Genomic DNA, 134497 nt, shown 5'->3' with positions numbered 1-134497 from the left:
TCTCCTCCCTTGGGGGCCCACTTTGTTGCCTGCACAAGCATCTGAGCTGGCTTAGAAGGTGTCAGCATCTGGCTTTTAGCAGGACAAAGAAATAATGATCCTCAGAGGACCTGATGCTTATCTTGTGGTTTCCTTGGAAACCAAGTCTCCCACTCATCTTCCCCAGGCTTCTTCTTCCCTTTCTACTGCCTTGATCTGGGCCGCAAATCCAAGAAGGGCTAGGTCACTGCTGTAAAAGGGTGACCTCCCACTAATGAAGAGGAAAGGACCCCACAATTTCCCTGTCTTTCATGCAGGATCCATACTTCAGGATCACCAAGGAACCTAGATGCTTAAGAAAAGAATTCCTGCAAATAAATGTGGGAGAAATGGTAGAATTAGAAAACACCATTTTGTAGCTTCTAATAAAATAATGAATTCAGGCAATAATCACCAATAGTTGAAACACTTAGAGGATAAGTCAGTGGGTGTTCCGGTCAATAACAAGACATCCAAAACACTGCGACTGACAACAACTGTCCCATAGGCTGCCTCACGGTCAGCGTGGACCCGGCTCAGCTGCGCGTGTCTCACTCGGGGTCTCTCAGACTACTGGGGTCAGATGGAGGCTGGGACTGGAGTCATCAGTCATCCTCTCCATCCATTATTCTCACGTCTAATGCCTTGGCTGAGACGACAAGAACAGTGGGGACTGGTGGGGCATCCCTCTCGTCATGTGACCTCTCCACGTGGCTAGCTTAGGCTTCCTTGCAGCATGGCAGACTCAGGACAGCCAGGCTTCTTGCATGGCAGCCAGCTTTCCCCAGAGTGAGGTTCTGAAAGACTAAGGGGGAAGCTACAAGACTTCCTCGGAACTCACAGTGTCCCTCTCACCACATGCTATGGTCGAAGGCAAGGCTTGGAGCCAGCCAGATTCGAGGGCCGGACTACAAAAGGGTATGAACGCTGGGAGACATGGCTGCTTGGGGGAACATGGGTGGGAACCAGCTGACAAATGAGGAGCCCTTACCTGGAGGTGGCAGACTGTCACCATCAGAACTCACAGATCGTTTTTAGTATCACCAACAGAGGCACAAGCTGATGCATGTGCCTCTGATATGGTGCAGTGGGAAACCCCATCATGGAGTATCGATTGAGGCTAATTCTAATTGAGACGTCATTTCCGGGAAGTACATGGGGAAAGAGGTAGCAATACTGAGGGAGTCCAGAACGTGGAAAAATCCTCAGGGGCTTCTACAATAAGTCAAAAGCATTAAATTTATTTTTTTTAAATTTTAAATTATGTATTTATTTTGGCTGCATCAGGTCTTAGTTGCGGCATGCGGGATCTTCTGGTTGCGGCATGCAGACTTCTTAGTTGCGGCATGCATGCGGGCTCTAGTTCTCCGATCAGGGATTGAACCTGGGGCCCCTGCATTGGGAGTGCGGAGTCCTACCCACTGGACCATGAGGGAAGTCACATTAGCATTCAATTTAAAAAGAGAAGGGAGGGGACCCACCCTAGATTGGAAAGACCTTAAGAGTCTTAAAGGCAAAAGCCACACACAGGTCTTTTCTGGATCCAGAGTCCAACAGACCAACCATAATATAAAAAGACACTTTTGAGGCAAACAGGAAAATTTGATTATAGACTGGGTATTGGATGAGCCCAAGGGGTTATTATTTATTTTGTTAGGTATGATCATGACTTTGTGGTTATGTAAGAATGTGTGTGTGTGTGTGTGTGTGTGTGTGCAGAGAAATATATAGACGTGAAATCACATTATGATTAAGATTTTATTTTATGTACTTCAACAGAAAGAAAGAAAGAAAAAGAGAGAGGATTAAGTCGATGAAGCATATGTGGCCAAGTCTTGCTAATGATCCACTCTAGCTGGGCGATGGGCATACAGGGCTTTATTGTACTATTCTTTCCACTTGTGTGTACATTGGAAATAGTTCATAATAAAAAGAAAGTTTAAAGGGTAGCCATTGAGAGGGAGCCTTTTATCCCTGCTGCTCCCGACAGCGCGGCCTCACACTGGAATCATTTGTCACAGTAAAGCTCAGCTGCCCAGACCTCGTCAGGAACGCATGCAGCCTTTCAAAGTCACCTTTCGCAGAGCCAGAGGCCGAGATTCCAAACCGTCACCTTCCGCCCTTCCTGTTGTTCAGCGGAGGCTCTGCTCAGCAAGACTGCAGGTTTCAGCTCCTAAAGAACAGCGGGGTCCCCCCCACCACCATGGCTCATCCCCAGCGTTCTGTCCCCATTGTGGGGGAGTGACATTGGCATCACATGGATCCTTCAAGGCACACGCAGCATCAGGGAAGATCAAATACTTGGCACGTACAAGCCCACTTGTGCACGTCCTTCCCAACACGCACGATGGAGGGTGGGGGGCGGCCGGGGGGTACACTCAGTGGAAACTCATTGGCCGTGGCCAGTCCTCCTTCAGGCTAGATGATCCTTCTTCCTCTGTAAAAAGATGGGCTAGGGCTTCCCTGGTGGCGCAGTGGTTGAGGGTCCACCTGCCGATGCAGGGGACACGGGTTCGTGCCCTGGTCGGGGAAGATCCCACATGCCGCGGAGCGGCTGGGCCCGTGAGCCATGGCCGCTGAGCCTGCGCGTCCAGAGCCTGTGCTCCGCAACGGGAGAGGCCACAACAGTGAGAGGCTCGTGTACCGCAAAAAAAAAAAAAAAAAAAAAAAAGTCTGGAAGTTTCTCAAAATGTTAAACATAGAGTTACCATATAATCCAGCAATTATTCTCTTAGGTATACCCAAGAGAAATGAATATATCCACACTAATTAGCTTCCATTCAGAGGGAAACACCATCCGACCTGGTACCCAGATTCTAAGCTACAGCCTTACCCCACCGCAAACCCCTCAAAGGACAGAGATCTAGCAGGACCAGGAGCTGCAACGGGGAAGAGACTGGCAATCCCAAGAACACACCAGGTCTTTTCTCTTTGGCTTCCAGAGGAGAGCATCCATCCATTGAGAGATAACTCCTTGCTTCTGGATCCATTAACCTCACAGCCTCTTCCAGAGACGGATCTCATTTTTCCCTCTGTCACCACTAAGTCTGGCCATCTCCCTTACAGTCTTTCCCTGTGCCTGTACTTGGCATATGGTGTCTATTTTCTCAGGTACTACTACAGTAACCCTGGAGGTTAGTGTTTTTATAGATCCACAGACCTTTCTCCAACACCCTGAGGCCAGAGGTATTGCAGAAATCAGATTTCTTCAAATTTTAGAAAGGTAATGTGATGCATACACTGTGTATCATGAAACACCCCCAGGGGAGTGCCCTGTAATCAGACGTATTAATATTTCCACAGCAAGATGTATGAATATTCACAATTATGTATGAATAAATAAAAACTATAAATAGTCTTTCATCAGCTTGGATCACATTTTGCAGAGTTGAATCTCTAACCAGTTCTGTCTGCTTTGAAGCCTCTGCCCTCACCCCCTCCAGTAACTGTCCCCCCAACACGTGCTCTTAAAACTTCAGCCGCATCCGTTTTCCTTTTCCATCTTTCCATACAAAAGCCTGCCTTTGCCATATTCTGGGACCCTAACCTATGTGCCCAGCCCTAGGGTGACTGAAGAAATTTGATGCTTAGAGTCCATTCCTAACCTCCTGACCAACCCCTGCCTCAGAAAGCTATTTGTGTATATAGACCCTGTTTAGGCTGAGCCATGGACCAAATGCCCACCAGTGTGATCTTTTTGAAAAAAAAACCCTTGCCCTGCACCTCCGGCAAAAGGCTCAAAACCCCTGACCCACTCAAGGTTTCACCTCTTCTGGGAAAACAGAAGGCCAGATTTGGCAGAGCAGAGCCTGTTTTGAGTCTGAGACCTGCCATCATGTCCCTGCTCCAGAACTTGCTGTGGCTCACTGTTGCCTGTTATTTCCAATGACCCTCTTTCTCAGACTGGCCTTAGGAGAATTGGCTTATGAATCCCAGTATAAGACTCGTCTACTTATATACTAGGTGCCTCTGCAGAGGCCACTTAATTTATTCATTCAACAAGTATTTATTGGATACCTACTAACATGCCAGCCACTATTACAGGCACTAGGGTTTTAACAGTGAATAAAACAGACTAAGTTTCCTTTCCACTTGAGCTTGCACTGTAATGGGGGTGACAGATAATAAATAAATGTATAATGTAATGTCAGATGGTCAAAAGTGCCATGAAGAAAAATAAAACAAGAGAGCAAGCCAAGAGGATATCTGGAGGAAGAGCAGTATAGATGGAGAGAAAAGCAAATTCAAATGCCCTGAGTAGGAAATGGATTTGCATATTCAAGGAAGCCAGGGAAAATGGGACACAAAGGAATTATGTACTGTCAGAAAGCTTAGCAGCACTGCCTCCTTTGGTAATGTGAAAAGTAGAAAATGTACTTAATGAGATAGGTGATCTAGATTTCCAAGCAGAGTGTTGAATGTTCCACCTCATTTCTTCTTGCCTGTGTTAGTAAAATGAGATAGGAGAGAAATAAGCTAAAAGAAGTGTTGCTGAGCATAAAAGAACAAGGACTTTCGGGCTTCCCTGGTGGCACAGTGGTTGAGAGTCCATCTGCCGATGCAGGGGACACGGGTTCGTGCCCTGGTCTGGGAGGATCCCATATGCCGTGGAGCAGCTAGGCCCGTGAGCCATGGCCACTGGGCCTGTGCATCCGGAGCCTGTGCTCCGCAATGGGAGGGGCCACAACAGTGAGAGGCCTGCGTACCGCAAAAAAAAAAAAAAAAAGAACAAGGACTTTCTGGTTTTGAAAATCCCTAGCTTCTCTAGAAGGCAGATGACCTTAAAATTTAAAAATAGTTTCTGTGAAAAAAACCAAATCCAGGGAAATATCAGGAAAATATGATCTAAAGATGAAGCTGAGGTTGTGGCTATAAAATCTGTCATTAAGTTCTGGAGAATGTAAGGGGGTGCTTCGAAGAACCATTTGCTTAATAAGGCTTCTAAAAAAATGTAAAGGCTTTATGCCTCAGCAGTCTCAGCAGAATCTCAAAGTAGAGAAGGATTTACCTCGAAAAGGTTTGTCTAATGGCAAACCCCAATAAGATTTATAGGAGATCCAAAAAAGTTTTAGGAGAATTGTATTGGCAGAAATATTACAAGCTTGAACTGAGAGAGACAGAGACAGTACAAAATGAAAAGAAATCTTCGACTCGTAAACTTCTACAGGCAGAAAGAAGGCTGAGAAACTCAATCAACTGCTAACATAAGCCACCCTTCATGGAAAAAGAAAGATGACTCAGAAGGTGAAACCAAGTTTGCATAGAGCCAAGAGCCATGGGGAATTATTTCCAGCCCTTAAGTCCAAGTGAAGGAACTCCCAACATTGGAAGTTCTGATATATTTCAGGATTGCTATTGACCAGTGACTCCTGAATGCCTCCTTTTTTGAATTGGGAATGTCTTTAATAGTTATCTTATGCTTCTCACACCATTGTATGCTTCATTCATGGAAGGGTGGGGAGCCATATAACTGTCTCTTTAGTCCACACATCTTCAGATCAAGAGGAACTGTCCTCTTGAGGAAACTTACCCAAGAAGCCTCATCTGTACCTGACTTAGATGATGAGATTCTGAACTTTAGGAACCTTGAGAGGAAGTCAGAGAATTCACATGTGGGAGGCACATGACTTATTGGGGACCAGAAGGCAAACTATGGTAGATGGCTTCAAGTGATCTCCTCTCCTGGTGTTCATATGGTGACTTTCTCCCACATTGAATAGGAAGACCTGTGTAACCAAGAGGATATTGTAGAAATGATGGTGCATGACTTTTGACTCTAGGTATAAGACTTCTTCTTGCTCTTTGGCTTCTTCTTGCTCTCTCTTTGATCACTCATTCTGAAGGAATCCAGCCACCATGTTGTAAGCACCCTCAAGCAGCCCTATGAATAAGTTCACATGATGAGGAACTGAGACCTTCAACCAACAGCCAGCTCCAATTCATCATCTATGTTGGTGACCCGTCTTGGAAACAGAGCCTTCAGCTCAGTCAAGCCTAAAGGTGGCTGCAGCCCTCACCAATATCTGGGCTACACATGTAATGAGAAACCTCACACCTAAACTATTCCACTAAGCCACTCCCAAATACCTGACCCACAGAAGCTATCTGAGATGATAAATGTTTATTGTTGTGTTAAGCCACTAGTTTTGTGAGTAATTAGTGATGCAGTAACAGATAACTAACACAAATGGGCGTTTATCTTTTGCTTAAGTCCTTCCAGGATCAGAGGATTCATTTATTCATTCATTAAACAAATAGTTATTGAGCATCTACTCTGTGCCAGACAAATAGTCAACCACCCCTCCATGTGGGAGTTTTTATCTCCCCACCCCCACTGATAACAGACTTGATCATTTGATTTGCTTTGACCAATAAAATGTGAACTGGACTGATATATGTTACTCTGAGCAGAGGCTTTAGAGCCATTTCACGGTTCAACCATCACTCTTTTCCCTCTGCCTCAAAAACAGTACTTTCCTAGCTGATCCTTCAGCCTGACTCCTGGAATGAAGAGGACATGGAGCAGGGCTGCAGCCACCACAGGTAACATGTACTATTAGCAAGAACAAACCTTTGCTGTTATAACTGAAACTGAGCAGGACCCTGTGGGGCCCCACGGAAAGTCTTCTGTGCCCCTCAGTTCTTGTTTGTAGGGAACAGACTCCAGCCTCCATGACTTTCCCTGAGTTCAAAGGGCAGGTTCAAACAGTTGTTAATCAGGGAAGGGAGGGGATGCAGAGACAAGGGAGGAGCAGTCAAGAAACAATAGTGCGGCCTTGGGGCAGGGTCCTGGTTCCACCTCATGGGATGCACATAACAATATCTTTGAGCTCTTCTCCAGAACTAAAACCCCCAATAAATGGATGTTAACTACTTAATTAAGCATTCTTCATTCCGGAGAGAAGGTCACAGTTTGATAACCTTGACAACCACAGAAGCTCATCAGGAGAATACCTGAGGCCAGATTAAAGGAATGCAGGCCCTGCACACACCATGATCCTTATCAGCAACCCGCCCCCTTGAACCATTGCTATAAAATTCCTCATCAAATCCCCCTGGGGGGGGACACACAGTTTTTGAGGGCATGAGCCCACTGTGTCCCCCTTTGCCTGGCAAAGCAATAAAGCTGTACTTCACCCAAAACTCCGTCTCTGAGATTCAATTCAGCACCAGTGCACAGAGGCTGAGTTTTTGGCATTATAACCACTGTGTTTTGGTGACTGTTTATCACTCAACATAACCCAGCAAGAGCTGATGGGTGATACAGTTACACTGCATCCGCCTGTGGGACGTTGTTTTCTGAGCCTCCTCTCCTGGCTTTCCTCCCCAAAATGCTGTCTGGCTCATCACTCTTCTTCAAAATGTGGCTCCCGAGGCTCAATGTGACTCCCAGGGCTCACCACAACAGAGTCTGAGCAGCCAAGAGCAGTGGCCTCATCCCTCTCAGATCTGGATGTCACACAATCACTCCACAGCTTCCTGAAACCTGGGGAACTTTGCTCTCTGGCAACTGCACAGTCTCCCACATAGCTAGGGAAGAATGTCTCTGGGGACCAAAAAGACATCATGAGTCCACCTTCTGAGGCTTGGGAACTTGACCCTTAGGACAGGCAGCCTTCTAACCTCCTCAGAGCCTAATTAAACACCTTAACCTACAACCTAATGAGCTTGATGATATGGTTGCCAAGTCCACAGCAGATTTAAAGGTGCAAATTTGAGCTAAATGGACACGCTAGGAAATGAAGCCAAATCAAGGAAAGAAACGATGGATTCTGAAGGCCAAACAGTGCCAAGGATGACGCAACTCACAGCCGCTCCACAGGATCAGTATTTATGTGCCCATTTTATAGGAGAGGGAACTGAGGCCCATATAGGTTAGTAATTTGCTAAAGTCACCAGCTTGTCAGTAAGGATCCAAATTGACATGTAGTACATACACTGTGAACAGTAGCTCCTGGTGCTGATTTTGAACTTGGTGTTGTTTGTGGGTAAAGCAGAAAGAACCAGGGAGAGATAAAAGGGTGACAAGAGATTTTCATGGGACCATATCCCAGGTGGAAGGGGGATGGATCATCTGAAGAGTAGGGCATTGGGAAGAGGGGACATCTGAGAGTCCAGGGAACCCAGGAAAACCATCCCCACCTCAGCGAGGTCCTGCCTTGAACAGGCTGTCCCCCTGCTCTTCTCCTCCAGAGACTGGAATTCCTGGATCATATAGTAATTCTATGCTGAATTTTTTGAGGAACCCCTAAACCATTTTCCACAGTGGCTGCATCATTTTACATTCACATCAGCAGTGCAAAAGATTTCAATTTCTCCAAATCCTTGCCAACGGATGTTACTCTCTTTTGCTTTTGCTTTCTTTCTTTTTAAAAAAAAAAATGTTTTAGTAATAGCCATCCTGATGCGTGTGAAGTGATATCTCATAGTGATTTTGATTCACACTTTCCTAGTGATTAGTGATATTGAGCATCTTATCACGTGTTTATTAGCCATTTGTATATTGTCTTTGGAGAAATGTCTTTTCAAGTCCTTTGTCCATTTTTTAATTGGCTTTTTTCTTTGTTGTTCAGTTGTAGGAATTCTTTATATATACTGGATATTAACCCCTTATCAGATATATGTCTTGCAAATATTTTCTCCCATCTGATGAGTTGCCTTTTCACTCTGTTGATAGTGTCCTTTGATGCACAAAAGCTTTTAACTTTGATGTAGTTCATTTTATCTAGTTTTCTTTTGTTGCCTGTGCTTTTGGTGTCATATCCATTTATCATTGCCAAATCCAGTGCCCTGAAGCTTTTCCCTTATGCTTCCTTCTAAGAGTTTTAGCTGTTAAGTTTAGGTCTTTGATCCATTTTGAGTTAATTTTTGTATATGGTATAAAGTAAAGGTCCAACTTCATTCTTTTTCATGTGGCTATCCAGTTTTCCCAGTGCCATTTGTTGAATAAATTATTTTTATACAAACACAAAAGCTATGTCTATAGTTCTTACAGAACTATAAGCCACACTGAATATACAAATTAAACACAAACCAAGCAAACAACCAGTAAAATTCAAATAGCACTAAATTAACATAAAGGATGAAGTTATTTTGCTGAAAGAAAACCCCCATAGCTCAGCAACAGCACAGCAGGTTCGACTGATCATCTCACCACAGTTCTCCACTAGAACCGCTGCCTAAATACATCTGTCCCACATTAGTCTGACTCTTTTCTGTTCCCATTAGCTGTGACATTTAATACTCCAATGTGGTCATAAATACACACGGTGATCATGAAACCACATGGCAATGTGCATTCACGTGTGGTCATGCAGGTAGGCCAGAATCAGGTGTCTAAGTTATTATTGACATGAAACCCTAAATTAAGAATCCTTGTAAAAAAAAAACTCATGGGGCCTCCCTGGTGGCGCAGTGGTTGAGAGTCCGCCTGCCGATGCAGGGGATACGGGTTCGTGCCCCGGTCTGGGAGGATCCCATATGCTGCGGAGCGGCTGGGCCCGTGAGCCATGGCCGCTGGGCCTGCGCATCCGGAGCCTGTGCTCCGCAACGGGAGAGGCCACAAGAGTGAGAGGCCCGCATACCGCAAAAAGAAAAAAAAAAAAAAAAAAAACCTCATGAATCTCAAACATAGAGAACAGACTGGTGGTTACCAAGAGGGGAGGTTGAGGGAGGCATGGAGCGGGAAGTTGGGGTTAACAGATGTAAGCTTTTATATATGGAATGGAAAAACAACAAAGTCCTACTGTATAGCACAGAGAACTATATTCAAAATCCTATGACAGGGACTTCCCTGGTGGCGCAGTGGTTGAGAATCTGCTTGCCAATGCAGGGGACACAATTTCGAGCCCTGGTCCGGGAAGATCCCACATGCTACGGAACAAATAAGCCCGTGTGCCACAACTATTGAGCCTGTGCTCTAGAGCCCGCAAGCCACAGCTACTGAGCCTGTGTGCCACAACAACTGAAGCTCGCACGCCTAGAGCCCGTGCTCCACAAGTAAGAGAAGCCACCACAATGAGAAGCCCATGCACTGCAACAAAGAGTAGCCCCCGCTCGCCACAACTAGAGAAAGCCCACGCGCAGCAATGAAGACCCAACGCAGCCAAAAATAAATAAATAAATAAATAATTTTTTAAAAAAAATCTTATGATAAATCATAATGGAAAAGAATATTAAAAAAGAATGTATACATATGTATAACTGAATCACTTTGCTGTATAGCAGAAATTAACACAATGTTGTAAATCAACTACACTTCAATAAATAAACAAACAAATAAATAAATAAGAACTTGTGAATCTTGAAAATATCTCTAGAACCTCAGGGAGCCCATGGGCCCCAGGTGAGAAACCTTGAGTTAGGTAGATGTAGTCCAAAAGCCTTTTAGAATAGAGAGGTGTGCAGTGGCTTTTCTATGGCATTTACAGGGTTCCATTTACAAATGTAAACAATTAACTTTACAGTGGGCAGAGCTGCATCTCTGCAGATTATGCTTGCTTAAGACAAATGTGTCTTTTCTAAATCTGGATTCCTGGGCTGACCTCAAGTGGGCATTGGTGCTGCCTGGCCTCACTCCCCCGGCGGGGGCAACCCCTACTCCCCAGTCACTACTTCATCCTTCTCTGCTTTCCTCCTCCACCTGCCTCTCAGCCTGCATCCTTGCTTCGTTTTTCACAGATAACTTCCTCAGCCCCCCACCAGCACATCTGCTTAGCCTTCTCTCCTGATCCTCGGAGGATCTGTCCAGGCTGCTACCTAAGCTGCCCCTCCAGTGCACGGCACAGCCTGTCCCCTCTCTCAGACTCAAAGACATCCTTCTGGTAAGTCTCGCCCCTCCTTCTACATCATAATGTTTTTCCTCTCTGTTCAAGCATTCCCATCAGCAACTCATTCTCTTGACTTCTATTTTAAAAACTCCTCTTAATCTCTCTCCCTCTTTAAATGCAATCTTATTTCTCTCCTCCCTTCCCTCAAAGCCCCTCTGAAGTGTGGTCTCTGCCGTCTTCCCAATTTGGCTCCCACCCTCTCCTAAACCCACTCCAGGTAGGTTCACAGGCCAAGCTGCTGTTGTCAAGGTCACCTGATCCCACATTAGCAAGTCGATTGTCAGTCCTGTCATACTTCACCTTCAGTAGCATCCAACCAGACCCTCACTATCCCTTCTTGAAACACCCCCTCCACTGGGCTTCCAGGTCACCACTCACCTGGTTTTTCTCTTTCCTCATGGCCCAGCCTCTGTTGTGGCTGTCCCCAGTCCACCTTGTGGTTTAAATGCTACCTTATCCTGATCACATTCAAGTTTACACCTCAGCCCAGGCCTTCCCCTGCACCCCCAGCTCACAGCAGCTGCCAGTTCCACATCTCCACTGGGGGTCAAACAGGTACATAAAACTCAACCTGTCAAACTGAGCTTCCCTGCACCCCCAGCTCACAGCAGCTGCCAGTTCCACATCTCCACTGGGGGTCAAACAGGTACATAAAACTCAACCTGTCAAACTGAGCTTCCCTGCACCCCCAGCTCACAGCAGCTGCCAGTTCCACATCTCCACTGGGGGTCAAACAGGTACATAAAACTTAACCTGTCAAACTGAGCTTCCCTCCCACTGCCTTTTCTGTTTCACTTATTGACAGCTCCATCCTCTGGCTGCTCAGGCCATCACCTTAGCTCCACTCATGACCAACAAGCACATGAAAAGATGCTCAAACGGGATTTCGCTGGTGGTCCAGTGGTTAAGACTCCATGCTTCTAATGCCAGGGGCGTGGTTTCGATCCCTGGTCAGGGAACTAAGATCTCACATTCCTTGCAGTCAAAAAAAAAAAAAAAAAAAAAGACCAAAAAAAAAAATGCTTAAACAAAAAACAGACAATAACAAGCGTTGGCAGGGATGTGGAGAAAGTGAAACCCTCATACATTGCTGGTAGGAATGCAAAATGGTGCAGCCAACTGTGGAAAACAGTGTGGCGGTTCCTCAAAAAGTTAAGCATAGGGCCTCCCTGGTGGCGCAGTGGTTGAGAGTCCGCCTGCCGATGCAGGGGATACGGGTTCGTGCCCCGGTCTGGGAGGATCCCATATGCCGCGGAGCGGCTGGGCCCGTGAGCCATGGCCGCTGGGCCTGCGCATCCGGAGCCTGTGCTCCGCAACGGGAGAGGCCACAACAGTGAGAGGCCCGCATACCACAAAAAAAAAAAAAAAAAAAAAAAAAAAAAAAAAAAAAAAAGTTAAGCATAGAGTTACCATACAACCCAGCAATTCCACACCTAGAAATATACCCCAAAGAATTGAAAACAGGTGTTCTAACAAACTTGTACGTAAGTGTTCGTAGCAGCACTGTTCACAGTAGCCAAAATGTGGAAGCAACTAAAACGTCCATCAACAGATGAACGGATAAACAAAATGCGGTATAATCATATGATGGTGTACTAGTCAGCTTTAAAAAGGAAAGAAATTGTGACATAGGCTACAACACAGGTGAACCTTGAAGACATTATGCTGAGTGACATAAGCCAGACATAAAAGCCAACATGTTGATTCCACTTATAAGAAATACCCAGAATAGGTAAATCCACAGAGACAGAAAGCAGATTAGTGGTTGTCAGGGGCTGAGGGGAGGAGGATGGGGGAGTGATTGCTTAATGCTTACAGGGTTTTCCTTTTGGAGTGATGAAGATGATTTGGAACCAGATAGATCTGGGCGATGGTTGTGCAACATTGCAAAGGTACTAAATGCCACTGAATCGTACGTTGGAAAATGGTTAATTTTATAGTAGGTGAATTTTGCCACAATACACAAACAAACCTCATTCCTCCCCTCCTCCTGCACCTCACATCCAACTGCCATCAAAATCTGTCCCCTCCCTAGCCACTGTCACCTCTCACCAGAGGACTGCTGGACCCTCCTAACGGGTCTCTGGGATCCCAACCATTTTTTTAAAATTAATTTTTATTGGAGTATAGTTGATGTAAAATGTTGTGTTAGTTTCAGGTGTACAGCAAAGTAAATCAGTTATCCATGTACATATACCCACTCTTGTTTTAGACTTTTTTCCATATAGGTCATTACAGTATATTGAGTATATTCCTTGTCCTATACAGTAGGTCCTCGTTAGTTATCTATTTTATATATAGTAGTGTGTATACGTCAATCCCAATATCCCCATTTATCCCTCCCCCCTTCCCCCTTTGGGAACCATAAGTTTGTTTTCTACATCTGTGACTCTATTTCTGTTTTGTAAATAGGTTCATTTGTACCATTTTTTTTTAGATTCCACATATAAGCGATATCATATGACATTTGTCTTTCTGCGTCTGACTTACTTCACTCGGTATGACAACCTCTAGGTCCATCCATGTCACTGCAAATGGCATTATTTCCTTCTTTTCATGGCTGAGTAATATTCCGTTGTGTATATGTACCACATCTCCTTTATCCATTCCTCCGTCGATGGACATTTAGGTTGTTTCCACATCCTGGCTGTTGTAAATAGTGCTGCAGTGAACATGCGGGTGCATGTATCTTTTTGAATGATGGTTTTCTCTGGATATATGCCTAGGAATGGGATTGCTGGATCATATGACAGTTCTATTTTTAGTTTTTTAAGGAACCTCCATACTATTCCCCATAGTGGCTGTACCAATTTACATTCCCACCAACGGAGTGGGAGGTTTCCCTTTTCTCCACACCCTCTTCATCATTTATTGTTTGTAGATCTTTTGATGATCGGGCTTCCATCCTTGCCCAGCTTTGGCCTGTGCTTTTCACAGGATCCTATTAAAATGCAAGTCAGGGGGCTTCCCTGGTGGCTCAGTGCTTGACAGTCCGCCTGCCGATGCAGGGGACACGGGTTCGTGCCCCGGTCCGGGAAGATCCCACATGCCGCGGAGCGGCTGGGCCAGTGGGCCGTGGCCGCTGGGCCTGTGCGTCCGGAGCCTGTGCTCCACAACGGGAGAGACCACAACAGTGAGAGGCCCGCGTACCGCAAAAAAAAAAAATGCAAGTCAGATCACGTCCTGCCTCTACTCTAAGCCCTCCCAGGGCCAGCATCACACCCCGAGTCAAAGCCAAAGTATTCACCGGGACCCAAGGCCCACGTAGCTTCCCGTCCCCGCCCCCCCTCATCTCCGATATCCCAGCCATGCCAGCCTCCTGCTGCCCCTGCCACGTGCCAGCCTCCTCCCTCGTCAGCTCCGCAGCCACTCTGCTCTCTCCCTGCAATGTGTCTCCTGCTATCTGCATGGCTCACCACCACTTCCCTCCTCGGCCGTCCCTTCCCTACGTTTCAGCCCCACACCGAGCATCTCCACCGCCTTCCCTGATGGAGCTTTATCTCTATCACTTATTATTGTCTCACCTACTGCAGTGTACAGTTTACCTCTTAACTTTATATGCAGTCTGTCTCCTCCACTAAAAGACAAGCCCAATGGGGTCAGGGTTTTTCCCTTTTTCATTCACTGCTGTATCCTCAACACGTGGGACAGTGCCCCGCAGGGAGAACACACCCAATAGATATTTGTCAAATGAATGAAGGGACTCAGGTTCATCTGAGCCCATCTATTTTATTTGTTTTGCAGAGGTGTGTGTGTGTGTGAAACATTTCCCCCTAGAAACATGGTAGGAAACCAAGAAAGCAAAGCTGGGAAGATTTGCCACCAAGGAGGGGAGGCTGTAAAAGGAACTGGATTGGCTTAGAGTGTCCCATACGGGATGTTACTCAAAAGCAAATAACTCAGACTCGGGGAATAGTCCGTGCCAGTGACATTTGCTGACAGCAGCTGCCTTGAAGGGAGTAGATATTCTCACCATCATCCTGAGACAGGCAGAGCCTGGGCAAAGAGGTGAAGGCCTTTGTCTGGGTGAGGCCACACGGAGGGGAGGGGGCCTCTGGTGGGGCAGGCTGAGCGCCTCCTTCAGTTCCCCGTCCTCTGTCCCTCACTTGCCTCACCCTAGCCCCGGGGGTACCCCTGAGGCCAGAGTTGCCTTTTGGCCAGTTCCCAGGTGAGCTATACCTGTGAGCCAAGCTAGGGTGTCAGTTTCATTTCAGAACCACAGCACGACTTCCCATAAAAGATGTCTTCATGGACAGATGTTCCATGGCGGCAGCTTGAGAAGGCTTACGTTTCTTGGGCAGCTGGTCCTCCTCTCCCCGCAAGCCCACAGAGGTCGGGGGATGTGTGGGGCCTGGATTAGCTAATCATGAGATCTGCGGGTCAGAGGACATGGGCTACAGGTGTCCTACCTCAAACTCAGTGGTCAGAGAGCAGCCGCATCTGGCCCCATCCCGCCTCGTTCCAGATGGGATTCGAGGTGGCTGAATGAGGATATATAAACTACAGCAAGAGAACATAAATTGGAAAAGGTTGTGAAAGAAAATAAAATAAATGGGAACTACATGGAATGAGCCAGGGAAAGGGGGGGGGGAGTATAAGAACAGAGAGGGGGACACCTAACCGTCCAGGAAGGACACCTAACCATCTGGGAAGGCTTCCTGGAGGAGGCAGTATCCCAGCAGACTCTTGAAGGGTCAACAGGAGTTTACTAGGTCAAGAACTGGAGGAGGAGCCCTCTAGGCTGAAGGACTAGGGTGTGCAAAGGAACAGGGTGAGAGAGGGAGAGCCCGGCAGGTAGTGGGACCACCCCCACAGGTGAGACTCCCTGCCCCCCTCACAAAGTCTTAGAGAGACCCCTTTGGCCTGGCTCCCCAGGGAGTCTGGTTGCACAGCTGGTTTCCCAGGGCCAGCACGGGGACACTAAAAGGGGGGGCCTGCTCCCACCCTTCCTTGGACCTGCCTGAGCTTCAGGAGATCAGTGTACACCACCTGCCTATGAACAGGAACACTCAACTCAGAGGGGCTGGCAGAAACCCTTGACTCCACAGTTCAGAAGCTACCAAGCTTCCACTAAAAAACCGTGACCCACACTTCGGTCCCTGGGTCTGTTCTTAGGGAGAAAGGGACACTGAGTGATCATTGCAATGTCTCCCTCTCTGCACGATGATCCACAAGGACTGGCATTCTGGGGCTCTGGTACCACGTGGAAGGAACAATGTTCTGGTCATCCACAGGCCTTGAGTCTGCACAGGATGTGGCTGGCATTTTTTTTTAACATCTTTATTGGAGTATAATTGCTTTACAATGGTGTGTTAGTTTCTGCTTTACAACAAAGTGAATCAGCTATACATACACACATATCCCCATATCTCCTCCCACTTGCGTCTCCCTCCCACCCTCCCTATCCCACCCCTCTAGGTGGTCACAAAGCACCCAGCTGATCTCCCTGTGCTATGCGGCTGCTTCCCACTAGCTATCTGTTTTACATTTGGTAGTGTATATAAGTCCATGCCCCTCTCTCACTTCGTCCCAGCTTACCCTTCCCCCTCCCCGTGTCCTCAAGTCCATTCTCTACATCTGTGTCTTTATTCCTGTCCTGCCCCTAGGTTCTTCATAACCATTTTTTTTTCTTAGATTCCATATATATGTGTTAGCATACGGTATTTGTTTTTCTCTTTCTGACTTACTTCACTCTGTATGACAGACTCTAGGTCCATCCACCTCACTACAAATATCTCAATTTCGTTTCTTTTTATGGCTGAGTAATATTCCATTGTATATATGTGCCACATCTTCTTTATCCATTCATCGGATGATGGACACTTAGGTTGCTTCCATGTCCTGGTTATTGTAAATAGAGCTGCAATGAACATTGTGGTACATGACTCTTTTTGAATTATGGTTTTCTCAGGGTATATGTCCAGTAGTGGGATTGCTGGGCCGTATGGTAGTTCTATTGTGATTGGCATTTATTATAGTCATTGCTGATATGGAAGGGTGTGCCAGAGCAGATAAAGTCAGGTCAGACAAGGAAGGATTTAGAAGGAAATAAAACACATGTGGGGGATGGGTTTCATCTTTGGATATGTCAAGGCTTGTCCAGCACAGGGAGAGGGAAGGGTAAGCTGGGACAAACGTAAAATAGATAGCTAGTGAGAAGCATCTGCGTAGCACAGGGAGGTCAGCTGGGTGCTTTGTGACCACCTAGAGGGGTGAGATAGGGAGGGTGGGAGGGAGACGCAAGAGGGAGGAGATATGGAGATATATGTATATGTATAGCTGATTCACTTTCTTATAAAGCAGAAACTAACACACCATTGTAAAGCAATGATACTCTAATAAAGATGTTAGAAAAAAGAAAGCAAAACGAAAATAAAATTTAATTAAAAAGAAATAAAATAAAATCATATGTCAGGAAATAAAGTGTAAAGAAAATGAAAAAAAAAAAAAAAAAAAAGACTGTCTAGGAACTCCACAAGACCCAGAGCTAAGATGGAGCTCTGGCTTGGATAAGAGGCAGCTGACCTCTTGGGACAAAGTTTTATGGAGAGCTAGGGCCCAGGAGACCAATGGAATAAAATGAATTTTCACTTGCATGTTTGTCTGTTTTCCCTTTTTACTCAATTTCTAAGCCAGCTCAGCAAACCTGGAATTTAAATTGTGTGAGCTCCAGGGGTATGACTTTAGCCATTGGCAGGGGCAGGATTTACCCTGAAGCCAATGATCCCCTCCCTTGAGCAGCCCCTTCCAAAGGCCAGGGAGGGACCCAGGTAGAGCTAGAGTTTGTGGTACCCGAAACTCATTCAATATGGAGCTGGGGGCATTCTTTAGAAAAAGAATGTAGAAGTGTGAATACAGATTGCTAAGGTTTGGAGAAAAAAAAAAAAAGATTAAAATCAGCAAAGGAAAAATGTACCCACGGCAAGGTCAAGGAGAGACCAGGTGCGAGCTTCCAGCTGCTCCTCTCCCAGTGGAGAGTTTAATGGGCCAAGAACTAGAGAAGGGTCAGCGTTGAATTCTCCCAGTAACAACGTGGGGCAACATCCGAAGTATTGCCAAGCAGGGAGATCACTGAGCCTTGGTGTCCAGAGTTGTACTGCAGGTCAGTCTTGTAGGCATGCGTGTGGCACCCACATGGCTGATCTTAGTTACTCATCCACAGCCTCCCTAGAGGCCAGACTGATATTGTACGGCCAGGGCCCCTGGTTAACAAAAGCAGGTGGTCACCAAAATCATATTGCTGGCAGAAACTCGCTGGTGAGATCAAGGCCCCAGGGGAACAAAGACACTCCATCAAGAAGGATGTTCCGAAGGCCCAGGCATTAGCTCCCTGGAGCTGGTTAAAGCCAGTTCTCTCTTCGGCTTGTGCAGGCTTGGAGCAGCCTGCTGCCCGCTTTTCTGCTGAGTTAAGCCTTTACTGCACAGGACCCCTACTGCATAGGTGGAGGTAACATGGAACAAGTTTTGCCTGCTGGAAAAACTGCAACTGGGTCCAGCACGACGGCAGGAAGGGATTGCTGCTGCCGGAGTGAAGGGGTTCTGTGGGGGTGACACTCACAGGGAAGGAGGGAGCAAGGCCCTTCCTCCTCCAGCCTCGTAGTCACTCCCTCTAACATCCTCTGTTGTCAGGGTCCAGCAGGACCAGAGTCTCAGCGAGCGTCACACCATAGAAGAGGACAGAAGGGTGGATTTGAAGCTGAAAGACGCCAACTTGATGACGGGCAAAGCGCACCCTTTGCCTACTCGGCATCCATATACACCCTCTGTTCACGCTTGTACTTCCGTACAACAACAAAAATTACTCTGTGGTAACATAACAAGATGAAATGATCCTTCACACAAAGACCATCCCACCCTCTCCCCCAAATGGGAAGATGAAAGTCCCAACAGTCCGTGCGTTCATCCCAGGAGGCTGTAATAAGGAAGAACCTTTTGTATTCTATTACAAGTTCATCACTGAAGGGACGTTGCCCATGAATGACTGCAGGGAGGAAGGAATGAACACATCCCGTCTGTCCAGAGGCTGATGGGAACCCGGAAGTGTTTGACTTTACTCCCTTCCCCTTTTAGTATAAACAGAGCCTGAATTCTAACTCAGGCAAGACGGTTCTTTGGGGCACGAGCCCCGCATCATCTCAGTTCGCTGGCTTTCTGAATAAAGTCTCTAGTCCTTGCCCCAGCAACTCTCTCCAATTATTGGCCCATCTGCGGTGAGCAGTACGAGCTTAGACTCGGTAATGAGGCAAGCACACCCTCCATCTCCAGGACACGCTAATTTCTCCTCCAGTTCAGTCACCACCCCATCTGAAAATTCTGCTACCTAAATTGTAAATTTGACCTCCAGGGCTTCCCTGGTGGCGCAGTGGTTGAGAGTCCACCTGCCAATGCAGGGGACACGGGTTCATGCCCCGGTCCAGGAGGATCTCACATGCCACGGAGCGGCTGGGCCCGTGAGCCATGGCCGCTGAACCTGCGTGTCCAGAGCCTGTGCTCCACAATGGGAGAGGCCACAACAGTGGGAGGCCCACGTACCGCAAAAAAAAAAAAATGCTCAAAGGCTCTGAATTGACATTTCTCCAAAGAAGATATACAAATGACCAATAAGTACATGAAAAGATGCTCAACATCATTAGTCATTAGGGAAATGCAAAACAAAACCACAATGAGATACCACTGCACACCCACTAAGGTGGCTTTAATCAAAAAGAGAGACTGGGAATTCCCTGGTGGTCCAGTGGTTAGGACTCAGCGCTTTCACTGCCATGGCCCAGGTTCAATCTCTGGTCGGGGAACTAAGATCCCATAAGCTTCGCAGCGGCGGGTGGGGAAGAGTGTGGGACAGTGGAGAGCCAGTTCTGACCACAGTGTCCAACTTCAGGGACAGTAGGGGCTGCAGGGTCAGGGTGGCACCTTGGGCACAGAGCCAGAGGCTATAGCAGGGCCAGACGTGGTGCCCGGTGTTCAGCGGTGGCCTCAGCAGGCAGGTCCTGTGTGTGATTTTGCCCTGGGTCCTGGAGCCCCCATTTCTTCTGCCTGGGCCTCTAGCCTCCCAGGTACTTACACCCAGAAGAATCCCTTCCAGCCCGTGGGTGAGGTCAGGTGCCTCCCTCTTAGTTCTCCCTGGTACCACTTCCCTGCTGCCCTCTCAGCTGCTGTCTTTGTCTCCCCACCAGACTAGCAACCCCTGAGTCAAGGATCACGTCCATCTTGTTCGCTTCTCTATCCCAGCCCCCAGCCTCCAGCCTCCAGCCCAAGAAAGGCTTCTATTGTTGAATGAGTGTCTGATTTTTTGGAAACAGAAACAACCTGGGAGGGTGTTGACCCAAAGGTCCCATCCTGCAGGGAGACTCAAGGGATGAAGTGTGCAGGTTTTGAGAATCCCCCAGACCCAGCAGTGCCCAGCACTACAGAGGTAAGGCTCTGAAAACGGCCCCGGAAAGGAAATCAGGAACCCGATAGGGATGAACTTTCTGAGACCTGCCTGAGATTTGGGACCCTCTGTCCCCCCCATCACCCAGTGACCTGCAAGAACCACACAGCAGCAAGAGTTCTGGGATAACAGTTTCTCTCCCAAAAAGAAATCCTAAGAAGCAGAGTGGTGGCTACTGCTTTAAAAGGAAGGGCTGGGGGACTTCCCTGGTGGAGCAGTGGTTAAGAATCTGCCTGCCAGTGCAGGGGACTGGGGTTCTAGCCCTGGGCCGGGAAGATCCCATATCCAGAGAACAACTAAGCCCGTGCGCCACGACTACTGAGCCTGCGCTCTAGAGTCTGCAAACCACAACTATTGAGCCCACGTGCTGCAACTACTGAAGCCCATGTGCCTAGAGCCGTGCTCCACAACAAGAGAAGCCACCGCAATGAGAAGCCCGCGCACCGCAACGAAGAGTAGCCCCCGCTCACCGCAACTAGAGAAAACCCGTGCACAGCAACGAAGACCCAATGCAGCCAAAAATAAATAAATAAATAGATTAAATTTTTAAATAAATAAATAAAAGGAAAGGCTGGTCTCCCAGGCTTGTAGGGGGAGGGGGAGGGCTGGCCAGGGCCTGAGCAGCACAGGATGGTGGTGCACACAATGGTGCACACAAGGCCTGAGGTACAACAGGCCTGGCTTGAGCCTCAGTCCTGACCCATGCTGCAAAAGATGAAACCTCCCTGTCCTCAGTTTTCCCACCTGTAAATGGGGCTCCGTGAGACCAACTACAGGCTGAAAGCAGATGACATCTGTAAGGTGCATGACATACAGCAGGTGCTCTTACTGCTATTTGCCTTCAGGTCACCATGAGGTTCCCAGATGGTGCCACCTGAGGAAAGAGATGTAGGAAAACCCTACCACGAAGGGTCTGTTTAGCCACTGCCTGCCTGGAGAGAAACAGACTTTGCCAAGAATGCGGACCCCCTTTCTCCTCCTCAAGTTCCCCCAGGCAACTTCCAAGCCATTGCTGGCCTCTGCATTCAATTCCCCAGCCAAGAGGGACCGCCTTGGGCAAATTGCTGCCATCGACTGATTAGGTGGACAGAGAGAGCTGCCCTGCAGATTAATGAATTGGCTCTCCAGCCCATGAATCACCTCCCGTGACAAGCCTGGTCTGTTCCCAAAAGAATGTCCAGCCTCAGAGTGAGCCACATCCACTACAGTTTCCCAGACCACATTCCAGGGAACCCTGGTACTCCACAGGTATTCCTGGGAGTCGGGGGTGGGGTGGGGGGTGGGGGAATCCTTGAGTCAAACAGGCTTTGGGATGCAGGTCTTCTCAGAGCTTTGAATATACTAATGAACTTCATGACTTTCCAAGAAGGGGCAAAGTAGACAGGGGATGACAAAAGCTTTTTACAGAACATCTATTATTTCTTACAAATACCTTGAACTTTAAGGAACACAATTTGCAAAGAGCTCATTTAAGGCAGTTTGCCACTACTTTCCAGCTGAGGACACTCCACCTCCTGCTGGGAGCAGTGGAGAGTCAGCCTGATGTCTCCAAGCTGAGGCTCTACCCATGACATGAATTTTCGGAGCCCGCTGAACCAAAACGCAGGCCTGGTGTGTGAATTGGCCTCTGCCTTCTCCTCTGGGCCCTCCCTTGCGTCCCCTTAGCTCCAGCCAGGACACCGAGGCACAAAGCCTGCCAGGCTCCATGGCCACCCACCGACATTCCCCTTCCTCCCAGCCAAGTCCTCTCTCCCATCCTTGCCCTGCCCCCTGCAGGCCACAGGAAGGTCCCTCAGCAGCATCCACTGAAGGCTGCTAAATGAAGAACCCCACCCCCTCGGAAATCCCAACACCATCCAGGGACCTGCCCATCACACCTGAGGATGGGCCGCCCGCAGTGGAAGGAACCCAGCCCCACTCCTGCCTGTCAGCTACCTGCTGGAGCTCCAGGCTTCTGTGCTGGCCAGTGCCCACGTCCCATCCCACAGCTGGGCCAGGCTTCCTTGGAACCTCTGCCATCGCTGAGCCCACTCCCTCTGCCAGCTACACACACCTGCCTGCATGGGACTTTTTGTTAATGGACATAACGTCGTCTATGGGCTCTAGACAGCGCTGGGGCTCTGTGCTTCCTTGGCCATGGCTGGTGGAAACACGGGAGTGGGTATTACATGCACTGTGACTTTGGTCAAGGTGTGACCTAGAATGGGCTTGGGCTGTGGAGGGACAGAATGGACGCCTACAAGAAAGTCGGGCTTTTTTAAGATGGTGTAGTGGGAGGCAAGGACGCTGAGTAAGCTGTACGTGTTAAATGAAATCACATATCCAAGGCACTTGGTGCTGGGCCAGGTTCAGAGTGGCTGCTCATAGATCAGTAGCACTTTTATTGTATTTAAACAAATATTTTGGCTAATAGTGAGCCCATTTTCCTTTGATGCTAATAGTTTGGAGGGTGGTGGAACATGATAAAAACTAAAAGCTCTAATTTATTTTTTTCTAATTGGTAGAGACCAGTCACCGCCCACAGCATCATAAGCAAGACCCCACCTTAGATTCTCCGTCTATAAAATGAGCATTAAAATAACTCAGAGGAGAGACCAGGCTTTATGAACTGCAGAGAGGTTGGCTGTTATACTTCTGACCCTCGCTGCGTGTTTCAGACCCTTATTATGAGCATCAATTGGCAAACGGATGTTTCTGAGGATGGAGTCCTTTGGCTAACGGTAAGCCAGACAGGGCTGCTTGGACTGAGGTAGAAGTTTTTGCTTTAAAAATGAAAGTTGGGGCTTCCCTGGTGGCGCAGTTGTTGAGAGTCCACCTGCCGATGCAGGGGACACGGGTTCGTGCCCCGGTCCAGGAAGATCCCACATGCCGCGGAGTGGCTGGGCCGGTGAGTCATGGCCGCTGAGCCTGCGCGTCCAGAGCCTGTGCTCCGCAGCGGGAGAGGCCACAACAGTGAGAGGCCCACTTACTGCAGAAAAAAAAAAAAAGAAAGAAAGAAAGTTGTTTTATACCTTTAAATACATTCGGTTGAATTGCTGATTGAATAAGCAAATACAGGACAGACTAAGAAAATTTGGTGTGGGCTCCAAGACAGCAAAGAGGGCTGTGAACTTCAAGGATCTTTATGGAACAGTTGCTGAAACCAGCTTTGCAAAGGGGTAAGTCTCCACCAGGTAAAAAGGAGGCTACCACGTTGGGAGCCTGGCAGGATTTATGATGTTAATTAAGCTCATCAGATTCCAGCTCCGTGTAGAACCCACTCAGCTGTCTGAGGCTATAAATGAAGTCTCTTCCATACCCACGTCTAAATTGCCAAGCATCTTAGCGCCCAGCTGCACACTTGCAGGACCACGGCCCACCTCAGAGCCTTCTCGGGTGTTTCCTGTGTGCTCGGGTACAAGCCCAAACTTGTCTTCCTCCCTGGCCTCATCCAATCTGCGTCCCCTGCTCTGCTGACCCGCCCTCCAGGAAAGCATCCACCCACTGCCAGCCATCAGGGCTGCCCTCCACCATTTCCGTGATGCAGGGCTGCTCAGAGCCAGGTCAGGCTGGAGCTGGGGGCAGAAGTGCAAGGCTTTGTACCCTCCCCAGAGCTGTCCTGTTCCTTGTCACCCAGGCCTGGAGGGGACAGTGCCTGGGCCCAGAGGCTCGCCACCTCTCACAGAAGCAGCTCCACAGGTCTCTAGCCCTAAGCCCTCCCCGCCTTACTTCTCACGTTCCACTCTTCTTGCCTTCCCCTCCTCTCGCTGGGCACTTCTGCACCAAACGCTTTCATTCTCCCCTTCCAATCCTGAGAGAGGAAACCACATGTGTGTCCATTCCTACAAAGAGGACCAGGGCAACACAAGCCCCCAGGCCTGCAAAGTGTAGGCTGTGCCTCCCGGTATACACACCCCAGGGACACCCTGCTACATCCACATCAGACTCCTCTTTATTCATGAATAGAGGTAGGAAATTGGTATCAGAATTGCACCTGGCTGTAAGTAAAGAACCAAAATAACAGCAGCTAGAATAAGATAGAGGTTAAATTTTTCTCTCAGGTAAAAAGAAGTCTAGAGGCAGCCAGTCCGGGGTTAATACAACAGCTCCATAGCCATCCATGACCCAGGCTCTCCTATCCTGCTCTCAGCCATCATTAACATGAGGCTCCCATCCCTGAGGTCACCTCATGATCCCAAGATAGTCACTGCAGCTCCAGATATCACATCCACATTCCAGGCCGCAGGGAGTGGAAAGGGGTAAGGGCAAAAGGGCAGGCCTCCCAGCTAAGTGATCCTGCTTTAAAGAGCATTCCCAGAAACCTCACCCAATAACTTTTGCTTACATCTTATTGGCCTCCTTCTGAGAGGCAAGGAAATGTGGCATTATAAAAATCCCATTGACACACCCAACACTATAAGCTTTCTGTTGCTAAGGAAGACAGGGGTGTGGATTTTGGATAAACAAATATCAGCCCTGGACATACTTTTTTGAGAGTTAAATGGAAGTAAGGGAATAGAGCCTCAAACTAATTTCTCACCTGGTTTCTTGCGGAGGGCCACAGTTGAGAATAATACAAGTCCATAAACAGTGATTATGGCATCAAAAAAGAGGCCGTGGGCTTCCCTGGTGGCGCAGTGGTTGAGAGTCTGCCTGCCGATGCAGGGGACACGGGTTCGTGCCCCGGTCCGGGAAGATCCCACATGCCGCGGAGTGGCTGGGCCTGTGAGCCATGGCCGCTGAGCCTGAGCATCCGGAGCCTGTGCTCCGCAACAGGAGAGGCCACGGCAGTGAGAGGCCCACGTACCGAAAAAAAAAAAAAAAAGAGGCCATGTTGGGTATTCTCAGTCCATTCTACACCTGAGATGGGACACTGTTTTGTGGTGCTCACCTTAACAATTCTACTACCATATTCCACTGCTAGGTAAGCATTTAAAACAGCAGCTAACCTACTAACGCTCAGCTAGTGGTCTACTAGGACCTCAGGGTCTTTGTTTCCTATACTTTTTCAGAACTTGTTCCTCCTCATCCACCTTTTGTTCGTGTTGTTTGCTCTTCTCCTTGAAACGACCTACTCAAGGACCCTGTTTCTAGTCTTTCCAGACCACAGTCTTCACATTGTGGTACAAAGTTGTTGATCAGAATGGAAAACTGAGCTATGATGAGGGACACCGCAGTGTCACATGGTGACTGGCGTGATTTGTTGCTGAAAGGGCCGCTGACATGTCTGCCTTTTTGAGCTGGCGCGTCTGCCTCCAACAAAGAAAGTCCAGAGCTGGCATTCATGGCGCTTCAGGCTCTACAAGTTGAGGCAAGAACCAGACCTTAGGTGCAAAGAAAAGCTAAAACTTTTAGCAGAGGGAAGCAGATAAACACACATCTGTTAGGGGGAACCGTCTTAAAGGTAGGAGATAACTTTGGGAGACAGTTTAACATTATGATTAAGAGCTTAGTGGAGAGACCTGGGTTCTGGGCCCGCACCCCTGGTTGTGGTTGTGTGACTGGACTATTTATTTCTCTGAGCCTCACTTTCCTCATCCATAAAAAGGGAACAGTAACAGATAATAATAATGTAAGACCTATTCATGAAATGAACTCATCCATGCACAGTACTTGGCCCAGTGCCTGGCTCCTAGTACAGGGCAAGTGCCCAAAACATCAGTAATTACTATTATTTGTCTAACAACAATAGTGATAACAAGAGTATTGACTTGTTCTGTATGGCACAGAAGGTTTTAACACAGGGCTTGGCACATAAGTCTCAATAAATTGGTTCAACATCACTATTATCCTTGTCGGTGATAGAGGACGTATCCAGAAAGTGTCTCCTCTTTCCACAGGCAACAAAAGACACCGCCACCTGGACTTCCCTGGCGGTCTAGTGGTTAGGACTCCACCCTTCCACTGCAGGGGGCATGGGTTCGATCCCTGGTTGGGGAACTAAGATCCCGCGTGCTACGTGCACGGCCCAAAAAAACCCAGAAAACAAAAGACACCACGTCTGGATCTGGTTCCCTCCAAGAAGAAGAACCTTCTGGTGTGAACCTTCAAGCCTCAGGCGGGGGAGAAGCAGGACATGGCGGCCCCTGTGGGTAAGCTTAAGGGGCACCAAGCTGCGGAGTCTGCTTGTTGTCTGTGACTCCCCACTGCTGACCCAGCAGTGCCCATCTGGACTCATAGGCTCAAGGGCAGCTTCTCCCGATTCTCTTCTGTGTCCAGCATCCTCCCAGAAGCCTGCCTTGTGACAGGTTTTCTGGAACATCTGTCAGTGAGTAGGGCCTGTTGGTCCCCAACGGGCAGGAAAACAACACACAGAGGATGGGGGCAGGGGGCATGGCAGACGCCCCTACCCCACAGACTACCCTCCTTCCAGTAGAGTGGTGATGGCCTGAATTTCTGGCAGAGAATACTGGTTTCTGAGAGCTCCTGCCATAAAATTGGATCTGTGTCCCTACAGAAAATTCCACGTTACAGAAAGCAGGCCCAATGAGGCGGAAAACTCCAGCTGGGAGCATCAGGAGACCCGGCTTTGCCCTTCTGCAGCCCTGTGACTGTGGCTGAGTTCCTTCCCCTCCATGTGCCTTGGTCTTTCCATCAGGAAAGTTTAGGGGTTTGGTGAGATCCGTGGCTCTAAACACTGAACGTGCATCAGGGAAGCTTGTTACAAAGGCAGATTCCAAGACCCAACCCCAGAAATTCAGATTCAGCTGAACACAGAGGGCCCAGGAACCCACCCCAGCCTCCTCCCAGGGGACGGGGCATCTCAGGCTGCCACTCAGCAGGCAGTTTCCGGCATCCCAGAGTCTCTCTCTGCACATGACTGTCTCCTGAGCCCCAGGGAGAGTCAGAGGGTGTGGAGGGTCCAAGAGGGGAGCAGACGGGAGGCAGAAGGGTCCCAGAGGCCCTGGCCTGGTGACTGCTGTCTGCATACCACCCCCAGCAAAGCCCGGCCAGGTACCGCCCACCCACCTGCCCCGGCACCAGCAGGGCAGCTGCCAAATGCAGGCACTGCTGGGAGATGCACCTTACTGAAGTCAGTCTCCTTGCCTTTCCTGCTGAAAAGTCCTTACCTTTGAGGTTTTCAGAAATCTGAAAAGAACAGCTGTCTGGACTCCATGTGCCCTTTAAGCAAGGAAGCAAGGATTTTCTTTCAAGAAAGATGTGGTGCAAGACCACACTCACAGGCAGGTACGCCCTGTCCTGTGGGAGCCAGCCTGGGTCTCTGGCTTGGATGGCAGCGACCTCCCTGCCTCGCCCCCAGAGACGCCTCTGCCCTCTGCTGACTCCCCAGCCCCCACTCTGCTCCATCATTAGCATTTAGTGACACCTGGGAGGTGCTCCATGGGCTTTGTGTGTTTCACCCCATCTAATCCCCACCACGAGCCCATGAGGTAGCCAGTATCGTTGTCCCCATTTCACGGATAAGGCTACTGAGGCGTAGAGAGGTTCAGTAATTTGCCCAAGGTGACCCACCTAAGAATTGGTGGAGCTGGGCTTTGGAGTCAGGCAGTGAGGCTCCCAGAAGCTCTGAGACCCGTGTGTGCTCAAGAGCTCACCTCTGCAGCCCCAACCAGGACCATGAGACCATCCATCCCGCTCGCTCGGGGTCAGGGTGGGGAGGGGTGGGGGGTGGGTGATAAATAGGAAGAATAAGGTAGTTGCTGCAAAGCTTCTACCCTGAGGCTATGTGCCTCCCTCCGAAAGCCCGGTGAGAGCACACTCACACTCGCACACACACACACTCATATGTTCATGCTCACTCACATATACTCAAACTCACACAACACACATTTTGCTCACAAGCATACACATTCACGCTCACACAAGCTCACTCACACTCAAACACACTCACAACACATTCGTGGTGCACAACACACACACAGCCACACACCTGTGCAGACACACTTGCACATGTTCACACACTCTCAGTGCACACACATCCTCATGCTCACACACGTATGTCCTCACATGCACACACATTCGTGTAGTCACACGCACGTGGGTGTGTTCCAAACCCCCACCCACGCCCAGCTGGTTGGTTTGTTCTCAAGCTGCTGACAGCACGGCAGTCGGGAAAGCTGAGAGCCAGACTCTGCAGGGGAGGGGCCCCCATCTGGTCCCCACACCAGGGGGAGGCAGGGACACCATCAGCCCTGGTGGAAGCTGTAAGGAGGGCCCTGGGGGCTGTTGGGCAGGGGCTAGGGAGACTGGAGGGTGGGGAGAGCATCCCCACTGTCCTGCCGGGACATGGGTCCCTGTCGTGGGCGTGCCTGAGCAGATCCTCATTTTCCCTGGGTTCTCTTAATTGCTTTTCAGTTAAGCTGCTGTTTGTGGAGGGCTCACAGTGTGCCCGGTGTCTTGCCAGGGGCCCTGCCGGACACCCCACAGCTCTCCGTGGTGGGTGCTGTTCTAGCCCCGCTTCACTCAAGCGGCAGTGGAGTCCCGGCCCGGGTGAATGACTTGACAATCGCATGGCTCGGCTCCCAGGTGTCCCAGCCACACCCCGCCTGCCCTCACTGCACGCCGACTCCCTGGGACTCCGTGGGGTTCACTGCCACCTTCTCCACACAGATGTCCCCGCCCATCCCTGCATGGAGAGGAGAGAGGGAGGAGCTCCCCACCATCCCGCTCTGGGGCCTCATGTCCCCCCACCATCACAGCCCAGCCAGACTCCAGGCAGAGGAGAGAAGGGCCCCCCTGGTGACCTCCAGGAACTCTGCCGAGAAAAACTCTGGCAGGCTGGCAGGCAGGCAAGGACTCACTCGGCTGGTGAGACGCGTCCTTTCATTTTCAAGGAGGCAGCGCGGCTTGGATCTTGCCCGTGCTGCTGAAAGTCACGTAAAATAGTAGGATCTTTCTGAAGGGCACTTTGATCATATATATGGAAAGCCTTTAAAATGTGCACACATGGGCACATCCTTTAGCCCATTAATTCCCCTTCTAGGAAATGTATCCTAAGGAAATATTTGGACAGGTGAGCAAATATTTGACAGGTACAAGGATGTTCATTGCATCACTGTTTAAAATAGCAAGGAATTGGGACTCCCATAGTGGTCCAGTGGCTAAGACTCCACGCTCCCAATGCAGGGGACCCGGGTTCGACCCCTGGTCAGAGAACTAGATCCCGCATGCATGCCGCAACTAAAAAAAGATCCCACATGCCACAACAAAGATCCCACATGCCTCAACTAAGACCCGGCACAGCCAAATAAATAAATAAATATTTTTTTAAAAAAAACAACGGCAAGGAATTGAAAACAGCCCAAGTAGCCAAAAATAGAGAAGGGTCTAAATAAATCAAAATATACTCACGCAATAGAATATTATGTGACTACAAAAAAAAGATTCATGTAATTATTGACATACAATCTATTTCTGAGTTTACGACAGGCTATAACAACTTATTTATATTTGATACCATTTCTATTAAAAATCTCTATCAGTAAAAATCAGAAAGTGAATACATCAAAATGTTAACTAACACAGATTATCTATGGAGAGTTATGCCACTGATTCGTTTTCATTTTTTCCTTTTTGCATTTTCTGATTTTTTTCTAAAATTGACATTCAGTGAAGGTGAATTTTTTCAATCATATGTACATCTTATTATATTGGTTTGACTATACATGAAGTATTCCTGAAAGACTACATAAGAACTGGTAACATTAATGCCTCTGTTAACAAAAGTCGGTGGCTAAGGGTCAGGACATATGGAAGAAAATTTTTTTCACTATGTACCTTTGTAGACTTTTTTTTTTTAATACTTTTTCACACACTTCCTTTTTTTAAATAAATTTATTATATCATTTATTTTTGGCTGCGTTGGGTCTTTGTTGCTGTGCGCAGGCTTTCTCTAGTTGCGGCGAGCAGGGGCTACTCTTCGTTGTGGTGCAGGGGCTTCTCGTGGCAGTGGTTTCACTTGTTGCAGAGCACAGGCTCTAGGCACACAGGCTTCAGTAGTTGTGGCACGTGGGCTCATTAGTTGTGGCTCGCGGGCTCTAGAGCACAGGCTCAGCAGTTGTGGCGCACGGGATTAGTTGCTCAGCCGCATGTGGGATCTTCCCGGACCAAGGCTCGAACCCGTGTCCCCTGCATTGGCAGGCGGATTCTTAACCACCGCGCCACCAGGGAAGTCCCCTTTGTAGCCTTTGAATTTTGAACCATATGAGTTTATTTATGGAAAAACCCAAACAAACTTTTTGGCCAACCCAACCAATACAAATACAAACTAAATTTAAATTTTGAAACAAACAAAAGATTGATGGGACACCTTCGACATTTCACAAACCACATTTTTGTGTAGCAGTGAATGTGGAAGGAGACTATTTATATGAGAGTTGCAAACTCAGATACCTAGAGGTTTCAGGAAGATAAATGAGGGACTGAGCTGGTATGGGCAATAGACAGTGGTGGGGACTGGGGCCAACCAGAAAGCAGGGGCCCTCTCTATGTGACAACACGATTCTGCTTTGGTTGATCAGGCCATCAACAAAAGTCAAACATCCAGGCTTTCATATGCAATTTCTCATTTTGAAACATGTGCTGGGTCTTCCCCAGTGGTCCAGTGGTTGATGCAGGGGGCCTGGGTTTGATCCACACTCCCAGTGCAGGGGGCCCAGGTTTGATCCCTGGTCAGGGAACTAGATCCTGCATGCTGCAACTAAGATCCCGCATGCCACAACTAAAGATCCCACACGTGGCAACGAATATCCAGCATGCCACAACTAAGACCCAGTGCAGGCAAATAATAAATAAATAAACAAACAAACAAACGTGCTATCTCCCCCGCCCCCCAAAATAACAAGTCTCTATAGGCCAGGCACTGGCACCAGTTTGCAATCCCTACTACATTACTGTGGAATATTCTTGTTGAGAGATGCAGGGGATGTTAAGGAGGGGTCCAATGGTGGTTGCAAGGCACAGACTAAAAGCAAGCACCTCGACTTCAGTTCTAACAGCAGCTGGTTAACAGTGACTTGGAGGGAAGTGAATGTTTACGGGCTGCCAGGCCTTCTCAAGGGCATCAGCATTTTAACAGAGCTGGGAGCCCAAGCCTACACTCTGAGGCCATTTAAGAGTGGAATTAGAGGCTCAATGCAGAAAGGTGAGCCCTTCCAGCTCTCCCAGAAGAGACAGCCTCCACGTAAGGCTGGGCTGGTCAGAGATCAAAGTCAAGGTGTAGAAGCAGGCTGCCAGACCGCAGCCCTGATCACTTGCCTCTGGGCTCCCCACCTCCCTGCCTGTGGCCACCCTCTCCCCGCCCACTCTGCTTGGTCACACCCTGTCCAGCTTACAGCCCAAGTCTCATCTGTCTCCCCTGCAGGTTCCCTGACCACTCGGGGTAGAGGCAGGACTCAGATCAAGGCTGCTTATTCCGCTGAGCCCCAGTCCCTTCCATCCAACAGGCTCCCTCCTTGGGGTTACACCCATCCTCTGAATCTCATGAAATGAGGCTAAGAAGACCTCTTTCTTAGGGTGGCTGTGAATTATGTGGGATGAAGGGTGAGGAAATTGCAGATAAGAGACCACTTTTTATCCATCAGAGTAGCAAAGGTTTTATCACTGAGGGATAACACTCAGTGCTTGTGAGCATAAAATGAAATGCGACATTTTCATACCCTGCTTCTGAGACTGTATGCCAGTATATTTGTGAATGGCTGTTTGAAAGTATATTTCAAAGTATATAGGTAAATCTACAAAACAGGATTTATATGATGGTTGTCTAGGGCTGGAAGGTCCAGGGGAAAGGCAGAGTGACTGCCAGTGGGCACAGAGTTTCTTTTGGAGGTGAAAAAAGTGTTCTAAAACTGGACTGATGGCTCTACAATGATGCAATGATGGTTGTACAACTCCGAATATTCTAAAACTCACTGGGGAATTCCCTGGCAGTCCAGTGGTTAGGACTTGGCGCTTTCACTGCCCAGGCCCGAGTTCAATCCCTGGTCAGGGAATTAAGATCCAAAAAAAAAAAAAAAAAAAAGGCGGCCAAAAAAAAAAAAGCTTTACTGAGATATTTTTAATTGAGGTATAATTTATATACCACATTATTCACCCTTTTGAGAGGACAATTCAGTGATTTTTTTTTTTTTTTTTTTTGCCCTTCTGCTCAGCGTGGCTTGCAGGATTTTAGTTTCCGGACCAGGGATTGAACCCAGGCCCTAGCAGTAAAAGTGCCAAGTCCTAGCCACTGGACCGCCAGGGAATTCCCTCAATAAAGCTATTTTAAAATTTTTATTTACTTATTTATTTATTTTGGCTGTGTTGGGTCTTCGTTGCTGCACGCGGGCTTTCTCTAGCTGCCACTAGCTGGGGTTACTCTTCATTGTGGTGCACAGGCTTCTCATTGCGGTGGCTTGTCTTGTTGCGGAGCATGGGCTCTAGAGCGCAGGCTCAGTAGTTGTGGTGCAGCGGCTTAGTTGCTCCGCGACATGTGGGGTCTTCCTGCACCAGGGATCGAACTTGTGTCCCCTGCATTGGCAGGCAGATCCTTAACCACTGTGCCACCAGGGAAGTCCAAGCTATTTTTTAAATGTACAGATTTATGTACAAACTTGTCTCCGCATCATTTATGATAGAAACAAAGTTTTAAACAATCCAAACATCCAGCCTTGGGGTAAAATTAAAGCCCATCCTCACTACAGAACTCCTATGGTTGAGGGAAGTCTGGAATCCGACCACCGGGATGGAAGGCACTTCTAGCCGAGTGACCTTGAGCAAGGTGCTGACCTTCACTGAGACTCACTTTTCCCCTCTATTAAATGGAAATGGTGTTTTCTTCATCATCTAGTCGTGGGGAGTCAATGAGATAAGCCATGTAGTGTTCAGGGCAGTCCCTGCACACTGGAAGACCTCAGTAAACCCCAGTAAATACTTGATCGTTAAATGACCCCACTCTCACATGTGTTCATTCTCTAGTTCATCCTGACAGCCATATGACTCCCTCTTGACAAATGGGGAAGCCTGGGACTGTTAGGTGACTTACTCAAGTCACACGGTCAGTAAAACAAGAGTCAGAATTAGCGATGCTTTCCCCTCCGCTCCCTCCGACCTTCTCCTGGGCGCCCCCTCCTCCCTCAGACCCATAGGATGGGATACAGTTGGGTGTTTCCCCATCCCCCCAACTGCCCTTGATCCACACCCATGGGGTCCCACCTGCCCACCAGGCCCACCTGGCTTTGCCCTGACTTCAGCATCTGTGGGGCCCCAGCTCCTGTCCCCAGGCCTCCAGTTACCTCCTCCTCTAAGAGGCAAACGTCAGAACAGGAGGGGAAGGTCCACGCTGAGATGACCCCACAGGGCGCCTATGGGGAGAGAAGGCCTGGAGCAGCCCAGAGTAGTATCCAGGCAGGGGGTTGGGGCTCTCAGGACATCTGCACTATACGGACAAATAGCCCTGACCTGGGGGGGGGCACAGAGGTGCTCACGCCAAACTGCCCTATGGCCACAACCACCCAGTAGGGATCACACAAGGGCAGTCTCACTCCCCCTGAGAGGAGCACACTCTGATCACTGCCACAGCCATGGGTATGAGCTGCTCCCCTCTTGCTCTCCCTCCCTGACAGGGACCAAGCCCTGTCCAGCTGACCCCTCTCTAGGGGTCTCCTGCTCTCCACCCAATGAGGTTGCAGAGGGGAGTCTAAGATCCAGATCCAAGCCAATCAGCACACTGCATCCCTGGCCACAGTGATTGATTCAGGGTAGGCACTTGACCTAAATGGATCCAATTAGAGTACATCTCAGGATTCCTGCCAGGAATGCTAAAACAAAGACTCTCTTTATCACCAGATTTCAATCTGTAGTCCCCTGGAGCACCTGCCACCCATCTTGGGGCCAAAAGGAGAGTCCTCCAAGTCTGCAACACCACCAGAAAAACCCAAAACAGAATAAAAAGCTGAGACTGGAGAGCTGAGTCCTGATCATATGTTTGCATCCTGATCAGGTCTTGCCTGAAGCTACCCCTGGATTGTGTAGTTCAAAAAGCCTAAAAATCCTGTTCTGCTGAAGCAAGTTTAGGTTGGGTTTTCTACTACTTACAACCAGGAGAATCCTAAATGATACATGGCAGAGGTGTCAGATACACACACCCAAGATAACTATTTGACCCTCATGTCAAAAGCCAAGGACAAAGGGTACCATCTTACCCAGAAGGGTCTGCGCTGTCCCTCCTCTTTGAGGTCTCAGGCCCCGTTGGCTGGAAGGTAGCCCCAGGAGCTCTGCCCATACACACCCCCAACACATACACACACACATGCCACACATAGCACTGGGTAGACTTTTATTTTAAAGTCAAAGGCACAGCCTGGATGGGCTGAGGCAGTGACTGTGGATGCCCACCCCAGACCCCCAAGGTGCCACCCCCAGCTAGGGGCAGCTGTGCCAAAGGGGAGGGGATGGGTGAGAAGGGGGCCTCCCCTTTTAGGGGGTCGCCTACCTCCTTCCTTAGCCTCAATAAGGGGAAGCAGGTGACATGAAGTGAGGCAGAAATGCTTCAGGGGGTCCCCCAGGGCCTCTCACTGAGCACCCCCGACACAGGTCTTTGGTGGACGTAATTGCACAAACAGTCCATAAAGTGACAGCTTGAGGGGTGCCCCCTCCCAAGAGCAGGACCTCAGGGGAGGGCAGGGGAGAGGTCCCAGTTTCTCCCTGTGGCAACTCAGTGCTTAGAAATGGAGGAGGAGCCCTTCCCTGCCGGGACAGCCCCCTGGGGGAGAAGTGCCTTCCACCAGACGAGGCAGCATCTAGGCAGAGGGCCCCCCACTCCACTCCCCAGCAGGCCCCCTCCCTCCCTGCATCACTAACTCTATCTGGTAAGACATTAAAAAAATTCTCTGCTTATAAAAATACTTCTGCTCTGTCTGGGGGTTGGGGGGGGACGGGAGAGAAGGGTAACAATCCCTGGGGATGGGGCGGAGCGATGCAGGAGGCCTGCGGGCAGTGAGCAGGCCTCCTAGAACACAGCCCCGACCGGGGAGGGGGTCACAGTGACGGGGGCTAGGAGGGGGGCAGGGGGCCGTTGGCTCGTCGAGGGGCTCCCTTGGCGGCGGGTGCCCGGCCCGGGACGGCGGGCACGGGGGAGACGCGGCGGGATGTGGCGGCGCTCCGCAGCTTCTGTTTCCGCCGCTTGGCCAGCGGCGCGTTTTCCACGCTCTTCAAGAAGAAACCCTCGCGTTTGCCCCGATTGAACGCCTGGCGGAAAGGAGGCGGTAAGTCCCACCGGGCCGGCCTCGACTTCCAAATCCTAGCTTTGGCCCCCATCCCAGGCCTTCCTTCCCATACCACTAGGTCAGGGCCCACAGGTCTTTGGCCTCCAGCCTCTCAAACGGTCAGGGTCCCGACAGGTCAGAGGCCTGGACTCGGCCGAACTCAACCTTTCAGGACTCTGCGGAGTCGCCTCCCGCAGGCTCCGCCTCTCCAGCCTCTGTCCCCCACCCCCCGCAGGCCCCGCCCCTCACCAGAAAGGTGGCGTTGAGCCCGGAGCGCACAGCTGGCCCCGAGGACTCCAGCACGTCCGGCGTCCGTAGCGGAGGCGAGGAGCGCGCGCTGCCGTCCTGCAGCCACGAGCTGCCCCGCAGTCCCTCGAGCTTCAGCCGCTTGGTGGGGTCCACAGTCAGGAGCCCTGGAGGCAGGACGGGGGAAGTGTTGGGGGGCTGTGTGTAGAGGCTACGCCCCAGAGACATCCTAGCAGCCCCACTCTCCTCCCCACAAGTCCCCCACCAAGACACCTGACCCAGTAGCAACCCCTGTCCCATGACCCCATGGCCTCCCCTCCCCCACCATGATCCGTGACCTCCGGCTTCGCACCTCGGACCAGCTCCTTGGCTTCCTCAGACACGCCTTGCCAGGCCTCCCCGTCAAGGGAGAAGCGCCCCTCGCGGATCTTGCACATTATCTCCGCCGCCTGGCTCTGCCCGCCCTGGCCTGAGGCCCCCTGGAAGGGGACCTGGCCTGACAGCATCATGTACTGGGGGGTGAAAAGTGAGACCAGTCCGGACTAGGGGGCCGGTGGAGGCCAGGAGACTGAAGTCCCTGACTTAAGCCACTGCAGGACCATTCACCCTCTCCAAGAGGCTAACTCCTGAGGCCCATGGGCTATGAACTCTGACTTCCAACTCCTAAAACTAGGATGCCCGGACCCCAGCACCAGAGAGACCTCGCCTCTGTATTAGGACGACTTCTGACCCCAGCCTCAAACCAAACCCTGCCACCCCAACAAGAGAACTCCTGTCCCCAGGCTCGGAGGGCCCGGACATCTCCTCGGAGACCCGGTCCCATACCAGAATGACGCCGAGGCTCCAGAGGTCGCAGGACTCGTCGTAGCCCTGCTGCGCCAGCAGCTCGGGGGCCGCGTACTGCAGCGTAAAGCAGGGTGTCTGCATGGGCCCCGCTGGGCTCTGCGGGCGCAGACGCGCGAACCCGAAGTCGATGATCTTCACCGGGGCTCCGGGCGTATCATCGGCGTACAGGATGTTCTATGAGGGCGGCGAGGCGGCCGTCAGAGACTGGCCCTCCGCGCCGAGGCCCTCCCAGTCCGCTGAGGCCCCGGGCCCACCTCGGGCTTGAGGTCGCGGTGCACCACCCCCGCCTCCTCGTGCATGAAGCTCACGGCCGACACGAGGCTGCGCAGGATCTGGCTCGCCTCGGACTCGCTGAAGTGCCGCTTCTTGCGGATGTGCTCTAGCAGCTCCCCACCCTGCAGTAGCTCCAGGACCAGGTACGTGTGCAGCTGCGGGCGGCACGATGGGCCACGGTCACCACCTGGGTTGCTGTCATCACCTACGCAACCGGGCCGGGCCCCACCCGCCAGCCAAATCCTGCCCCGCGGTCAACATCAAGCTCCGCCCCCGGCTTCAGGCCCCCGTCCGTGCTCGAACCCTGACCTCAAGACCACCCCAAGAACCACCTTAGGACTCGCTTCAGTTTCTACCCCCTACTTTTTTCCAAGCCCCCGTCCCTTTGGCCACCTTAAAACCCGCAGCCCGAAATCCTCCCCCTGCCCCGTTCCCTTGGCCAGCCTCAGCTCCGCCTTCCGGTCCTCATACCCTACTCCCCTGAAATCCCACTTCCCTGACCTCCGGGTCCTCAGGCCCCGCCCATGGCACTCTCAGGCCCCGCCTCCTGTCCCCCGCCCCGCCCCGCACGGGCAGGCTCTAGCGTCCCAGCGCTCCGCCCTAGCCCAGGAAGGCGTCACCTGGTCCTGATGTACTTCGTGCAGCTTCACCACGTTGGGGTGCGACTGGCACAGCCGCAGGGCGGCCACTTCGCGCTGCGTGTTCGCCTCTAGCCTGGGGTCAGGGCAGGCGGGGTCAGGACAGCTGACCTCCGGCCCCGCCCTCCCCGAATCCGCTCAGCAGAACCCCGCCCACCCCGGGCCCGCCCACCTGCGGCTGAGGATTTTGACCGCGAATTCTTGGCCGTTCTGTAGCTGGCGGCAGCGGCGACACACGGAGAAGCTACCCTGGCCCAACGCGGGTTCCCGCAGGTCCAGTTCGTACTGCTGGAAGAAGGGTGAGTCCTGGGGGCGAAGGGGACGCGTCAGAGGTCCTACCGGGAGCCTTGCGGCCATGCCACGCCCCAGTTCAGAGAGGCTACGGACCTCACCGAAGCCACAGCGTGCGCCTGCTGAAGCCAGATCTGGAGTCCCCAAGCCCAGATGCCCCCAAGCCCACTTCTCCCCACCCTGGCCCAACCCACCTGCATCATGGCGCTCCTGGCCAACGCTGCCCGGCCAGGCCGGTCTCCAGCAATAGATGCTTCCAGCACATCGGTCATCACCGCGTTGTTGTGGTCAAACAGGATGGACGGTGCCACGAAGGAGTATCCCTGGCGGAGGAGGGGTGTTGTCAGGGGTGGATGGAGGTGCAGATGGAGTCCCCGAAGGCCCAGACCCAGCGGGAAGGAGGGTGGGGGCAGAGGAAAGACCCTGGAGTAGGGGATGTTGCTTTTGCATCCTGGTGCACACAGGATGTGTGGACATTTTATTCCACCTTGTTCTATGATCTCTTGGGACCATGTCTGTTCCCCCACCAGTCTGTGACTCTACCTTTCTCATCACAGTGATCCCCCCAAGTGCCAAGGGCATCATCTGGCACAGTGTAGTGGCCCAGAATATGATAGGCTGAATACATGAAAGAACTGTGGCCTGGCATCACACATACTTAACTTAGGAGAATTCAACTCTACCCACTCGGGACAAAAAGTCTTTATTCCTTCCTTTCAAATCAAACTTTGGCCTCCTCTGCAAGGGGGGCTACTGAGGAAATGTAAAGAGAAACCAAAGTTAATTCTTTGCCTTTCCTAACAATCCACATCCTGGCAATTCAAGGGACTCTCAAGGGTAATTTTAACAATGTGTTGTTTTCTCCTAAAAATGCAGCGCCACAGTGCGCTGGAATGCAAGCTCCACATGGTTGGGATTATCGTCTGTCAAGTTTATTGTTACATCTCCAGTGCCCAGGTCAGTGCCTGGCACATTGAAGGCACTTAATACATATTTTTGAATCATTAAATGAATGAATGAAAGTAACCACTGATTCACAAGAAAACTTGCTCATTAGGACTGTGAGATCGAGGATGGATTGCAGTAGATCGAGGGATATTCAAGCACAGAGCTGTCCCTTGTGAGAGCTTCAGAGAGGGGAACTGAACCATCCATACCTGATATTGGCCTATTCTTATTTAATAGTTATGGACCATGTCCTACAGGCCAGGCCCCCAAGCTGGACTCAGGGACACAGAAATTACAAGCTGGACTCAGGGACACAGAAATTAAACACATAGTCCCTGCCCTCTGGGAGCTTCAGACCAGGTGAGGCTGTCTCAGTCAGCGTCAGGATAAAACCTGACAAACTGTTTAGAAGGAGGTTTTGTCTGTAGCAGGCTGGTGCACAAGGAAAGGGTGACCCAGGGCCAGAGGAGCAGGGAAGACTTCACATGCGTACTGCACTGGACAACAAGGCTTGAATTTTGCCAGGTGAGCAACTATTCCCTCCAGATTGAGGGAACCACATATGCAAAGGTACAGAGGTGTGTTCTGGAACCTCTGAGCAGTTCAGAGGTGCTAGAGCACTGAGTGGAATAACAGAGTGCTGAGGCTAGGGCTCTGAGCAGAGACCACATCATGCAAGGCCTTGTATGCCGAGCAAAGGAGATGGGACTTGTCCAACAGGCCTAAGCTTCTAAAACTGGGTGGAGGGGGCCTATGCCCCCAGGAATGTGATATGGTATGCCAAAGGGACATGCAAAGCCACAGTATAAACAAGGCATCTCTTCCTAAGTGTCCCCTTAAGCAAGTGAATAATTTAAAACAGTATTTTTACATAACAATAAAGAGATATGATGGAGAAGAAGGGAAATTAACATGAAATTTCAAGATAAACCAGGAAATTCAAAGGCATGTCCTGCCAAGGTGGTCTCTATGACTGACAATTGTAGGTTCCGCACGAGTGGAGAGATCTAGAGGAGATGCTGACTCCTGATCAGGACACAGGGCCTATGCAGTGCCCACAGGTCAGCCAGGGCTGAGGCTGGCAGCAGCATCCTGCCTCCCCCGCATCTGTGGTTCTATGAACGCTCACTCACCTGGAAGATGCGAGGATCCCCAGGTGGGGGGCTTCCAGGGGGTGAGTAGACAGGCTCCAGCCGGGTAAATTCCTCTGCAAAGTTGCCCACATCCAGCTCTGAGCGGATCTGGGGTCGGAATGGGGCTGGAATCTTCCTGGCAGCCAGAGCAGCCCAATCCAGACCCTGGAGAAAAGGAATGAGAGATAGGGGGTCAAAGGGCAGGAAGTGGAAACCCCTGTCCACTCAGGCCACCCTCACCAGGCAGCTCCTCAGTGAGGCAAAGGTCTCACTGGCATTTGTGTGGGAAGCTGTTCTTCCTGCCTCCCCAGCTTCTGTTTCCCTTCCTCTGATAACAGAATCCCTATTTCTCTTGGAGAACCACCCCTCCACCACACTCAGCCAACTCTGGGGCTTTTAATAGAATTGATGTGCAAAAAAAACCGAATCTCTTTATCCTACTGGACTTAAATCTGGGAGGATATGGGCCTAGAACTGCTGGGGACCCCCTCAATGTCTAATGATATGGGCCTAGAACTGCTGGGGACCCCCTCAATGTCTAATGATGAAGTACCTGTGCAGAAAAGCAGAACCAAGAGACAAAGAAAGAAATTCCTAATAACATAGATTCAGCACCTGGATGCAGCCTTGCCTGAAGTCAGACCACTTTTCCTTGGACTTTTCATTTATGGGAGCTAAAACATTCCTTTTATGTTTAAACTAGTATGGCGGAGCCTGTTCGTTGCCTGCCCAACATCCATTCTCCTGGTCTTCCTTAGTACTATAGCCCCAATTTTATTTCAGGAACCAATGTACACAACTAAAAAATAATATTTTATAAACTTCCTTGCAGCTAGCAGTGACCAGTTACTTGTAAGCAAAAATTACGAGGTAGGAATCCAGGGAAAGAGCCTGAAGAGGAGGGTGAACAGTTGGTAAGGTGCCATTTTTGCCCTTCCACTCCTTCTTCTTCGTGCTTCCCACCTGGAGAGCAACCTAGATAGCAAGAGCTCCAGCAGTCATCTTGTACCACGAGGCAACCTTGGGGACAGAGGCTATGTGCTAAGAATAGAGGAGCGTTTAAAAAGAAAAAAAAAAAAGGGCTTCCCTGGTGGCGCAGTGGTTGAGAGTCCGCCTGCCGATGCAGGGGACAATGGGTTCGTGCCCCGGTCTGGGAGGATGCCACATGCCGCGGAGCGGCTGGGCCCGTGAGCCATGGCCGCCGAGCCTGCGCGTCCGGAGCCTGTACTCCGCAGCGGGAGAGGCCACAACAGTGAGAGGCCCGCATACCGCAAAAAAAAAAAAAAAAAAAAAAAAAAAAATTGAACTTGGCTTCATGAAGACACCACAGCAGCCCCAGCCTGCCAACTTCTGGATTTCTTTTATGTGAGAAAATAAATAAATAAATAGATGTCTATCTTGTTTAGACCACTATTCATTTCTATCTCTGTTCTTAGCAGCCAGACTCTATTCCACAGATATCACCATCTTGAGTTGGACTTTTTGTCACTTGCAGCCTACAGGCCTGGCCTGGGCTTGAAGGCCCCAGTTCTGGCACCAGGGACCTGAGCACTGCTATCACCAAAGAGGCTATCTCAAGAGAAGGGGGGAGGGGCGGCTTCCCTGGTGGCGCAGTGGTTGAGAGTCCGCCTGCCGATGCAGGGGATACGGGTTCGTGCCCCGGTCCGGGAAGATCCCACATGCCACGGAGCGGCTGGGCCCGTGAGCCATGGCCGCTGAGCCTGCGCGTCCGGAGCCTGTGCTCCGCAACGGGAGAGGCCACAACAGTGAGAGGCCCGCGTACCGCAAAAAAAAAAAAAAAAAGAGAAGGGGGAATAAGGGCACCATCAGGCCTCGAAAACCTTGGGGTGCCTCTCCAGTGTGACTACTGGTCCACCTACTCCCAGCACCTAGGGCCTGGCATGTGCTCAGTGTGGGTTGAGGAATTCACTTAAGGAAACTGACCCTGTTCAGTCACTTCGCCCACAAAGGGACATCTTCACCGCAGAGACTTAGACTCCTGTCTGAGAAAGCCTCTCTGAGGGCCCTTCCAAGCAGTACTTGCTGGGAAGATTCAAGGAGATGGCACTCATAGCAAGGGTAACTGGGTGCCTGGCCCACTATAAGTGCCCGTAAGTGGATGCTTTTGTTTCTACGTCAGACAAGGCAAGTTTAAAAACCACATGTAAACAGAACATAACGGTTAAGAGGATGGGCCTTCAAGCCACCCAGATGCAGGTTTAAATCTGAGCTCCATCACTTAGCTCAGTGATCTTGGGCAAATTACTTAACCTCTCTGAACCTCAGTTTCCTCATCTGTAAAGATGAAGATAATCAGGAAGGTTCTGAGGTTTACATGAAATAATGCAAGCAAGGGGCCAAGACACAGGTGTTCACTGTTACAGGGCCCTGCTAGGCAATGATGCTGGCCAGGCATAGTGCCCGAGCCAGTGAGGTCTCACAAGGACAGAACTGACTCTGCACTGCACCTTAAACTGTGTGTGCTTTTAACAAGTGAACAAAACCCCCGTGGTTGATTCAGACATGTCCATCTGAAGAACAGGCACACAGCCTGTACAGGTACAAAGACCAAACCCCTGAGTGGATGCACGAGTCATAAGATTTAGGCTGACAGACCTGGGGTCTGTTCCCAGCTCTACACTTTTACTGTGTGATCTGGGGCAAGTCACCTTGCTCCTCTGAACCTGTCCAAGGAAAGGACTGATGAATTCATTCTCAAGTCCCTGCCAGCCCTACCAGGCAATGAACCTAGAATGCTTTCCCGCAAGACATCTTCCAAGTTTCAATAGAGACGGCTGAGAAGACAAGCCTGCTTTCTTTAACTGAGAGGTTTTCCAAATCAAGTGAAACTGGCCAGCCTCAGACCATCCCTCCAGTGTCCCCCAACCCAGAGCAGTAGCCTGGCCCCGGTGTGTGCCGACAGGTATGGGGGCGAGCCAGGAGCCTCACCTGGAAGAAGGGGTGGCTCTTAACTTCCTGTGCCCCCTGGTGTCCTGCACCCAGCCGCTTCTTGGGGTCCTTGCAAAGTAGCCGCTGCAGTAGATCCTGTGCCACTGGCCCAATCCGGGGGGGGAAGGGAGGGGAGCACTTCAGGATCCGTCTGGGAGGATTGGTGGGGGGGCGTCAGGGGCAGCAAGCCCCCCCTCCAGCCCTGCCCAGGCCCCTCAGCCGCCCTCTGCTTCCAACCCTGCTCACCGAGACACCTCTGCCTGTGTGTTCCTCTCGCCCTCCAGGGTGAAGGGCGAAGCCCCTGTCAGCAGCTCGAAGAGCAGGATGCCTAGGCTCCACCAGTCCACAGCCTGCGGGGCAGAGCCAGGGTGAGGGCCTGCGGCCACCCCCACCTCACCACACCCACCCCTCTGCTCCCCTGCCAACCCACCTTGCCGTGGCCCGACTTGCTGCGGATAATCTCAGGGGCCATGTACTCGATGGTGCCACAGAAGGAGAAGGTCCGCTCTTTCTGGGAGGGCAAGAGGACCCGCCCAAGGCTCAGAGTAAGACTCGTGGACTTGTGAGGGTCAGAGCAGTGGGAACTCCCCGAAGGCAGGGCCTGTATCTACTCACCTCTGCACCCCCAAGAAACGCAGAGCCAGGCATGAAGCAGGAGCCGGGAAGGGAAGGCCTGCACGGGGGTGCAGGAGGCCGAGACTGCGCTTCACTCACCTCCTCTGTCAGGAACTCCTTGCTAAGCCCGAAGTCCGTGAGGACGACATGACCCTCGGAGTCCAGGAGCACGTTCTCCAGCTTCAGATCTCGGTAGATGATGCCCAGCTGGCAGGAACAAGAAGGCACTGAGGATCCCTCCCCCGACACCTTCTGCTCCTGTCCCTGCACCTGGTCTCTGGGGAAGGGGATCTCCAGTGCTGGTGCGGGGCCGGGGTGGGACTGGGCCATTGGATAGGAAAAGCCATTTAAGATGTAAAAGCAAGGAAGAGGACACCATGGAGAGGCCGCAGGGGAGCAGGACCCAAGTTCCCAGGGAGAGGAGCCCCATCTCATGATGGCTTTGGGAGCCAAGGCATGAGGTCTCCGTTTGCAGAAGTTCTGTGGACGTGGCCCCAGGAAGCAGCCTCGAGTTCCCTGTGAGAGGAAAGCCCCTTCAAGGAGACCCCAGGGGAGGAGACCCCACCAGGCAGCACGGAGGCCTTCATTCCAGGAGGCCTAAGGGAAGCAGCTCCTGTCCCCACCGAGGCCACCAGCCCTCAGAAAGCCCAAGGCCGCTATGTTCACAGGCCCCTTCTAAGGCCCAGGCCCAGTCCCCACAGCCACAGCCAGGTGGCCAGGTCCTCACCCACCTTGTGCAGGTGTTCCAGGGCCAACACGATCTCACCCCCATACACGCGCACCTCAGCCTCCTTGAAGTACTGGCGCTGGTAGAGGTGGGTGAACATTTCGCCGCCGTTCACATAGTCTGGGGGCGGGGGGGTGGGTGAAAGTTGCGAAGTAGCCCCCTTGTGTGGCCCCCCCGCCTCCATGGCCCCCAGGGTTGGAAGGTGCCTGCCCTCACCCAGGATGAGGTGCAGCTTGGCATCCGTCTGGAAGGCGTAGTGCAGCGTGACCAGGAAGGGTGCCTGGCGCACCAGCTCCAGCACGGAGCGCTCGGTGCGCGTGTGCTCCTGCGTCTTGGCTCGCTGCACCAGCGCCGCCTTGCGCAGCACCTTCATGGCATACAGCTTCCCCGCGTCGTGCCCGCCCGCCTTCCGCACCAGGAACACCTTCCCGTAGGCTGTGGGAGCAGCGAGTGGGCGGAGGGTAGGCCATGAACAGGAGGGTGGTGAAGACTGGTGAGAGTGGGCACGCTGCCAAGCCAGGAGGGTGTGCAAGTCGGGGGAAGGAGCTGGGGTGAGAGGCAGGTGTGCAAAAACTGGCAGAGCCTTCTAAGGAAAAGGTGTGCACACCCCCGGGCGGGGGCTCAGCCAAACCAGGGAGGGGATATGCAAACCAGGCTGGGGGGCACACAACTCCCGGAGGCCTGCAGCGGGGGTGGGGGTGGGGGTGGAGGTGGGGGGGTGGAGGGCGGGTCATGTGCAAACCTGTGGAAGACGAGACAGATGCAAGAGGATGCAAAGCCAAGGAAGGGAGGCAGGGGTGCATGCAGACAGGGGAGGGACGGTCAAACCCGAGGAGGGGCGTTTGCAAAGTGGGGGATAGGGCTCTCATATCTCGCAAGGGAAGGAGCTGTGAAATCACACAGGGGAGCTGCAAGCCCCCAGGAGTGTTGGTAGATCCGGGCGGACCTTCCAGGGAGGAGCAACGTCAGTGTGGAGAAGCCCCGGGAGTCGGCATGCAAACCATGGCAGGGCAGGGCCAAGCAGGCAAGGCAGGGAGAGGCTGGGGGGCATTGCCGGTGGCCTGGCCCAACCCAGGTAGGTGTGCAAACGGGAGGCCCGGGGCACCATGCCTGGGACACCTGCCGGTGGATAGGGCTCCTCACCTCCCGTGCCCAGCACCTTGAGCAGCTGGAAGTTCTCCACGCCCACCTTCTCCTCGTGCCCGGTCAGGTTGGCTGCGGGCACAGGGGGCAAATGAACCCAGCCAGTGCATGAACCCTCCCAGCCGGCCTGGGCAGCCATCACCCGGCCTGCACCCCGGGCCACCGCTGCCCCACCTTCGGTGATCTGCAGCTCCACCGCACAGCCCTCGTCCTCGTCCTCGTCCCCCATGGCCGGGGGGTCGCTGGGGCCCGCGAGGCTCAGCTCCGGGCGGCGCCGGTTACATGGCGGCTCCGGCCGGGGCGGGAGCTTCCTGGTGCCGCCTCCGGGGCTGAGGCGGGCGCGGGCGCCGGCGCCGCCTCCCGGCTCCCCGCCCCGCGCGGCCTGAGTCAGGCGCTGGAACGTGACAGCGCCGGGCGGCGGGCGGGCGGCGGGCGGGCGGGCGGGGCGGTCCCGTCTCCCGCAGGCGCAGGGGGCTGGTGCTAGAGGCTGTGCGCTCTGGGCCCAAGGCGACCATCCTGGGGACCTGGGAACACCCCTTAGGAGCCATGCCTGGGGTCCGTGGATAACCTGGAGCCTCTGTGGGGCGGACACTCCCAAGCCAGGTGTTGGCCCCAGGGCGGTAAGTCCACATCAGGCTGTGCCCCAAGGCGGGTGGGGGTCCCACTCAGGTACTTGAGAGCCGCCTTCCCCTCCAGGGTGCCAGCCCTAAGGGCAGCCAAGCAGCTCTGTCCAATTCTTAGCCACCAGCGAAAGTGAGGGATTTCATAAAAATCACAACCCACTTGCCTCATTTTTGATCACTCCTTGACCTCAGCAAATAGGGGAGGGGATCTGTCGGTCCCCTTGACAGATGAGCAGCCTGAAGCCACATGGCCACCCTTGTCCAGCTACTGCCAGCACAGCCCCAGCCCTGCACCTCTCACTCAGCGTGGCTCTCGCTCTTGGTGCTGGGCAGGCTAAGAGGGCCCCAGAAGCCGCCCAGCCCAGCTCCCTGTCTATACCCCCAACAGCCAGCGAGACCCTCTCCCCTGCCTTTGCAGGGGAGGCCTGGGGGCACAGGCACCCTGAGGACCAAGCCCTGTCTCTGGGCTCCCCTTACCTACAAGGGGCATCGGGAGGGAGCCCAGCCCGACCCCCAGCAGGGAGGGGCAGCCGATTTTCTAACCGAATCTATCTGAAGCAAGCGGACCTATAAAAGCACCTCAGCCCCCAGCCACCCTTCACAGCCCACCCAGTGCGCGCACCCCGATGTGGCTCCGCCCCTTGTGGTTCCCCAAGCCTGGCACAGAGTAGACCTCGAAAAGGCACGTCAGAGCCACGTAGGGGTGGCCTGCTCTCCCCATCAGGCCCAGAGCCTTGTCCCCCGCCCTGACAACTGACAGGGGCCACCAATAGGGTGGGGCAGCCATCAAAGCCCCCTGCCCTGAGGCCTATAGGAGGGGCTTCCAGCTGCTCAGCCCCACTGGAGGCCAGGGGGGTCCACTCCCATGCCACCAACCTCAGAAACTCAGGCTGAGAGGAGGAAGGCAGAGCGGTGGGTTGTCCCCAAGGGGAGGGCTGTGGAAACCCTGTGAGTCAGGCTGCAGTAGGTCACCCTGGGGAGGCTGGCCTGGCCACCCCTCCCAGCTCTTCCCACCCCCAGATTCAGGTTGCCTCACCTCAACCGGGCAGCCCCACCCTACTCTGGGCGGCCCCAGGTGCCTTGACTCACATCCTGCCGCCCAGGCAAATGGCCCCCTTCCCGGGCGTCAGTCACCCTAGAGGCCCTGGTCAGAGACCCCGGCATCCTTCCCACCTCGTGTGTCCCTCCACAACAGCCCCCGACACCGGGCGACACCCCAAGGGCGGTAAATTCCCTGGGGAGGGGCTCAGCCCCAAAGGCATGGAGGAGAGAGGACGAGGAGGCAGGAAGAAATAAAAGGAGAGAAGAGGGTACAGGGGGCGGGCGCAGGCCCTCTGGGTACTTCTCCTGCCCCACACTTGGGAGCCCAGACCCCACCTTTCAAGCAAAGGCTGAGCCCAGACTCAGACCCCACCCACTCTGCTGGCTACCCAGAACCTCCGCCCCCTCCCCCCACCACTACGTCGTCCAGGCCAGCCCAGCGGGCCCCTCCCCTGAAGAAAGCCCTTTGCTGCCCCATGAAGGGCAAGGAGGCCAATGGCCACAGGCCTCTGCCAGCAGAGAAGGATTCCAGGCCACATGTGTCCGTGGCACCTAGTGGCTCCTAGATGCGACTGATAGACACAGAGCACAGATTCAGGTGGTTGCATCCCAGCTTTATTCTCGTGTCCCTCACATCCCAGCTAAGGCTCAGACATGGGCCCGGGCCACAGTCCCCAGGAAATGGTCCTTGGCTCGCCGTCTGGACCGGGCAGGGGGCTCTCTTGCCCACTCCTGCCTGCCTCCTTCAGCTGGGGGGTGTCCCAGAGACCACCTCCTCAGCAAGGGCCGCATGGCGGAGCCCCAGGTGGGAGCTGTTTGTGGGGGCCAGCCATCGCCCCTGTCCACAAAGTCATCCCAGCTCCAGCTCGGGGCCCCAGTGCAGGCTGTGGAGGACCTGGGGGCCCAGGCCTCCCTGTCCAAGGATTCGCCACAAGTGCCCTGCCTCCCCAAATTCTTGGGCTGCCTGGGGCCCCCGGTGAGACTCCAGGGTCGAGAAGACTCCACTCCCAAGCTCCCCATCCACGCAGTGTCACTGGCTGAGGGAAGGGGCGAGAGTCCGTTTCTCCGATTCCTGCACCTCGACGTCTGGAGGGAAAAGCTCAGCTCAGGCTCGCTCCCTCGGGGGACTCCCGGCTGCCCTGCCAGGCCTCAAACATGCCAGGCCTTCGCTTCGGCTGTTCCCTCTGCCTGGGAAGCCATTCCCCAGATATGTGGACAGGACATACTCTCACCTCCAAGCCTTTGCTTCTCCTTCACCTCCTCCTGGAGACCTGCGTGAGCACCCTAATTAAAACTGCTGCCTGCCCACCCAGCACTCCTGATCTCACTCACCCTGCTCTCCTTTTTTCCCAGAACACTGGCACCTCCTAATATCCTAGGGCTGAGCTGCCCAGTATAGGACCGGGCACGTGAGATGTGGCCGGTCTGAACTGCAATGTGCTTGGGTGTAAAATACCACTGGACTTCAGACTTAGTGTGAAAAAAATAATAGAAAATACCTCATTAATGGCCTTTACACTGACTACACACTAAAACGATAATAGTTTAGGCATACTGAGTTAAACAAAATATGTTATTAAAATTAATTTTACACGTCTCTTTCTACGTCTCCTGATGAGGCTACTTAAAACTTTTAAATTACACGTGGAGCTCACATCAGGTTTCTGTTGGATGAGCCGTTGTAGATAATTTTATTATTTTTATGTGTATTATTATTTTTATGCATATTATTATTTTTATGCATATTATTATTTTTATGCATATTATTATTTTATGCATATTATTATTTTATGCACATTGTTATTTTTATGCACATTGTTATTTTTATGCATATTATTATTTTATGCATATTATTATTTTATGCATATTATTATTTTTATGCATATTATTATTTTTATGCACATTATTATTTTATGCACATTATTTTTATGCATATTATTGTTTTATGCATATTATTATTTTTATGCGTATTCTTATTTTTATGCGTATTCTTATTTTTATGCGTATTCTTATTTTTATGCGTATTCTTATTTTTATGCGTATTCTTATTTTTATGCATATTCTTATGCATATTCTTATTTTTATGCATATTAATTATTTGCTGTCTCCCACCTCCCCACACCAGAACGTTCCCTGCTGTGTCCCCAGCTATAGCACATCACCTGGCACGTCGTAAAGGTTCATTGTCAAATGAGTGAATGGGTGACTGAGGCCTGCCAGGGGCCCCCGGCAGGGCAATTACCCGCCCGCCCTCCCAGGCCCCCACTCACCCTCTCTGTTGGCATCTGCTTCACGCTCCGCCAGGGTCTCGACAGAGCCATCCCATCCCATGCCAGGTCCTGGGGGGGGGCGGGCACAAGGCAGCCACTGGGCCATGAGGACCAACACAGAGGCAACAGGGCTTGTGGGGAGACATAGGAGACAGGAAGGAAGCCCCCTCCCCCATGGAGCTGGTGGGTCCACAGGGAACTGGGGGACTAATGGGAGGAGGGACCCTTTCCCTCACCTTTGCCATGGGAGCTGGGTGCCCCCAGCGGGCCTGGGCGCCGCTGTCGGAATCTCTGCCGCGGCGTGTCCCCGGGGCTGAATGACTCAGAGCTTCGCCCCACAGGAAATCTTGAGCTGAGTTTCCGCCGCTGCCCACCTGCCAGGGTCTCATCCCGCAGGCACAGGGAGCTCTGGGCCCGGCGCATGGGTGCCGGTGAGGGGGACCCTGCAAGAGGCACAGGCAGGGAGGGTATGAGAGCAGTGCCAGGAGGGGCTGGGCAGAGTGGAGGGGCCAGCAGGGAGAAGCTGCACAGGGGCCACAGGGGACAGGCGGCTGCAGAGGTGAAGGCAGGAAGGGGCGCAGGGTTGGGTGAGCAAAGGTGGCGACAGGAGGCTGGACCCTGTGCTGGTTCTGGCACTAACTCACTGTGTGACCTTGGGCAAGGTGTTTCCCCTCCCTGGGCCTCAGTTTCCTCATCTGCTGACAGGGAAAAATGACTTCTCACTAAAGTCCCCTGCTGCTCCGAGGTCCTAGGTACCGCTGTGGTTGGGCAGGATGGCGTGGGTGGCAGCGCAGGCAGAAGGGAGGTGCCAGCCAAGAGGGACACAGCAGGGATGCAGGGCAAAGAGCTGCTGGAACCATCTGGGGGAGTGGGGAGAGGTTGCAGCAGGGCAGGCCAGCGGGGAGCACGTGTGCAAGCCACACAGGAAGACCACAGGCGTTGGCAAGCCCCGGGGGCAGGGGGTGGGGACATGGAGTAGGGACCATCTTGGTCACCTGACCCCCAGACCCACCTGTCCCGTCTGCCTCCCTGCCCTCGGAGAGCTCCGTCTCTGGGGGGGCCCCTAGGCTCTCGGTGCTGCCAGCCCCATCGGCCCCCAGGCGTGCCCCCTCCCGCCGGGGCCGCATCAGCCTCTTCACCTTGTCTGCCAGCCAGCTGCCCTTCCTGGGGGCAAGAGGGCACAAGAGGGGGTAAGGCCAGGGAGGAAGGAGGGACAAGAGGGCCACGTCTGGGATGGCAAAGGCCAGGCAAACCCTCACTGGGGCCTGGACCTGGGCTGGGCCAGGGCTCGAAGGGCAGGGCAGGGGCTAGGTAGGGAAGACCCCAGGCCCACCAGGACGGAGGGGCCGCTCACTTGGTCCGGGGCAGGGGCCCAGGCTCCAGCACGCGGTACTGGTCCATGATCTTCTCCACCAGCTTCTGTTTCTCCCGGCGCAGGGCATTGAGCTGGTCCCTGGGAGGATGGGGAGGGAGGAGGTGGGCTTGAGGCCTGGGCAGGAACACGGGGTACACCCTGGTACAACCCTGCCCGTTAACACAGTCTGACATACCCCAGGATGGGCTGATAAATCCCCGCTGCCCCGAGCCCCTGGGGGTCAGCCTCCCCCTTTTCCCAGGCCCTCCCAGGGCGTCTCCCCACGGCCCCTCACAGGTACTCGCGCTGCTCGCGGTGCAGGTGGTCCCGGCTCTCCAGGCTGCGCTCCAGGAGCTCCCGGTTCTCCCGGCTCAGAGCCTGCACCTCGGCCAGCAGCTGCCGGTTCTCCTCTTCCTGGGCGCTCCGGAGCTCTGTCAACAGCTGTCAGGGGCAGGCGGCAGGACAAGCGGGGGTGCTTGACAGGGCTCGGGGCCACCGCCTTCCACTCTCTGCACGCTCTTGCCAGCCCCCAACACCCCCTCCAGGCCACCCTTCCTCCCCAGCCACCACCCACCCCTCGCCACACCTCACACTGTGTGGCCAGCCGGCAGGCGCTCAGGTCCAGCTGCTGGTTGGACTCTCGCAGTCGCAGGCTCTGCGCCTCCAGCTGTGCTCGCTCCAGCTCCAGCCTCGCCAGCCGGCCCCGCAGCTCCCCGCGTTCCCCCTGCAGCTCACCTCGCTCCCGGGACACCTCCGCCAGCAGCGTCTGAGCTCTGCAGGGGCAAGGAGAGCTGTTCTCCAAGGGGACTTGCCCCACCCCACCCCCAGGCCCCTCATGAGGGCCAGAGGAGCCTTGATGGGGAGAGGAGGCAAAGCAGGACCCCACAGGGAAAGCGACCAACTCACCACCAACCCACTTCACAGATGGGAACAGTGAGAACTGGCCCGAAGGGCGAGGGGCTGTGCCAGGGCTGGTACCTGTCATGCTCACTCTGCAGCCTCCGGAGCTCCTCCTCCAGGCCCCGCTGCCGATGCCCGTCCTGCATCAGGCGTTCACGCTCTGCCAGCAGGGCCACCTCCTGCGCCTCCACGTGGGCCCTCTGGGCCTGCAGCTGCTCGTGCCTGCAATGAACAAAGAGCTAAGAGGGCCGCAGGGACCGAGGCCAGGGCGTGTAGGTAGCTGGACCGTCTGGACCTGTAAGTCCGTCTTCCCCTAAGCATAAGCCCCGGGGCAAAGCCACAGGGCAGAACGCTGTGCCAGGCGCCCACCACTACCGACCACCAATGAGCCCCAGGGTGAGCCCACCCTGGATGTGTAGAGAGCCCAGCCACACAAGAGGGCACAGCAATGAAGGTGGGTCCACTGGTGGCACTGCTGCCTTGGTGGCATCAGACCCACCCAAGGAACCTGCTCTGGGCAGATAGGGGGCGCCCAGGAGAGGAGCTGGGAGTTTGGAGGAAGCTCACCGGCCCTGCAGCTCCCGGTGGGCCAGCTCCAGTGCCCGCATGTTGGCCTTGAGGTCGCGGTGCCGGGCCAGCAGTCCCTCTAGCTCAGCCTCCTGCCGCCGCTGCAGCTGTGCCAGGGCCTCGTGATCCCGAAGCAGGGCCTGCTGCTGCCCACGGGTCTCCTCCTGGGAGCGCCGCGCCGCCTGCACCTCTTCCTCCAGCACCCCCAGCTTTCTGTGCAGCTCCTGGCCCTGCCGCTCCAGTACAGACTTCTCAGCCTAGGCCAGAGGAGGGAGTAGGGCCTGCTGGGTGACGTCCCAGGCCAGAAAGGGGGTAAGGGATGGGGGCAAAAGGCAGAGGGCAGGGCAGAGGAAAGGAGAGAGCGGTCCAGGGATCCGAAGGCAGAGGCAGCCGTGGAGGGGAGGGCAAGGGGCAGAAGGCAGGGATGGCACAGATGGGGCTGCGGTCGGGGCAGGGAAAGCAGGAGGGGCTGATGGCTGGCTGTGGAGGAGAGGGCTGGAGACGGGGTGAAACGGGTACTGACGTGGGGGCTAGAGGCAGGCAGAGGGGTTACGGACAGGAGAAGTGGCAGGGTCGGGGGAAGGGGCAGGAAGTGGGCAGCGACAGGGCAGGGGACAGGTACGCAAGCCGCCACCCACCTGCAGGCAGCTGCTGTGCTCCTGTGCCCGCTGACTCTGCAGCAGCAGCTCCTGGGCGCGCCCTTGCAGGCTTCCCAGCTGCCCCTCCAGGTGCTGCAGCTGCCCCTGCAGAGCCGCCTTCTCGGCGGCCAGCGTTGCATTCTGCCCAGCAGGGAGGGGGTTAGCCAGTGCCAGGCCTCTGGGGCACACCCCCCAGCCCCGTGCCCACCACGGCGACACTCACACTGCGCTCCACCTCAATGAGCCGCGCGCTCTGGGCCTCCGTGACCCTCGGCTCAGCCTGCTTCTCAGGCCCCTGTCCCACAGCACCCTGGCGCAGCTGCAAGGAGAGGGGGAGTGGCAGCGGCCTGGGCACAGCACAGCAGACCCTTACCCTCTTTGGCAGCCCTCCCCGGTCACACTGCACCGACGGCCCAGAATCCCGCAGCTCTGCCCTCCTCGCTCCGTCACTCTCTGCACCGTCTCTCGGTTCTGCAGCAGAGCCCAGCCTCTGCCCGAGCTGTTGCTTCTGCACATCCTCCTCCTCCTCTGGGCCCCAGTTTCAACACTGCTTTCTCCAGAAAACCTCCCCCGATCAATCCCACACCTGCCAGCTAAGCAGTCTGCTGGGGGTCCACTGGCTATGGTCGCCTGTGTTCTTGCCTCTGTCCCAGGTGGACAGTGAGCTCCCTGAGGGCGGTGGCAACCTGCTATGGGGCCGCACCAGAGCGGCGCTGAGCCCGCATGCAACAGGGCCATCAGAAACGATTCCCGACTTAGGACAATAGTCGTTGAGCTCAGGAAGTGGTGGAGCCAGCGCATGAGGGACACAGCAGTTGTCTCAGAGTAAAGCCGCCAGGCTCTGCCCATTTGAGGAATGGGGGAGACGAGGCCCGGGCAGAGCCGCCTGGCTCCCAGCACAGTGCTCCCTGCTATAGGCCCCAAATCGGGGCACAAGGCGAGCAACTGGCCAAGATTGAGGGGCAAGACCAAGGGGGCGATACGAGTGCACGCGGCCCTGGCTGTCTGTGTGCAGGATGGAGGGAGGAGTGGGCTGAGGCCCTGGCAAGCAGGGCAGTGGCCTCACCTGGAACAGCTCCTCCTCCAGCTGCAGGGCCCTCTTTTTGAGTGCCAGCAGTGCCTCCTCCTTGCTGGTGGCTGCCACCTGCAGCTCAGCTTCCAGCCGCTGCTCCAGGCCCTGGTACCTGCCAGGAGAAGTCTTGGCTCCCAGCCCTCCCCAGGTCCTTGCCTGCCCCTCTCTGCCCCTCGGGCAACACCCCACCTTTGCTGCTGGAACTCCTGTTCCCGCAGAAATTCCTGGTGCTCCACAGCCGCCCGTTCCAGCTCACTCTGCAGATGCTCCAGCCGGGCCCCCAGCTCCTGGCCCCGCACCATGGCCTTCTCTAGCTCCTGAGGGCAGGCAGAGAAGCCTCAGAGCCAGAAGGACAGACCACCGCCCTCACCCAGGCCTGAGAGTCAGGAGACCCGGCTTTCTGTCCTTGCTTTGTCACCCTGGGCAAATATCTTTAACCCTTTGGGGCTCTACTCCCCCATCTGTAAAATGGGAACAAGGCCTGGTCGCCTTGTAGAGTGGGTATGAAAGAGCTGGGGATTATAAGCCTGCCAGGGTGTGAGGGAGGCCCCTGGGCCCGGAGTCAGAGACACTCGCTGGGCAAACGTCTTCACCTCTCTGAGCCCATGGTTCCTCACGTGCCCAGTGACAGCTGGATTCACCCTACATTCTGAGGCCACACAGGTCATGTGAGGGAAAGAGGGGCTCGGAGGAGGCGGGTCTGGAGAGTACCCTCAGCCACAGGAGGGTGGCCACAGAGGGCAGGAACTTGGTGAAGGCCAGGCCTAACCACAGTGGGAGCTGGGAGGGGGAGGGCCAGGATGCCGCTGGCCAGGCAGCCTGTGGCGGTTGGGCCATACCACTGCGGAAGTGGATAGGAGACCCACTCTGGCCTGTGGGCCCCACGAGGTAGGTCAAACCATTCTGAGGTACGGGGGGTGGGGGCCCTGGCAGGATGAAACCCTGGGGAAGGCCCGACCATGACAGCCGCCCGCCAAATCCTACCTTTGGAAATGGGGTCTACCAACCCGTACTCTGATCTTCCTGGCTTAGCAACCCCACCCAGACCACCGCCCAGGGTCACTGCACTTCTAGACACCCTTGGCCACGGCCTCTCATTGAAAAACTAAGAGTCCCATGTGTCCCTGCTGCCTGCAGCCAGCAGCCACAAGAGCCCCAGGGCAGAGAATAGGAAGAACAGTGGTGCCCAGGAAGACCTGCATCTCGGGCCACACCCCTGCCCTGCCCCCTGCAGGCTCTGGCCACAGCCTTCAATGCCCCATCCACCATGCCTCCTGCCCTCCCCCTAGCCGGGAGGCCCACTTGGACAAGCCCCTTGGCCCCTGGTTCCCTGCCCTCCTTCCCCTGGCCAGCCACCCCGGCCTGTGCCACACCCAGCTATCACCAGGAACTGCTCCACCAGGAAATCTCACTAAATTTCCCTTTGTCCTCAGCCTCTTCCACCCTCTTGGTCCTCAGAGCCGGCTCCTCCAGCCGGCCAGCCCTACCCCTACCTTCACTGCCCACCTGCTGGCACTCCCTCTCTACGGATTAAGCCCATACTGAGTGCCAGGTACTGCCCCAAACTCTCTACGTTCATTACCTTACAGGATCCTGTGACACAGGTATTGTTTTTATTCTGGTTTCAGGTAAAGAAACTGAGACTCTGAGAGGTTAAGTAACTGGCCCCAAGCCACACAGTTGAGTAGGGGATCTGAGATATAATCCAGGTGCGTCTGACAGCATCTCTCAGTCACCTCCTACAAAGTGGACCCCAGAGACAACCTCTTGGCCTTACCTTCTCACCCACACCTCCAATTCTCACACTCCCCAGGCCAAGCCAACAGCCTGTTCCTCACTCCTCTCCATCAGGAGGCCTCTCGGAGCAAATAACTTATCCTCTCCGGATCTCAGTGCCCTCCTCTGTGCAACAGGGATGAAACTGGAAACTGCTCAGCCAGAACATGTGATTCCTCGTCTGCAGCACACCTTCCCCTCAGCACTGTGCCCCACTGGCCTGAACACCCATCCCATTGCCTTGTGGTCTCCTCTGCTTCCCCTGAGGGGCCTTCAGTCCCGCAGACCTGACCACTCTGCTCACTTTAAACCCTCCAGTGACTCCTCATTGCCCTCATGAAAACAGCTGCAACTCCTTCCTTTGCTCATAAGGAAGACAAAGCCCTGCCCTATAGGAAACCTGATTAATGAAGGCTTAGTCTCACCTCCCTCCACTCCCCTCCTCACACTCCACCCCTACAAACTCGGGCCTGTACCTCCTCCTCCAGGAAGCCTTCCCTGACATGCCCCAGCCTGAGTCCAGTGTGCTTCCTGGACCCCCACGGCTCCCCGCACGGTCCTGTCTCCACCCCAGAATGTGAGTGAGCATCACCCGAAGGACACATGCACTGGCTGCCTGGTATAGGGCCTGGTGCCAAGGAGATGCCCGCAAACACATGCTTGACTGAATGAATAGAGGGGTTTCCAGGTCTTCTCTCTCCTCCATCCCCCATCCCAGCTCCAGCCAGCCTCACCTGCCACCTTTTTTTTTTTTGGCCGCACCACGCAGCTTGCAGGATCTTAGTTCCCCGACCAGGGATTGAACCTGTGCCCCTGCAGTGGAAGCATGGAGTCCTAACCACTGGACTGCCAGGGAATTCCCTCACCTGCCACCTTGACCACTGGCACTGCCTCCTTATGGCCCCAGCTTCCCCTGTACACCAAGGTGACCCTCCCCAAACGCATCCTCACACAGGTCTGCCCACACCCTTGGGTGAATTTCCCTGCCTGGGGATGGAGTACCAACACCTACAATGCTGGTCCAATGTACTTCTCCACCTTCCCCCACATCTCCTGGGCCCCTGAGCATCTCTAATGCCTTCAAGTCTTTGCACATGCTGTTCTCTCTGGATGAAATCTCCATCTTTCCTTAGAACCCTCCCCGAAGCCTCCTTGCCCCGACCCTGGCATCAGCTCCCTTTCCCGTGGGGCTCTCAAAGCACTTTGCCTGTAACAACCAACGTATCTTGAGCCTTCGCCCAGCATGAACTAGGCTCTTCACGCCATTATCTCCCTTGGTCTTCCAAAGACCCGCTGAGGCAGCTACGAAGAGCACCCCCATTTCACCGAGGGAGGCACCGGGGCAGAGCTGAGTAAAGCGCCACAGTCAGAGAGCCAGGATTTGCACCCAGGCCATCTAGCTCCGTGCCCACCTGCTACAGCCATCCCATCAAAGGCAGGGGACATCTGCCCCTCTCCCAAGCCAGGCATGCCTTTGGGAGGCAGGAGGGGACTTCACCTTTCTATTTCCGGCCCCAGCTCAGTGCTGGGCACTCAGCGGCTGCTGATGGAATTAATAACCCAAAACCCAGCAACTGGCCTGGAACCCTGCTTCCTGACCCCGGCTACGAGCCCCGACGTACCTCCTGGAGGGCCTGCCTCTCCCGGCGCTCCCGCTCGGCCTCCTCCAGGTGCCGGTGGCTCTCGCTCTGCAGCGCCTGCAACCGCTCCTCGGCCGCCTCGGCCCGGGCCCGCAGCCTGGGCGCCTCTCGCTCCCACTGCCTCCGCTCGCGGCCCGTCGCTGCCAGCACCTCCGCCAGCGCCCCCCGCTCCCGCGACGCAGCCTCCAGCTCCCGGCCAGCGGCCTCCACCGCCTCCCGCAGCCGGGCCAGCTCCCGGGCCTGGGCCTCCACCTCCCGGTGGGCCTCGGCCTCTGCCCTCCGTGCCTGAGCCAGCTCCTCGGAGAGGCGGGCGGCCTCCGTGCCTCGGGCCTCCAGCCTCCAGGCCTGGGCCTCCAGCTCAGCTCGAAGAGCCTCAGCCTCTCTCCTCAGCTGTGCCATCTCGTCCTTGAGGGCCTCCTGCTCTGGGACACCACTGGCCAGGATCTCCCCTGGGATCCTCCCCTCCCAGGTCTGGGCCTCAGGAGCCCCTTCCACCTTCTGCTGTGGTTTTTGTTGGACTGGGTCCCCGACCATCCTCTCCAACTTCTCTTCATGCTTTCTGGCCTCTGCTCGCCCCTTGGGTAGGTCCAGCCTCTGGTCTAGGGTCTCCTCCAACTGCCCACAGAGGCTGGGCTCCGAGAGTCCGGGTTTGCTCCCAGGGTCCTGCCGTCTCAGCCCCAAGGCCTCAGGCACCGACTCTCCAGTCTCTCCTCCCAGCGACAGCTGGGCCTGAATTTTGATCTCTGGACCCTGAGGTGGGGCCCCAGAGGCAGGGGCCTGGAGAGGGGCTCCAAGGCCAGCCTTCTTCAGGGACTCCTGTGCCTCTACAGCGGGGCCTGACTCCTGGGCCATCGTGCCTACAGGCACCATGACAGCCGCCTGGAGGGGCCTCTCCACCACCTTTGGGTCCAAATCAGATGCCAGAGGACACTCAGCTAACCCCTCGAGGGCTGAATCTGACGCCAGGGGAGCCGGGTCCAAAGCCTGGGGGCCTTCATCCCCTGCCTGACCAGGCAAGCCCTGGGGGCCATGGTCTGAGGCCCGCCGAGTCTGGGGAGCTGAGTCTGGCCCTGGAATCACGGAGTCCTCTCTCGGCTCCTCCAGCAGGGGGTGCTGAGGGCACATGAGAGGGATGGTCAAACCCAGAGGAGGATGCCAGGAAGGACGTGCTGATGCTTGGGGGAGGGGACTCACCTGGCCACCTGGCCGCCCCTGCAGCGCCCGGAGCAGGCCTCGAAGCTCCTGATTCTCCCGCTCCAGGGTCCGCAGCCGCCCAGCCTCTGCCTCCCTCACTTCGTCATGCAGAGAGGGAGCTGCTCCTGGCAGGGGCGCTGGGGTGTGGGAGATGAGGTCAGGACCCCTTTGCTACCTTATGGCTCCTCACTCACACCCCCCACGCCCCGACACACCCGGGGGAAGGGGATGAAATCAGGAGCTGTCCCCACTAAGGTTCAGGAAAACACAGGCAGCCTCCCACCCACAGCCCCTCCACTGGGGTCCCACTCACCCTCCCCAGGGGAGCCCGGGGCTGGCTCCAGGCTCCGCTGAAGCTCCAACTCCAGCTCCACGTTCTCCTCTGCCAGCTGGTCCACCTGATGCCGCAAAGAGTCCAGCTCCTGGAGGGGAGAGCAGGGTCAGACAAGCTCTCCCCGCCAGGGCCAGGCCAAGTGTGTGGGCTAGAGGGTCACGAGGGGAAACAAGGAGTAGGAGTCACAGGCATCACCACTGGGGTCACAGATCACTGCGTGACCAGGGCTCACTCTGGGAATCTCACCGCATGGGCCTCGCCCAGCCGGGTCCGCAGCAGTAGGTTCTCCCGCTGGGTCTCATGCAGCCGAGCACAGCGCTCCTGAGCGGCCTCCAGCTGCTCCTCCAGCAGCGCCTTCGAGGTTTCCAGAGCCCCGGAGAGCACCCGCTCCTCCTGGTGGGGGAGCAGAGAGAGCCGGTGGTGCGATGCCCCCAGCACTCCGGGGCCACAGACCCTGGCTCCCCTCCCCCATCTGACCCTGCACCCCTGGTGCTCTCCAGGCCCCGCCTCTCCCCTCCATCTGCCCCTCCCCCTCCAAGGTTTCTTCAGGTACCACTTCCCTAGCACCCGGCCCCGCCCTTCTCCTATGTAGGCCTTGCCCCTTCTCCCCAGGAACTGCCTTCCAAGGTCCTTCTAAGCCCCACTTAGCCCCGTTGCTGGGTGCTCTCTCCAGACCCTGCCTCCCCTACAACTGGCCCCACCCTCCTCTCCAGGACCTACCCTTACCCACAGCCTCCACCTCTCCCCTCCATCTGCCCCATCCTCCAGAGGGCCTGTCCCCAGACACCACCTGACCGCGTTCTCCTAGCGGTGACTATTCCCTCCATCAGGCCTGACCTTTCCCTTGGCCCAAATTCGCTCCTCTCGAGGCCCACCCTGTCCCCAGCAGGCCGCGCCCCCCATGCCCCGCCCCCTGCAGCCCCCGTCGCCTGCCTCACCTCCAGCTGGCCCTTGCAGGCCTCTGCTGCCTGCAGCCGTTCCCGGCAGCGTCGCAGTTCCTCCTGCAGGCGGGGCAGGCGGCCGGCCCGCTCCCGCAGCGCCTCCGCCTCCTCGCGGTACAGCTCAGCCCGCTTGGCCTGTCCGGACAGCGCCTGGGCCTGGGCCAGATGGTGCGGAGCTAGGAAGGGCCACCCGCTGGCCAGAGGGATGAGGACGGGAAGGAGCCGGGTTGGGGGAGGCAGTAGGCTGGGGAAGGTGCGGGGAGCGGGTTAGGGAATGCGGCCATGTTTGGGGGCATCTGAGCGCACCTCCTGGCGGAGCCTTCGAATTTCGGCCTCCAAGCCCTGCACCTCCACCTGGGAATCTAGCAGCAGCTCGGCTTTCTCCTCCCTGGAGGGAAGGGACGCAGGAGGGGTCTGGGGACCTGCACCCTCCAGCTCTTGCTAGGCCTGATCCCCATCCGGACCCCACCCAGACCTAAGCGGCGCTCCCTGCCCGCCCCCCACCACCCCCACCCAGCCAGGTCCTTCCCAGCCAGCAGCGCTCACAGCTCCTGCCGGACGTGCCGCAGTTGGGCCTTGGTGTTGGCCAGCTGCAGGGCCAGGTGGTGTGAGGCGCCCTCCTGGGGAGTCCTGGCAGGAGCCTCAGGCAACAAGGGGGCTGCCGGCTGCCGCTCCAGCAGCAACTCAGCCAGCCGCTGGGGGACGTCAAAGGTCAGGGGTCAGGAGTAACCCACCCCAAGAGCCCCACATCTGCCCCCAAGCACCACAAGATGTGTGTGACTGTTGCAGCGCTCCACCCCCAATTGCACCTCCAGCACAGGGCTGGGTCCCCGTGGCCCTCCTCTTCCTCCTCCGGCCACCTCGTACCTGGGCCCCCACGTCCCGCTCCCGAGCCAGCCTCAAAAGTGTCCCCACCAGGCTCCGGGACAGCATCTCCAGCTCTGGAGGCGCCAGCTCCCCAGGCTCAGGCCCAGCCAGCGCCAGCACCAAGCCGGCCCCGGGCTGGGTCACCTGGAGGCACAGGGAGAGCAGGTCAGCCAAAGAAGTAGGGGGCAGGGTGTCCCAGACGGCCGACCAAACTTGTACCTCCTGGATGGCAGCAGCCAGCTCACTCTGGACCTCGAGGCTGAGGCCCTGGATGTGCCGGATGAACAGTTCCCGGTGCTCACACTGCAGGGGGAGCAGGGGGACGAGGAGGGGACAGTGAGGCTCACACCGGAGTCTCCCACCTCTGTGGCCAAAGCTGGACCCTGCCCTTCCCCGCCCCACTCACCTGCACTGATGCCCCCAGCAGTAGCCTAAGGATGCCTTCCAGCTCCTCCACTGCCTCCTCTGCAGGGTACAAGCCACAAGGGGTTAACGGGCAGGGATAGGGGGAAGAAGCAGGAAGGGGTGGTGGGAGAGAGCACCTGAGAAGGGGTCAAACCCCAGCGCCTGGAGGTCTGGGGGTGGAGACAGGATCAGCAGCTGCAGCTCCTCCTGCGGCGGCGGCGGACGGGCGCGGCGGATGGACGGACAGACCGGACGGGGCGGGAGATGTGAGAAGGGCCTTCCCGCAGGCAGGGGGCTCCCAGGCTCAGCCTCCCCCTCCTGACCCCTCACCTGGTAGAAGTCCCTCAGCCGGCCCCACAGGTGGTTTAGGTTCCACACCCGCCAGGCTGCGGGACCATCGTGGCCCCTGATCATTCGAGGGCCGCCTTGGGAACTGGGGGCACTGTGGGCACAGGGGACAATAGGTGGGAAGGGTAACTGAGGACCCACCTCCCCTAAACCAGGCTCTGCCGACCACCCGTCAGGCTCTTCCCACCAGGCTGCCTGGCCCCCCTCCCCTCAAACCCCTCCGCAGATGCCCCGGGTCCCCCTCTGATGCCCCTTACATGATGCCCAGCACCCGGAGAAGCAGGGCCCCGTCGCTGAGGCGTAAGAACCTCGTCTCCGGACAAAGAGGCCCCTCTCCTTCCTCCTCCTCTTCCCCCTCCGGCTCCCCCACCAGCCCGGCCAGGCCCAGCGCCTGTGGGGACACAAAGGAGTCAGCTGGTCTGGGTGGGAGGCCCGCACCGGCAGAGTGAATCCTGAGCCCCTCTGACCTGCCTCCTGAGCCCGCACAGCCCCCTCCTCACCAGTCCCCAGAATGCCAGTGGCCACGGGCCTGGACCCCTTTTCCTGCTGCACAGCTGCCTGGACTTCTCCATCCCCACCTGAGCCCCCACCTCCCCTCAGGCCCCAGCTCTGCCCCCTCTCCCCCCACCCCACACCAGCCCCTCCCTGCTGCTCATTTCCCCTCCCCAGACTCCCTCGGACTGCCCCCTCACCCAGGTGGCCAGGCTCCCATTCAGGAAGTCTCTGATCCTGGGCCCCTTGCCCCCATCCATGACGGGGTCAGGGTGTTGGTCCCGCTCTGGCGGCTACACCTGCCCTGAGAGGAAGAGGAAGTCCCCGAGTGGGCCCAGGCCCAGCCACAGACACCCTGTGCAGCTTCCTCCTTCCGGGTGCTGGCAGGCCCGTGCACCCCCGGAGTCCTGCCTCAGCACCCCCCGCTTCGCCTCCCTGCATCCTCCCAGCATCTTGGGCAGGGCCAGCCCAGAGGTTAGCGGGGGGCGGTGGAGTCAGGGCCACCCAGGAGCAAGGCCCACAGCTCTCCTGGCTCGATGGACAATGGCAGGTGAGTCCTCCCCCTCTCTGGGCCTCGGTTACCCAACTTGAAACCCAAGAGGGTGACCTCGGCCTTGTACCTTCCAGGGCCTCAGAAGGGGCCTTACACGGGGCATCTAGGTGCCCACACCTGCATCTTCTGATTTGCATGGCTTCCCTTTCCCCTTGATGTTTCCCAAACTTACCCAAATCACCCTCCCAACTTACGAAGCTTGGGAGGTGCCGCCTCCCATGTCAAGCCTCCTCTGAACCCCGACCAGAAGTGAGTACCCCTTCCTCGGACCCCCCCCATACTCTATATACACTGGACTGAGACAGGACGTCTAGCCCGTGGGCTAGTGACCTCACAGGCCTCAATTTCCCATCTGTGAAAGAAGTGAGTTAGAATCCAGCCTCTGAGGGACACAGTTCAATGCAGAGACCAGCGGCACGTGTCTCATAGATAAACCAGGAGGCCAGGAGGACACCCCAGTTCCCCCACTGCTCACTACTGGGCTACATGTGGGACATTGCTGGGTACTGAGATGTAGTAAAAAGCCACATAGTCCCTGCCCCCGTGGGACGCACAGTACACCGGGGAGACAGCTACGCAGAAAATCACACATACACACACACACACATGCACACACGCACGTGCGCACGCACACACACACATGCACACAAAATGTAACATTGCAGCTGTACTACGTGCATTGACAGGGAAGGGATTTGACTTCAGTGGGATGATCAGGAAAGGTATGGGGGGTGGGGTGGGGGGGTGACCATGAAGCTGAGATCAGGGATAACTGGGTGAACTAGGCAAAGTGGGGAGGAAGGAAGGGCATTTCAAGCAGCCGAAGCAGAATGTGCAAGCGTTCCGTGGCAGCTGGAAGCCTGGCCTGTGTAAAGTTCAGAAATTATTCATGTTTCATGGATTCCCAGACCCTTTGCTTCTCACATTTAAATCTCTAAAGTCAGGTTACATGGTAGAGTTGCTGGCTAGTCAGCAACAGTCCTGACATCATTGTCATTGTCTGCACGTGCCCCCACTTCAGAAGCATCAAACCCTGCCGAAAGGGCATCAGCAGCTTGGGAGAAAACCCCAGAGACAAGAGCGGAGCACTCTTAACCCCAGGCCCCAAATGGGGGGAGCTCCCAGGGGAGAGGAACCAGACTTGTCAGCCACACTCCCAAAGCCGAAATCCAGAGTCAGCTTGCTCTGCAGTCCTGCAAAGTTGGCTTCGGACTCTGATGGCTGCTGGTGGTTTCTGGTTGTCTTATGAATTTCAGCGGGGAGCACCGCTCTCCCGAACTCTTGATGCCTCACAGGAGTGGGTGGCAGGGAAACACAGACATCGCGCCTCTGTCGGATTCCAAATGTGAAGGAGTTTTCTGAACAGCGTAAACTATTTATTTTGCTTATATTTTCCTTTTTATGTGTGCATCAGAATTATGTATGATGAGAATCTATGTCTAAGTCAAAAAGAGCTCCTTCGGGAAGTATGAAATAGTCTAGCAATGAAAGAGCCTTGGGACATAGTTAACTGGCAGCATTCTTCTTTTAGTGGCATTTTCTTCAGTGGCGTCTTTTACAATCGTTGACATCTTAGATTTGCTGCAAGATAGGGCAATATTGCAAACACAGGCTTATCATGAGCCAGTCCTGGTTACCAATACTTTACGCTTACTAACTTATTTGCATAGGACTAGATTATGAAATAAGGACTATGGGTTATCTCCAATTTATAGAGAAGGAAACCGAGACTCAGAGAGGTTAAGAACTTGCCCAAAATCACACAGCTCTGAAGTGGTAGCCTGACCAGGCAATGGAAAGCTGCGCGGGGTTGTTAGCAGAAGAGCACATCCAGTTGTTTAAGCCTCCCTAGACGCATCTGGAAATGCAGATAATCCTCTCAGAAGGTTGTTATGAGGATTCCACAGCTGGTGCCTGGCTTGAGCATTCATTAAATGGTCCCTGGTGTGGTTATTATCTTTAGTATTAATAATATCAAGGGTGGGCTTCCCTGGTGGCGCAGTGGTTGAGAGTCCGCCTGCCGAAGCAGGGGACACGGGTTCGTGCCCCGGTCTGGGAAGATCCCACATGCTGCAGAGCGGCTGGGCCCCTGAGCCATGGCCGCTGAGCCTGCGCGCCCGGAGCCTGTGCTCTGCAACGAGAGAGGACACGACAGTGAGAGGCCCGCGTACCGCAAAAAAAAATAATAATAAAATAATAATAATAATAATATCAAGGGTCTATCCAGATTGGACTCTGCAAATCTTACGCCTATTTCCATCCCCAACCCCGACCCCGGGATTTCAGCCCAGGAAGTACTCCGGAGAACCCGCTCTGGGTTAGAGAAGAGTGGTGACAGGGCCTCACTTCCCAGCAGCCAAGGGCCCCTGCCGTGCTCCGTGGCTTCCGAGTCACACCCCTCCTCCAGCCTCCTCGGAGGCCTGGGCCGTGTCGCCCCGTTGCTCTTGCTGATTGCTCTCACATTCGTCACTCCAGACATGCCCGGCTGCACCTCAATCTCTCAGTCTGGTTCTATGACTTGGTTCAGCTGAGTCAGGCAGAGGGAGGCTGGGGTGGGGGGGAGGGAGGAGGCTGGGGAGGGGCTCCCTCATCAGCTGACACCAAGATGCTGGGATTTCGAGGCTCAATTAACTATTGAGGGATGTTCATCCGGGGCTGGCAGTGGTCCCTATCCTTAGGCTAGATTTTTTCCTTTAAAAAATGGTTGAGGGGGCTTCCCTGGTGGCGCAGTGGTTGAGAGTCCGCCTGCTGATGCAGGGGACATGGGTTCGTGCCCCGGTCCGGGAGGATCCCACATGCCGCGGAGCAGCTGGGCCCGTGAGCCATGGCCGCTGAGCCTGCGCGTCCAGAGCCTGCGTTCCGCAACGGGAGAGGCCACAACAGTGAGAGGCCCGCGTACCGCAAAAAAAAAAAAAAAAAAATGGTTCGGGGACTTCCCTGGTGGCACAATGGTTAAGAAAACGCCTGCCAATGCAGGGGACACGGGTCCGAGCCCTGGTCTGCACATGCTGCAGAGCAGTTAAGCCCGTGCATCACAACGACTGAGCCCGCGTGCCGCAACTACTGAAGCCCAAACACCTAGAGCCTGTGCTCTGCAACAAGAGAAGCCACCGCAAAGAGAAAGCCCACTCGCAGCAATGAAGACCCAACACAGCCAAAAATAAATAAATAAATAAATTTATGTCAAAAAAATTGTTCAGATGCATGATCGAAAATGTCAAGAGAGAGTCCGCCTGCCGATGCAGGGGACGCAGATTCGTGCCCCGGTCCGGGAAGATCCTACATGCCACAGAGTGGCTGGGCCCGTGAGCCGTGGCCGCTGAGCCTGCGCGTCCGGAGCCTGTGCTCCGCAACGGGAGAGGCCACAACAGTGAGAGGCCCGTGTACCGCAGGAAAAAAAAAAAATGTCACGAGTGCCTAAGGATATAGAGAAAAAATCAAGTCTCCCCCTCCTCACTCCCAGCCCCTGTCCCCAATGCTGTGCCCCGTTAGCATTTTCTGTGTCCTTCCTGAGCTGCAGCTGCCCATGTCTGTCTGTCACAAGTGGTTGCAACCACACACACACACGTTACGTGTGCACCTCCATGCTTTGAGATATATTCACAATCTGCTTCATTTCTGTTCAGAACCGTTGGCCTTGGCCTTTTGAATGGCTACATTGTATTCTACGGTGCGTTATCCCATCATCACTTTGTCTCTTATTGACAAAGATGTTAAATATTTGCATCTTTTGCTATTACTACAGTGCCATAATGACTGCTCATCTCAGAGACCTTTTTCTGGAAGTTTTTGTTTGTTTTTTTTTTTTTTTTTTTTTTTTTTGCGATACACGGGCCTCTCACTGTACACGGGCCTCTCACTGTTGTGGCCTCTCCCGTTGCGGAGCACAGGCTCCAGAAGCGCAGGCTCAGCAGCCATGGCTCACGGGCCCAGCCACTCCGCGGCATGTGGGATCTTCCCGGACCGGGGCACGAACCCACGTCCCCTGCATCAGCAGGCAGACTCTCAACCACTGCGCCACCAGGGAAGCCCTTCTGGAAGTTTTTAAGGTGTGGGGGGTGGGGGGTTGGTGCCCACTGCTGCCAACATGTGGATTCAGGAGGCAGGCAAGAAGCAGAGAAAGACAGACAGACAAATGGACAGCGTCGTCAACTGCCTGCAGCCTCCTACTTCAGGGCTCAGCTTCCCCAGCTGCACAGGGTGGGAGCAGGAAGGACTCCCACTTCCCTTCTGGTTTTGAATTCTCTGGGTAGCCCTAGTCTGACCCCAAAGACCAGAGGCAGGAGGGCTCGAGGGCTCTGGGGCTCCAGGAAGCAGAGGCCAGGGAGGCCAGGGCAGGTGGCAGCTGGGTTCAACCAGAGCCCAGGACCAACCAGGACTGAGTCAGAGAGTAGCTTTTTCTCCCTGCCTGCAGCAGGCCCCACCTGACACCCCAGCGGCTTGGCTGGGGTCCAGCTCCCTAACCAGATGGTTCAGGGCCCCAGGCTCAAGAACTAAAACGCTAAAACAGCCTCCAGGGTTTTCTGGGCACCTGATCCTCTGGCGTTGGGTCTGAGGGACTCCCTACTCCCCACGCAAGTGTCTGAGAAGGGGTGTTTTTCCTACTTACCATTTGGGGGTGGAAATAGCCAGAGTTGGACAAGAGCAGAAATGCTCAGCCCAGTAACCCAAACAAGCTGCCCAGGTGGGAGGAGGCAGTGGGAAGCGAGAGCCAGGGAGGGTGGGGCCCAGGGCCATCTGCCGAGTGCCGGGCCAGGTGCCCAGGGACTCAGGATGCGGCCTGCAAGGCCTGGTCCCAGCACTGAAGAGGGCCCGGTGTGGCCCAGCCGCCACTACCTGACTCTGGACCAGCTCTCCCTGCTCTCCCAGGGCTCCCCGACGCTCCCGGGGGCCCTGCCTCGCCCCGAGACTCTCACCGAGCCTGGCACCCCGGCACCAATCCTTCTCCTGGTGGCCTCCACCCAGTGCCCAAGGAGTTGTTCGGAAACACTGACTGACTCATGACCCTTCTGTGCTTAAAACTCTCCAGTGGAGGATCTTCCCTGGCAGTCCAGTGGTTAAGACTCCACACCTCCAATGCAGGGGCACGGGTTAGAGCCCTGGTTGGGGAGCTAAGATCCCACATGACTCGCAGTGTGGCCAAAAACAAAAAATCCTCCAGTGGCTTCCCCCTATACTTTGAATCAAGTCCCAGCCTCTCCCCATGACCTCCCAGGCCCCTCAGAACGGCCCAGGCTCGTCACCTGACCCTTGCCCCCCCACACACACCTCCCAGCCTCACACCCCCTCCAGCTTCCTCAGTCTCTCTTCTGCCCTCACCACCTCTGCATTTGCTGTTCCCCAGACTGGAACACACTCTCCAACACACACACATGCACAACCTGCCTCCCCCATCTAGCTCCATCTCACCTTACTGGTGTGCCTAATGGCTTTCTCAGAAAAGATTTTCCCTTTTAGAGTTTTGTTTTGTTTAACAAAACTTAGAGTTTTGTTTTGTTTTTAATTTTATTTATTTATTTTTGGCTGTGTCGGGTCTTCGTTGCAGTGCGCGGGCTTCTCATTGCGGTGGCTTCTCTTGTTGCGGAGCACGGGCTTTAGACGCGCGGGCTTCAGTACTTGCAGCATGCAGGCTCTGTAGGTGTGGGTCGTGGGCTCTAGAGCGCAGGCTCAGTAGTTGTGGCACACAGGCTTAACTGCTCCGCAGCATGTGGGATCTTCCCGGACCAGGGATCGAACCCGTGTCTCCTGCATTGGGGCGGATTCTTAACCACCGTGTCACCAGGGAAGTCCAAGATTTTCCCTTTCTAAAGGAGACCCCAGTCCTTCTCCCCTCTTAGTCTTAAGCCACTCTGCATCTTCCCTCGTTCACTTCATCTACTCCCCACTAGAGTGGAAGCTCTGTGAGGGCAGGGATGCCGTGGGGTCGTCCAGGGCTGCGGTCTGGGCCAAGGAAACCATGAGAGTGACACCGACACCGTATGCTGACCACTTGCCCATGCCAGCTCTGTCCTTCACATATGTTAATCACTCAATCCCCTCTACAGCATAAAATACAGGTACTATTATTACTATCTCCCTTTTATGATGAAGAAACTGAACACAGAGAGGCTAAGTCACTTGCTTCAGGCCACACAGCCAGGAAGTGCTGGAGCCACGATACAGAGGCAGCTGAATTAATGGTTTTGAACAGATGAATTCCTACTTCAGGGAATTCCCTGGTGGTCCAGTGGTTAGGACTCTGAACTCGCATTGCCAAGGGCCCGGGTTTGATCCCACAAGCCACGCGGTGCGGCAAAAAAAAAAAAAAAAGAATTCCTATTTCAGAGATGAGGAAAGTGAGGCTCAGAGGGGTATGAGGGTAAATAAGACAACTGAGGGTAAATCCAAGTCCTCACTCTGAGAGCTGCATCTCCTCCCACGGTCCCCACTGCCTTTTTGCTGCCTCCTGGGAGGGTAAGTCTGGAGCCCAGAGCCCAGTTAGCAAGCACGGGGAGACCCAGTGCCAAGCCCTGAGGTTGCCAGCCTCCCTCATAATTAAAGACACACACATCAAAGACAGCTCCGAGGTACCATTAAAAATCCATTAAGCGGGGCTTCCCTGGTGGCACAGTGGTTGAGAGTCCGCCTGCCGATGCAGGGGATACGGGTTCGTGCCCTGGTCCAGGAAGATCCCACATGCCGCGGAGCAACTGGGCCCATGAGCCATGGCCGCTGAGCCTGTGCGTCCGGAGCCTGTGCTCCACAATGGGAGAGGCCACAACAGTGAGAGGCCCGCGTACCGCAAAAAAAAAAAAAAAAAAAAAAAAATCCATTAAGCGAGCAAAAAATAAATCCAGAAGGTAAAACTCGGGTTGGCACACTGCGGGGAGAGGAGTACATGCACGTATCCCTGATGACCCTTAAAACAGCCTCAGGGTTTTCAGACACCAGTAAAACCGCCAGCGCCCTTTGACCCAAGCACTCTCAGCATTTGGGAACACGCCCTGAGGAGGAAGGCCAAGAGGAAACAAAATCAGAAATGTGTCTGAAGCTGCCCATAGCCACATCGTGGACATACCCAAATGTCCACCAGGAGAAGCCAGTCGTGCCGTGACTTGTGGACAAAATCCTCTCTCTGCCCTCACCTGGGCTGTTCGGTCCACTCTCTCATCTGCCTCACCTTTAGCCTTTACACAGGCTGTTCCCGCCACCTGGAGCACCCTTTCCACCTCTGCTCACCTGGCTATCACCTATTCATTTCTCGGCCGCAGCCAGAAGTCCTTTTCTCCCTTCCTTTCCCCCATGGGAGGGTGGGGTAGTGGGCAGGGTCCTTCTTCTGTGATAGCCCAAATGACCAACCTGTGCTTCCTCTTCACATCTTCACCACACTGATTGTAAGCACTCATGCGGCGTCTGGCGCCCCCACTAGCCTGAGAGCGCATGGAGGTGGGACCAGAGCTGTGCTGGCGCCGCCCTGGCCGCGAGACCCGTGGCGCCCGCAGGGCCCGTGCCCAGCATGTTCACTGCTGTGTCCCAGAGCCCCGCACAGTGCCTGGCGCAGAGATGACTCTCAGCAAACAGCCGCCGGATGAAAGATACTGATGTGACTGTGGGAAGCGGAGCCCCCGGAAGTCCGAATGAGTCTTCATAAACACACAGGGCACGCGCACACGCATCACAGTGCTGGGCGAGGCAAGCAGCAGCCTCCTCCTGGCAGAAGTCACTGAGATTAAAAATCCACCTCGGGGACGCCCCTGGCGGTCCAGTGGTTAAGACTGTGCGCTTCCACTGCAGGGGGCCCGGGTTCCATCCCTGGTCGGGGAGCTAAGATCCTGCGTGCCCCTTGGCGCAGCCAAAAAAAAAAGAGAAAATCCATCTTAGCAGTGGTGATGGCTGCACAACTTGGTGAATAGACTAAAAACCACTGACTTGTTCACTTTTATTTATGTATTTATTTATTTATTTTAAAATTTTATTTTATTTATTTATTTTTTACTGCGTTGAGTCTTCGTTGCTGCGCGGGGGCTTTCTCTCGTTGCGGCAAGCGGGGCTACTCCTCGTTGTGGTGCGCCGGCTTCTCACTGCGGTGGCTTCTCTTGTTGCTGCTGAGCACGGGCTCTAGGCGCGTGGGCTCCAGTAGTTGTGGCACACGGGCTTAGTTGCTCCGCGGCATGTGGGATCTTCCCCAACCAGGGCTCACACCCGTGTCCCCTGCACTGGCAGGCGGATTCTTAATCACTGTGCCACCAGGGAAGCTCTGATTTGTTCACTTTTAAAGGGTGAATTTTATGATGTGTGAATTGCATGTCAAAAAAAATACTCCATCTTTGATGAAGCAAAGGGTGCGGTCCCCATGGACTGGTTCAGAGAAGGAACCAGGAATGGACTGTTGTCCTCAGCAAATGGGATGGACACGGAGCCTCGAAGGTTAAAATGACTTGGGAAGGGGTAGGAAAGGGACAGGCATCCCAAGTAGTGAACATTGCTGGGAGATGCTGAAGAGGCAGGAGCTTGGAGCACCCACAAGCTAAGGAATCCGGGTGACTGTGGAGGCCAAAGTGGCAGGGACAGAGCTTGGGGATGTGAGGCAACCACACAAGGATCTGGGACAGCTTAGTATGTGCCCCTGCCAAGACTGATGGGAGCAGCAGGGAAGTGACACTGTCCCTTGAGAGGCTGTTGGAACTCAAGGAGCCATGGAACTTTTTTGGTTTTTTTTAAATTAATTAATTTGTATTTTTGGCTGTGTTGGGTCTTCTTGCTGCACACGGGCTTTCTCTCGTTGTGGTGAGCGGGCGCTACTTTTCATTGCCTTCAGTAGTTGTGGCTCGCAGCCTCTAGAGTGCAGGCTCAGCAGTTGTGGTGCACGGGCTTAACTGCTCCGCGGCATGTGGGAGCTTCCCGGACCAGGGCTCGAACCCATGTCCCCTGCATTGGCAGGCGGATTCTTAACCACTACGCCACCAGGGAAGTGCCAGCAAGTCTAGTTCTAATTAAGAATCACTATGGTCAAGTTTATGCTGGAACAATGGGAACCAATATCTAAGAAGCTGGAGAGAAGATAGCTTTCTGTCTCCCTCCCTGCACTTTTTACTCCTTCCCAAAACACATGTTGAATATTTCCCACATTCCCTACCCTGAGCAGGGCACCTTACCTGTGTTAAGAAAAAAATATGATTCCCAGCTCAAGCAGGCAGAGTTGGTGCAAATATTAATATCATAGCAGATTGATATGCATGTTTATTAAAACCAAAAATCTGTGCATTCACACAGATGCTACCCAAACTTCTCTAGAAGTTATACAAACGCATGTATGTACACACACACACACACACACACACACACACACACACATACTTTCTCTCTCCACTGTCACTCCTCTATGCCTGTGCAGCCAAACCGAAACCAAGACCAGCAGGGTGTGTTCTCCTGGGGCCAGTAATCTCCAGGGCTCCCAATCACGGTGCCTGCATGGCTGCAGCCCAAGTCTAGTCTAGGCCAGAAATGCTGGGACCACTTCCAACCCTCTCTTGCTCTCAGAAGCCCAGGTTTGATTCTCTAGGAGACGACAAAGATTCCCCTGGAGATGTCTTCCCAGCTCCTTCTGGTGAGGCTTTGGGTGCCGGACAACATAAGGAGATCCTGGGAGCCTAGAGACATTGGAGATAAGAGAATCACTAGCCCCATTATACTGATGTGGAAACTGAGGCCCAGAGGGGCACAGAACGGGAATCACCAAGGACAGGCCTGGGATTTGGCCTCTCTCTTAACTCCTAGCTCTTTCCCTACCAACATGAAGGCTGCATGATGGAGAGCAAGGGTTCTTTTTCTTTTTTTTTCCAGCTGTGTATTGGGCACTTACTGAGTGCTAGGCACTGCACCAAATGCTTTACATAAACTGTCTCGTGCATTCCCCACAATGACCCTATGAGGTGGATTGGATTATTCTCACTCTAAAGATGAGGGAAGTGGGGCCAAGGAAAACCAAATAGCCTGCCCAAGGTCCCCAGCTCCTTAGTAGCAGGCTGGGACTCACAGTCTGGTGGTCTGAGCCCGAAGCCTGGCAACCCCACTCTGCTATGATGCCTCCCAGGTTGGGGACGGGGTCCACCTGGAATTCTGGTAGGACTTCAGGAGTTCCTTGAAACTTTCAAAGAACATGTAGGTGTCCATGTGTGTGCACACGTATTCAAACATGCATTTTCTAAGGAAAGGGGCATTGCTCTTAGCAATACTTCAAAAGAATTTCTGACCCAGAAGAGGCTCAGAATCACTGATACTGAGCAAAATCCTTGACCGTCTAGGTAGAAGTTGCTGTGGCCTTGGGCAGGTCAGGACATGTCGGGGAGTTTTACTTGCAGATGTGTCGGGTGAATGTTTGAGGGTTGGTTGATTAATTCTAATGTTGGCCCTTAGGCTACCAAGAGCCCAGGCAGGTCAGTCCAGTGCTCTGTCATGTGTAGCTCCAGGCCTCCAGAACCTGCTGGTCCAGGCCACCGTGGCCTGGCCTGCCCTTATCTATAGGCCTGAAATCTGACCTGTCCGCCCTGGAGGTGGAGACCTGCCAGATGCTCTTACCATGAGATGGTTGATCTTGGGCACTCCAGCACCTGGAGCAGTTCACAGGACACCCACCACACCAAAGCTGAGCCACACGGCCAGCATCCAGGGCCACTGAGGCCAAAGGTCCACCTCTACCCACACCCAACTCCCATCATGCTGTCCGAAGGGGCCACCCCGGCCCTGGAAGCCCCCTCATCCTGCCCTAAAGGCCCAGCCAGTGGCAACAGGACCCTGGAGGGGACACTTCCTCTCAGAGGCCTCACTGGACTTCAGCCAGCCCAGACATGAGGCCAGGAGTGGAGGAACAGAGGCAGCTGAGTGGCATGCATGGAGACTGGGCTTGTCCTGAGAGTGGGGAGCTGCCAGGGTGGCACAAGGTCCGCTGGGAAGAAGAATAAGGGTGCCAGCCCACAGGGGGCCCGTTTGACCTGCCATCTACACCAGCAGACACCAGGCTCTGAGAGCCCAGCTGCTGACTCGGATGCTCCCTCTACCTGGGGCTCCCAGGAGCTCCAGACCACTCACCAGTGTGCGCACAGGTGACCATGGGGGAAACTACATACGCCTCAGTTTCCTCATTTGTATGATGCAAGGATTGAGAGATGGTGTCCGAGAAAGAAAGGGCCTTCCCACCATCCGGTCCAGGACAGCACTGTGACCCAGGGCTTCGCAGGGGCAGGTTACAAGGGCTTGGGAAGCTGGAGGGGTGATCAGCCCCCTGCCCCACCCCGCCCCAGGACCCCTGAGGGGTGACAGGCTGTGGGAGAGAACTGAAGGGACAAAGGTCAGTGGGCCGGCCATCTCAGGCAGGCTGAGCAGCTGGGACCCCTGCAGGGAGGCTGGCCCCCTGCTGAGGGCCCACCCATGTGGACACCACCCCTTAGACCTCCAGCCGAGTGGTCCCCTGGACTCACCCTTCCCTCCAACACCCACAGGTCCCCCCCGTCCCAGCACCCACCTCCTGGACATCACTCGGTCATCAATCCTGCCCCGCACTGGCCTCTCCCCTGCTCCCTGCTCGCCCCGCTCTAGCTCTACGTCCACACGGGAGCCCAGGTAGGAATCTGACCCATCACTGCCCTGCAGACATCCTTCACTGGCCTGAGGGGCCCGCAGGGTGAAAGGTAAGCAGCTTAGAGGGCTGCCCTCCCGGCATCCTCTCATTCAGCTGCCCCAGCACTGCGGCACCTTGGGGCTGTTCCACTCTCCATACCTATGGTCACATGCTCCCTCCATCTGGAGCACTGGTCCCACTGCCTCAAGGGCTGTGTCCTCCAAGAGGCCTTTCCTTGAGCTTCTCTGAGACCTCTCAGCCCGCCCTAGGCAGCTCTGCACCTGCCCTGAGCCCCCACAGATGGCCAGGCAGGGCAGGGAGGGCCCCTCGGAGCCTGGTGCTGACAGGGCACATGGCAGGGCAGTGCCACACGAGTAAAGTTCCCAGGGGCCAAGTCCAAATTCCTCTGAAGTGGCTGGATGAGCCAGGCCTACCTACCTAACCTCTCTGTGCCATAACAGGGCAGTAAGAGCTCACACCCCACAGGGTCGTGGTGAGGATTTGTAGTTTTAACTCGAGTACCTGCCTCCCTTAGGCTGTGAGCTCCTCAACATGGCAGGTGTCTAATAATCACTGTCTGCTGCCAGACACAGGGCTTCCCAGGAACAAGAGGCAGACGCCCAAGGGGGCAGGGCCTGCAGACAGCCATGGACTTCAGCCCCAAGCCCCGCTGGCCTCCCCGACCCCCAGCCCCTCACAGTACACCCACTGCTGGGCAGGTGTCACGAGCATCTCCTCCCCTCTACAGCTCACCTAGACTCTGCTCCCAGGAAGCCCTCGGACTGAACCGGCACTGCCTCCACTGATGGAGCCCTTTCTGCCCATCAGATGGTCCCATGTGGCCAGGGGCCCTTCTTGGGATGTGGGTGCTCCCAGAAGGGGTTCAGCAGAATCTGAAAGAATGGTGGGGCTGAGGTTTGGCCCAGGTGTCGGGGGGGCCTGGGGACAAAGTTTCCACCCTGAGGTCTACAGTCAAAATGAGATCAGCCATCACCCAGATATCAGATGCAAAAGGTCACAGGCCCTAGGCAAGCCCAGGTCTGCCCAGGGCCTGCCCAGGTGAGCTCCCCCCGCACGCCTGCTCCTTCCCTCACTCTTCAGACCACTGGCCCTTTCTCAGCTTGCAGATGGAGGCTTCATAACACCTCCTTCAAGGGACTTTCTCTGACTACCTCCTAAGTTAAATCAGGGTCCCCTACTAGTCCCCCCTTCAGCACCTGCCTACTACCCTCACAGCTTGACTGTCAATGAGGCCTGGCCCTGGAAAAAGCAGGAATTCAAAATCAAGGAGACAGACACGAACCAGAAGTGTTTATTACAGAAATCTGGCCAAAGTTCCAACTGAGTAGCCCCAGCTGAGGCTAGGCTGGGGCCCTCTGCCCAGGGCTGGGCAGGTGAAATAGGAAAGAATAGAAGGAGTACATCTGGGACCAAGGCCTCAGAGCTGTGAGATGATGTTGGGGGCCAGACTGCAGGTGAGGCCCGTGCCATCTGGCTCCACGTTCAGGGACTTCACGACGCCATCCTCTATCACCATGGAGAACCTGCCAGAAAGAAGGGCCGGGCCAGTTGCAACAGCCTGGGCCTGGAGGCTGGGAATAGAGACAGGCGGGGTAGCAGGGGAACCGCACAGGAAACCCTCCTCCTTTTACCTCTTCAGCCGTCGATTCCCAAAGAGGGACACCAGTGAATCATCTAGTAACAAATCTGTCTCCTGAAAGGAGAAGCAAAGGAAAGGTCAGGAACCCCCAGACCTGGCTGGTCCCCACACTGGCCATGTCCCTCCAAGTCCCTGCTTCCAAGATGGAGGCTGGGGGGGCGGGTGCACTCACCTTTCCAAAGGCCCCAGTGGGGTCGGCCAGGAGCCGAACCTAAGGAGAAAGTAAGGTTGCAAGAAAAATCTCCTGCTTGGCCCGATACCCCGCAGGACCCACACCTCACCTTGCCTTCTGTGTTGTGCGCTCGTCCCCACTCTTCAGTCACAAAGACATCGTTAACGCTCAGACACGCCACCACCTCGATCCCCTTGGCCTTCAGAGCGCCAGCCTGCTCCACGTACCCAGGCAGGTGGGTCTGGGGAGGGGAAACAAAGAATCAGAAGATGGACAATTGCCTCTGCTCCTCAGCCTAGCCTTCATCTCTAGGCCCTCCTCACTTCCCTACTTCAACAGCTTTGATCAGACAATGAGAACCGTGTAAGCCACAGTTCCTTTTTGCCTTGGCCACTAGGAAGCTTGGATCCAAACTTAAGTGTTCCTTGGTCAAGACCATGAACTTCCCATGGGCAGGGCTATGTCTCATTTACCCAAGTCCCAAGTCCCAAGTCTCTTCCACCGTGCCTGTCACCCAGCAGGATCAATGAGAGATGTGGGATTTCACTGCATCACCTTTTCTCCTACATTCCTGGTATCTGTTCACAGCCTCAACTTATTTTTTAAAAACCCGATAACGGTTTTCTAACTGTCATGTCATCTACATCCTCTTGGTACAAGCTACCCCAGGACTATGTAAAGGACTAATGAACAATACAAACATGTATACAAGATTCCAATTGCTGAGCCCCAGAAGGGCAGCCCTCACCTTGGAACAGCCAGGGGTGAAGGCCCCAGGGACTCCAAAGAGCACCCCCTTCTTGCCCTTGAACAGCTCTGCCAGGTTCACCTTGTTCCCAGGCTTCCCTTCAAATACCACCACGGATGGGATGGCATCTCCCACCTAGAGGGAATGACACCAAGGTAAGGAGTTGGGGGGTGGGGTGGGATGCAGGAGGCCAAGGCCAGGGCAGCAGCGGATGGTGGATGGTGCACAAAGGGCCAAGTAGCACTGCCTGGTCCGGTGGAGCCAGGGTTGACACCCAGCGGGAAAGTCGAACCCTGTCAGAGCTTCCAGAGGTCCCTCCCCAGCAACCACCTGGTTACCCCACATGATCCAGGTTTCAAGGTGGCCCTACTCCTCTTAAGGGCCAGTTGGTAACAACAGAAAAAGGGAGAGGCTTCTCCGGGTGTCGCAAGAGGTTGAGTACACAAGCTGAGTTACAGGGAAGGACTGGGGTAGGTGGGCAGGAGGAGGCGGGGAGGAGGCCCTGACAACACGGAGGGAGGGGATCCCGGCCACGGCTGAGTGTCCCACCCTCAAGAAGAGAAAAAGGGAAGGCAGCAGAAGGTGGGAAGGTTGGGGAGTGGAGTGCAGATTCCTACATCCAGAGGGTAGAGAATAAAAGAAGGAATCTCTTGAAAGGGGAGGGATCAGTCTACCTGGGAGTGTGTGAGGGCTTCATGGGGCTAGAGAAGGTAGAGAAAAGGGGGGAAAGTCAGGGGTGAGGGGAGTGCCTCTGAGAAACCCAGCAGTTGGTTGTAGGATGAAGCAGAAGGAAGGGGGAGATCTCAGAAGACTGTGGAGCAAAGGGGACTCCCAAGGAGCTGGGGAGGGTTCCAGAAGATGAGAAGGGTGAAAAACTCAGAAGCGTGGGAATTAGCCACGAGTGGAGTGCAATGGGGGCGGGAAGGTATGGAGGAGGGCACATATGGGGATTGAAAAGGGTAAAGGAGATGGTTCCATAAGGTGGGGGAAGCCATGGTACTCAATCTCCTGAAAATGATGAAGACTCAACACAGGTGTCCCAAGGTGGATGCAGAAGGGAGACGAGGGGAAGGCCCAAAAGCCTTGACTGTCCCAGGAGATGAGGCACGAGGCCCCTAAAACTGGCGACAACGTTGCAGCTACAGGGTCTTGATGAAGGGATGAGAGGGGACAGACGTCGGGAGGAGCCTCTAGGGCAGCGGGGAGGGGTCCGGAGGGTAAGAAAGAGGGTGACCCTCCCCCAGAAAAGCAGGACGAAAGGGCTTGGGGAAACAGGCGGGGGGTGGGGGGGGCCGCGAAGAGGTCAGGCCTGGCTGGGCCAACGGTCACCTTGATCGGGGCCATGGCTACAGCAGCGCTTCTGAAACCTCGGACCCCGCCAAGCGTCCACTCTAAGCCTCCTTTCACGCACCCTCCGGCTCCCGCTGCCGCACACTCAACGACGGCCGCCCGGGAGACCGCCGAGCCCGCTCTACTGCCCAGGATGCGCAGCCACGCCAGCAGCATAGCATACCGTGTCTCGAAACCACAATTGCCCCGCCCCTGCCTCACGGCTAAGGTAGAAGGCTGGGCAGCACAAAGGGGCTACCACGCAACCCTGCGAAAGGCGGAGCAAAAGGCGGGGCGTAGGTCGCCCCGGCCCCCTGCGAGGCGCCTCCACTGCGCAGGCGCGGGCGCCGCGCGCTAGCGGCGTCTTCGACACGGCTCGGCTCATCTGCATTAGGGACTGGATCACTTGCGCACTTGCAAATGGGCGGAGCTTTCGGCTGCCGCGCAGCTTATTTGCATGCAAGAATAGGGTGCTGCTGTCTTGATTGGCATAATTTACGGATTGGAGCAGTATTTCCGTTCCTTAACCGATGCAAGGGACGAGGAACGATGGTGTCAGGCGCCTGTGTAGGAGTAAAGCATATTTATTTTGCATTCCACGAAGGCCCCTGCATTGCAGCTGTTTTACATATTTGCGTTGTACACGACTTGTAGCAATTTGAGGTTTGTCTCAGCCAAAACCACTGCGCCTGCGCCGTAGCAAGCTCCTGCCAAAACACTTCCGGGAGCAGCGCTTGACCCCGTCCGACCTCCGCTCCCGCAAGCACGGGAAGTTCTAGCAAGTTCGCCGGTTCCGCTCCTCCCAGCTGTCCAATAGGATAGAGCGGAGCAGCCCCGGAAATGACGCCAGGGGAATCCGCCCTCCTTCCGGTTCCGGCTTTGCGAGAGCGTGTAGCGTCGACATGAAGCTGCTCACCCACAACCTGCTGAGCTCGCATGTGTGGGGGGTGGGGCCCCGTGGCTTCCCCCTTCGCCTCCAGGTACCGGCCGGGGGGGATCTCGGGCCCCTCTCCTGGGGGCGGGGGTAGGAGAACCAAGATCTGGTCCCTGCCTAACAAAATCTCTCCACCGCGCAGGCCACCGAGGTCCGCATCAGCCCTGTGGAGTTCAACCCCGACTTCGTAGCTCGTATGATACCCAAAGTGGAGTGGGCGGCGCTTCTGGAGGCTGCGGACACCGTGAGGACCCTCGTTTTCTTCCGTGCACACTTTGGGGGGGGGGGGGTCGTCTCACCGCAGCCCTTTACACCAGGCCAGGGAGCCTGGCCTCAGGGCGAGTGACGGGGATATCCAGAGATGATTTAGGCCTCTTGCCCACAGTTGCATCTGGTCGAGGTGCCCAAAGAGCCGATTCAGGGATATGAGCATGACGAGATATTTCTGAGAAAGATGCACCACATCTTACTGGAGGTGAGAACCGGCCCATTACTTGCTTCCTGGCCATACACCCACACCTGGAGGCTGTCAGTGCTCAGCTCTCTTCCCCTCTTCCCGCAGGTGGATGTGTTGGAGGGCACCCTGCAATGCCCAGAGTCAGGACGTCTGTTCCCCATCAGCCGTGGGATCCCCAACATGCTACTGAGTGATGAGGAAACTGAGACTTAAAAGCGTGCCAGGCCCGTTTTTCATTTTGTGAGCGTTGTGTATCTTTGTTTACCTGTATCCTGTTTGCTACTTCAATCCTGTGTATCCCCAACCCTTGGTCCAGTGACACACCAAACACACGGTGTTCTTGAGCTCGGTATTATATTTTTTTTCTCATTAAAGGTTCAAAACCAAAAGCGGTTTCTCTTTGCAGCAAATATACATTAAAATAGAGTCTCTGTACAGCCAAGGGCTCTGGGCCCTGGCTTGCCCCATGTCCCTGCGCCTCCCTGGCCAAACCCAAAAATAAATATAGTGTTATTGCTCTGCAGGGCATAGAGACAGTGCTCTCCCTACCCCGTGAGGAGGCTGGGTGGGAGCTGATGTGGGCGCCCTGGCCACCCCAGGGGTCCAGGGGCTGGAGCCTGCTTGGAGTTATTGCTTCAAGGGGCGGGCAGTAATGCCCAATGCAAATGATGAGGAAAGGAGCGAAGGGAGCAGGGGCCTTTGCTCTCCAAATCCCTCTCTGCTCTGGAGAGGAAGTCGGATTAAGCAGCAGCAAAAGCATCACCCACTGGGAGACTGTGGCCTCCACTCCCTTCCCTCCCTGAGATCAGGCTTCTGCCCCCCTCGCCCCACCCCACCCCACCCCACACACACACACACACACACATGTCCCCTACAGCCCCCTATGGCTTCCGCAAGGCCCCCTACACCCTGGGGGCACGTTATGGCTTGCGAGGGGCAGCACTGTGCCCAGAGCCTGGGCATGCACGTTCCCAGCTTCTGACACCCCCCTGGAAGGGGGGAGGGGGGGGCATAGGGCCTGCTCCGGCTGATGGTGTTGCTCTGGCCCTGCCATCAGGCTGTGGCACTGCCCAGACCCCAGCTCTGCCCCCTTGGGGCTGACCCCGTGCTGGGCGGGTCCTGCCAGCACCCCCACCTGTGCCCAGCCCTCGCCTCAGTCCATCATGGCCTCAAGCATCTCCAGGAACAGCTTGTGCATGGGCACCTTGCCCTCCAGCTTCACCCCATAGAAATGGGCCAGCACTTTGCCTGCCGTCTGGCGAAGGAGCGGTAGTGTAAGCAGCAGCCTGCCTGCCCGCCTCCGCTCAGCACCCCCTCCGGGGCCTGCCCGGCCAGCTTCATACTCCAGCAGGGCCTCGTGTAGAGCTTCTCGAAGCTGCTCCACCGCCTCAGCATCTTCAATGTGCACAGAGTCTGCAAGGGAAGGCGAGAGAGCTGTTGACATGGGCCGTCTCCAGAAAGGGCGGAGCCACATCTGCCCGGACACGGCTGGATGGGTCCCAACCAGGAGCCAGACAAGGATTTGCTGAAGCACCACCCACTGCTCCTGCCCATCAGCCAAGGCCCACCCTTTCTTCCCCAGCTATGGCCACCTCCTGTCCCCATCACCTTCTCTCTCACTAAATGGTTCACCTTTCCACAAAAGTATCGACACCAGGGCTCAAAATCCTGCATGCAGTTCCTGGACCTGTCCTTGCCCGGCTTTGTGACTTTCAGGAAGTCACTGTTCTTCCTTCCCCTAAGCTACAGTTTTCCTTGTCTGCAAAATGAGACTGTGCCACCATCAGAGTTAAAAACCACAGGGCCTTATAAAGACACGTGTCAGTACTTGCCCCAGACTCACCTGAATTGGCGAGGGCCAGGGCCTTCAGCAGAACGTACTCCTCGCGTTCAAGCCTCAGGGCCTGCAGTCGCCGCACCAGTTGCAACAGGGCAGCCCCCAGTTCCCCAAGGCCAGCTGCTCGAGCCCCCTCTTCATCCAGGACCAGGTCCTCGGCGAAGGCCAGCTCATCCTGCAGTGGCAGTGAGCGCTGGGCCACACCCAACACCAGGACCTCCATCCACACGCTCTGCAGAACTGACATCTGGTCAGACAGCGACAGTGACGAGAAACCTGGAGGGCAGTGGGGGGCAGAGATGACTGAGCAAGCGCGCCAGAGCAGGCATGGCCCCACCCACCCAGGGAAGCCCCGCGTCACCTGGGCCCTTTACCTGGGATGCTCTTGGCCCAGCTGATGGTGACCACGATCTCTCGGTCAAAGAGGTCACAGAGGGTAGCCACGGCTGGGAGGTGCCCATCAGGGCCCGCTGGGTCGGGCATGGCATACAGCTTCTCAGGCTCAACCACCAGGAGGTGGGACACCAGTGCATTCACCGGGGCTGCAGTGATAGTTGGAAGAGGCACTCGAATTCATCACCTTGCCAGCCCTTCAGGGTCAAGCATCTTCCCAGAGTCAGTCCCCCTGTGGCCTTCCTCAAGAGCCACTGGCCAGCCAGGCTCAGACACCTCTCTCCGGGAAGGGCTGCACTATCTCCCAGGGAAAGCGTCTGTTTGTGGACAGGTTCTGAGTGTTAGAAAACCTTCCCTGCTCCCGGCTGTACTGCTCGAGGCCTGACATAGAAAAGGGTATTTTTGTAAATACTTCCTGGGGGAAATGAGTAAACGAATAGATGAAGGCAAGATTTGGGTCCCAGTGCCCAAGGTAACGACTATCCCGGGTGAATGACGTCAGACAGGTCTCCCAGGTCTGAGCTCCACCCCAACCCCAGAGCCCCCAAAGACCCCACTGTGCTCTCACCTGTCTTCCGAGGGCCTCCAGCTACTGCCAGAGGTCCAGCAGGGAAGGGGCCTGGGAAGGGCAGCGGGTCCACCTCTGGCCGCCGCTTGTACTTCTGTCGCCCACCCCGGACACGGTCCAGACGTACCCCTTGAATTGTAGGACAGGGCTGTGTCCATGGGGCTGGGGCTGGCCTGCTCTCCAGAGCCCACCTGCCCAGCCCAGTCCGCTAGAACTGCTCAGGCCTTGCCCAGCCCAACCCCGTGCACCCAGCCCCCACGGCGTGCCCAGGCCCCCGCCAGCGCTCACCCTCCTTGAGCATGCCCACCCGCAGGCACTTGGTGAAGCGACAGGCCTGGCAGGCCTTGCGTCTCCGCTTGGTGATCTCGCACTCGTTGGAGGCCGGACAGCTGTACTCGATGCTCCCTGCCAGGAAGAGGCAGGGCTCCAGTGGCGGCCTCCCGGGGCCCAGAGGAGGCCCAGCGGACAGGAGTCCCTTGACTCACCCCAGGTAAGCACAGGTCTGGGGAGAGCAGGAGTGCTATGAATGGGGCAGGGAAGCCCGAGCACTGAAGGGAAAGGCCACTGGGCTAGGGGCCCCGGCCTGGGCAAGGGAGGGGCTGGGACCAGAGGAGTCGGGCTGCACCTGGCCCACGCTCCTTGTCAAGTCATGTTTGTGGGCTGTGCTGCTCTCATCCAGGGCCAGAGTGGCCCCCACATTGCTACATCAAGCGGTCAGTTCTCATCCTTATGTCATTTGGCCCAACGGAGCATCTAATGCCATTGGTCCCTCCTAGAAACACTTTTCTTCTTTTGCTTCTAGGACACCACACGCCCGGCTTTCCTCCCACCTCACTGCCACCTGGTGGTTTCTGGGCATCGGCCCACGCTCCTTCCATCGAAGACCCCTAGGGTGGCCCTCCGACCTGTCTCCACTGACTCACTCAAATGGTGATCTCAGCAAGTCATGGGCTTTCAAATCTCCGTCTCTGGCCTAGACCAGCCTGAATTCTAGACGTATCCCACTGCCTCCTCCTGCGTGCCTGGAAGACACTACAAATTTAACCAGTTCTAGATGGAGCCCCCAACCTACGCCTCCAAAACCTGCAACCCCATTTGTCCAGCTGCTCAAGCAGAAATCTAGGAGACATTTTTAATTCCTCTCTCACACCCCAAACCCAACCCACTGACAGATCCTGGTGGGCTTCACCTCCTACTATGTCCAGAAGCGCCCCTCTTCTGCCCCTGGCAACTGTTTCTACCCTTGACCAGAGTCACTGTCACCTCCCCTCCTGCTCCGTCTTTGCCTCCTTCGATTACTGTCAACACAGAGGCATCCTATTAAACCTAAGACAGGGAGTTCCCTAGCGGTCCAGTGGTGCATTTCTCCTCACAGCCTGCTTTCTCCTACACCCTACCTGGGCTTCCTCAGCTCAAGACACCTCTTCAGGGAGGCACTCCAGAGCCCCAGACCCAGGCAGGTTCCCTGGCACACACCCCGCTCCTTGCTCTCCAGCACTCGCCACAGCTGCACTGCAACAACCGTGTGCAGTTCACCGTTTTCTCTCTCTCCCCTCTGCTGGAATGTAAACCGCTTGAGGACAGGAGCGATCCTGCCTTAATCCCAGCTATGCCCCCACACCTGGAACAGTGGCCAGGACAGCAGAGCACAAGTTTGTGAAGAGCAAGGATCCTGGAGGCTGCCACTTACCAACGGTGTGACCTTGGGCAAGTCCCACACCTAAGCCCTCGAACCCTCAGTTTTCCCATCTGTAAAACTGGGATGATTAAAAACTACTTCTGGGCTTCCCCGGTGGCACAGTGGTTAAGAATCTGCCTGCCAATGCAGGGGACACGGGTTCGAGCCCTGGTCCAGGAAGATCCCACATGCGGCGGAGCAGCTAAGTCCGTGCGCCACAACTACTGAGCCTGGGCTCTAGAGCCCATGAGCCACAACTACTGAGCTCACAAGCCACAAATGCCAAAGCCCGCGAGCCTAGAGCCCGTGCTTCGCAACAAGACAAGCCATCGCAATGAGAAACCCGTGCACCGCAATGAAGAGTAGTCCCCGCTCGCCGCAACTAGAGGAAGCCCGGGTGCAGCAACAAAGACCCAATGCAGCCAAAAATAAATTAATTAATTAAATAAATAAATATAAAACTTTATAAAAAAAACTACTTCTTACAAAGATGAGTTGTGAGAACTAAATGGGAAAATCAAGGTAAGACATTTAACAAGGCTCACAGCACCTAAATGCTCAACAAATGATCACTATTTATGGCTAGTGCTCGATAAATATTTGTAAACAGAGAAAGAAGATTCCAGGGTGGGTGGGTCACCTGGACCCGGACCTGGACCTGTTGGCTCAGGTCTTCAGGGCCAGAAGGGAGCAAAGAGCTTTTAGACCAGCGGGTCTCAGCCAAGTCAAAACTTGCTAGAATGTCACAATCAGTCGTGAGGCATCTGTCCAAAGTTCAGTTATTAGTAATAAGCAGAGGCAACAGTCTGGCCTTTATGAGCTTAGCTCTGGACCTCAATCGACCCAAGTTCATATCTTGTTTCTGCCATTTTTCTACCTGTGGGACCTGAACAAAGTTTTGAAAACCTCTCTGGGCTTCAGTTATAATAGTGCTGGCACCTTAGAGATTGCTGTGTGGGTAACTGAGAGCACAAACGTAACAGGACGCAGTGCCTGGCACTCAAGAAATGTTCTCAAAAAGGCTATATGCTATAACCCCCAAGTAACCAATGGTTTATATAAAAATATAAGTAATGGGCACATCCCAAATAATGCTTATTACATCACCATCTTGCTCACTCGTATTTTGATATGCTTTCCTGAGTGAGAAAAATTCAGTGAGTACAATTGGCAGGGATGCCTAATAGTCTTTTTAAAGTTACGTGCTGAAATACGACGTAGCCACTCTCAGTTACCCGTAAAAACCTGCCTTGTGCTCGTGCTGCTTTGGGGAAACCAACACAAAAGGGGGCATATTCTCTGCTGGTGGGAAGGCAGCAGCTGCTGGAAGCAAGAATAAAGTTTAGGAGCAAAGCAGAGGCTGCTTTGAATTTTTCAGAGCCGCTGTGGAAGGTGCTGGGCCTAGAGTACCCAGAAACTTAGGAGGCGTCTTGAGTCCCACACTCACACCCCACATCTAATCCATCAACACATCCTGGTGGCTTTATTTAACGCTTAAGGGAAAGGACGTTCCTGGGAGGTAGGAGGGCCTGGGAACTCCAGGCTGCCAACCCCAAGTGGTACCACGGCAGCCTGGGGGCCTACGGCCACCCAGCAGTGCACCAACTGGGGAGCGCCAGGCCCAGAGGGCAAAGGGCACAGGAGCGGGGTGGGGGCTCACCCTGGATGGTCCTCTTGAAGAAGGCTTTGCAGGCCTCACAGGATGCCACACCATAGTGGTAGCCGGAGGCCACGTCCCCACAGACCAGGCAGAGGCGTTTGGGCAGGGAGCTGAGCACCAGCTTCCCACCACCCTGCTCGCCGGGCCCAGCCCCCTCCCCATCCTCCTCCTCCTTGTGGCCTGGGAGGCAGCGGGTGGGAGCTGGGCCAGGGGCCAGGGCCACGGGGGGCTCAGTCTCAGTCTCCGAGGAACCCTTTGGGCTGTCAGGACTGGCTGGCTCTGCCTTGATGTAGAGAGGCTCAATGCCCACCACCTGGCTGGACATGGCGCTGGTCACCTGCGGGAAGAGACCCGTCAGGTCACAGGGAGGCACTGGGATGGGGGATGGAGACACCCAGTCACCCTGGTTGCCCAACCTCAGGCCTGGGGCCAGGCTTCCAGGCTCAGCAAGAGGGTTGGGGGGACAGAGTCCAAGGAAGGCTGCCCATGAAGAGCACTCCCCCGCCCCGGCTGTTGCCATGGAAACAGAGTCTCCAGAGCCAGTAACTGACAGCAGGTCTCCCACTTGGGTAACGAACGGCAGGAGGTTTGGAAACCCCCTACTCCCACCCAGGCCAAGGAATAGGGTAACCTAAGTGCCCAAGCAACCTTCAACCCCGTCTGGAATCCCCAGCCAGGAGTGAGATACCTCTCAAATTTTCTCCAGATGTTAAGAGAGCTCAGTGATCTCCCCCACACCTGGGTATCCTCCATTCAAGAGCGAAACTAAACTGAGGCACACAAACCCAAGGGCAGCTGATGTGCTCACACATGCGTGTGTTTACACCCTCACACTCCCACTCACCTGGGTCCTCAGGTGTCCTCACCTGCACACACACGCTCACACACAATCACTCTCCTGGGCAGGTTCACACTCACACATGTCCTTTCCCAAACCCCAGCACTCACTCATGCTCCCGTTTGCCTTCGCACGCTCCTCCTGAAGTGCACACCCCGTAACAGTCACACCCAAGGCTCATAATCACACTCTCGCTCACACTCTTACACTCTCACCATGCCCACACTCTCTCACACACACACACACACACACACACACACACAGTCATAGTCCCTTGTGGAAACACATTCAGAGCCTCTCACACCTGACACATCGCCACCTCCATCCAGCCCCAGGCACACCGGCGGGCGCGGCTCCACCTCCTTGCACCCCCTCCAGCACATTCGCTCTTACACTCCTGCTGCCGCAGAGTCCTCCTCCACGGGGCGCCCCGCCCCCCCCAACCTGCGCACACCTACGGGAAGTTGCCTAAAGTTGCTGCGCCTCCCCTCCCCCTCCGCCCGCGGGGGACCTCTGTCAGGTTATCAGGAAGTAATGGGGGAGCGCCAAGGAGGAGGAAGTTCTCCCCTGCCAGTGCGATGACCTTTGACCCAGAGAGGAGGGTGGCCCTAGGCCCCTTCGAGCGCCCCCACGTGGTCTTCAAAGCCCCTTCCCCGACAGAGAACCCTTCCCATCTTCCAGCCCGGCCCTCCCCTGGGACTTCGGCATGCTCCATGTGCCGGATTGAACCCTGCCCTGGGACTGGATCCGAAGCCCAAGCCCGACCCTGGTCTCAGGCCGGCGCCCTAAGACCTGAACGCCATATCCCGCCCAGACCCTGACCCTGTCTGGCTTTCGACCGGGTCCCGACCGTGACCCGGGCAGGACCCGGACCCCGCCTGGAGCCCGCCTCCCGCCCCCCTGCCCCGTTCGCACATGGCCCCGGCGCACCGCCCGCCCACCCTCCAGCGGCGCTCCCCTCCGCCCCCGGACCTGGGGCCCCGGCAGGGCGGGCGGGCAGGCATGGGGGCCGAGCGGCCCGGAGCGCCGGGGTGAGCCTGGGGCCGCGGGCGGCCCCTCCTCCGCCGCCTCCTCGGGCCGCGCCGCCCCGCCGCGCCGCGTCCCCCTCACTCGGCGGCGCCGCCGGCGGCTTGTAGGACACAAAAGGACATCGCGGCCGCTTCCTACTCCGCTTCCTCCAGCTGACAGCGGGGGCGGGGCTGGCCGTGCGCATGCAAAGCAGGGGGCGGGGCCCAGCGCCCTATGCTAATCAGGCAAGTGGGCCGAGCAGCGCCTGCGCTCCGGGACTTGTCAGGGCGGAGCCGGCGAAGCCAGCGGGCCGGCCTTCATGAAGGCCTCGCCCAGCCGCCGCCGAGCCGCAGCGGCGTACTTGCTTGCGTATGCGGCCGCTGAGAGGGCGTGGCCAGAGGAGACGCGGAGAGGCTACGGGAGGGGGTGGGGCCAGGAGCGTTCTTACGTAAAGAAGGAGGCGGGGTGCGCTGTGCTCAGGGGAAATGGGAGAGGTAGTTCAGCGGCCGCCTCTGAGGGTCCGGGAGATGAAATACATATGTAAATGAGAGGGCGGGACCAGAGCGGGGAGGGGGCCTAGGGTATCTGCATATGCATGAAGGGTGGAGCCTAGCACGCCCAAATTAGATAGGAGGTGCTGTCCCTTTCCCTTTTCCGCCTTCCCCCAGGATAACACAATCGGGGCACTTGGACCGCTCACCCAATATCCCCACAAAGCTGCTGAACCCGGAGTGGAAGAAGCAGACCTAATGCATGCAAGAAGTTCTGGATTTCGAGTCCCGGGAAGGCGGAGCCGATAGGGCCGGAACCGAGAACGCTCAAGGTCACTGCGGTGACCGAGTGAAGGTCACAGGGAAAGGCGGGGCCACGTGCGTCCGCCTCACGCGGGCAGCCACGCATTGACTCACGGACCATGTACAGAAGACTCTTTTATTTCTCTAAGGCTCAAAATCCACGTGGCCAGGGTCGGACTTGGATCTGGGACCAGGGCTGGAGTCGGGCGGTCACTCGAGCCCGAGGCGGTGCGCTCAGATCACCATGACTTGCAGCCTCTTGTTCCGGCGCCTCTTGAGCCCCTCGATGTATTGCTGCAGCTGTTTGGTCAGGAAGTGGTCCCGGCCGATCTCCGATCGGTAACCTGGAGGGCAGAACCCAACTCAGGGCAGTGAGCAGGGGCATGGCCTCCCCAGCAGCTGGTCTTTGTTCTTTGGGGAACTTTGGATCTCCAGGGTACTGGGACCTGCCTGTTTTGTTTGTTTCGAATGGTCAAGTCGTAGACCTGTGCTCCAAATAGATGGGGGATTCAGAGTAGGATGGGGGTGTTGGAGTGCAGGATGGACGAGGAAAGGAAGGCAAGTTTAGAGAAGATGTTGCCGGCCTGAATTAGGGCACTGGGAGCAGGCAGCTTTTGGGACACCGCTTGGACCACCCAGTCTCAGCCATTAGCCCTCCCCACCCCACCCCCACATTCATAAGGTAAGCAGGGCAAACCAAAGGAAGTTTACTCAAATAATCCACTGTCCAAAGGCTCCTCACAGCAACCAGGGAGGGGCCAAGGCCACAGAAAGGCTGTCATCCCCAATGGGCAAGGGAAGAAGTAGCCTTAGAAAACCTACATCAGGTTGAGAGGGGCTGCACTGAGGCTAGAGCCCAGGCCCTTAACGGTCACCCCACGCTGTCCCCATTGGGTCTTCCTGTGCCCAGTCTCCTAACTTTTTACTTTTCATGGGGCCTCTGGAATATTTGTGGGTGATAAGGGAATCTGACAAGGCAGACACATCCTGAAACCCCACTCCCACAGGCCGAAGCCCTGCAAAATCCCCCAAGGTCTCTTGTGGGAGCTGGGGGGATGGGGAGTGGGGAAGCTCACTCCGGAGGGCTTTGGTGAGGATTTCCAGAGCTTCATTCTCCATGAGTTCAGTCAGGGGCAGGGGCAGCTGGAGAGGCAGCAAGAGACTCAGATGTACAAGGGACCCCAGCTCTGCCCACAGCTGAAATGCCCCACCTGCTCCCTCCAGCCCCAAGACCCTCAACCGACCTGCCTGCCCCTCCACCCTGCAAAGCCCCCCCACCCTCTCACCCCTGAAACCCCCCACTTGCCCATCCCCCACTCCCCACTAAACTCCCCAGTCTCCTTGGGTGCCTCCAACCCTGCTCTGCTGCTCCACCCAGTAGGCTCGATGGGGTGTGTGCTTCCAGATATTGAGCGATGACACTGAGGAAGACTTTTCTGGAGAAGAGAAAAAAGGAATCAGTCATCTGCAGACCGCTGAGACTTCCCTGGGGCAGAGGGGATGTATGGGTAGGCATGTTGGCCGGGGTGGGGGTGGGGGGCCTTCAGAGACCAGCTCCAGGTGCCACTTTAGTGGGAAACAGTATGGGACAGTGGTTCAAAGCCTGGGCTTTGTTGTCCCACCCTCCGAGGTTCCAGTTGTGACTGCCCCACTTTGTGAGACTTAAGGCCAGTGACTGACTTTCTGACCCTCAAGTTCTTCATCTGTACAATGGGATAATAAGAATGGCCCCATATGGAGGTTGTGAAGTTTAAAGGTGATCATGCAAGGGAAGCCCAGTGCCTGGCACAACAGCAAGTGCTCAATAAATGGCAGTTGTTATATGTTCCAATTCCCTGATGAAGGGCTGGAGAGCAGAGGTGGTGGGGAGAAAGGGGAGGCATGTCCCAATCAGCGCACAGCGCAAAGTAGGAAGTAAATACTTAAAAATTGTAAACATTGACTTAATGAATGAAAGACAGGCACCTCCTCAAGCAGCGCAAATCCACAGAAAAGGCATTAACTCTCTCCTTTCAACTATCTGGGTGATTCCATTAAAAGCACAGGTCCTACCGCGCTGCCTTTGCACATTTTCCTGCTCTTCTCTATGACCCCAGGACTTTGTCCGACGCCTGCCCGGTAGGGGGCGTTCCTAGAAGGTCTGGTTGATTTAAAGCGTGGAAGATTAGCGTTGGCGCCCCTTCCAGGGAATCCTAGAAACTTGGGTCCCACAGTTTTCCCCCATTTTACAGCAATAGTAACTGAGGCCCTGGCCATCCCCCTGCCCTGCGCCCACAGCCCAGTGAAGCCACACTGACCGTTGTCGGTCTTGGAATCGTCCTCCTCTAAACGGCCTCCCGGGGAGCTGCCGCGGCGCATCTCCAGCTCCATCAAGGCGTGCTCGTCCAGCTCCTCTGGCTTGAAGTTGTCCTTGTCCTCTCCGTCATCCGATTCTTCCCAGCCACCGTGCGAGTCGTGGCCAGCCTTCTGGTTGTAAGACCAGCGAGTCTTGCCGCCTACGCTGCTGCCCTCCACTTCCGAGTCCTCACGGACAGTAGGCAGCGGTACATTCAGCTTCGGCTGCGACTGCGTGGCCGTGGTCCACAGATTCCGGATGTCGTGCGGACTCGACTTGCCTGAGCCACGGTGGCCCGAAGACTTGGCCAACGCCTGTGGGCCACATAGACCGAGGGAAGCCAAGGGTCGTGGGGAATTGGGGAGGAAAGGAAGAGCAGGCTGGCGGGGGGGATCCTGAGCCCATCCAGGGCCAAAACTCAGTTGCGGGGTGGGGGGGGAGGAGGGGGTGATGGTTGGGAGCTGCCCTGAGCCAGGGCTGAGTGAGAGGATAGCCAGGGAGTGGCCCAGGGTGGACCTAGTATGAGTCTGGGGGCTGACAGGGTGAGGAGGACCAGGAAGAGTTCTTACTTTGAAAGGCTTTTCCTCCATGGTTCTGCCCCAACGGACCCAGTCGCCAAAGGCCTCGGGGCGAGGAGGAGGGGCTCACGCTCTAGGAAGGGGGAGGGGCAGGGTCCCGTCCGGAATGGCGACGCGGGTCTCGCGCGGGGAAAGTTCAAGCTACAGCCCTCCACACTAGATGCCATTGTGTCTCCCCATCCCTGCCCCCATAGCTGTACTGAGGATGGACGCACCGCCCATCTTGGCAGATTCCCATGCCAGACCCTATCCTTAACCTCCAGGCAGAGACACCCGAACAAGCACAGCCAAGAGTGCCACGCCTTGACCGATGGTTCGGGTGTTGAGAGGGGAGGGTTTGGCCTGGGGGTCGTAGGGGGGGGCCTGACTTGACCCTGAGGTGGCCCGACGACGCAAGCACTCGCACACCCTCTCGCGTCCCCGGAGCCCCACGCCCGCAGCGATGCAGACTGTTTTCGTTTATTGATGCAGGCTTTGAGGCACAGTCGTGAGATGTTGTGAGGGACAGGCCCAGACGGACAACGAGACAGAAAGCCTTGGGGTTCTGGAAATGGATGAAGTGAGGAGAGGGCCAGGAGCAGAGAGTGGCAGACAAGCAACCCGTAGCCTCCTCCCCAGGTTGCAGTCGGGTCGGTCGAGAGAGGGGTCTTTGGTTAAACAAGCAGAGCATGCCGGGTAGAGAGCAAGAACGGAGCCCTTTGAGAGGCCCGGGCAGGGGTCTTGCCCCTACGCGGGCACGCCTTTCTCCCGGGGGCGCCCCGGGCCGCGGGGCCGCGCGGGCTTCCTGGGGGTGTTGAGGGGGCGGCGGCTGCCCCGTGGAGCGCGGGGCAGTGCGCAGCCGCGCTCGCTCTGCGTGTCCGAGGACTCGTCGATGAAGGCCAGATTCTCGCTGGGGTAGTCCAGCGCGGAGGCCGTGGGCGGGGTGGGTGGAGTGGGCGGAGAGGGTGGCTCGGTCTTCTCCGGGGCCGCAGGGGATAGGGGCCTGCTGGCGGGCTGCGCTGGGCACGGCGGCGGAGGCAGGGGTGGCCGCTCCTTCTCCTGCGGCGGTGGTGCCGTGGGTCCGACTCGCTGGGTCACCCGCGCGGTCACCGTGCCGGTCCAGCTGGCAGCCTGCGCCGTGAGGCCGCCCATCTGCGCGGGGAGGAAAGGCAGTCCTCGACCGGGGCTCCTCGACAGTCTCCGCAACCCCGGGAGCCTGCCCCTTCACCAGTCAGGCACTGCCCCTCTTTTCTGCCTCGTCTTCCTGCCTCAGGAGTGGGAAAAGGCCGGAGGAGGGAAAAGCTCATCACCCAGCCACATGCTCTCCCCTCCTCCATCTGCGCGGAAGTGCCCTTTTCTCCAGAAGAAAAGACCGACCGGACTTTATTTCAGCTCTCCCTCCCGTGCCCCCGGAGACCTTTGCGCCTCCACCCACTCCACGGCCGGCAGCAAGGAGTGGGTCTACAAAATATTGAGAACAATAAATAAAAGTACAACAACAAATAAAATTTTAGTGTAAGTATGTCCCATGCAATATTTGGGACATTTATACTCAAATATTATTTGCAACTTATCCAAAATTCACATCAAACGGGCTTCCTTTATCTTTATTTGCTAAATCTGGTAACCTTATCCATGAGAGTAGAGATGGAGCCGCCTGCAAACCTGTCAGAGTTTATCGCTTTGTTCCCGGCCGGTGCGCACTGGGGCTCCCTCAGTCCCTGCCTTGGGGAGCCCACACTCTGCAAGGGAGGCAGACTAGTCAACCTGCTGCTGGTGAGCAGTGTGCATCAGCGCCAGGGCGCAGGCGCGGTGTCGACGCAGGGGCGCCTACCTCTGCCCGAGTGCGGCGGGACACTACTCGCAGCCAGTTCCCGATGGTGGTGAGCACTGAAGCGAAGTAGGCCAGGCCGAGTAGGATCCAGAACCACACCAGCGGCTGGTAGGCTGCAGAGTTCTGGTTGGGGCTGGCTCCTGGGACGCCACGGGGAGGGCAGAAAGAAGTTGATTGTGAGACACGCCTTGAGCCTGTGAGTCTCTGGTTCACTGCCCCTCTTCCCAACTCATTGAGAGGATCCGCCCTCCCCAGGACAGTGGGTATGAGCTAGAGTGCGCGAATGGATGCAAGAAGACGAGTGGGAGTGACTTGAAGGTGTGCAAGAGAAGAGTAAGTGGGGTGCTCGCGTGCAAGAATGTGAGCATGTGTGAGGGGTGCACGTGTACAAGAATGTGGCACGTGTGAAGGGGTCACTTAATATATGTGAGCATGCGTGGGGTGCAAGCATGCAAGAATGTGAGTGGGCACGAGGTGTTGCGTCCCTGGAAAAATGTGAGGGTGCATTCAGCGAGTGGATGTAGGGATTGGAGCAAGCACGTGTGAGCGCACAAGCGCCCTGTGGAACTTGGAGGGAGAGGCAAGATTGCAGAGCCCCTGGGCAGGAATAAAATGGGTAGGGAAGTGCAACCTAAGAAAGTGGCCTCACCGGCCACATAGTCCCCGAAGCCCACCGTGGTGAGCGTCACCACGACGAAGTAGATGGCCTCCAGCTTGCTCCAGCCCTCCACATAGCAGAAAACGAATGTGGGCGTGAGGACGAAGAGCAGGCAGCCAATCAGCAGAAAGAGCACCGCCGATAGAATTCTCACCAGCTCTGGTGGCACGTGCCACTTCTGCAGGGAGGGGCAGTAGGCAGGGCCGAGGAGTCACCAAAACCTCCAACTCTCACACCCCACAACCCTTTTCTGGGAGCCCGTGTCTGAGGTTCAGGCGCCCCCCGCTCACGTGCCGGGTGGGTATGTAGGGAAGTGTATCCTGAGCCCAACGCAAGGGCGCGCAGGGTGTGAAGCAGCTCACCAGGAAGATGGCTTCGATGTGACCAATGCCGCGGCGTAGGGAGGAGCCCAGCCGGTCCCCGACCCCTGCCAGCAGTATTCCGAACAGCGGGATCCCCACCAGTGCATAAAAGATGCAGAAGAGGCGGCCAGCATCTGTGCGCAGGGCCGCGTTGCCATAGCCTGGGCAGAGGGGTCGTGCAGCAGCTCTAGGGGTTGCCTGGCACCCCCCTACCTCCCCCTGCGCCTTCGCCTGTGAGAAAGCCCAGCCACCCGGTGCCCCACACCCCATGACCAGTCCCCTCCCCCACCGATGGTGGTGATGATGGTGCCTGAGAAGAAGAAGGAGCTGCCCAGGTCCCAGGCTGAGTGGTTGCTGTTACTGGTTGAGTTGGTTTCAGGGTTTGCACCCCCTCCCAGGGCATCAGCCACCTCCTGCAGGACAAGATGCAGAAGGAGGAACCTCAGTCCTTCCCTCCCGTCCTAGCCAACCCCCTGGCCGTCCAAGTCTCCAAGGTGTTTCCCTCCTTACCCCTCCCAGCTCTCCCCTGCCCTCTGGTCTCCCTGAAGGCAATCCCTTAGAGCAGACATTGCAAATTGGAGAGCCCAATTTCGTTTGACCAACACATTGTTTTAGAGACATTTGCATTATCGGCCCCTTAATTTCATATAACAGATTTCCAGTTTTACAGTGGTCAGGAGCACAGACTCTGGGACCAGACTGCCTGGGTTCAAATCTTGGTGCTAGGTGAAGTTGAGCTGTGCATCAATTTCTGCATCTATCATTTGGGGATGGTGATAATAGTACCTACCTCACAGAGTTATTGTGAAGAGTTAAAGCACTCACATCAAAGCAAGCACTGTGTGTTTGTGAAATTGGTCCCCATGTAGAGATCATGCCCAGTGAGTTCCAGCTTTCCACAGACCCCACCACTCCCACTGCCCCTTTGGAAGCTGAGTTTGAGTCCCTTGCCTTCGAAAATCTGATGAAAGTTAGGGACCCTCCCTCCAGGAAGGTTCACATACCAACAAATTTTGCATCCAGTTTTAGGAGGGTCATGAATACACAAACCCCTGCCCACCCTGCTGAAGTCCAAACCAAGCCCTGTGCTACATAATAGGTGATCAATAAACATGATTAAATTAATGAAATGGCCATGATGTGTCTGCCCCTCTTGCCAACCAGTCTGCCTCCCTCGGTGTTTTGAGAGTGCCTGCCCTAAGTGATGGAGGTCAGAGCAAAAAGAGGAGGGGGTACAGCGGGGCCCTTCCCCAAGGAGCACAGAGCTAAGACACAGTGGTGTGAGGGAGGTCATAAACCACCTTCTTTCTCTCTGACTGCAAGTCCTCGTTAGCAAGACACATTCCAAATTAATCTTCCTAAAGTGACTGCCTAAAATCTCCGTTGCTCCCTGCTATCTGCAGAATAGAGTCCAAACTCCCCAGCCCAGCCTGTAAGCCCCTTCTCAATCCGGTCCCACCCTCCCTTTCCCCAGTCTTCACTCCTGGGACTCCCATTTTGGAATTCAAGTTACAGTGACCTTATCCCCAGATTTTCTGAGATGATTCCATTTCCTGAAATAATTGTTTAATACAGCCAAGAAGTGAAATGTATGATTAAAAGCGGTTTAATTTTATTTTGCAACACTTTTCCAATAAATTCACTACTTAGGGGAAAAAATCCTTTGTCATTCTGTGTGTTCTAATTTTTGCTTCAAATGACTAGGCATCTGTTAAATCCAAGAACTGCAAAACACTCTGAGTTTTCCAGCCTCCACGCCTTTGCCCATGCTGTTCCTCTGCCTGGGAGTCTCTTTCAACCCAATCACTAACCCATCTCTAAATTCTACCCATCTCACCTGCTTCATTTCAATTACCAGCTCTTCCCAAAGGCCCCTGGCATCTCCCTCCTTGCCCCCAGCACCTAGCCCAGGGCCTAGCATACAACAGGCATTTAACAAAGAAGGAAGTAATGAAAGCTCCTTTTCTACTAAATCCTACAGTGAACTTTCCATGGATTTGTCCCTTCACCTAGATGTAACATCCTCTAGGGTAGAGCCTGCATCTGTTCCACCCCAATATCAATTTCCCTGCTCACGCTATGGTGTACAGCACAGCACCTAGCACATAGTAGGTGCATAATTGCTGCCTGACTATTTATGGGGGAGAAATAAAGCAGCTGTTGCCCTCCTTGCTTGCTTCTGCCCTTGCTTTCTTCCTCTTCTTCTTCTTCTTCTTCTTCGTCTTTTTTTTTTTTTTTTAAACCAGGAAAAAAGGAATTCCTTTGTGAAGATAAAATAGGTCAGATTTCCTCCCTCCTCCTGCCCTGTGGTCTGGCCAGACACTCTCCTGCCCAGGCCTCTCAGAGCTTTGCTGGGCATTCTGGAGGTGTCAGAGACAATGTCAACCTGCCTGTGTCCTGGACCCACCCCATCCTCATCTCTGCTCCAGGTCCTGCCACCTTGGAAATCAGCTGGAACACCGAGGCTCCATGTTGATGGCTCCTCCCTCCAAAAGAAGGGGCAGGGGGCTTCCCTGGTGGCGCAGTGGTTGAGAGTCCGCCTGCCGATGCAGGGGACACAGGTTCGTGCCCCGGTTTGGGAAGATCCCACATGCCGCGGAGCGGCTGGGCCCGTGAGCCATGGCCGCTGAGCCTGCGCGTCCGGAGCCTGTGCTCCTCAACGGGAGAGGCCACAACAGTGGGAGGCCCGCGTACCGCAAAAAAAAAAAAAAAAAAAAAAAAAAAAAAAGAATGGGCAGGAAATAGGGGTGCCTTTCAATAAAATAATAAACATTAATGTATTAAAGTTAAATGTTACTTTATTTTTTTAAATATGACAATGGCTCAGAAATCAGAGAGAAAGCAGCAGAGGTGCTTGCCCGACAGTAGCCCAGAAGGCTGCAACCCACACTTTCTTTAGTCATTGGTCCAAAGTTGACCCCATCCCTGACTCGCCCTCCCTCTAGCCTTCGCATCATAAGCATGTGTCCTGGTGGGAAGGTGTGCTCAACCTGGCATCCATGATGGCATGGACCAGCTTGGGGGATCCTGAAATCCTCCGGAATCATCAGTACATGTTTATATGTGCACTTTTCTGGAGGTAGGGGGTAGGGGTTCACAGTGTTCTTGGGTTTCTCTGAGGCATCTGTGACTTCAAAGAAGCATAGGAACTAGTGTAGGGTTGCCAGATTTAGCAAATAAAAATACTGCATGGGACATATTTATATTTTAAAAGTATTCATGCTTTAGCTGAAATTTACATTTAACTGAGTGTTCCAGACTTCATCTGGCAACCCTAAACCAGTGAGTTAGACCTGAGAAAATGTAACACATCTCATCTGTTACAGCCATTTATTCATTTCTTCCTTATGCGTTCCTTCATTCAACCACTATCACACACGGAAGGAGCCATTTTAGGAAGATAATCCAATGCCAGGCACAGCAAGGAAAACAAATGCCGCCCTGGCCGCCATATTGAAAACACAGAGACCTGGATCCCAGCCTCTGCCCTGCACCCCCCAGCAGCACCCTGCCTTCAAGGGTGCAGGTCTGGAAGCAGCACTCCAGCACAAGCCCCCAGTGGCATGCAGCTAGTGTCAGGGGGTCATGGGTGACTGCTGAAGGAGCTCTCCTCCACCCACGCACCTTGATGAAGAGCCCCAGGTCCTGGTCGCTCACACATGGATGGGCCCTCAGGAACTTCTCTCGGACCTCCCCCAGCTCCCTTTGGGCCTGTTGCTCATGGGGCTGTTCCAGGGCCTGGAACACCAGGGCACCGGACACCAAGTAGAGCAGGACCACAGCCAACAGTGCCAGTAGTGTGGTGCTGCGCATGGCGCGCCCAGAGGCCCGGCCAATTCCACCACGGCCCGTCTGGGGAGGCCGGGCAGGGGGCTCCTGGGGAGCTGCAGTCACTGTGGGCAGAACCAGGGATGCTGGGATCAATAACCTGACCTGACACCCCTACACCCTCCTTCTCCAATCCCTACACACCCAATGGTCTTGGAGCCCCCAGCCCTACTACCCACAGACGTCTTCTCCTCACATCCCTCTGGCCGGACACTTGGTACCAGGACACACCCAGTCCCCCCACCTCTGTCCTCCCCCTTACCTCCACTGCCCTGCCCTCAGCCCCTGTCCGGGGACTCCAGGGTGTGAGAAGGTAAGAGGGCACCAGGAAAGGAAAGGAAGGAGAGTGGAATGGGGAAAGAGAGACCGAGCCTGATGAGGGAGAGGCGGGACGAGCGAGGAAATGTTGGGGGCCAGGAGGGGGCGTGGGGAACCCGCCTTCCAGCTGGAGTCTGAGGGGGCACAGAGGACTGTGCAGGGCAGGGACGGGGATGACGGGTCCCGGCTCGTCCACCGAGGCTGCGGCAGCATCTTCGCGGCTTCTCCCTCCCCTCCTGCCTCTCCTTGCTCCTCTTCTAGACGCGATGGACCGGGCGGGGAGCCTCCAGTGTCCCCCAGCGCCCCGCTGGGCTTTCGAGGAACCCTGGGGCGGGTCCCGATCGCTGCGCAGAGGCGAGGCAGGGCGGAGGGGAAGGGAGGGTACTGAGTTCCGGGAAGAAGCGCGGTGGGGGTGACCAGGGCCGGACCAGTGCAGCATCCCCTGAACAGCTGTCAGCCCCCGGGACAGCGGGCGGCGGCGCCCTCGCGCGCACACGCGGGCACAAAGACCCGCGCGCCCACGCTCCACCCTGCGGCTCCAGGCGGCCCCTCTGCCCGGGCTGCACGCACACACACACTCCACCTGCACACTCCCCGGCCTCTCGGGCACACCGGACCCTCAGGGCCGTGCGCGCCGGGCCAAGGCCCCCAGAGGCCCACACACTTGTGTGCACACACTCACATACACACATACCCAGACCGCGGGGCCACCGCGCAGCGCCCACTGCCCAGACACCACACCCCCGCCACTCGCTCCCACGGCCTCCCAGCGTCTTCACGCCGACGCCTCGGAGCGTGACGGGCGGCGGCTGGATGCGCGGCCGCAGGACAACCAGAGGCGCCTACGAACGGGGAGGTGGGCGCCTCTGCCGGCCGGTCGCCCCCTGCGCGCCCCAGCCCCGGAGCCCGGCCGGCGCCCTTCGCCGCCCCGCACTCCCTCCCCGCGCCAGCGCGCCCGCCCTCTCCGCCCCGCACTCACTGTCGGCCCCGCTGCGGCTGCGGCTGCGGCCCGGGCTCCGGCGCGGCCTCGCCGGTGCCTGCCGGCTGGGCCGCGGAGGCGGCGGCAGAGGCAGGGGCGGAGCGGGCGGCCGCCGGTGCTGGGACCCCCCTCCCGCCGCCAGAAGCCCCCCTCCTCCCGCATTTAACCCCTCCGGCGCCGCGCTTCCCTCTGCTGTGCCTCGCCCTCGCCTCCGGCGCAGCTCTCCGCAGACCCTTACCTGCGGCTGCCCAGCCCCCCAATCCTGGCCGGTCCCGGGAGATGAGTGGCAGAGGAGCCCGTGAGGGGTCGCCGTTGGGTCAGGCCTGGAGTCTCAGACCGGGGCCCTGGTTCTGCCCTGTTGGCCAGCCAGCGTGGCCAACGGCACGGCCCCAACTTGGACATCAGCCGGCTCACCTCTTCGGACAGGATCCACTCTAATCTCCCAGCATCTTCCAGGCCCACTACCAGGTGGGAAGGGCCCTCAGCTCCCCGCCCCGAGGGACAGCCTGGCCCTTGGGATCTGCACTCATGAGGGATGGGACCCCAGGGGACAAAGGGGTGGGGGATCCCCTGAGGCAACTTGGAATTGGCCAAGGTAGGGTTGGGACCAAGCTCTGGGAAATCAAGGTGGGGCACCTCCTGCATCCCCATCCCTTGTTCCTCACTTCCATGCCCATCCCAGCCTGGAACTGGTGCCAGCACTCCCTCCCCCACTGTCTGAACAGCAGGGCCCTGGCAGGTCCTGGAACTCAGCTCCTCTCTGCTCTTACCCATTTCTTTACAACTCTGATTTTGCCAAAGACCCTCCTCTTGCCTGGGGGCCTCAGCCTTCACTTGGGTGGTTTTAAGCCTGGGCTCTAAGGCTGACCATCCTCTACCAGTAGGGGGCCTAGACAGTTGACCAAACTCCCCACCTCCCAGTCCCCACTTACAGAAAAGGGATGACTCTCACCTCAGGCTGCTGTTCTGAGCATTAAAGTGGTTGTTTGTAAATGCTCAAAACAGAGCCTGGCACTCACAATTAAGTGCCCTACAAATGTTGGCAATTTTCCTTTCAACAAAAAGCAATTGTCCAGTTTCGAGCTGATTCTCTGAGTCTCAGATGCCTTCTCTGGAGGCCCTGAGGCCTGCCGCTCAGGATAGTCCCAGGTGAAGGGTTTCAAGACGGGCTCAGTGCTAGGCCCCAGGAACTCCCAGGAGCTGGAACAAATGGCCACACACATGGGCAGGAGACAGACCCTCTGATAAATGACTCCCGGCCATGGGACAGGTGACAGACCTGTAAGGGCTGTGACTACACTATTAGGGACAGTCAGGGAAGGGGCCTCCCAGGACCACCAGGCAGGCTGTGTCGGGGCAGCCCAACCATCTGGCCAAATCCACACCTGCTGGGGAGATGGGGGCTGCTCAGTTACTGGCCAACTCCTCCTCCACAGGCCTTGGACTAACTCCTGGACCTGAAGGCCAGGTTGGGCATAATGACAGGGAAACAGGGTCTCTAGAAATCCCTATCCACTAAGGGTAAGAGGCATAGTAGCCATGCAATCACTGTGCCAAGGGACCCAGGAGAGGGGGACACAGTTCCCTGACCTGGAGATGGTAGGCTTCATAAAGGAGGTGAAATTTGAAGCAGATCTTGAGGAAAGAGTAGAAATTATTCAAGTGGCGAGGGGACCGGAGTGGGAGCAGGGCCCTTCTGGTCTTTCTTCCCCTCAGACTGCAGGCTCCTCTGTCACCCACCAGCCTCGGGGGAGGTAAATGGCCCCTGCCCAGCCCAGCAGCCCCCTTCAAGGGCCAGTGTCTGATCAGCCTTAGACCAAACAGGCAACGGTGTGAGAAACACAAGCAGACAACTGACAGACAGTGAACAGACTCGGGGCACAGACACTGTTTATTGAGGGGCAGGCAAAGGAGAGGTAGCTGGCTCTGGTGTAGAAGCAGAGGTGGTAGATCATGCCAGGCTGCTATGAGCATCTGGCAGCCAGGGCCATGCCCCCCATCCTAGGGGACAGCACAAGCTCACTACAACATGAGTAGCAAGGAGCCGGCCTGGGAAAGAGGCAGCCACAGCCCCCGGGATCCCGGGCAAGAAGCGGCAGATGAACTTGGCACAGGGGTCTGGGGTGGGAGGGACTGGGGTCTGGGTGTTCTGGGCGGAGATGAAGGGGGATCACGTCTGTGGGGTGGAGTAGAGACTGTGATGGTGGCTGCCTGGTCCCAGAACCTGGGAGAAGAGCAGAGGAGTGGTCCGCGTCTGGCTGCCCCCGCACCAGCCTGGCTCCCGCCCGATGGCACCATACCAGCTGCTGGAGCCTAGGCTGCCTGACATGCTGCAGGCAGAGAAACAGGTTCAGTCCCATGGCAGTCACTAGGACCACAGTCGCAAGAGTTGGGGGAGGGAGAGATACCTAGAAGTTCCCAGTGACCCAGGCCTCTCTGACTATGGCAAACTTCATCTTGGAGGGAGAGGTGGAGGCTTTAGCAATAGCAAACCAGAGGGGACCTCACCTGGTACAGATCGTGGCACGGGTGGGGGTGTGCGAAGGCCCAGCTGTAGGTCCCCATGGCTCAATGGGGCAACCCGGGAGCCCAGGGGTCCTGAGGTGGAACCGGGACTCCTACCTGGTGCTCTCACCCCGGCTGTGCTCCCAAGAGCAGCCCTCATCCTCGCAGTGTGCCCGGTCGAAGAAGTAGGAACGGGAGCCAAAGACCTGCCCGTTGAGGATGCGGCTGGTGCTCTGGGGGAGGGAGCTGCCATTGATGCTTCCTCCTGCCCCCCACTGCCCTCCCCCAACCCCCAGAACCCAGCCCAGGTACCCCCAGTGCCGCCCCTCTCCACTGGCCCTCACCAGGTCCTGTGGGGGCCGGTGCACCCGGAAGAAGCCCACCAGCAGGGTGGTGGGCAGCAGCTCCCACACAAAGAGGATGAGGCCAAACACCAGGTAGCCTTTGTTCCCCAGGTCGTTCACCAGGTCCGCCTGTGGGGAGGCAGGGGCTGTGCCAACCTGCAGTTGTGCCAATGGGGCACCCAGACAGGGCCCAGGCCAGCTTGGGGCCAAGAGCCACAGCTACTGAGGAGGCGGCAGATGTGCCGAATGCCCACCTGATCAGAGACGTTGTACCAGTCATAATCGAAGGCGTCCAGCCGGCTCCGGGGGGCCAAGGCCAGGGCCGCCAAGTTGTAGCAGGCCCGGCTGGCATAGAGCAGAACCATGGCACCACCCATCGCAGCTGCCTGGCACACACTGGTCCCCTGGCACAGATGACAGCAGAGGATCCTTAGGGAGGGTAGGCTCCAGCTTTCTCTCTACTCTGAAGACCCCAAACACCCCAAAGGACAATCAGGAATCAGCGCTTGTGGCCCTACCTTGGCCTCCAGGTAGATGCTGGTGGAGGGAGCCCGCCGGGCGACAAGGCAGAGGCAGGCGGCAAGAGAGAGTGCGCAGATAACAAACAGGGAGTCGCTCACCAGGACGCGCACCAGCAGGAGGGCCCAGGGCTGTGCCCGGCGCCGGCGGGACAGCACTGCACACAGCACATTCACCAGCAGAAAGAGCAGCGAGGCCCCCACGAAGGCCCCTCGGACAGCCAGCCTGCGGCCCACAGCACGGTCAGCCCCAGAAGACCACCCTTGGTGCTCCCAACCACCCAGCCTCCCCCAGGAGACCCCGGTGTCAATCAGAACCTCAGGTCATCCAGTCTGAACCCTGCTCCTCTAGTTTTACAGATGAGGATACTGAAGCTAAAGAGGTCAGAATGACTGACGGCTGTGGTGCAGCAGAAAGAGCACTGGATTGGGAGTCAGAAACCTGGGTTTAAGCCCTGGCTGTGCCTCCTGCCAGGTGTGTGATCTTGAACATGTTGCTTTACCTTGCTGGGCCTCAGTGTCTTCACCTCTCAAATGGGGATAATAACAGTTTCACAGGTAAGTTGTAAAAATTAAAGATGTTTGTGAAAGCTCTTGATAAACTGTGAGACGTTATACAAATGACAAAAGTATCACTGCCCAAGGTCACCCAGAAGTGCCCTTTGGCTTTGGAGTTTCCAAGGGCTGGAGCCTCCAACTCTTCCTCCATCATGGATGACACTGGTACCCTCTCCCTTCACAGTATCTCAACTGTTTCTATTATAGTTGTCCTTCACATATGCAATGTCTCTGCTGAGCCATCTTTACCAGATGCCTAACTCTTCCAAGCTTTTCACAAATATTCTGGGTTGTCCTTGCCTCAGACCTACCAGGGAGGAAGGAATGGACACCGGGCTTCTCCCTGCCTCTGACCTGGAGGCTGAACCCACCAGTGTCCCGAGTACTTACAAGCCTCGGCTCATCTCTGGCCGACGCTTTGCCTTGGCCTTGAACACCACCTGGGAGCAGAGACGCCCATCACTCTTTGGGGCCCTTGGGGCTTGCCACCCCACTGCCCACCCCCACCCGTCACCATGGTTACCTGGGCAAAGTAGAGGTTCATAAGCGTCAGTGTGAAGAACTGGAGGCAGACAGGACAGCAGTAGAGAAGCCAGAAGGGCAGTGGCCCCAGACGGTTGGCTCGGGGTGTATCTCGAAAGTAGAAGGAGAAGAGGGTGGTCCGCAAGGCAGCCCAGAGCAGACAGAGTGCCAGGAACACCGTCTGATAGCTGAGACGCTTGTGCCCATACAGGAGCACCAGCCAGAGCTGGGCATAGACGGAGAAGAAGAGCAGGGCGTACAGAGTGGTGTAGGCCGCAGTCAGCCCCAGGGTCACGGCGGGCGGCAGCGCAGGCACCAGCCCAGCAGCAGGCACCAGGCCAGACAGGTTACTCTCCATGTCAGGGAGGGAGGCCTGAATCCCGGAGACGAGATGGAGGGGCTGGCAGGGGGCCAGGGAAATAAATACGGAGGGGTGGGAGTTTTAGGGTGCAGAGACAGAGGTGGGGAGCTCAGGGGGAAAGAAGTTGTGGCTGGCCAGGCCCTCCCCCCATGAATAGAGGGACCCTTGCCTTTGCGGGGCACAGGCAACCTGGGTCCCTCACTCAGGGGTGTGGAAGGACAGCCTTTCTTCTCCAGGGCACAGGGGGATGGGGAGCATTGCTCTCTGGGCCAGCCTCAGAGCCGGGGGTGGGGAGGGGCAGAGGCTGAAGAAGAGGGGTCCCTGGTCTTGGTCGCTGGAGTCGTCCTGGCAGGAGGGGGAGAGCCGGCCAACGCCAGTCTGCTCAGGGTAGCGGCCGCTGCTGGGGACGCTCAACGTCTGGCTCTCCCCCTCCCCAAACTGGGGGACTCTCTCCCCTCCAACAATCCGGATGGGGAGGGCCTCTGCCTTCCGTCCTCGGGATTCCGGACGCTGCCCCCACCCCACCCCCCACTGCGTCTACTCTCCAGCCGCGGGGGGCGGGAGGAGGCCGACGCCGGGTCCTCAGGCCGCCGCTGGGGTAGCCGGCTCCGGTCGCTGGGACGCGGGGCTCCGGCTCCCCGGCTCCCGCTGCTCCGCCCCCTCCTGCGCCTGCGCGGCCGCCGTTCGCTACGCAAATTGCTCAGAGTCTGGCCCCTGCTACGCAGAACCGCGCCGCGCCCGGCGCGGAACCGTCCGAGAATTGGCGCGACTTGCGCCGCCGGCGGGCGTCAGGGGTTACAAGAGGCGGCGAGCGGCCGTGACGCTCGGGCTGCGCCGCGTCCGGCCAGTGCCCGGGTGGGCACTGCCCGGGGCCAGCGGCCCTTGCTTCTTTGGGGGGCCGGCAGTTCCCATGCATCTCTTCCCCATCCTCAAATCGAGATCATGCCGCCCGACGCGGGGCGGTAACGACTTCCCTTCACCCGGTCTCTGAACGAAACTTCCGCCCTCAGCCAAGATGGCCTCCGGGGCCCGCCCCCGGGCCTTAACCCGCCTGGCCCCGCAGCCCGCGCTAGCCGGCCCGCGCGCTCCCTGGCCGGCGGCGGTTCCCGCTCACCTGGCCCGCCGTCTGCCAGGCGCGAGGCTCCGCGAGTCCTATGGTCACCCTCACAGGGGCCCCTGTCCCTTCTGCACCGGGGCAGTCATCCTGCCAGGGCGGAGGCTCCCTCGCTTATCTCGAGTGCTCCCGAGTTGGCGCGGGGAGTGGCGCCCCTGATGCGGGCGGTGCGAGGCTTCCACCGCGGGGAGAAGGAAGGGGGACTTCCCGAGCCGGCCACCCGGTTCTGACGGAGCAGTGACAACAACAACAACAGTTGCATCCGACGGCTGAGCTTCAATTACGGCTTTGCAAAGTGCCTTCACCCACAGTAATCACCACTCAGTTTACAAGGATCACCGACTCCTGAGGGAGGTGTCATTATCCCCATTATACAGGGGTGGGAATTAAGGCCCAGAGGGCGTGAAGGACTTGTCAGCAGGAGCTGGCCCCCAGATGGGGACCCCAAAGAACCCCTCATCTGCTCCCACACACGCCCAAGGCATAAGGAAGTCGGGAGCTGAGCATCCGGAGACGTAGAAGGGACCCAGGAGGAAGGTGGTGGGCGGGGCCCGTAGTGGCCCCGCCTGCTGGCCAGTTAGTGACATTTCGAGAGCTGATTGGGCCGTGTCGGTGACAGTTCGCGTTGCCCAGGCAACTAGGGCCGGGCTCCCTCGGTGCTAGAGGGACGCGGCGGGCCCGGGTCAGGGGCCTCGAGATCGGGCTTGGGGTGAGACCTGTGTGCCATCACCACGGGCGGGTCTGGCCGAGGCCTGAGTAGGGGCCTGGGGCTGCTCTACCGCCCTAGGGCTCTGAGAGATTTAGATCCTGGGTGGGTAGGTTGAGCTTCTTGCTGGGCCAGACTCAACGGACAGATTGGGGCCTGGGAGGCAGGGTGGACCTGGGGTTCTGAGGTGGGAGAGGGAGCCAGGCATGCCTGCGCCCCCCCACAACCGCCGGCCCCCGTTAGCCCCAGCTGTGCCCTAACCACCTACCATCTTACCCCCGCAGCCCAGAGCATGTTCCAGATCCCAGAGTTTGAGCAGAGTGAGCAGGAAGACTCCAGCCCTGCAGATAGGGGCCTGGGCCCCAGCCCCACAGGGGACAGGCCCCCAGGTCCCAGCAAGCACCGGCAAACGGCCCCAGGCCTCCTGGGGGAAGCTGGTCACCAGCAGGGGCAGCCAGCCAGCAGCAGCCACCATGGAGGTAGGCACCCCTGCCCCAAGAACAACCACCTGCTTGTCCACCTGGCCTCCAGCCCAGTAGCTCCCTGCACCCCAGCCACATCCACACTCACTGGGTGGCTTTGAGCAAGTCCCTAACCTTTCTTCACCCCAGCTTCCTCCTCGGTAAAACAGAGCAATTAGTCGCCACCAATGTAGTGCTGTGGGGATGACTAGCAGGAATACCTAAGAAGCACTTAATTATAGAGCTGGTGCTTAGTAAATGGTCAAAGTATTTAGCTCTTAGCTTAGGGCCAGGACAGAATCACTGAGAGGCAACTTGCCTTAGGTCACACTTGCTTGGCATTTCCTTGGGGCTAGAAGACTTGGTGGTGCCCTGCCCCAGGCTAGCACTTTCCCTGAGATCCTGGGATCCAGCCTTCCAGCCCCAGCTATGTTCTTCCCAGCCCTGTGGCTCACACCCACACGCGGGCTGTCCTTGCCAGTTGCCAGGGCCAGGTGACCCCAAGAGGCAGACAGCCCTACCAGGCAGCGGGTCTGTGTGGGGCTGGGGAAGCATCGGTTGTCCTCCACACCTACTAAGGGGGACCCAGCGCTGAGATGGAAGGACGGGCCCTGGAGGGCAGTGGCCATTTCTCTGTAGTCCCCACCTCCCCAGTGGCCAGCACAAGCCTTGGCACCTGGAACAACCACAGAGATCTTCTGAAAACAAAACTCATGTCCCTCACCTGTGGAAGCCGAATTGACACCCTCCCATTTTCAGGAGCAGGAAGGCTTATTAAGATCCCCTCCCCAGGGAATTCCCTGGCAGTCCATTGGTTAGGACTCAGCGCTTTCACTACCTAGGACCAGGGTTCAATCCCTGGTCAGGGAACTAGGATCCTGCAAGCCACGAGGCGCAGCCAAAAAAAAAGAAACAAACAAACAAACTAAGAAACAAAAAGGTTGGTATTCAGTTATTAGTCAGGGATATAATCTCTAAAACAAAACAAAACAAAAGACCCTCCCTAGCCCGCTGTCTGTCACACTGAACTCCGCAGGCTTTCTTTAACTTCCAGATTTTTGCACTTGCTATTTTTCTGCTTGAAACAGCTTTCTACCTCCCCACCTGGCTGTCCCTTCCCATCTTCTGTGTCAAGTGCTGAATGTATGTTCCAGCTGCCAGGGGTTCATCAGTGACCAGAAGAGAGAAACCCTTGCCCTTGTGGTTGCCCACATTCTAGTAGGTGGAGGGAGACAAGCCATAAACAAAGAAACAAAGTAGCGGGTGATGCATTAGAAGATGATGCACTACATGACACACTCTTGACTTTCTCATTGGAATCCAGGGTACTGGGGGGCCCGGGGAGTGATTTTAACTGAGGTGGTCAGAGTGGGCCTTGGTAAGAAGCAACATTTCAGCAAAGGCTAGAATCAGTGAGGGGTGAGCCAGGCAGAGGTCTCTGGGAAGACAGATGCAGGCAGAGACCTGCAGGCGGAGGGAAGGGCACATGCAAAGGCCCTGAGGGCAGGACACAGTTCAGGCCAGTGAGGGGAGGGAGGTTGGAGACTCATCAAGAGTTAAGGGATGGGCTTCCCTGGTGGCGCGGTGGTTGAGAGTCCGCCTGCCAATGCAGGGGACACGGGTTCGTGCCCCGGTCCGGGAAGATCCCACATGCCGCGGAACGGCTAGGCCTGTGAGCCATGGCCACTGAGCCTGCACATCCGGGGCCTGTGCTCCGCAACGGGAGAGGCCACAGCAGTGAGAGGCCCGCGTACCAAAAAAAAAAAAAGAGTTAAGGGAGGAGGAGGGGCTCGTGGGCAGGGCCTTCAAGGCCCAGGTAAGGACTCTGGCTTTCACTCTGAGTGAAAACCTGGAGGGCTTTGATCTGATTTGGACCTCGAGAGAATCACCAGGCCCCTGTGTTGAGCCGGGTCTGCAATGGGCAGAGGCAGGGGCAGTGCCACAGGGGAGGATGGTGGCCTGTGCCAGGCTGGTGGCGGTTGAAGTGGTAAGCAGCTGGACTCTGGGTTTCTCTTGAAGGTACAGCTGGCAGGATTTGCTGGCAGACCGATGTGGGGTGTGAGGCACAGAGAAGATGGCTGCAAGGGATCTGGCCTGGGCGCCTGGAAGGCTGGAGTCGCTCTTAACTGAGATGGAACTGAGACGGCGTGGGGTGAGATCAGGAGCCCTGTTTGGGCCAGAGCAGGTTAGACGTGCCTTTTGGGCATCCAGGTGGAGACTTCTAGTAGGGATAGATACCCGTAGAAGCTGGCAGTCGCTGATGTAGTGTTCTGTGGGCCCTGGGAGCCAGTGTAGACAGGGGAGGACCTGGACTGAGCCTGGGGATCCAGTCTGCAGAGGGCAGCAGGAGAGGAGGAGTCAGCACTGGGGGCTGAGAAGGAGGGAGCGGTCTGGGAAGGAAAGGGAGAGCTGAACCTGTGAGGCTCCTTCCAGGGCCGCTAGAGGAGGACTGGGAGTGAGCACTGGACTCGACACAGGGCCAGTGCAGCTTGGGTGGCAAGTGGGGAAGGATGATAGGAAGAGAATTGGAGGTAGAAAGGAGAGCCCACCCCCCCTTGGCAGCTGAGCTCTGGCAAAGAGGAACAGAGGAGCGGGTGGCAGCTGAAGGCCCAAGGAGAGTCAAGGAAGGGTGGTTTTATTATGTCTTTTATGACAGAAAGGGGAAAGAAAAGAGCATTTGTTGGGGGGGGGGCCCATGCTGTGCGGCTTGTGGGATCTTAGTTCCCCAACCAGGGATGGAACCCATGCCCCCTGCAGTGGAAGCACGGAGTCTTAACCACTGGACTGCCAGGGAGTTCCCAAAAGATCATGTTTATAAGCTGATGGAGTAATCCAGGAGCGAGGAAAATACTGGAGGATGCAGAAGAGAAGGGAAGCTTGCTGGAGAGGTGTCCTTGAGTAGGAGAGAGCAGTCTGGTGTGCAGGGGAGGGGCGGCTCAGCTAAGAGCAGTGGAGGGCAGGGGGAGATACCTCGTGGAGACTAGTAGAAGTCTCTCTCGTGGGTGCTTCCAGTTTCTTGGTAAAAGGAAGCCAGGTCTTGAGCCAGGAGTGAGAGTGGGGAGAGGGATGGGGGCTGAGGGGGAGAGAGAAGCAGGTTTGAAATGGTTGTCTTGGCCTAGAGGATGGAGTGTGGAAGGTGTGGTGGGCAACATCTAGGGTGCCACTGGGTCTTGTGACCGTGAATTTGAACTGAGGTGGCACGGCTGTGCTTTTCTCCAGCCCCACTGGCCAGTCGGCTGCCTGTGGGAACTGGCAGGGAGTTGGCCTTAACCAGACCTGTGCTGGTCTCAGCCCAGTGAGAGAGGTGGCTGGGGGCTTAGCTCATGTGCAGTGTAAGCTGGCCAGGTGTGAGGAGTCCCAGCATCATTAGAGTTGGGGTGCCAAGGCAGGGAGGGAGCTGGGAAGGACCACTTCGGTGCTATGAATGAATGAAGACATGAGCAGCTAAGGGAGTGGCTGGGGAGAGCGCGGCAGGGAGCTCCAGTAATCTCCTGCACCCACGAGGGGCCCACCCTGTGGGCGGTGGGTGCTTGAGGCCCGGAGCGGGAAGGGTGGCACAGCCCAAGAAACTAGATTTGTGGAGGAGGGAGTGAGAATGGTCTGAAGCAGCAATAAGCCAAGGGAATGCCTATCCCAGCTCCAGGTCCAGCCATGAGGAGGCCCGCAGGGGAGAAAATAGCCACCATGTAAGAGGACTGCACTGGATTCCTTAAACTTTTTTTTTTAATTAATTAATTTTTGGCAGCATTGAGTCTTTGTTGCTGCACGCAGGCTTTCTCTAGTTTTAGCTGGGGCTACTCTTCGTGGCGGTGTGCAGACTTCTCATTGCAGCGGCTTCTTCTCTTATTGTGAAGCACGGGCTCTAGGTGTGGGATTCAGTAGTTGTGGCTCGTGGGCTCAGTAGTTGTGGCTCACGGGATCTAGAGCGCAGGTTCAGTAGTTGTGGCTCATGGGCTTAGTTGCTCCAGGCATGTGGGATCTTCCCTGACCAGGGCTCGAACCCGTGTTCCCTGCATTGGCAGGCGGATTCTTAACCACCGCGCCACCAGGGAAGCCCATCCTTAAACTTTTGACTTAGTTTTCGATGTCTAAAAAGCAAGTGATTTTTCCATAAAAGATCTGTAAGTGCCAGTGACCTGCCAGAGCCACAGGTCCACTGTCCCCTCCAGATGGGCAGGGTCCTGTCACTCTTCATATTCCCTGCCTCCACACCCCTGCTGTAGTGGACTGCGTGTGTCCCCAGGGCAGGCCTGTGGGCACCTTGTGTACTGTGACAGCTCCATTGCATAGCCTGGTGCCTGGGGCGGCTGATGCGTGGATGATGGAGAGGGGAGGAAGGACATGGAGTGGGAGAAGCAGCCCAGTGCCAGGCCCTGGGCCAGACTGCAGGGTTCAAACTCAGCTCTCTCCTCTATTGGTAGGTTGAGCTTGAGCAGGTTACTTAACTCACTCTGCCTCGGTTTTCTTTGTTTTTCCTTTTTTAAAAATTGAAGTGTAGTCAATTTACAATGATGCGTTAGTTTCAGGTGTACAGCAAAAGTGATTCAGTTATACTTACATATACATATATATATTCCTGTTCAGATTCTTTTCCATTATAGGTTATTACAAGATATTGAATACAGTTCCCAGTGCTATACAGTAAATCCTTGTTGTTTATCTGTTCTATGTATAGTAGTATGTATCTGTTAATCCCAAAGTCCTGGGAATCCCCTGGCAGTCCAGTGCTTAGCACTCAGCGCTTTCACTGCCATGGCCCAGGTTTGATCCCTGATTGGGGAACTAAGATCCCACAAGCCGAGCATGCTATGGCCGAAAAGAAAAAAATATCCCCAAATCCTAATTTATCCCTTCCCACCTCCTTTCCCCTTTGGTAACTGTAAGTTTGTTTTCTATGTCTGTGAGTCTATTTCTGTTTTGTAAGTAAGTTCATTTGTATAATTTTTTTAGATTTCACATATTAAGTGATATCATGTGATATTTTCTTTCTCTGATTTCACTTACTATGGTAATCTCTAGGTCCATCCATGTTGCTACAAATGGCATTATGTCATTCTTTTTTATGGCTGAGTAATATTCCATTGTATATATATACCACATCTTCTCTATCCATGCATTGTCGATGGACATTTAGGTTGCGATGAACATTGGGCACCTCAGTTTTCTTGTCCGTAAAATGGGAATAGAACTAGTCCCACCTCATAGGGTTGTTGTGAGAATCTGATGCATTAATATAGGAAAAGTGCTTAGAAACAGTGCCTAGCACAGAGGAGGGTTTGGTGTTCTTACTATTACTGCAGTTGTTATTTGTTACAGCGAGTTGGCCCAGGCCCTGAGAAGACCTGGGGACTGCCGTTCATTCAGAGGGGTTAAGAGACATGAATAACCAATGCCCCTCTGATGGCAGACAAGGAAGTGTAGGTTAGAACCATAATGTTAGGGCTTTGAAGGCCATGCCCAGGAGTTTGGAGTTTATCTCATAGGCAATGTGGAGCCACTGAAGGTTTTTTTTTTTTTTGGCTGTATTAGGTCTTTGTTGCTGTGCGTGGGCTTTCTCTAGTTGCAGCGGGCGGGGGCTACTCTTCGCTGTGTTGCACGGGCTTCTCATTGCGGTGGCTTCTCTTGTTGCGGAGCACAGGCTCTAGGCGCGCGGGCTTCAGTAGCTGTGGCATGCGGGCTCAGTAGTTGTGGCGCATGGGCTTAGTTGCTCCGCGGCATGTGGGATCTTCCCAGACTAGGGCTCGGACCCGTGTCCCCTGCATTGGCAGGCGGATTCTTAATCACTGTGCCACCGGGGAAGTCCCAAAGAATAATAATATTTTATTTCAGTGTCCCAAATACAATTTTGTGATGGAATACAGCAATGCATAGCCATGTATATATTGTTTCTGGCTTCTTTCAAGCTATGACTGCAATGTTGAGTAGTTGTGACAGAGACTGTGTGGCCTGCAATGGCCAAAATATTTACTATGTGGCCCTTTACAGAAAACATTTGCCAGCCTCTGCTTTAGTGTTTTCTGATTTCCTCAGCTCTGAGCAAGGTGGGGGTATGTTCTCTACAGGACAGTAAGGGGCTTTTGTACCCCCAACGGCTTTGGGGACACAGGAAGCTGGTCCAAGACATGAAAGGCAGCGCGCCTGCTCAGGGAGGAGTGCCACGCTGCTCTCCTGCTGTGGGTGAGCAGTAAGTGAACCACCCACGTGTGGTAGAGCAGGATCCAAACCCAGCCCTGCCTGATGGCAAAGCCTCACTGCCTCAAACTGTCTGGAACATCACTGTTTTAATGAAGTGTGCAAGGATGCTCACAGAAGCATGAACATGGATGTGTCCAGCCCCATGCACGTACCCAGAAGCCCAATGGGTAAAGAACTTAAAGCCTGGTTGGTGGTGGGCCTTGGGGCACCTCCAGCCCTAGGCCCCTCCCAATTCCCCACCCCAGCCCCAGGCAGGCTCTCTGGAAGGATGGTGTGAGTGGGCAGGCCTGGGCACCCACCCATGCTTACAACCAGACAGGAGCCACGCCCACTCTCTCACCCTTACTTTCCCCAAACTGGGAGAGGCCACCTCTGCCATGCCCCGGGGCATGTAGGGGTGAGAGCTGATTGGAGGTTGGATGCATAGGGTGGGAGGGGCATATCCACTTCCCCCAGGGAGTTCACAGAAAATCCCTCAGATTTTTTTCTAGTAAACAGAAGGACACTTAACTGTTCAGTTTACACTTAGGAGTGTCATTTTGACAATGGCTGGCTTGGTGCTGCTAAATCCATGGCTTTGGTAAAAATCCCCACTCCTTAGGGTAGGCCCCTGGTAGAGCTGGCACTTACGGAAGGACCAGGGGTGCCTTCCCAGACCTGAGCCCCCAAGGTGGCCCATGGTGCTGCTGGGGGGAGCCGGGGACATGAGAGTTAAGCACACAGGCACAGGAGCCAGACTGGTCGGGTTGGAATCCCAGCTCTGCCATCTACTAGCTGTGTGATCTTGGGCAAGTTACTTACCCTCTCTATGCCTTAGTTTTCTCCTCTGTAAAATGGGGACAGGGAGTAACCGCCTTCATAGGATGTGATGAGGACGTAAGGAATTGACACACATGAAGCAACACTTCCAACCTGACACGGCGAGTGCTCTTCTGCTTGTTCTGATTCCTAGGCGAGGGTGCAATGCCCAAACCAAGTGCCCACCTGCCAATCACTCATCTTCTGGCCCTTGGGCCTTGCATCTGTCAAGTGTGGAGGTGTGTGTATTCTTAGTGCTAGTAAAGGAAAATAATAGCTGATGGTTCCTGAGCATTTAAGTGACCGGGCAGGGTGTACCAGCTGTGCGACCCTGGGCAAGTTCCTAACCTCTCTGTGCTTCTACTTCCTCATGTGTAAACTAGGCAGAACTTGGCCTCTGCCTCACTGGGAAGCTGGGAGCCTTCAGGACATGAAAAATGCAGAATAGGGTGCTCTCCCTGTGTCATTTGTTCTCGTGGAGGTCCTGGGGTCTGGGGTCCATTTCACAGAGGACTACACTGAGGCCCCAAGGGATTAAAGAAAAGGCCCCAGGTCACAAAGCAGGAAGGTGGTGGTGGGGACCCCGGCCCTGCTGCCCACACCTCATGGAACTGGTCAGCGCTCTGCAGATGGGCCTGTTCTCATCAGGGGTCTTGCTGCTCTCGGCTCCTTAGCCCCCACCCCCAATCCCGACTGCTGATTTAGCTGCCCGTTCCCCACTGCCAACTCACTCCTCAAAGGCTTTATGGTCTCCCTACCTACCTGACCTCAGGCTTTGGTGGAGCCCAGGAGCTCCGACCACCCGCTGAGCCTAGGCCTTTCTGGACCCAGCCCCCTCTTCCCTTTTTGGCTTTCTCAGCCATGTGTCTGGAGATGGGACCCCTGGCGGCCCAGCAGCCCTGGAGCTGACCCACAGGCCTTTTGGGAGGGGATGAGACAGTTACCCCTGGCTTCAAGACCTGGTCTAGATCTTACTTTCTCCCAAACGCCTCCCTGTGGACGCTGGTCCCCTGCACTTCTTCCATGCCTGTCTTTCACTCTACACTTAGCTCTGGATTTTTGCTCCTGGGAGTGTTCTAGGTCTTTGCTGGACTTCGTACGGGGATGGGGTTGGCAGGAGTTCGGGGGATGGCACACAGTACATAGGTCAAACTCAGGACACACCTCTTTGCATAATGATCCATCGCGCCCTTTCAGCTTACAAAGCACTTTCCCGCTCTTTATGTGACCCTTATGCAGTCACTGGTAGGAAGGACTAGGTTTATCCCCACAGAGAGGTGAGGGCACAGGTTCAGGGAGTCGAAGGGCAGCTGGACAAGGGAAGTGAAACTCAATGGATAGTCACTGGACTCTGGATTCCAACAAACCTCTAGGGACGTCTCGCATCAGGGCTTCACAGCTGTGGACCCTGGGCAAGTCTTAACCTCTCTTAAGCCTCTGTCTTCTCATCTGCAAAGTGGAAGCAATGTTAGTACTCACCTCCCCGGATTGTTAGAAGGGTAATGAAGTAATGCCCAGGGCCTACTAGCGCACAGTAAGTGCTCCCTAAGTATTACCTAAAGTCAACGGAACTTTCTGGACAATTTCTCCAAAGTGGGTGCTGTGAGAGGTACAGACACGCTGCTTGCTGACAGGCTCTTGTTCTCTGGGGGCCCAAGGTCTGCTGTAGGCCACAACAGTGAAACAAGTGGACCCCAGCAGGTCAGCTGCAGGTCAGCTGCAGGTCGCCTGGCTGGGGCAACCTCCTCATCCAGGGGACTGGTTTCCTCTGCGAGGGAATGGGGCTGAGCAAAGAGCTACCGGCCCAGGGGGTTGCTGGGAAGCCCCAGCGTCTCGCACTCGCAGCTCTAACTACTAGTTCTTATGCCCTTATTTTGTGCCAGGCACAGAGGAAAGTCATTTTATACACTAAGGGCCTGGCCCATTATTGGGGCTCAATTAAGATTTGTGGGAAGTTAATTCGAATCTTCACAGAAGCCCCACGAGCTTCCCTTAGGAAGGAACTGGGGCTCTGAGCGGTAAAGTGATGGGCACGCAAAGACCACAGCGGGCCGACGGAGCTAATGCTGAGGGCTTCGGCAGGGCTGGGGGCACAGAGGAGTTGAGATTCACGTCGTCCCCACCCCCTGACCTTCTCTGCAGGTACCGGGGCTGTGGATACCCGGAGTCGCCACAGCTCCTACCCCGCGGGGACGGAGGATGAAGAAGGGACGGAGGAGGAGGAGCCCAGCCCCTTCCGGGGCCGCTCGCGCTCGGCGCCCCCCAACCTCTGGGCTGCACAGCGATATGGCCGCGAACTCCGGAGGATGAGCGACGAGTTCCACGGCTCCTTCAAGGTGAGCTCCGGCCGGGGCGCGCGAGGCACCATAGTCCCGAAGCATGCCGGGACCTATACTCCCGGGGCTCCTCCCACTGGGCTGTCCCATTCGAGTCCCACTGCATGTCGGGATTTGCGGTCTCGGGACTCCTCCCTCCAGCCTGTCCTTTCCAGACTCCCAGGGCATTTCGGGATCTGTAACCCAGGCCCCGCTCCAGAAGGCGAAGGCTCCTGGGTTCCCCAAATCCTTTGAGCGCGGGGCATGCTGGCATCTGTGCTCCTGACCGACCCTTTTCGGATATCCGGGTTCCTGGACCTCAATTTAGGAACCGCCTCTTTAATTTTCGAATTACGGTCCCATCTTCCAGGTGCTAGATCTCCAGCTCTGGTGCTTACAGGGTCCTAGGCATCCTCTCTTCCCGCCCCCGGCATGGAGGGTCTGGGATCTAACCAGTCCACTCCTAAGGGCCCAAGCGATCTCATGCTTAGTAGTCAGGAGACCCCTCGGTACAGGGCCTGCTGGGAGCTATTGTCTTTATCTCCCCCGGGATCTCACTTGGCGGTGGGATCCCGGAAGCGGAGGAGCCAGCCTCGAGCTGCCAGGATAAGCTAATTCACTTAACCCTTTCCTCCTCCCGCCCCGAAGGGACTTCCTCGCCCGAAGAGCGCGGGCACAGCGACGCAGATGCGACAAAGCCCCAGCTGGACGCGCTTCCTTCAGTCCTGGTGGAACCGGAACTTGGGGAGAGGAGGCTCCGCCCCCTCCCAGTGACCTTCTGTCCCACATCCCGAATCTCCCAACCGCTGCTGGCGGCCATCTTGGGAGTGGGCGGAAGTCTTTTCTGCAGGCCTTATGCAAAAGGAGGCGCAGTTTCGTCTCTTTCAGAAGGAGGCGGTCTGACCCGGAGCCCAATTCCCTTCCGGTGTGTGCGAGGACCGCGGAGGGGCTTGGCCCCCATCGGATGTTTTGAAGTTTTTCCGCCCTTAGGTGCTGGAACTGGCCCTGTGACCCCGCCCCCGGCGCTGGGCTGCCACCGTCGCCTTCGCCCGTTGCGAGCCGGAATTAACCCTAACTTCGCCAGAACCCTTTCCTCCGCGGTAACGCTGCGGGCCGAGGCTCGCTAGAAATGTGCTAATAAAGACCGCGTCTGTGCCGTGGAGTCTCCTATGTCCGTCGCTTGGGGCTCCGCGGGCAGGGGGAGCGATAGCACTGACAGAGTTTCAAAAGATGCCCCTGTTTCATATATAAGGGAAATTGAGGCTGTTTCTGAGTGACATCATGGGACCGAGATCAGAGAGGGGTTGAGGCGGCGAGCACAGCCACGGCTGCTTGGCCTCCGGGAAGCGGAGAGCGACCGGACCTCGGGGACCTCCAGGTCCTTATCTCTAATATGGTAATTGGCAACTGCAGGCCGACTGGCCGCCGGAATTCCACGCACTGCAAACCGTGCCGCAGTCCCCCAGGGAGGGTCATTTGTTCCTATTTGGGTCAGTCCTTTTGAGCAGCTACTGTGGCCGGCCTGGGGCCAGCGCTCCTCAGGGAACTGGCTGGACGCGTAGGGCGGGGGGGGGGGGGGGTGGAACGCTCGGCTCAGGGCTGTGAGTGATCGCTAGGGAACCCGAGAAGCTTCACCAGGACCTGGGAGCAGAGCTCAGAGCTCAATTTCAGAAAGATTTATTGGCGCCCCCTACAGACAAGCCAGCACTTTGTACTAGGTACACAGAGATGAATTACGCCACAGCCCCTGCTGTCCCAAGCTTCCTGGCAAGGGGAAAGCCAGCCTCTCACAGTGGAGTTACTATCAGCCAGTGCTATAACAGGGGCCTGGAAGCGGGGTGAGGGCGACTCCCTCCGGCATGGTAAAGTCAGGGACGGCTTCAGGGAGGAGGTGAGCTAGAGCTGAGACTTGAGGAGATGGGGGAGGGGGCTGTCATTCCCAGTGGAGGAAAGAGTAACCCTTGGAAGGATGGAGGAGCTGCAGAGACCAGGCTTCTCAAGGGTCGGAATGTCATGCCCAGGAGTTTAGCCTGGTCTTTGAGGACCTGTGGACTGACGTGTAGTGTTTATGTGTGGAGTCAGGAAGATGGGAGTCAGCTGCTCAGGGGCCTGGACAGGGCAGCTTTGGGGCTAGGACAAGACCTGACCACAGAAGCAGGGAAGGCCCGGGCAATGATACTGACCCTAAGGGAGCAGGGCCCAAGGCAGAGGTCCCCAGCCCTGGGAAGGCCCCCCCCCCCCACCCCGCTCTGGAAATCCTGTTTCTCTGGCCTCCCCACCCCATCTGTTTGCCTGAGGTTGCAGCAAAAACAAAGAAAGAAAACACTCAATTGGCAGGAGATAAGCTCAGATAAGAGGCTGCCTTCCTCTGGAGGAGGGAGGCAGCCTGGGAAGCGCCAGGAAGCTGGGAGAGGCCTTGAAGAAGTGCCAGCCTGACCCTGCTGCAGAACCCAGCCGCACCCTCGCTGCGGGGTCTCTGCCACTCCACGCTGTCCCAGGGCAGGAGGGGGAGGCGTGGAGCAGGTCCTCCAGGCTGGCCGAAGACAGTCTGCCATAGAGGGTCCAGGCCCACCCTGCCTCCAGGTCAGGACGTCTTGACTTAGTTGTGGCCTCAGTTTCCTCATCTGCAAAACAGGCATAACGTCTCCCTCACAGGGATGAGGGGGATGCTGCGTCTCCTAGCCCCTGTGTCTGTGACTGTCAGCCTCCCTTCTCCCAAGGGTCACTTCTGGCTCATCCACTTCCCACCTATTGCTGAGAGCCCAGGTCCCCTGATGTTGGGCAGGTTCTGAGCTGCCCAGCTGCACCCCTAACAGGTCCATCCCCCGATACAGTCAACTGCCTGTGTGGCCCGGAGCAGCCTCAGCGGAAGATGCTGGGTGCTTGGGTCATATCAGGCAACAGGAAGAGGGTGCAGGGGAGGCTTCCTGAAGCAGAGGCCTGAGCCTCTGTGAAGGGAGGACAAGAAGAGCCCGGGAGGGAGAAAAGTAATGGGTGGGGGTGGGGTGGGGTGGTGGGAGGAGAGGGGAGCAGGAGTGATAGCCCAGGGCAGAGGGCATAGAGGCAGGAAAGCCTGGGGGGAGGCCAGAGGGCCTCTGATGTCAGGTCACTGGGAAGATCTGCAGGCAGTTCCTGGGCAAGGAGGTCTCAAGGTTGAAACCCAGCAACCCTCTGTTGGGGGCCTGACCTCAATCCCACAATGCCCACAATCCCATTTTATAGATGAGAAAACTGAGGCTCCAGAAGTAGCAGAGCCAGATCTAGGGCCCGAGTCCTCTCCAGCACTGCCCCACCCCAAACCACGCTGCACACAGGGTCCCTGAAATCCACTTTTATTCATGTAAAAAAAATCCCCAAAGGATAGAGAAAGAATGTGACCCCGACTTCCCAGAGCTCAAAGTCTCCACCCACTGTTCCCTGGGGAAGTGAAGGAGATGAGTCCCACTCTAGGGTGTGGGTGTCCTGGGGGCGAGGCCCTTCTAGCCCAGAGTGACCCACCCAGCACCTTCCCTAGGACTGAGGGCAGGAAGGAGGGACTGGGGATTAAAGGAGCCCCAGGAGGGTGAAGGAAGGGAGTTAGTGTGGGGTGCTCGCCCCAGTTTAAAAAAATAAAATTTCTAAAGATAAAAAGTTTTTTTTTTTTTTTTTTTAAAAAGCATTTAGTGTCTTAGCCTCCTGCCCTCCTCCCAGTGCCCACCCTGGCCTGGTGGCCACCTCTTGCTCAGCCAGTTCAGAGCTTCGTAGTCTCCTCTTGGCTCTCCGAATCAGCGCCGGACAGGTGCCCACTGCTCCCAGGCGCGTGACCATTGCTGGCACAGGCCACCAGGTGCCCGTCCCCCAGTCCCTCCGGCGTCTCGCCCAGCAGGCTCCGGCGGATCTCCTGGGGCAGCCTCTCCCGCTGCTCCTGACACTCCTGGGCCAGCTGGGCCAGCAGCTGCAGGAAGAAGAGTATCACAGGCAAAGCCAGGCCACCCGGCGCTCTGCCTACCTGCTGCCTGCCTGCCCCTCATCCAAGGCCTCACCTTGGGCTCCTCTTCTGTCAGCTGTTGGAGAATCTGCTGCTGCGCGGCCACAAGGCGTTCCTGCCGCTGCTTCTGGGCCTCCTCCAGCTGTGAGGGGGCAAGGGCTCAGCCAAGGGTCTCTAAGGAAGGGGCCTGGACCCCAGGGCTCTGCCTGGGCACAGAAGTCAGGCAGGCATAGGCTCCCGGAGTTGTGTGGCCAGGGTCCTGAGATGACTCTTAGAGCAAACCTTCCAGACCCAAAGGAAAAGGCTCTAGAAATCCCTCTAGGGCAACGTAGCACCAGGCTGGCCCCCAGGATACAGGTTTATGATGACTGAAGGAACAGGGGTGGGCTAGGGTGGCACCTGAGCTTCACTCACCCGACGGATGGAGTTGACCGACTCAGTGATGTGCCGACGGTTAATCTCTGTCAGTTCCCTGCACAGGAGCAAGGCAGGATGGGCTCAGTGCCCAGGCACCCGGCCCGGCCTGCCCAGCGCCCAAATGGCTCCCGGCCCTGATGCCCTTACGCCTCCTTCTTATGTTTCTCCCTGGTCTTTGCCTCTGAGATACTGTTGTGGCGCTTCCTGTCCAGGATCTTCTGCAGTTCCTTCTTCTCCCTGGAGGAGCCAGTGGGGGAAGAGGAAGGCTCAGTGGCAGGACTGGGGGCTCTGCCCTCCTCCTGGCACCAGGGAGCACCCCCCGTCTGCCCATGAGATCCCCTGCCTTCACCTCTCGTTCATCTCCTTCAGTCTCTTGAACTGAGTGGTGTGAGCATCCATGACAATCTCCCTGAGCCTCTGCTGAGCCTATAGACACAGGTGGCCAACAGGTGACATGGGCTGTGACAGGCCTGTCCAGGAGGCAGTCTCTCCCCCACTGCCACACGTCCCCCTCACCTGTCTCAGGTGCTCCAGCCTCCGCTCGGCCTCTGTGTCCGCCTGGGCCTCCCTCAGCTCCAGCAGACACTGCACCTGTTTCTTTTGGAACTCTTGATACCTCTTCACCTCTTCCTCCTCCTCCCTCTCATCCTCCCCGCCTCTGTGGGGAGAACCCCTCTGGGTGATGCTCAGGTCATCACATGGACTTGGGCTGGGAGGGCAGGGGGACAGGGCATACTCCAGCAGGCAATGGGAGATGCCAGCCCAGAGGGGTGGGATCTGTTACGCCAATGAGGAGGCCCGTTAGCTCCACCCAAACGCTGGGAGCCTGTTTGGGCAACAGTCTCTGGAAACACACTCGTACGGGGACTTCAAAAAAGGTATCACTCCCTGGGGGAAAGAGGGTGGGACCCAGACTCCTCTGTCTTCCTTGCACCAAACCCTCCTCCCTGGGGTCAAGGGGCAGCGCTTGGCCGTCCCTCCACGCCCACCTAGTGCAAAAACCCATGTGCACACACATCCTCATATTCACATCCATGCACGCAGCACACTTGCACACAGGCAGCCTGGACACTCACAGGACACCCGGCCGGTGCTGGCACCTGCTCTCGGCCCGAGCCTGGGCCAGGTTGTCGAGCAACCGGCGTGTGAGGGCAACCGCCTTCCGCTGATGCTTCTTGTGCAGCTCTCGAAAGTCTCGCTCTTGCCGGCTCTGGAGCTTCACCAGGGCCTTGTGGCCTCGGAGCTCATCCAGCGGGGCCGGGGCCACCTCTGTGGGCAGCAGAGCAAAGATGGGCCAGGCCGGCCTGGGCTGGGGCAGACCAACCCTGCAGGAGCACCTGCCCCCTCCAGGAGTAGCCCCGCCCCCATCCAGAACAGGCCTGCCCCCTACCTGAGAGGACGCTGGCAATGAGGTCATCGCGCTGACCTGGCGAGCAGAAGCAAGTCTGTCAGAAGCTGGAGGAGCCAGCAGCAGAGCTATGCCCCTGCGCCCACTCCAGGCTTCCCCTCACCTGGGCTGCTGAGGGAGGTGCTGGCTGGGGAGGTGATGGGGCCTGGGGGCCGGCGGGGGGAGGCGTCCAGTGGGCTGGGTGTGGGGTTTGGGGTCAGCTGGGACCCTGGCTGCTGAGACTGGGTCTCCTGGCTTGTCTCCGGGCCAGCCTGAGCCTGTGGGGGAGAAAGCAGAATGCTCTATGCTCTTTCCAGAAATGCTGCTCTCTCCAGACCCTTTTTTTTTTTTTTTTTTTGGCCACGCCACGCAGCATGTGGGATCTTAGTTCCCCGACCAGGGACCGAACCTGGGCCCATAGCAGTGAAAGTGCGGAGTCCTAACCACTGGACCGCCAGGAAATTCCCCGTCTCCAGACCTTTCTGTCCTTCACAACCTCCCTCAGCCTGCCTGGCCCTGGACTCCTCCTCTGTAATGTGGGGCTGCTGGGACAATTCCATGAGAACAAGAGGTATAAAACGAGCATTTCTAACCCCTCTTTCCACGTGAGGCATGAAGAAGATTAACGTGAGGTCGTGTCGCTAGGATGCCAGGCCTCATTGCATATGCTTAGGAACTTCCAGATTGTTCCGGAAAGACTTAGCCCAGCCCCATTTCCTCCCCTCTCCAAGTCCCCCTCCACCCTTGCCCACAGCTGCTCATCTTCCTCGTTGCTTAGCTCCTGATTAAATCAATGAAGAAAGTAACCACAGAGTGGGCACCAGCCTCTCCCACTAACAGCTCTAGGCAGCCGTCTCTCTTCCCTGCCTGCCGCAGGGCCCCGTGAGACCGGGTCTAGATCTGCGGTGAGCCTCTGCTCCTGACCCCTCCCCGCAGAAGCCACTGCCCAGCTCCCAGGATTTCCAGCTGCCCTGGTGAAGCGGCTGTGGCTGAACCCTGCACCCTGGCCTCGAACCCGCTGGCAGCAGGAAGAGTTCTAGCCCAGGACTGTCCTGAAGGCCTTTCTCATGCAAAAGGGGTGGTTTCCACCTCCTTAAAATGTGGAGAGTAACCAGAGATGGCTGGGCCTATTGAACAAGAGGGCCCTGAGGCCCCTCGCTGCCCTGCACCAGGGCGGAAAGGCCAGCGTTGGAGGCGGAGCCCAGGGTTGGAGGGATGGTGTGGGTAGCTGCATGAAGTTAGCGTCTGCAGCAGGCAGGGAACAGCCCCACTTGGGGAGAAGAGCCAGACCACCAGCTGGGAGTGGCATGGGACGGTGCAGGTGGAGGAGAGCAGAGAAGGCTGCGGGGTGCTTCTCCACCAGGGCTGGGCCCAGAGGTCAGCCCTCACCTCCTACCCCACCCACACCCCGACCCCCAGGGGCCTCCAGGGTCCAGGTGAGCCTGAGCCCTGCTGCCTCCTGCCTGCCCCCGACCTGCCCTGGCTCACCTCACTCTCCCCAATGAGGGCGGCCAGCTGCTTGGCCCTCTGGTCCATCAGGCTGACGTGCTTGATGGGATTGATCAGGGCCTCTGCGTAGTCTGGGTGGGAGCAGAGGGTAAGGGTCTCAGAGATAGAACCCCCGGAGCCAGCCTCCGGACCAGCCTTCCCCGGCTCTGGCCTCACGGAGGGACGGAGGGAGCACAGAACCCACCCTCAGCTCTGTTTACCACCCTCAGTTGAGGCCACCAGTCCCAGCCACTCCCAGGCCCTGGTGGTGTCCTTGTCCCCACCCTGCCTGGCCTGCCCCACCCCAGCTCCCTCCAGCTCACCCTGGTGGTCATCGGGGATGTAGTCAGAGGCCTCAGTGTAGATGAGCAGGGCCGGCAGGCACAGCGGCTGGTTGGCCTCGTTCCGCAGGCAGATGTAGTGGTACCCTGGGAGGGCGGGAGGGCAAGGTGGCTGCGCCCCAATAGGTCCCCACACACCCTGCCCCCCGTGCTGCCCAGAGCCCAAGTGGCCTCACCTGAGCGGATGGCAGAGACAGGCAGGATCCGGTGCCCCACAAACTTGCCACCCTCCTCAAAGGCCGCGATGCGCAGCGAAGCCAGCGTGGGCAGCACCACCTGAGGGCCCAGACTGGTCTGAGCTGCAGCTGACCACAGCCACCAAGGCCAACACCCAGAGTGGGCCCTTGGACAATCTGACCCAACCATGACCATCAATCACCATCGTCACTGAGCCAGTGGTGGACCCACACCTCTGTGACCTCGCCAAAGGGATGACCAGCTTCCACCAGAGCCCTGAGTCAAGAGAACAGGCAGATGGACCCCTCCAGGCATCGCTATGGTGGGACAGGTCTGGTCATTGCCAGCTTAGAAACTGGCATGCGTCTGGGCCTGAGGCCACACACCCCCCAGCAGGCTGCAGAGGGCACATCCATCTGGGGGGGGCAGGGAGAAGCTGGGGTGAGCTTGGAGCAAGTCCCTCCTGCCTGGGAGATGGGGTGGGCGGCGCCCACTCCCCACGGGAGCTGCGGGACCTCCTGCTGTCTCAGCTTCCTGTCCTCTCCTCTCACCCCACAGAGGCAAGGGAGTGTGAGCCTGATGTTGGGACATGCAGGACCCAGGGCACAACCCCTTCACATCCCCAACCGCCACCAGTGCTCCTGGTTCCCGTCCCCCCACTAAGAGAGCCCGGCAGGTCTGGGCTGCAGCTCGCTGTGCCGGGGAGGGCGCAGGTGCAGGGCTCACCTTGGGGAAGTCGAAGGGCTCCTCATCCCACACGGGGTTGAACGAGTTCCCCTGAGAGGTCCGAGTGCGGTACTTGCGCCGCGTGTCGACAGGGAGGCCGAACATATCCACCTCCACGTAGATGCCCACCTTCCTGTCAGACAGGAACTGCCCCGAGATCACCTGGGGGGCCAGGAGGGTGAGGTGGCTGCTGAGAGTCCCGTCCCCAGGTCACCCTGGCCTGAGCCCTCCCTGGCCCCACCTTGACCCGCACGGCATTGGCCACGATGCCGTCCACGATGACCTCGGTGAAGGGGTCAAAGGACTTGTCCGGCCGCCGCATGAACTCAGGCTTGAGTAGGTAGCCACTGCGCCCGTTGTACTCGAACACGCCCGCGTTGAGCTGCATGGCCACATCTGGGGGCAACAGGGGGAGGGCAAGGGTCAGCAGGTCAAACGGGGTCAGGAGTCAGGAAGAACAGTGCCGTGCAGAGGGGGGACCAGGAGTCATTCAGGTCGGATCAAATGGCATCAAGGATCCAGACTCAGGAAAGAATGGACGAGGGGAAGGGTCTAGGATCAGCCAAGGTCAGGAGTTAGGGTCAGCCAAGGTCTCGGCTGGGTTTGGGTATCTGGGATTAGACAGTCAGAGGCCCCTTCAGTCAAGAGTAACAGGGTCGGGCTTCCCTGATGGCACAGTGGTTGAGAGTCCGCCTGCCGATGCAGGGGACACGGGTTCGTGCCCCGGTCTGGGAGGATCCCACATGCCGCGGAGCGGCTGGGTCCGTGAGCCATGGCCGCTGAGCCTGCGCGTTTGGAGCCTGTGCTCCGCAACGGGAGAGGCCACAACAGTGAGAGGCCCGCGTACCGCAAAAAAAAAAAAAAAAAAAAAAAGGAGCAACAGGGTCATGGGGCAGAAGTCAGTGAGGCTGGGGGCCAGAGGTCAAAGGTCAAGGCAGGCCAGCACTCACCCAGGGTCTGGAAGTTGAGCGCGACGAGCTGGCAGCCCACGTTCCAGAAGAGCTGGGGCATGTAGTTGGACGAGTCCACGCGTGTGCCCTTGGGGTAGATGCGGCTGAGCTGCTGCTTGTTGTATCTGAGGTTGGCAGTCAGGGGCCACGCCAGGTACTGGCCCCGTCGGGTAGCGGCCCCGCCTTCTGCCTCGAGCCCAGTGCTCCAGGCCCATCCTCAGCTCCTGTGAACCCACCTCCCCACCTTTGCCCAAGCTGCCCCTTCAGTCCCCCGCTTCTCAGCCTAGGCCCTGCACCGTCTCCCAGGCCTGCTCAAAACCCAGACCGGGGTGCTAGAGCATCAGGATCCTGCGCAGGTGCTACGAGCGGGGTCAGAACAATCTAAGCCAGCCTCCGAGTGAGTAGCCCCACCCTGCCAGCCCTAGCAACGCGGAAGGATACTCCACAAACTCCATGGGGCTCTTGGTCAGTTGCTCCATGGCCTTGGTCTCCACAAAGGATGACATCTCAAAGCACTTGTTCCTCTCTGGGGGGTGGGGAGTGGGAGGGGGTCAGGCCTGGCAGGGCCAGACCCCCTCCCACTCCTCCACCTCTCACCCCACTCACTTCGAGCAGCCTCAAAGGACTTGAACTTGACGGGCTCGATGTAGTTGACAAGTGTCGACATTTCCTCAGTGGCATTGACCTCACTGCTGGCAGTGCCCTGTGGCCCCCAAATGCAGGGTCAGCAGTCCCATGGCCCCCAGGCATCAGTTGGAATTTCCCTCACCTGCCCCCCACCACAAAGGAGGCACTGACCCTCCTCCCAGCCCTGCAATCACACTGCCCAGTTCTCCCAGCAAAGACCCCAGCCTGGCCACGCCTGTCAGTCCTGGTCCCATCTGCCCTGCAGCCTTCTCTCTGGGCCTCTCCGATGCGCCCTGGACCCCACCTTCCTGGTTTGCCTTCTACCTCCCTGATCCTTAGAAGCTGGAACTCCTCACCCAACCCCAGGGGTTCAATTATTCACATGCAGATGAGCCCCAGATTTCCATCCCCAGTCTCATTTCCAACCACCACCTGCCACCTCCTCTTGAGTGGCTCACAAGAGCCTCAAACTCAACCCCTGCTACCTGAGCTCGACCATGGCTGCCCACACCCTTCCCCACTCTGGGCCCCTCTCAAACCCAGTCTCATGATTGACCTTTTCTGTCACCTTCTCTCCTCAAAACTCAGCGCTCCCTCGCCTTGCACTGCCCCTCCCCCTGCACTCTCTGGCCCTGCCACAGGGCCTTTGCACGGTGCTCCCTCTTCCTCAGGTCTGCTCACCCAACGTCCCCGCTGAGGTCCGACTCCCCCTCCTCCCCCCAGTTCTGCACTCTAACTCACCCCTCCCGGCCCAGGTCCTGAACACAATTTCACACTCGCTTCCGTGCCTGTTTATCCAAGACCCCTCCCTCACTCCACACACCCCCGCTCTGAACTCTGGGAGGGCAGGGATAACATCTGATCGCAAGTGGACCCAGCACCCGGTGCTGTGCCTGGCACAGTCAGGGCTCAGCAAACACTTGGGAAGTGAAGATGTGCCGCCACCCCCTCTTCCTGCCTGTAGGCCTGACCTCATCGGTGGTCGGCTTTTTGGGGTCCGTCTGTTCCTCCTCTTCCTCATCCTCTTCCTCATCCTCACGGTAGGCAGATCCAAGAGCATCAGGGCCCCGCTGCAAACTCTCCTCACCCAGAGACTTCTGAGGCTCCAGGCTGGGCTTCTCAAGGCCCGCCTCCTCCCCATTGCTCAGGCCTGGGCAGCTGTCAGAGCTGGGGGACCCTGCAGAGGACAAGGCCACAGGGGATCGGGGGTCAGGGCACACATAGACACACAGGAGCCAGGAGGAGTTGTGCCCAGTGTGTAGAGGCGACTCACGGAGTCAAGGGGTACTCTCAGGGCAGTGTGGCTGGGGGACGCGGGAGCTCAGCAGCTGGATGGGATCAAACCGAACGGTGGTGTAGAGGAATCAAAGGTCAAAGATCAGGATGCAGAGTTATATCCAGCAGGGAGGTAGGTAGCGTGGCTCAGAAGGGTGAGAACTGGCGTACAACAGCCTTGACGGTGGGGATAAAGGATGACAACGTGGGGTTCCAAGTCAGGGCTCAGTGAGGGCCACACCCAGTGAGGGCGCTTAGTGAGGTGAGCACTCAGGGGTCGGATGTAAGCGGGACCTCAGTAGAGAGGTCCAGGGTGAGCTGAAGTTAGAACCAGCTGGGTGGGTAAACTCAGTAGGGGTCTCAGGAGAGAAGTGGTTTAGGTCAGAGGTGATGGAGGTCAGAGGTCAGAATTCAGAGTCATAACCTGGTTGAGGGGGAGGGCTCTGTGAGGTGCCAGGTGGAGGTTGAGATTGAGGGGTCAGGAGGTGGATGGAGCCAAATCCAACTGGGGTGAAGTTCAGTGAGGTGAGCACCTGGGGTCAGGGGTCAGAGGTCCCATACTCAGCTGAGAGGTGGCGAACGGCTTGGTGAGGAGGGAGGTCAGGTTGGGAGCAGAAAGAGCATCCCGGGGGAGGGCTGAACTCAGCGAAGTGGGAGGTTAGGGTCAGGACTGGGGTCGAAGGTCAGGCCAGGGCCGTACCGAGCTGGGGCGAGGAGGGCTCGGTGGCAGCGGAGCTCCCGCTCAGGGCCGAGTTGCTGTGCTCCAGCGGCCGCTTGCGCACGGAGCTGTCGGGAACGCCAGTGCTGGGCCGGTGCCGCTTCTTGTTCTTCACCAGGATGCGGCCCATCAGGTCCTGGGGGCTGGGCAGGGGGACGCCCGGGGCCAGCTGGTGGGCACGGACAGGTCAGGGTCTGCTGGGCGCCCTCACCCCCATGCCCCGCCCCGGCTCTGAGCCCCATACCGGGTACTTGTCCAGGGGGTCGATGAGCAGCGCGTCCCCAAAGATGGAGCGGCAGTACTCAGCCATCTTGGCCTGCTGCTTTGCCCTGTGGGGCCAAGGTCAGAGGTCAGAGGTTCTTGGGGTGAAGCTGAGGTCCCCAGGGTAGGTCAGAGGCCAGCAGGGTCCGTGAAAGATCCCAGGGTCAGAGGTCACAGGAGCAGTCCAACAGTGCCATGGTGAGGTGGTTGTCTCTGGGTCAGCAGGGGTCCCCAGGCCAGGATCGGGGTCCCCAGGCCAGGATGGGGATCCCAGGGTCAGGGGCCCACTCACGAGTCCACATGGTTCTCAAAGGAGAGGATGACGGGGTAGGGCGAGGTCTTGAAGGCGGTCTCCGCAATGGCCTCCAGCACATCTCGCAGTGGCACCTCCGTGGTCATGGTGAAGCCGTGGGTGATGAAGGGCTCCTCCTCAGGCGGCCGCCCTTTCCACACGTCCAGCTCCACGCAGCGGCAGCCCCACAGCAGTGCCTGCCGGTACATCTCCACCGACGAGGTTCCCGCCAGCTGCCCCGCTGGGGGCGAGTCTCCGTCACCACGGCCACTCTGCCAGCCTCGCCCTCTTCCCCAGGCCTGCGCTGAACCAGGCCATGCCGGGGACGCAGAGCCCCAGGGGTGGCCTGGCCCTGGCACGCTCTGTCTGGCCAGCTTCTGACCACTCCTTAATTCACTGTGGAACCAGCACCATCTCCCCCCAAAGTCCCAAAGCCGGGTAGAGTCGGCATCCACCAGCACTGGCTGACAGGCTGGTTCCTCCTCCAGGTCTCACCCTCTCTCAGATAAACACCCGCCACCCCCCATCCCACTAGCCTGAACCGGGGAGTCAGCCCCAACACCCCCATGGCCCCTCGCTTCCCTTTCCTCCCTCCACCGCTGCTGCCCTGGAACAGCCTCCATCACCTCCTCCTGGGGACAGCAGGCCCCTCCCCGCCTCCCATCCAATCTCTGCGAAGCACCTGGCATCATCCTTCTAAAAACATACCAGGTCACAGTCACCTCCTCCTGCTAAACACCTTGCAAGAAGCCTTCCCAGCACTTAGGATCAGTCCAAATTCTTCCCATTCCTTCTGTGCCCCCTGGGTCCCTCTCATCTCTACCTGCCCCAGTCCCCGCCCCACCCTGCTCCACCCTGCCCCACCCCACCTCTCAGCCGCCTTTCTGCTTAAGAGCACCAAAAGGTCTCCTGCCCCCGGGCCTACGTACAGGCTGTTCCTTCACCGGGCAGATGCAGGCCTCAGCCCTTCCCCCGGGGAAGCCTCCTGGACCACCCGGAGAAACCCATGCACAGAAGCTCACTCCCCAGGGCAGGCAGTCTGTTCCAGGCGTGTACCCCTAGCAGGGGCCACCCCAAAAGGAGGGAAGCAGTCTAAGGGCCAGAGGGCAGAGGGCAGAGGTCATGCTAGGATGGGCTTGCTCACCAGTGAGATAGGTGTTGTGTGAGGAGTTGATGAAGTAGGCACTGAGCGGCTGGGTCATGTCTGCGCTCAGATCCAGGGCCTCTAGGGGCAGGATGCCATTCTCCTCACCTCCCAGGTAGCGGCTGAAGCCCTCCATGGACATCTGGTCTGGGGGCGGGGTGGGGTCAGCAGGCGCAGCTGGGGCCCTCCCGCCGTGCCCCCAGCTCCCATGCCAGCTCACCTCTCTCCAGGAATTGCTGGTTGGGCTCATACTTCTCGATAAGCAGCCGGGCCTGGGAGGGCCGCAGAGGCGGGTACAGCACTTCATTGAGCCTCGGGTCCCGTTGCTTCTGGTTGATGAAGTCCATGAGCTGCTCCAGCGTCAGGTATGGTTTGCCCTTGGCACCTCTGGAGGGGGCGGGAAGTGGAGTCAGGCTGGAGCCTCACCAGCCCCTGCTCCAAACCCTCACCCTGCGAGGAGTCAGAAGGCCGTGTCTGGCTCCAGAACCCTCTGACTGGGACTTGGGCAAGTCGCTGGCCCCTCTGGGCCTCAGTCTCCCCATCCGCTCTCCTAACCATTTGGTGCTGCCACTGGTATCAGCAAGGGCTTTGGAAGCCACCAAGTGCTTGGCCCACCACACCATGCTTCCAGATCCTGGACCCGATCTCAGCTCCAGCCCTCACCGACAACACGTCTGAGCCACTGGGTCCTCAGCCCCAGTGTGCGCAGATGACAGAAACCCCGGCCAAGGGTCAGCATAGAACTGTCCACGGCAGAGCCCCAGGCAAGGCAGCTCTGAGCACAGGCACAGCTCCAGCACGCAGAGACCCCGACAGCTCCAATTCCCCTCCCTTGAACTGGAAGGAACGCCAGCAGAGGCCAGACGCGGCGTATGGGGGGCTGGGAGGCAGGCCCAGCCCTGCTCACATCTCCAGCAGGATCTTGTCAATGTCCGGCCGCAGACAAAGCTTGTTCAAGAACCTCTCGAAGATTTCCAAGGAAAACTCGTCAGGCCGGATGGACTCGCTCTAGGGGCCAGGAGTGAAGGGTGAGAACCCAGGGACAGCCAGCCCTCAAAAAGCAAGCGCCCACCGTGACACACCCCAACCCCGGCCCCCCTGTCCCCAGCCCCCTCACCCGGTTGAAATTGAGGCCACAGGATTCCAGCGCAGTTTCTACCCGCTTCTTGTCTGCTGAGAACATCTTCAGGATGCTGAGCAGATGGGAGGGGTTAGGGTCAGTGGGGGCAAAGGTCACCAAGGTCAGAGAAGCAGAGAAGGCGCTGAGGGAAAGGGGCGCTCACTTCTTGACCGGGATCCGTCCATCCTGGTTCACCTGCAGTTTCAGCTTCGTGTACCTGGGGTCACAGGTGGAAGGGTCACGCCCTGGGAACAGCTACCTGAACCCTGCCCTGCCCCCGATGCACTGCCCCCAACCCGGCCGCCCCGGGGCAGGCCCAGGGCTCACGCTTTGCGCAAGAAGGTGTTCCGGGAGGCGTTCTGAGCCAGGATGTTCATAGCCAGCTTGAACAGCTCCTCGGACCAGACCTGAGGGGTCAGGATCCGGCAGGGAGGGCGTGAGGGGGGCACAGAGGGGCTGGCCCAGCCACAGCCCATGCCCAGAACTAGGTCTGGTACGCACTAAGTGCTTAAATACCACTTTGTCAGGGGATGATTAGAAACAGGGGCAGAGGACAGCCTAGTACACAACAGGTGCCTACTAAGTGATGGCTGACTCAGCAAGTGAGGCTGTAGCTCCCCCAGGCCGAGCCATCAGTCCCAGCCCACCTTGGCTGTGTCATCCTGCACGGCCATGAAGTTCAAAAACGATGTATTCACCGGGTCTGGCCCGGCCACCACTGTTATCAGCTTCTCCTCCAACCGGGCATCAGGGCCCCCAAAGCCCAACACCTCCCGAATCTTGGGGTCCTGAGTAGGTGAGAGCCAAGGGTGAAGAAGGTAGTCCCCATCCCCCACGGCCTCACTCCCATCCTGAGTCCTGGGCCCCCATCGCTCACCTTGGGTAGGCGGGCATAACGGCCTGTCCTCGTGTCCCTGATGGAACTGATGTCCAGTGTGTCCACCTCCTGGGGAAACCAGATGCCAGGGGAGGTCTGAGAGGCTACAGGGTGACAGCTGGGAGCCCCCAAGCTCCCCACCCAGGCCAGGGAGTGTCCACCCCCTGCTGGAGCCCCAGCCTCAGTCCCCGCCCTTAGCACTTCCTGTCCAGGGAACCGTGGGAGAGGTCAGGCAGCAGCGGGGCCCCACCCTCATGGGCGGGGGCTGGGGGTGGTTTCGGGGGTCTGGGGTGGGAGCCCTAGACCTCAGCAAGCTGCACCAGCACCCGCCCTCACCATGTTGGGTCCTGTCCAGTACAGGAAGAAGCCACTGGGGTCCACGCGCAGAGTTACCAGATTCCGACTGGAGGCCTCCTGGGGATGAGACAGACGGCAGGGGTCAGGGGGTGAGGGCTGCCGCCCAGGTTTGGTCCCTGGACCCCCCGGGGCCATCCCCGCCCCCCAGTCTTTCTCTCAGTAGCAAAAACAAAGCCTCAGCCAGCCCACAGGTCCTTTGTGGCTCCCTGCAGTCCTCAGGACAAAGCTGAGGTCCTAGTCCCCTCCCAGCCCCACTGCTCTCTTGCCCTAAAACTCTGTCACATGGACCACTAACCACCCTTTCCCCACCTCCAGTCTTTGCATCATTGTTCCTTTGCAAGGATATTCTCCCTTCCTTCTCTATCCCCGAAATCTGATCTGCCTCCTTGGGAAGGCCTCCCCAGACCCCAAGCCTGGGCTCAGTTTCCTCATAAGGTCTGAGAGCTCCCTGGTGGCTGAAGCCCTCACAGCCCCCTTGGGAATATTTATGGAATGAAAGAAGAGGGTTTGGAAGCCTGACCCCCATGGTCCTTCTGTGTCCCTCGGGTCCCCATGACGACCAGCCACCCCTTACATCTGCTTCAAAGTCCATTACCCCCCCAACCCTGCGCCCCACTGGAGTCTCACAGCTTCGAGGCTCACCCCATCAAAGTCCCCTCGGAAAGGGACTCACCCTGCCCTCAGGACTAGACAGTGAATTCTGTTCTCGCTCAAACAGCCCTGGCTGGCAGGAGGGTAGAAAAGGGTGCACTGGCCCCATTTTCTGAGGAGGGCCCCCCTGTGTGACTCAGGACCAGCAGCAGTGGGGGAGGGGGTGGTGTCATCAGAGGCTTAGACTCGGCCAGGGCCCAAGTGACCAAGTGGCCCCAGGTAGAACTCTCCTGCCCCAGGCCAAGAGAAGACGCTGCCTCACCTTGGTGCCACTCCAAGCTGCTGCTCACTGGTGGACGAACAGCTCACCCTCACGCTGCCCCCACTGCTTGCCAGGTACGGTTCTAAGCACTCAGTATCTAGGAGCTCACTTAGTCCTCCTAACAACCTATGAGGTTTGCACTCTTGTTCTTCCCAGCTTACAGGTGAGGAGACTGAGGCACAGAGAGACTACCTAGCTTGCCTAACGTCAAGAAGAGGAGCCAAGATTTGCATGCAAGCAGTATGGCTCCAGGGTCCCGAGGTTTGGGAAGCAGGGAACCAGGACCCCTGCCAGACTCCCAGCTCCTGACCTCAGCCACAACCCCACTGTGGGGCCTGAGATTAGCCTCCCTTCTCCAGACTCAGTTTTCATCTTCTGGAGAACGGGGACTGCACTAGCCCCGCCCATCTCAGCCTTTACTTACAAAGGACAGGAGGTTGAGCTGGGGGCAGAGGGGGTAGGAGGCTTGGGAACTGCTGGGATGCTTGGACCTCCCCACCTCCCTGCACTGACACCCATCCTCAGCCCCTCTCTGGGATTACCAACGCTGCCCTGGGCTCAGGGCCCCCCAGGAGTGTGATGAGGGGGAGTTCTGTGGGTACTGCCTCCAGGGTCTCCCGCTCCCCCTCCTCAGGGGTCTGGTCTTCAAAGGCAGCCCAGGCCCCAGGTTCTCAGGCCCCAAGGCCCTGTCAGCAACCCCCACCCCACCCCCAGGGCCCTCTCCCTGTTCCCACTTCCTTATTTGGGTTTATCACACTGGAAGGAAAAGGAGAAACTTTTCCCTTCAAGCCGGCCTGGGGGGAGGGGTCTGCCCTAGCCCCAGGGGCGCCGGGGCACCCCTCTATGGCACACCTGTTACCTCAGGCCACGCCCCCAGCCCCTCCCCCCAACTCCCACGCCTACCCGCCCCACCCAGCCCGGAAAGGAGCCGAGTCTTCCAGGCCTCCGGCCTGTCTGGGAAGGAGCAGCAAGGAAGCTCAGGCAGGCGGTTGGGGGGGCGGGGGAAGCCCCGGGGAAGGAGGGGCTCAGGGGGCAGAGGAGGGGGCGGTGTGAGAACAAGGGTGAGGTTCAGGACAGCTCGCAGAGCCGTAGGTGGGAGCGGGGCCTCTGGGAAGCTCCAGGGGCAGGTCAGGTAAAGGGTGGTGGGGAGGGGGAGTCAGGATCTATTGGGGTTCAAAGTCCAGATGCTAAGGAGTGGAGAGCAAAGTTCCCCCGGGGTGGAGGAACTTGGGGGGGCACAGTCTCCACTAGGGGGGTGACTTGGTGCTCCCACCTGAGCAGCGAGCTGGGTTGGGATCCAGAAGCAGGGCAAAGGGGTGCCAGCCAGAATAGGGTGAAAAAGTGATGAATGGAGAAGAATGTTCAGACTAGGGCACTGGGAAGAGTAGGGTCCCAGAGGCACCCACTCAGAATGGGAGTACACTGAACCAGACTGGGGGCTATGGTTCTTGAGCCAGACTGTCCAGTGCCGGGCAGGGGTCTGGGGACCAGGCCAGGGTTGGGGGAACCAGCATTAGACCGGCCGGGAGAGGGGAGAAGGGCCAGAGAAAATTGGGGGGCTGGAATTTATTGGGGTTCGAAATCTCTGGGCCAAGGAATGAATGCCAAATTTTCCGTAGATGAGGGAGTGGGGGGTGGAGGACAGAGTCTTCATTACGAGGACGACTGGGGACTCAAGTTTCCGGAGCGCAGCCAGGCTGGGATTGGGGGGGGGGGCGCGGTGGCCAGGCCAGTCTGGGCTGGGGGTCCCCGGCGTCTGGCGGAGCTGGGGTGAGGGAGTCCCCGGATCTGGGCGGAGCAGGGGGCCCCTGCACTTACCTCGTCCCATTTGATGAACTTACTCCCGCGCCGCAGGGTCTCCACGACGGTGGGCGGCTCCAGCTGCAGCGCGTGGACGCCGGGCCTGGCGCCCGCCATAGCTGGGCCGGGGGCGGGTCGGGGACCCACGGAGCCCCGACGGGGACCCGACGGCGCCGCTGCTCCCTCCGCGCGCTCCCGCGCGGCCCGCTCCGGCCCGGCGGCGTCACCGCCCGCCCGCCCGCCAGTCTGTCCGGGACAGACCAGAGAATCGGCGGGGCCCGGCCGGGGCGGGGCGGGGGCGGGGCCGCTGCGGCCCCGCCCCCTCCCCGGCGTCGGGCCCGCCCGCCCCGCGTCGGCTCCCCCTGGCGGCCGGGGTGGCGACTGCAGCCAGAGGAGGGATGGGGCAGAGGCACGCCCGGACTGGGGCACTTCGCTGG

General features: G+C 56.4%; 10 protein-coding genes across 20 annotated transcripts; 2 read left to right on the top strand and 8 right to left on the bottom strand.

Annotated features, from left to right (window-relative positions):
- Positions 1-34516: 34516 nt before the first annotated feature.
- Positions 34517-45606, bottom strand: RPS6KA4 (ribosomal protein S6 kinase A4). The gene is made up of 17 exons (XM_081240127.1): positions 45443-45606; positions 45269-45340; positions 44342-44560; positions 44130-44245; positions 43498-43605; positions 43214-43294; positions 43030-43133; positions 42784-42934; positions 39835-39999; positions 37948-38076; positions 37635-37768; positions 37445-37538; positions 36806-36979; positions 36531-36725; positions 36058-36217; positions 35709-35872; positions 34517-35442 (listed from the first exon to the last, which is right to left on the bottom strand). Exons 1-17 carry the CDS (start codon positions 45495-45497, stop codon positions 35248-35250), a joined length of 2316 nt encoding a protein of 771 aa, XP_081096253.1. The 5' UTR covers positions 45498-45606; the 3' UTR covers positions 34517-35247.
- A 2209-nt stretch (positions 45607-47815) lies between these two features.
- CCDC88B (coiled-coil domain containing 88B) lies at positions 47816-62019 on the bottom strand. Of its 2 annotated transcripts, none has more exons than XM_081240774.1 (27): positions 61931-62019; positions 61496-61629; positions 61221-61332; positions 61028-61097; positions 60892-60950; positions 60705-60788; positions 60486-60629; positions 60165-60313; positions 59925-60006; positions 59616-59774; positions 58924-59070; positions 58657-58765; positions 58344-58480; positions 57132-58262; positions 53923-54050; positions 53728-53845; positions 52885-52980; positions 52662-52802; positions 52024-52280; positions 51535-51678; positions 51143-51329; positions 50852-50997; positions 50557-50655; positions 50215-50366; positions 49439-49645; positions 49203-49271; positions 47816-48018 (listed from the first exon to the last, which is right to left on the bottom strand). In XM_081240774.1, exons 1-27 carry the CDS (start codon positions 61988-61990, stop codon positions 47963-47965), a joined length of 4377 nt encoding a protein of 1458 aa, XP_081096900.1. In that variant the 5' UTR covers positions 61991-62019; the 3' UTR covers positions 47816-47962. The 2 variants fall into 2 exon arrangements, with proteins under 2 accessions (XP_081096900.1, XP_081096899.1); XM_081240773.1 differs by lacking the exon at positions 47816-48018 and adding an exon at positions 48034-48203.
- Positions 62020-75169: 13150 nt separating this feature from the next.
- PRDX5 (peroxiredoxin 5) lies at positions 75170-78111 on the bottom strand. Its single transcript, XM_081240638.1, has 6 exons — positions 77789-78111; positions 76460-76594; positions 75821-75952; positions 75712-75750; positions 75532-75593; positions 75170-75423 (listed from the first exon to the last, which is right to left on the bottom strand). The coding sequence occupies exons 1-6, from the start codon at positions 77963-77965 to the stop codon at positions 75318-75320; spliced, it is 651 nt and encodes a 216-aa protein (XP_081096764.1). The 5' UTR covers positions 77966-78111; the 3' UTR covers positions 75170-75317.
- Positions 78112-78650: 539 nt separating this feature from the next.
- On the top strand, positions 78651-79568 carry TRMT112 (tRNA methyltransferase activator subunit 11-2). Its single transcript, XM_081238592.1, has 4 exons — positions 78651-78768; positions 78865-78966; positions 79108-79197; positions 79285-79568. Exons 1-4 carry the CDS (start codon positions 78691-78693, stop codon positions 79390-79392), a joined length of 378 nt encoding a protein of 125 aa, XP_081094718.1. The 5' UTR covers positions 78651-78690; the 3' UTR covers positions 79393-79568.
- ESRRA (estrogen related receptor alpha) lies at positions 79517-87348 on the bottom strand. 2 transcript variants are annotated; one of them, XM_081238590.1, is made up of 7 exons: positions 87126-87348; positions 85316-85652; positions 82266-82382; positions 81978-82106; positions 81391-81558; positions 81023-81292; positions 79517-80592 (listed from the first exon to the last, which is right to left on the bottom strand). In XM_081238590.1, exons 2-7 carry the CDS (start codon positions 85638-85640, stop codon positions 80333-80335), a joined length of 1269 nt encoding a protein of 422 aa, XP_081094716.1. In that variant the 5' UTR covers positions 85641-85652; positions 87126-87348; the 3' UTR covers positions 79517-80332. The 2 variants fall into 2 exon arrangements, with proteins under 2 accessions (XP_081094716.1, XP_081094717.1); XM_081238591.1 differs by lacking the exon at positions 87126-87348 and adding an exon at positions 86612-86635.
- Positions 87349-87789: 441 nt separating this feature from the next.
- On the bottom strand, positions 87790-90889 carry CATSPERZ (catsper channel auxiliary subunit zeta). Of its 2 annotated transcripts, XM_081239880.1 has the most exons (5): positions 90860-90889; positions 90253-90604; positions 89312-89391; positions 89032-89098; positions 87790-88299 (listed from the first exon to the last, which is right to left on the bottom strand). In XM_081239880.1, exons 1-5 carry the CDS (start codon positions 90878-90880, stop codon positions 88190-88192), a joined length of 630 nt encoding a protein of 209 aa, XP_081096006.1. In that variant the 5' UTR covers positions 90881-90889; the 3' UTR covers positions 87790-88189. The 2 variants fall into 2 exon arrangements, with proteins under 2 accessions (XP_081096006.1, XP_081096005.1); XM_081239879.1 differs by having other exon boundaries at positions 88216-89098.
- A 705-nt stretch (positions 90890-91594) lies between these two features.
- Positions 91595-97529, bottom strand: KCNK4 (potassium two pore domain channel subfamily K member 4; the record flags this gene model as incomplete). Its single annotated transcript, XM_081240744.1, has 6 exons — positions 97326-97529; positions 93991-94114; positions 93702-93862; positions 93331-93517; positions 92682-92821; positions 91595-91999 (listed from the first exon to the last, which is right to left on the bottom strand). The coding sequence occupies exons 1-6, from the start codon at positions 97512-97514 to the stop codon at positions 91595-91597; spliced, it is 1206 nt and encodes a 401-aa protein (XP_081096870.1). The 5' UTR covers positions 97515-97529.
- Positions 97530-100843: 3314 nt separating this feature from the next.
- On the bottom strand, positions 100844-104741 carry GPR137 (G protein-coupled receptor 137). Of its 2 annotated transcripts, none has more exons than XM_081240121.1 (7): positions 103275-104741; positions 103142-103191; positions 102194-102419; positions 101930-102079; positions 101676-101804; positions 101449-101564; positions 100844-101156 (listed from the first exon to the last, which is right to left on the bottom strand). In XM_081240121.1, the coding sequence occupies exons 1-7, from the start codon at positions 103629-103631 to the stop codon at positions 100997-100999; spliced, it is 1188 nt and encodes a 395-aa protein (XP_081096247.1). In that variant the 5' UTR covers positions 103632-104741; the 3' UTR covers positions 100844-100996. The 2 variants fall into 2 exon arrangements, with proteins under 2 accessions (XP_081096247.1, XP_081096248.1); XM_081240122.1 differs by having other exon boundaries at positions 101004-101156; positions 101462-101564.
- A 620-nt stretch (positions 104742-105361) lies between these two features.
- BAD (BCL2 associated agonist of cell death) lies at positions 105362-116380 on the top strand. Of its 4 annotated transcripts, none has more exons than XM_081240126.1 (4): positions 105362-105457; positions 105739-105933; positions 115051-115244; positions 115872-116380. In XM_081240126.1, exons 2-4 carry the CDS (start codon positions 105747-105749, stop codon positions 115995-115997), a joined length of 507 nt encoding a protein of 168 aa, XP_081096252.1. In that variant the 5' UTR covers positions 105362-105457; positions 105739-105746; the 3' UTR covers positions 115998-116380. The 4 variants fall into 4 exon arrangements, with proteins under 4 accessions (XP_081096252.1, XP_081096249.1, XP_081096251.1 ...); XM_081240123.1 differs by having other exon boundaries at positions 115048-115244; XM_081240125.1 differs by having other exon boundaries at positions 105388-105563; positions 115048-115244.
- A 497-nt stretch (positions 116381-116877) lies between these two features.
- PLCB3 (phospholipase C beta 3) lies at positions 116878-134292 on the bottom strand. Of its 4 annotated transcripts, XM_081239527.1 has the most exons (32): positions 134079-134292; positions 131327-131404; positions 130991-131059; positions 130761-130901; positions 130441-130520; positions 130277-130330; positions 130111-130186; positions 129901-130001; positions 129214-129380; positions 128994-129140; positions 127850-128090; positions 127541-127625; positions 127279-127465; positions 126275-126480; positions 125283-125379; positions 125118-125202; positions 124677-124801; positions 123968-124122; positions 123727-123888; positions 123000-123099; positions 122806-122910; positions 122483-122574; positions 121119-121272; positions 120998-121033; positions 120684-120876; positions 120124-120316; positions 119957-120033; positions 119755-119844; positions 119605-119662; positions 119246-119332; positions 118938-119157; positions 116878-117847 (listed from the first exon to the last, which is right to left on the bottom strand). In XM_081239527.1, exons 1-31 carry the CDS (start codon positions 134175-134177, stop codon positions 118954-118956), a joined length of 3744 nt encoding a protein of 1247 aa, XP_081095653.1. In that variant the 5' UTR covers positions 134178-134292; the 3' UTR covers positions 116878-117847; positions 118938-118953. The 4 variants fall into 4 exon arrangements, with proteins under 4 accessions (XP_081095653.1, XP_081095652.1, XP_081095655.1 ...); XM_081239526.1 differs by lacking the exon at positions 116878-117847 and having other exon boundaries at positions 118540-119157; XM_081239529.1 differs by lacking the exon at positions 116878-117847 and having other exon boundaries at positions 118540-119157; positions 120124-120265; positions 120708-120876.
- Between the last annotated feature and the right edge of the window lie 205 nt (positions 134293-134497).

The sequence above is a fragment of the Mesoplodon bidens genome (genome assembly GCF_964165515.1).
Source record: "Mesoplodon bidens genome assembly, chromosome: 7".
NCBI lineage: Eukaryota > Metazoa > Chordata > Mammalia > Artiodactyla > Ziphiidae > Mesoplodon > Mesoplodon bidens.
Note: the sequence above shows the minus strand (reverse complement) of the source record. Positions and strands in the feature narration are given on the sequence as shown.

Bases quoted from the DNA above. Each gene is read 5' to 3' on its own strand.
- RPS6KA4 (XM_081240127.1), bottom strand. From the start codon at position 45,497: ATGGGGGACGAGGACGAGGACGAGGGCTGTGCGGTGGAGCTGCAGATC. The intron at 37,539-37,634 runs GTGGGCGGGCCC...CCCTGACCCCAG, and splicing joins GTCAAAATCCTCAGCCGCAG to GCTAGAGGCGAACACGCAGC. The intron at 36,726-36,805 runs GTGGGCCCGGGG...CCGCCCTCATAG, and splicing joins ACCGCGACCTCAAGCCCGAG to AACATCCTGTACGCCGATGA.
- CCDC88B (XM_081240773.1), bottom strand. From the start codon at position 61,990: ATGGATGGGGGCAAGGGGCCCAGGATCAGAGACTTCCTGAATGGGAGC. The intron at 60,630-60,704 runs GTACAAGTTTGG...CTGTGCCTCCAG, and splicing joins TGGCTGCTGCCATCCAGGAG to GTGACCCAGCCCGGGGCCGG. The intron at 58,766-58,923 runs GTGAGATTCCCA...TCTCCCCTCCAG, and splicing joins GGCTGGGCGAGGCCCATGCG to GAGCTGGACTCTTTGCGGCA.
- PRDX5 (XM_081240638.1), bottom strand. From the start codon at position 77,965: ATGCTGCTGGCGTGGCTGCGCATCCTGGGCAGTAGAGCGGGCTCGGCG. The intron at 75,953-76,459 runs GTGAGGGCTGCC...TCCCCTCCCCAG, and splicing joins TCACCCCTGGCTGTTCCAAG to ACCCACCTGCCTGGGTACGT. The intron at 75,424-75,531 runs GTAAAAGGAGGA...TCTTTCTGGCAG, and splicing joins GGGAATCGACGGCTGAAGAG to GTTCTCCATGGTGATAGAGG.
- TRMT112 (XM_081238592.1), top strand. From the start codon at position 78,691: ATGAAGCTGCTCACCCACAACCTGCTGAGCTCGCATGTGTGGGGGGTG. The intron at 78,769-78,864 runs GTACCGGCCGGG...TCCACCGCGCAG, and splicing joins GCTTCCCCCTTCGCCTCCAG to GCCACCGAGGTCCGCATCAG. The intron at 79,198-79,284 runs GTGAGAACCGGC...CTCTTCCCGCAG, and splicing joins TGCACCACATCTTACTGGAG to GTGGATGTGTTGGAGGGCAC.
- ESRRA (XM_081238590.1), bottom strand. From the start codon at position 85,640: ATGTCCAGCCAGGTGGTGGGCATTGAGCCTCTCTACATCAAGGCAGAG. The intron at 81,559-81,977 runs GTGAGAGCACAG...CTATCACTGCAG, and splicing joins TGGAGGCCCTCGGAAGACAG to CCCCGGTGAATGCACTGGTG. The intron at 81,293-81,390 runs GTAAAGGGCCCA...ACTGCCCTCCAG, and splicing joins CTGGGCCAAGAGCATCCCAG to GTTTCTCGTCACTGTCGCTG.
- CATSPERZ (XM_081239879.1), bottom strand. From the start codon at position 90,880: ATGGAGGAAAAGCCTTTCAAA. The intron at 90,605-90,859 runs GTAAGAACTCTT...TGTGGCCCACAG, and splicing joins TGGAGGAAAAGCCTTTCAAA to GCGTTGGCCAAGTCTTCGGG. The intron at 89,392-90,252 runs GTCAGTGTGGCT...TCTCTTCTCCAG, and splicing joins CGATTCCAAGACCGACAACG to AAAAGTCTTCCTCAGTGTCA.
- GPR137 (XM_081240121.1), bottom strand. From the start codon at position 103,631: ATGGAGAGTAACCTGTCTGGCCTGGTGCCTGCTGCTGGGCTGGTGCCT. The intron at 102,080-102,193 runs GTAGGGCCACAA...CATCTGTGCCAG, and splicing joins GCATCTACCTGGAGGCCAAG to GGGACCAGTGTGTGCCAGGC. The intron at 101,805-101,929 runs GTGGGCATTCGG...GCCTCCCCACAG, and splicing joins GGTACAACGTCTCTGATCAG to GCGGACCTGGTGAACGACCT.
- BAD (XM_081240123.1), top strand. From the start codon at position 105,747: ATGTTCCAGATCCCAGAGTTTGAGCAGAGTGAGCAGGAAGACTCCAGC. The intron at 105,934-115,047 runs GTAGGCACCCCT...TGACCTTCTCTG, and splicing joins CAGCAGCAGCCACCATGGAG to CAGGTACCGGGGCTGTGGAT. The intron at 115,245-115,871 runs GTGAGCTCCGGC...CCCGCCCCGAAG, and splicing joins AGTTCCACGGCTCCTTCAAG to GGACTTCCTCGCCCGAAGAG.
- PLCB3 (XM_081239527.1), bottom strand. From the start codon at position 134,177: ATGGCGGGCGCCAGGCCCGGCGTCCACGCGCTGCAGCTGGAGCCGCCC. The intron at 123,889-123,967 runs GTGGGGCCAGGG...CTGGCCCCCCAG, and splicing joins CCAATGCCGTGCGGGTCAAG to GTGATCTCGGGGCAGTTCCT. The intron at 120,877-120,997 runs GTAGGGGGCAGG...TGCTGCCCACAG, and splicing joins CATTGCCAGCGTCCTCTCAG to AGGTGGCCCCGGCCCCGCTG.